Source organism: Lepidochelys kempii, chromosome 2 (assembly GCF_965140285.1).
Source record: "Lepidochelys kempii isolate rLepKem1 chromosome 2, rLepKem1.hap1, whole genome shotgun sequence".
NCBI lineage: Eukaryota > Metazoa > Chordata > Testudines > Cheloniidae > Lepidochelys > Lepidochelys kempii.
The window spans coordinates 114,175,586-114,287,922 of NC_136381.1; the positions used below are offsets into that span (position 1 = coordinate 114,175,586).

A 112,337-nucleotide genomic window follows, 5' to 3' on the forward strand; every position below is an offset into this window, starting at 1 on the left:
GCTCTGGTCCAGAAAAAAAGGTGTAGGCAGTGGTTCCTTATGAGGCCATGATGGTACTGCTAGTGAATGAATGTCTCTGACCTCTTGGTTTTTGACGATACTGGTAGTGCCCGATGCTTCATGTCCTAGTGTTCTAGAGGACACCACAGTAGATGTTGAAGTTGATGTGGAGGCTGGTACCAAAGCTGCCTTGCTCCTATGATTCTTTTGAATGTGTCTATGTAGCTTGGGCGTGAAGGCTCACCTGACTTGGAAGTAGGTCAGGACAGGACCTCTCCTTTTAAAGGGTCTAGGAGGGAATCTGCTTTTATGTTTGGAGTGTGTGTCCCTTATTCTCAAGAAGGGGCCTAGCCAAAGGGTCCTTTCCTCTGCCCTCAAGTTGGACATAGTACTAGGGGGCATGCTCCTTGTGGATTCTAGCCAATGTGCAGCAGGAGTCTCCCTGGTCTGGATCTGACTGGGACCTCATTGCACACTCCAAAAGGTGCTTCTGAAGTTGAAGTTCTTGCACCTGCCACATTCCACTGGAGCAACAGATACTTCACTTAGCAGAGATCTGAGCTTCAAGGAGGCAGGAAGAGGCAGTGCTGGTGGCTGTTGCTGACTGAAAATGAGCGGGGGCAGGAGTTTCAGTTTTTGAAGACCGGTGTGCTGGGCATAATCTAAGACCTGCACTGGGAGACAAGGTGCGTTCCCCAGCCAGGGGATTCTAACGCTTACTAGGGAACTATAAAACATGAACTGACAAATAACCTGAATATTTACAGAAGAGAAGGATCCGCTCTGGAGAACAGTGGAGAATTCTCTGGCAATGCAATGGGTAAGGAGAACCTGGAGAGGTGGTTGATCCACCCCACCCTTATATTCTGTGTGGAATGAAGAGAGTGGGGGTGCAGGTGTGGACCAATGGACATTACTTGGAAGAATTTGCTGGTCTCAGATAAAGGCATGTGTACCCACAGTGGAACACAAATAGGGACGAGCACTTGAAGAATAACCCAGCTTTCATATTGTGCAGTGATACTCAGGCTGCGGCTCATGAGCCACAAGTGGCTTTTTTAATTTATTTCCTTCAGCTCTTTGCAGCACATATTTAAACACTATGTGATTTAATTATTAAATAACCTAAATTAACAACCAGTCAGGATGCTTTTGCTATGTTATTAACCAAATTAAGTGATCAACTTGCACTATTAACTTATTTGCTGTGAGAATATTAGTTGTGTGTGTGTGTGTGTGTGTGTGTACACACAAAATATTTCTTGTCATACTGTTTATGTGCATGCAGCCATCTGTGGGTCCAGCTAGTCATTGGCAAACAATACACAATTATTTGTACTTGGATGTGCAAATTTGATCAGTATCATTAGAGTTTAGAAACTGACAATTCCATGTACAGAAAGCATGTTCATGAACATTTGATTAGAGAAGCTGAATCAGAACATAACTTGCACTCAGTCACAACAACATTTAAATGTAGTGATGACATAATTCATGCAGAGGTTACTGTGCAGCTACAGAGCAGAAATCAAATACATGAAGTAGCAGAACATCAAGCGTCTGGAAGAATACGCACCACAGATTGATATCAAATTTAAGTGATTATTTTGGCTTTGATCCCTTTATATTGTTGATTGTCAACCTTTGTACAGGCATGCTATTACACAAAGAAAATGGCAATACATACAGCTTTAAGATCAATTTATTTATAAGTGCATGAAACAGGTTACAGAACATTATTAAAATACTGGCTTGGGGATTTGTATTTTTTTTTAACCAATGTTTAATCAAATAAATCTGTACAATGAGTACTGTCTACATACTGGGTTAATTTGTAAGTTACTGTATATAGATCATTACCAAAGATTTCCTCCAGTATGTTACAAAGATGAAAACTGCATAAAGACCCCCTGAAATCTTATGACTAGACAGGGCAATGTCAATTGTGCATCACTGCTTTGTAGCTGAAGCAATGGAGTGGAAATATGTGCAGAAAAATTTGCTTTAATCTAAAGTAATATGCCAACTTTTATTGCTACCCTTTGAAGAAAATGAGAGGTGAATGTGCTGTGAGAAACAGAGAAAAAACATTTGTATGGCTATACTAAGATCATTACTGCAATTAAAATACAGAAGATTAACTGCAAAACTTTTATAGTCAAGAAATTATTGTAGGTTCATAGTAAGGTTTATACACAAATACGGAAATAAAAAAGTTGCTTTTATAAAAATTTTAAAAGTATACAATATTTACAGATTGTTAGGTATCATCCATGGAAGTATTTTAATCTTAAATTAGAGCTAAACTATTATATAACATGCAGTACATACAGATATAACTAACTTTAAACATACTGTTTCACACAACGTAATATGAATAATTTCTCAATTAAATTACCTCTCAACTCTCACTATTCTTGCTATCTTTAAGCTTTACAATAAACCTCAGGGCAAATTTTCAGCTAATGTAAGTTTGTGTCATCTGAGAATCTGGCCTTTATTTCTAAAAGAGGAACATACTATAGACTAGGAATCACATAACACTTTCTCCACCTCCATTTTTCTAATGCCTGGAGAAGCTGCATCTACTAGGTTTCCTATAATTGAACATTATTATTTAAATCATGGTTGACCAAAAGCCAAAATAAATTCAATCCAAATCGATCTTTATCAGCTTGCTACTGCAATGACTATTAAGACTAGATTTTTAATTTTATTAATCCTCTCAGAAATCCTATTCTTCTCCCTTTTATCTGATTACATAAGGGCCAAGTGATGTCTGATTTTTTTCAGCTGATTCAAGATGTTCACATATGGTGGGAACTAGCTTAGCCCTAATGGTTCTTTTGAAGAGTCTCTACTGGATTCTTAAATATTTTTTAAAAAAAAACTTAAAAGTTCCGGCCTTCATAGACTGTATTGTTGCAACTAAAACTCTAAGGCAGGGGTAGTCAATTATTTTTTGTCAAAAGTTCAAATTTCTTAGTCAAGGTCCACATTCCAGAGAAAATAAAAAAAACAACAATCATAGTAAGTAAATAAAAATATTTTGTGGTCCATTCAAAAGCACCTGGCATTCTGGATTTGGCCTATGGTCCGCCTTTTGACTATCCCTGCTCTGAGGATTACCAGAAATGTACACAATCAATGTACTTTCATAGGTCAAGAGAAATGTTAAGCATTTTTTAACTTGTAGTTTGATTTTTACTATATCAATATATACAACTTATATAGTTTACACAGTTTTTAAATGGGAAGAACAAACACCTGTCAACCTAACCATTCTTACCAACATTCCTCTGAAAACAGATGACATTATTTAAGACAATAACTAAATTACCAGTATCAAGCTAAGGGGCTAGCTTTCAGAGAAAAATGGCTTTATTTAGATCAGTCAATAATTACTTATTCAGTTAATCTTCAGCGTTTATTGAAAAAAATGTTAGTTATTTAGTTTGGCTTATAGATTAGTTTCCCCAGCTCATAATAGAAGCTGGAAGAGCAAATGCTGATTCATTTTGATTACTGATAAAGGGAATAGTTAACATTCATGCAGTTTTAGTGATTTAATCTCAAATATAAACAAATTTTCCTACTTCTGATAGATTTTTTTCAGTGTAATAGATCATGGAATTGAAAGATGAACATTTGAGGTGAAAAACTTCTTGTAAGAGGAATATTTCTGTAGATATCCTCACATACTTCTACTCTAAAATCAATTACTTTTAGCTCTGCTGTAGTTGGAAATTACTTTGAAGTAAAATAGCACTGCGGGGTCTGATGTTGCATCTCTTTTAATTACACTACATATTAAACTTTCATGTAAACTAAGCATAAGGATGGCTTTAACTGCTTCAACTTTTACAGTCTGGAATCAAGCCATGGTCTTTCTGGTTCACGAATCACCGTAAGTAGGTAGTAAGGATTCTGCAGGCCACGGTCTGCAGTTACAATGCACGGAACCAAATGGAATTTACTTTAAAAAATTTGTTGGCAGGCAAGATTGAATAGAAACTAGCTTGTTTTCACACAGCTGTGTTGGGTCTCTACCTCTGTCAAGAGTGAAAAGGTAACAAGAGCTTTGTCACTCGAGTAAACAAAACAGGGTAAAATACACCCATCCACAGAGGCTAGCGCAAGGCCTATGTACCACCGAAGGCCCACTTAAGCTGTACTTTGAGGGCATAAAGGGGGATTTCAGCAGTGCATTGACCTTGTGCTGGCCACTATATTAGAGTGAATTTTACTCAGGAGATCTGCTTGCTGTGGATGATGAGTTGATGCATTTTTTTAAATGATCACTTTTGGGATTTAAATTCACAATATTGTTTATTTTTGGAATGTCAGTGAAATATGTACAGTTCCATTTAACAGAATACTCAAGCAGCTCATGGACACTTGTCTTACCTTCTGTATTTATTTTAAACTAGAATCTACAAGTCCAAAATCAGAAGACTGGTCAAAGCTCCAACATATGATGGATCAGATGGTTTAGCTACAGATATTATTTTGGACTGTAATTACAACTATAACTTCAAGTTTCAAGTATACATACAACAAAACCAACTCCTACAGTAGAAAGAAATGGTTGTCAGATATGTGAAGAGGGGATTATAAAACTGATTCCTTTCAATTGCAATGCAGAATATTTCCTTAGCAAGTCATTATTTGAAATGCCCCTGCTAAACTAATGGAATGATGTGTTAAATTAGGCTATGTGAGGATATCCCAAAAGTTAATTTTAGGTGGTGAATTTGAAAGCTAGAAATAGACCTACTGTCCAAGAGCGTCAACAACTAATTTTTAGTTCCTTAAATGTAGTCCATAAAAAAGAGAAGAGACTACACAAAAAATGGTTAAGAGGCAAGGGGGTGCCCAGGAGAAATACTACCAATACATCAGCTACATGGAAGAATTGAGAGCAAGTCTTAATCTTATTGTGAGTATAAGGATCTAATATTTTTGTCTGCATGGAAACTTCCACCTTCACAAATGTATGTGGAAGGGAATAGGGTTTGTGTCAGTTTCTTTCAACTGCTGACACAATGGAGATTGTTAAGTATATCAGTAGTGAAAACAAATAATCCCAATTTTAAAATAAGGTAACTTGAAAACAAAGTTTGTCTGAAAATTCTGTGCCTGTTAGTTACATATAAGATTACTGTAATTCAAAGTTTGTGAAAAAATATTTTACTCAATGTCTATTTGACAGCACTGCATATAATCAGTTTCACCTTTAACATACCTTTATAAACAGGGGAGAAGAAAAATTCTTATAAAAGAAATTTTAAATAATCAGGACGCGTTATTTAAGTTGTTCTACAGAAACTGGAATTTAAAATATGAATCAATTTTTGAGACAATTCAAGTTAAGAGTCCCTTTAAACAGTTCAAAATTATTCCTCTTCCCTCCAATTTGAAATTTTCTGGGGTGCTCTCTCCTTCCCCTCTATTTTGCATCTGACAAGTTCCTGAAGACTTGAGTGTGGTGAAGTGAGGTTCCTGCTCATCAGGCATCTCCTCTCCAATACTCTGCAGTCAGAGATTGGGGAAGGGGATAGGTCTGAAACCTGCCCCAGAATTACAGGCTGAGCAGCTGCAGGACTGAGGCTTCTGCTCTGCATGTTGAGCCACTAGGGGTATGTCTACACAGCAACCTAAGGCCATGTAAGCAACGTAAGTCCCCCTGGCATCCACACCCCAATCACGTAGGGCTCAAACCTAGGGCTCCAGGACCCTGCAGGGCTGGAGGGTCCGAGCCCATATTAAGCTGCGACTGTGTGTCCAAATCCTATTGCTTTCCCATGTGTATGCGGCCCCTGACTTGACTCAGGTTCCAGAAGTCCTCCAGATGTATTCCAGAGTTCCTGGGAGCAACGTCCTTAGCCCTCTTGGTATCCGCTCTACTCTCTGGCCCCCTCTGGGCCTACATGTGCAAGGGCACCTGGGCAGCATGCGCACTGTCAGGGTGGCAAGTGGGAGCCAGCCCCAAAATTTCCCTGCAGCCTCCCCGAGTGGTGGCTCCAGCTTTTGCTCCTCCTCGCTGCTGTGCAGAGCTTGCCTGGAGCAGGGAGCAAAGCTGACAGGGATCCAGACTGCCAGGATCAGAAAGTTACTCACCTTGTGCAGGAATGTAGGTTCTTTGAGATGTGTCTCTCTATGGGTACTCCACTTTAGGTCTTTGGGTGCCCTTGCACTTGTAATCGGAGATTTGTGGTAGCAGTGCCCGGCTGGATCGCACATGCGCGGTCCCCGTCTCGTACCACCTCAGGCAGTTAACTGGCGCTGTGTGACCAACACCCCCTCAGTTCCTTTTCTACTGCAGAGATTAAGTGATAAACTCTGAAGCAGAGGTGAGGAGGGAGGGTAGTGGAGCACCTACAGGGACACACATCTCGAAGAACCTACAACAAGGTGAGTAACTTTCTCTTCTTCTTCAAGTGCTGTGCCTATGGGTGCTCTGCTTTAGGTGACTTTGGAGCAGTACCCTCTGGTGGAAGAAGGGGGCTTCGGAGTTGAAGTCATGACAGAAGACAGCACAGTGAGTCTGAAAGAGGCATCAGATGTTGCCTCTTGCTCTAATGAGTAATGCTGCGTAAAAGTATGGGCTGAAGCGCAGGTTACAGCCCTACAGATGCCCATGATAAATACGTTGTTAAGGAAAGCAAGAGGTCGATGTTTATGCTGTGTCTGTGTGGGACATAGTTTAAACGGAGCCACGCTTGCAGGCAACACGTGTAATCTTGTGCATCTGATGACGAAGGTCACGGCAACCATGTGGCCAAGAAGTTGCAGGCAAGTCCTGTCAGATACCCGTGGACTGTTTCATGTCGTGGATATGAGGTTGATTAGAGTGAGAAAACGTTGCCTTCGTAGAGAGGCTATGGCCTTGTGTTAGCCGACGGCCAAGGATGTTTGGTGAGGTGCCAGCTATGCCCGTTTATACCACCCGTGACTTTAACCGCTAGGACGCACTGTCCCTTCGCGGCAGGCAGCCCGGGCTAGGCTGACGGATGCCCCAAGGTCCTAACCACCCGTGACTTTAACTGCTAGAGCTCAGAGCTCCTTCGCAGCGGGCAGTCAATACTGACTGACAGGTGCCCCAATGGCAGCACTAAGAGCCTCTCCACACCCGTGACTTTAACTGCTAGAGCTCAGAGCTCCTTCGCAGCAGGCAGCCAGGATTGACTGACAGGTGCCCCAAGAGTTTGCCCCGTGGAGGCGGCACAACTCAACGCTAGGCTCTTAGTACTCTCACCTAATGGCCAGGCTTTAGAGCCAAAACGGCTGAGGTTCTTTAATTGTGTTGGCTGCTTTACAGTAAACCAGAGAAAACAAGTCAGGCTTATGCATAAATGGTTACCAAAAATTTATTAAGCTAGATTCTAATCATGTGGTTACAAAATTGCTAGTGCCTACTTATTTAAATGTAGAGATGTTACACACACAAACAAGTTACAAAACTGAAGCCACAATCCCAAAGAAAGAAAACAAAGTATAGAGCTCTATTTCAAAATATGTGTACACTAAAGATAGGAGATCAGGTGTGGGTGCTTCTTACCCTCCTTGCATCTCTCGATTCCAGCGGTGCCAAGCCAGGATCGGTCACTCAATTCCACGGAAAGACGAATAAGGGACAAGGCGTAGGGACCCTCTTAGCTGCAGAAGACTTGGGAGGCTGTCACTTATCTGACCAGCAGATAGATAGTGAAAGCACTCAAAAATCATGGTGCTGTAGGTCCCCTACTTATACCTCTGTACTCCTTTATTCTCTTTCTCCTTTCTTATGCCAAATTGAGGCTGGTCTGTCGGGGTGACGCCAGCTTTCACAAGAGTAGTTTACACTTGCAAAGGAGAGAAACAATAAGTTTCGACTACTGGACATTTCTTTTATCAGGGTAAATATTTTCCCAACTAGGATGTTGGTGTGTGTGGTGCATCACGCTATTTAGTAGGGGCTAACAGCCATGTCTGTCACAGGGCCTCTGCCTGCTGTGAGCTTAATCGTTGTATCTGTTCCCAGAGGCACATTGTAGCAGCACACCTGTGCTTTCACAGCTTCAAAGGCTGTGCTGGAATATATGTTAAGTGCCCTGTTCCTGCTTCCTCCTGTGTTTCCAGCAATGCTGGTCTGAGAGGGGGGGGGGCTGGCTGTCTGGCTACACCTTGGGAGAACTGAGATGGGCCCCAATGAACTCCAACTCTTGCACTAGTATTAGAGTGGACTTTTGTGCATTTATTTGGAGTCCTAATCTCGTGAAGAGGGTCACCATCTGTTTGGCGGCTTGTAACACTGCTTGCCGTGTTGGTGCTTTCAGCAGACAGTCGTCCAAGTTCGAGATTATCATGATTCCGTTTCTGCTGAGGTAGGCAGCAACCACTGCTAGTACATTTGAAAAAACTTGAGGGGCATTGGATAGGTCAAAAGGAAGAACCTTGTATTGGAAATGTTCCTGTCCAAAAGTAAATCAGAGAAACCTCCAAAGTGAGGGATGGATTGTTATATGAAAATACGCATCCTGGAGGTCGAGGGCCGAGAACCAATCCACTCTTTCTAGTGCTGGAATTATGGTGCCTAGGGTGACCATTTTGAAGTGCTGTGTCTTCACGAACTTGTTGAGTCACCGTAGATCAAGTATGGGTCTCCACCCACCCAACTTTTTCTTTATGAGAAAATAGTGGGAATAAAAATCCCCTCTCTCTGTGTCTTGTTGGAACAGGTTCTACTGCTCCTAGATTTATGAGATGGATTACCTCTTGACACAGTAGATGCTCATGAGAGGGGTCCCTGAACAGGGATGGGAGGGATGGTGAATAAGGGGTTTGAAAAGAAAGGGGCTGGAGTAACCAGTTGTATGATTTCTAGCACCCATCTGTCAGATGTGATCGTTTTCTAGATTGGATAAAATGGAACTAGGCGATCTCTGAAAGGTCAGGAGAGAGTAGACGTCTTCAGCACAGAAAGACATGGAGCTCTTGGGCCCTCAACAAAAGCTTCAAATTTGTTGCCTGGATGTCTATGGCTGCGACGCTGCTGCTGAAAAAATAGGCTGTCATCTTCTCAATGGCCTCTGACTCTCATATGCCGGTGTTGCTGTGAATACGGAGCATGGCTGTAACGCTGAGGGGCATAGTAACAATGCAGCTTGGAGGGCTGTTCCAGAGAAGAGTTGTCCCTGATAAAACTCCTGAAAATTGTTCTTATCTTTGGAAATAAAGTCAATAAATTCAGAAAACTGTGTAGTAGTAGTTGTAATCATATTTTGCCAGCAAGGTCTCATAATTGGCTATCCGGAGATGTAGTGTAGCCAAAGAGTAAACCCTGTGGCTGAAAAGGTCAAGCCTTTTCCAGTCCTTATCATAAGGTGTGTGCTTGGGCTGCTGTTGCCTGTCACATTCATGGAATGCGTCAACCACCAGTGATTTGAGTGCCATATGGGAGAAGAGGAAGTCTGTGCCTTTCACTGGCACATAATATTTTTTGTCAAGCCTTCTTGCAGGTTGGAGGAGCAGTTGCAGGGGTCTGACAAATGGTCTTGACAGGTTCCATTATTGCATTGTTCATAGGTAAAGCAATTTTGAAAGAAGAGGATGTATTCAAAATGTCCACTAGTTTGTGCTGTATCACCTGGACCTCTTCCAGAGAGATGTCCAGTGAACTTGCTACCCTTTTAAGTAGGTCCTGGAATTGTTTGAAATCATCCCCCATATTAGGAGGAAGAGGCATGACGGTGGAGGAGGCACAATTCTTACTGGTGGCTGCTCTCACTTTTCCTAAAATATTGAATTATCTTTAGGAAAACAAAATAAATATGCATATATACATGTCCAAATCATTGTAATTTATTTATTGCTAGCTAGTAAGTCTGTTGCTAAAAGTGATATTAACAAACATACAAATACCACTTTTCACAGCAGACTTACTCAGCCCTGGCAAGCCTGGGGACAAATTAAGCCCTGGATGGAGAGTTGGGGAGGGAGTGGGTGCCAGGCAAGATGGGGGTGGGTGGCTGGGGGAGGCAGTGGGGGGCTTGAGCCTGAACCAGAGCCAAAAGTCATGGGGCCCGGGGACAGAGCCTGAAACCGTGTGGCTGGAGCAGGCCTGTGACTGCGCAGCCAGAGCCCGGAGCTGGAGTCCAAAGCCCCATGGCCAGAGCCTGCTGCCCCACCACCACAGCACTGAAGCTCAAAGCCTGAGCCCTACCACCCCTGGGAAGGAAAAGAACTCACCATCTGCCTGCTCCTACAGCATTGTGCCTCAGCTGACTCCAGGTGGAGGCCCCAGCAACCAAACACCAAGGCAGTGCATCCAAGAGAAACAGTGAAAGGAAGGTGGAGGATGCGCTACTTCGCCCACCCATCTACAGCCCAGAAGGCTGTGGCCGCAAGAAAACCCACTAGTGGCTGTATTTGAGAAACATTGCCATAGGAGGCCAGGGGAAGAGAATATGAAAGTTGTCCCTGCCTAATCTGCCTTTGACCATCAAATAGCTAAAAAAATTAACAAAAAGTTGTCCTGCTCGGGGGGGGGGGGGGGGGGGGGAGAAAAAAAATCAGAGACGGGAGAATTGCAGGGGCCTTTTAAATGTTCCAAAAATCATTGCAACTCAGCAAATGAATTTAAGGTTCTTAAAATATAGGTCACGTGTTCCCTAGAAAAGAACTGATTGCCAAACACAGTAACATGTTTCATGGGTAACAGATACTATATGCAGAAACGGGGGGAGGGGGGGGAGACAAAAACAACTACTCTAAAGATGCAGCAGTTTAAACAAAATCTTTACATGTATTTAACAGCTACAATAAAGGCCGAAGAGATTAGCTGGGGTTTAATGGCTGGTTAGATCATTAATGCATAGAAAACACCCAGTGCCTCACAACTCTTACTAGTTATCTCACACACACACACACACACAATACCACTGTAGTTTGGATAAGCACACTGAGATTTCTCCTTACCTCAAGTACCTTGGTCTGAAAAATTCAGGCTGCAAGCCTCATAACAATTGTCTTCCTAATTTTGGCCATGACAAAAATACCATAACAGGTTCTCTTTATTTCCACTTCCAAAGTGAGCACAGCAATTGAACAAAACCTGATAGAGTGAGTGTATCATTTTCTGAGTTATGGTGCAATTTGGTCCATTTATTTTACCTAAAGCGAGATTCACCCATCCTTAATTACAACCCAGAATACTACCACATCTCAAGAGCAAAACTTCAAGTCTTTTTCCTGATCATCTTGCTATAGGGTGTGATTATAATGAACTACTTTGGATGACCATGTACAGCGCCATAAAGCTAATACATTAATGATGCAATATTACGTTTTAATGTATTAAAGGCATATTAAAATATGCTCAGTGAATGAAATGTCAAAACACACATGCAAGTGAAAAAGAAGTTTACAAACATAAGGACAGATTTTCTAAACAGTTATTATACAAAAAGCTATTTACTAGATGGTACTATGTACAACAAAAAAGACATGTAATTAAAATAAAAATCAACTGATCATACAAAAACAAAAAAACAGAACAAATGAATAGCAAAGTGCAAAACTAAAAGAATCATTATTTCCCTTAGATTAAAACAATCACAATTCAATGAACATTAGAAATATATTTATACTGCTATGTAACATTACAGATAAAGACAGAAGTATAAATCACTCTTTGGTCCCCGTGTTCGTACATTAAAACTGGTTTAACTACTGTCATTTGTTGCTGTAAACAACTGAGGAGTATGCCCAGAATTACATTGCTAACCATGGTACATAGAGATCAGTTCAATAAACATAAGAAGATTATCACCAAAAATTAAAAAGATCTGTAATATTTTCTTCATATAATACAGCTGTTCTAGCTATCTGAAAACAGAATTCTTCTTTTTTTATAGTGATGCATAGCTAATAATTAGAGTGAGCTGGTATTTAAATCTTGAAAAACCAAAAGAGCTTCTATCTTAAAGTTACAAGTGGTTGAAGTTTCTTCACATCAATTACCACACTGCCATTCTTCCAAAGACCAGAATTGTGTAGATATATTGCACTTCTACACTACTGTAGTGAATAATAACCATCAAGCGTATCCATTTAGGGCCATTCATATAAAAGATGCCTTGGTCTTGAAATACTGCACAGTACTATTACAATAAAAGAAATAACACTGTCCCAAGAAATTTACTCTGAGATGTTGTGTGAATTACTAGCATGCGCAAATTCTAAAATATATTTTTCACAAAATGGATTATAAAAAGACCATTCCCGGTTATTACGTGTATACATTTAGACTATTACCATTTTTTATAATAAGGGCCCAAGAGTGTAACAGCCATCTAACTCCCAAAAGCAGTCAATGGAATAAAACTTCAGGGCTGAAACTGATCTATTTCTTTCAAAGGCATAAGGCTACTGAAGATGTTTTCACCACTGGTAACTGCTTGTTCATTCAAATACTATATTTTAATGTGGAAAGGCAATAAGTTAATACTGTACTTTGTGACAAGCTAGTCATCCTCATATCTCCCCCATAAAGGAGAGCAGTTAAGAATTCTTCCTCAGAGTTGATAGTTTTGTCCTATTGACATTTGGTGAGCCACTTGGACATTGACTGCCTACTGTTGCTAAACATTAATACCATATAGTACACATAGACAACTAAGCAACTCAGACCATATTTTAGAGAGTGACAATTCTGTATGCAACGTATATATTTTTTAAACCTAATACATGCTTGAGCTAAAGATCATTCAACAGCTGGTCCTAATATTGCAGAGGTTTCCTCCTCTGAAAAATGCTGACCTATATCATAAGGTGGCACACATTAGCAAACACTTCACTGGCACCTCAATTGAGGTGAAAAGCACAGTTTACCATTCAATGAAATTTTAATTTTCATTCAAACTTCTGAACTTAGTAATGGTGTCTTTTGTAGTCATTGGCTTAATACGGTGAGACTGAAGAGTAATGGTGTCTTTTGTAGTCATTGGCTTAATACGGTGAGACTGAAGATGTTAAATTGTCATAAAACAACGTTATGAATAGAACAGCAAGTTAGTTAGATGTGCAAAAAAATCTGAAATCTAAGATGCAGCTTTCTAGTGAAAGTTAAGAAGTCTTGAAATTATTCAAGTTACCGAAGACTATGTTTTAGGAAAGGAATTTTTAGATCCAGACAAAACGTGGTTCCATAGTTTGTCACGTCATAAGAATTCATTACTCCTCCCAGTACTTCTGTTGATTAAACCATTGCATCAGATAACCAAATCTGTTAGTAAAAGCAACAAGAGAACAAGCAGTAAGAGGACAGTAAAATTATTTAAATTCCTTCCCCTAAAATCTCTCTCTCCAAGGCACATTAAATTAGAAAGAACATAACTTCAGTTATTTTATTTATACTAAGTTTTTTTTTTAAGTCAGTGAGTTGACTATCTGCAATCAATTATTTTTCATAAATTAAGTTATTGAGAAAAATTTAAATAATTATCTACAGATAGCAGCAGCCTACCAATTACGAATAATAACTGATAAACTAATGTTTATGGAGGAAAAATGGTAAAATCAGATTTTAATTTATTGTATTTTGAAGCAGTGAGCAAAGTGATTTTTAAGTAACCATTGTGACAGTGTCCTTTTGATAGTGCTGCAAATACTACTGTTTCAACAGGCCTGGAATAATCTTGGACATCATGACAGCAACACCTTTGGTGCATAAGCCCTCCCTCTCTATGCACACATTTATTCAACTGTTGTAAAGTACTCCACTGAAGCAGGATATGAATGATTCCCTCTTTCCTCACACAGACCTTCTTGCCCTTCTGAATTCTGCACTCCTGTAATATTTTAAAATTTCTATTCACTTTGAACCATTTTATATGTGCATTTTACATGCATATTACCACTGTTCCTTTTAAAGTAGAAAGAACACAAGTCTACTGAAAGCTAAATATCTGAAAACTCCACATAGGATAAAATGTGTTCAGAAATGAGGAAGTTCATGCATCGCACTATTGTTCCAGTTTTGATACTGATAGACCAGATCTTAACATTAAATTTACCATTTTTGTTCAGCAGAATACTGGAACAATCATGTACCAAACATAAAATATTTCTTAAAATCCCTTTCAATTTTTTCTTTGTTGTTTCTTTACTTGTTTTTTTAATTCTCTTTCAAAGCCTAGATCAGACCATGTTTTAAACATTAGATGTTTCAGAATTAAAGACTGGTTCTGGTTTTTAAATATCATTAAAAAGAAGATTTAATTGCAACAAGTAACTTCTCTGACATCACACTGGAAACAACTTCTTTCTTTGAAGATAAACACAAGTACCTTTTTCAGAAGGGTTAATGAATACCTACATTTCAAACAAAATTTATGAGTAAAGGAATAATTTAAATTTCATTTGTAAATATACATAATAGATTGTACTTAGTTTGCCCTACTCACAGTCTGCTTGATGATTTTTGGACTGATAAAATACCAAGTATGTAGAAATAAAACCATTAAAATCTCTTTTCTATAGGTGGTGAACCTCACAGAATTGCTTCACTAAAGTCCTCCTACATATAGTGCTAACCACATGAATTTTATGAACAGAGCTGCTGCAGTCCTATATCCCAGTAATACTCATGTACAGTTAAAAAAACAAGTAGTTACTTCATATGCTGAATGGGGTAACACTCAGCATTGAGTAGGATTGAGTTAAACAAATGCAAGTACCTTACTAGTTTACCTGAATTAATGTGGAATATATTCACAGCACTCCTCTATTACTACAATTTCAAATGTTCACACTATCAATAGTTAAAAAATTAAACTTCAAGTTTGGCACATGTACCTATTCTTCAGAAATGTCCCTGTATTTCAACACTGTTAAGAACAATGATCTCATCATCAAGTGTTAACCTGATTGGCAGCTCTTCAAGGTGCTTTATCTCACAACTTCACATACATTAATTGCACCTTTCCTGTGACTGAGGCACATAAGGTGCAGAGCAGTAGTAAAACAGTGTGGACACTAGAGGGCAGTCCTTTCCCACTTGACTGAACTTCTAGATTTGAAGTTCAGGTCCCATATTCTTCCTGTTGCACTAATCCATGTCCGCCAGCCACTGAAGCCACTTTCAGGAAACTTCTCTGCAGACAACAGGTTTCCTTATATCAACTGACTGTTTTCACAGAAGTCTCAAAGTGTAGCAAGAATCCTTGAAAATGAGATAATCAATGTCAGTACTGTCTGTCCAACTCCAAATACCAGTGCTTCCAAAGGAGCCATGTTCTTCCCTGCTACTCTGTAAATTCCAGCTACTGCTGCACCTAGAATCACAAGAAAAAACATGTGAAATTATTACACGAACAAAAGGTCAAAGCGGAGGCTTATGATGATTAATATCAGGTCTCAACATATTCTATTAGCAAACCTGTTATCAAACTATTACTGCAGAATTATTAACACCAATTTGCTTTACTTCTCTCACTGTCATGATAGGCATTAAGTATAGTTTCCCAGCTGAAGTGCAGTTTTTAAAAACCTAGGAAATTACACACATATATACAAATGTTCCTAACTTTCAAACAAATACTTATACATTTTATGTACTTATTTTTGTAATTTGTTAAGTTTTGCAGTTTCCTCAGACATTTTCACACTATTTATCTTTGTGTAAAGAAGCCTTGCAAAATTGCCAAGAAAATTTACCAACTGATACAGTCTACTTGTATCCCCTTATAACAATGCTTATAATGAAGAAAATAATAGTTTTATTCACTCCATCAAAAACATTTGAATTTTGCAAAGCTCAGATACAGTAAAATATTTATATCACCCAACAATGTTCTACATTTCAACTGGGTTCCCCTCCCCATAAACTATTTTTAGTGAGACTAAACTCAATTTCATCATAGCAAGTCAGTATCATTCTGACTTACCAGTGCTAAAATCTTTAAGAGTTGTATTAGAGGTAGATAAAAAAACATAATACTAGTAAATGTTGCAATATCACTCAGCAGAATATATGAAAAAGAATATCAATATAATGTTCTATATAATGTTTAACAGCGAGGAAATAATTTTTCTTGCACTTCTGCATGGGGGCTTTCATCAAAAGTCTGTATAGCACCAAGAGGCCAAGATAGGTTCTTGGTACACTAAAAAAATAGAATACCATACTGTAAATTAACCAGACTGCTACTAGCTTGCTAATATCACATGCAGTATGTGAGATTTCACAAATCAAGATCAAAGAATAAAATCATGCAGTCTTATTCACCAGTGATGTAATATGAGTAAAAGTGACATTATTAGCAGTGAACAACAGTTGGGAATAACATGCACTGCTATACCAGTGATGAAGCTATGAACCAGGAACATTAGGTTTTGCTGTATAACATTTAATCTTTGCCTTCCAAAATAGTGCTAGATGTTTCCGTTACAATGAAACTCAGTCCTGCTTAGTGTACCTTTGCAGTCTGTCAGTAGAAGAATATAAGAGCCTGCAACAGTTCTGTTAAGAGCAACTAATTTTTCTATTTGCTATCCCATGTGCTAGCATGATCTGGATCACAGTAATCCATTTTCAGTGCACCTTCTTTTTCATGCCTTCAGAAAACATATGGAGGGCAACACATCCTATTTCAGCATTAGAAGCAGTTTCTTAAAGGAATAAAAGGTTGGTGGAATGGTACACATTTAGTATGGAAAATGTACATGCCACTTTATTACAGTTCAGTACTTAAAGATCACAAGGAAAAGAAACAGCCTATTCAGGCTCCAGAAAGTAGGGAGAACATATGGACACTATTTGACATTAATGAAGACAGGTTTAGTTGAAACATGAAAAGAGCCCTTTGTAGGGTCAATGTATCATGGGATGGTGTGCCAAAGTAAACAGAAGCAAGGAATATTAACTTTAAGGAAAAACACTACTTTGAACTGATTTTCAGGCTCAACATGTCTAATTATGTATCTAATTTGGCACCTTCTAAAACCAGAAAATCTTGTTTTCATACCAACCATAGTGCATGCTGCTATTCCAAATCACAAAGTACTGTGTTCAAAACAATACACTCCATGTAGGTATTACTGGGGTTGGTTAGGTTAAAAGGGATTTTTTTTATTCTCAGAAAAACTATTCTGTGCTGCCATCTACAGTATCTCACCAGAAATACCACGCTTATATTATTTCAACCACCTGGGACAAACTCTTTCCTAAATGTTTCTTGCCTATTCACTGTCAAAATCAAACAGATTCTTTAGACAGAGCCCTTCTTCCTGCATTTGAGAGCATTTCTGTTGGTGAATGCACCCCAAACTGAAATCCAGCTGCTTGGTTTTAACAAACAGCATTCCTAAAAAATGGTCTCAAATTCTAGTGTCTTAATAGTTGGGACAGAGATTGAAGAGCTCTTGAAAGGCTTGCAATATTTAGATGAAAAAAAGTCATTGCTGTTAAAAGTCTCTCAAACTACCAAAGTTTGAGAGGTTAATCTATTCTTGTCAAATTCAAATTAGGGTGTGTCCAGCATTTGCATTTTATAAACAGAGGAAAATTGGAATGGAGCCAAAAAACACACTGGTTGAAGTCTGCCAACATAATAAACAGAAAAGTAAGCAGCAAATAAGTAGGGGAGCAAAGAGAGAAAACAACATCTGAGGAATATATGTATCAAAAATTCCTGCATCTAGAACATTGTGGCAAGAAGAAAAGAGATATGCATGACATTGTCCAATGTTGTTTAATCAATATCTTACAGCTTCTTGTCTACAAACATTAAATTCCATTAGACAACTTGCATGCTCTGTCAACATTTAGTTGTAGTGCAGTTAACAAATATTCCTTCTCCTGGCACAGAGATTCTGGACTTCCTGCCAATTAGTGGGACAGGATTTCCCATTTGTCAAATTACAATTTCTTTATTTAAATAAGCTATTCTGCATTTCCCAAAAACACAACAGAAGCAGGAGATGTGAAATGTAAAATGGAAACTCAAGTTGGTCTTGTCACGTGGAAATAATTACTTTAAATTTAACCTAGCTGAAGTACAATACTAAACAGGAAAAGGATGGAATACCTCAATTCACATCACAATTTGCAATGCAGTAAACTATTAAGAAGGGGAAAAAAATCATTTCATGGCCATAGCTGATCTTAACAAGTTTACTACAGCCTGCTGTGCAGGTTAAGCAGCAGTGTTCTCTGCCACTTGCCAAAACAGACAATACCTGCTAATAAAATTATTTTGCTCCTCTAGTATCTTGATTAGCAGCTAGTGATGCAGTGTTCTAAGCCAGCCCTTGGAAATGATGCACTGAAAGATTGAGGAGTACAGCACATTCAAAAAACATGGCAATGTGCATTATTTACACAAAAACAAATTTTGCCTACTTGTTATAAAGTTTTTCCACAAGACAGAACTCTCAGACAAACAACTGGGTTGCTCCTCCTTTTATGCATAAAGGAAGTGAATCCGTTCCAATAAAAAAAACATAATGTCTTTAAATTCCAACCCCAGTACCATATCTCTCCAGCTTCAACTATCGCAGTACATTAAAAAACACCTTATGTAAGTGTGACCCACAGTAAGAGCCATCTAGATCATTCTAAAAAAAAAAAAAAAAGGCAATTCTGGATTGGGAAGTAAACTGCAATGAAAATACCCTTTAAGGCACGGATACCTAAAGGCTTGGAATAATTATGGTAACTAGTAACTTCCTGAATGGGGTGGCAGATATCTATCAGGAATCACTGCCAGTGTATGGACAGAGTGTGTACAGTTTATGTGACTTTATTCTTTTGCTTTTACTGGACAGCAAAGTTAGAGGGTCATCCTGAAACACCCCATTCTTGCCTGAGACAGGGAGTATCCTGGGGAAAGAGAATGTTTTAAAAGTAGGGCTGTGAAACGATTAAAAAATTAATTGCTATTGATCACAATTTTAATCGCACTGTTCAACAACAGAATACCAATTTAAATTTCTTATAAATATTTTTGGATGTTTTTCTACGTTTTCAAATATATTGATTTCAATTACAATGCAGAGTACAAAGTGTAGAGTGCTCACTTTAATATTTTTATTACAACTATTTGCACCGTAAAAAAGATAAACAGATAGTGCAATCTAAGTGTCGAAACATGATGGAGCATGCAAATGTTTAGCATATCTGGCACATAAATTCCTTGCAATGCCAGCTTCAAAAGTGCCATGTGAATGTCTTTTATCACTTTCAGGTGACATGGTAAATAAGAAGTGGGCAGCATTATCTGCTGTAAGTGTAAACAAACTTTAGCGATTGGCTAAACAAGTAGGACTGGGTGGACTTGTAGGCTCTAAAGTTTTACATTGTTTTGTTTTTGAGTGCAGTTATGTAAAAAAAAAAATTCTACATTTGTAAATTGCACTTTCACGATAAAGAGTTTGCACTACAGTACTTGTATGAGGTGAACTGAAAAATACTATTTCTTTTGTTTATCTTTTTTCAGTGCAAATAGTTAAAATTAATACGAAGTGAGCACTGTACACTTGGTATTCTCTGTTGTAATTGAAACCAATATATTTGAAAATGTAGAAAAACATCCAAACCTATTTATGATAAATTTAAAGTGCTATTATTAACAGGGCAATTAAATCTGGATTAATTGCAATTAATTTTTTTAATTGAGTTAATTTGTTTTGAGTTAATCTCTTGAGTTAACTGCAGTTAATTGACAGCCCTATTTAAAAGGCTTGTACTTTTACAGTTGTTCTTGTGAAGTGCAGGAAATGGCCCACCTTGATTATCACAACAAAAGGTTCTCCCTTCCTTCCCCCCACTCTCCTGCTGGTAATAGCTCACCTCTCCTGATCACTCTTGTTACAGTCTGTATGGTAATACCCATTGTTTCATGTTCTCTGTGTATATAAAATCTCCCCACTATATTTTCCACTGTATGCATCCGATGAAGTGAGCTGTAGCTCACGAAAGCTTATGCTCAAATAAATTTGTTAGTCTCTAAGGTGCCACAAGTACTTTTTTTCTTTTTAAGAACAAAACTGTTGCTGAAGCTGTTACAGAGTACCAGGGAATGTGATAAAGCCAGAAACATACTCTTTTTCTCTCACCTGATTTCCTGACCAATCCTTGGAGGGAGTGGAATGGGACAAAAAGGAATAGGGATGACATTTTGCCTATAGCTGAAGTAGGGAGTCAATGGCCTAGGTTTTATGGTCCCTACACCTTAACAAGAACCTTTAGACTTCAGTTTATCCAGTTTGCAAAGAGATCTAGATCTAACTTAGCTCATCCCACTGATGGTACTAATGACTCCTTGGTTGAAATTACTCCTGTAGTCTACTGTGGTTCTGTTCAACCAATTCACTTTAGTGTGGGAAAATTCCGTACATGGGCATTGTTTTAATGAATGAAATACAAGTTTCTACCCCTTTGCTTTTTTGGGCTTTACTCCAACTCTTAGGCTTTGTCTGCATGATAAGTCATCCATATAACTAAATCAGTTTAGAAACAGATTTAGTCAAGTTGGTGCAACCTCCTTGTGTAGACTCTTATTTTGCTTAGAGAACCTTTTTGATTTAGCTTAAGTTGGTGAGTAATTGGCTTAAGCTAAATGAATAATGCAGTCAAAACAAAATAGGAGGTTCACTTAAAAGGGGTTGCTCCAATTTAACTAAATCATTTCTGAACTGCTTTAGTTATATCCATGCAATTCTCACATAGACAAAACAAGGCCTTAGTTCCTCATTTGGGTCCAAGGATTGAGCGATGAGTGAGTGGAGAGGTTTTTTCTTTTGAAGAGAGGATTTCCCACATTGTCAGAAAAGTGCCCGTCTGTCTAGTCTGCATCTGATTGCTCAGAGGTCTAACTCCTTCAGGACAATTGTTTCCTGTCAGAGCATAAGTTGGTTCAAAGCGGGGATCCAAGACATTGAGGTTATTGGTGGCCTAACCACCAGGTAGTAGGACAAGACCAGCAGAGTCACTGTGGCAAGCCAAATACAGAGGAAACCATTGTGAGACTAAGGTTTTGTCTACACTACACAGCTTTTAGCGACAAGACCGTGACGCTAAAAGTCTGTCAGTGTAAATGCTGTCTGTCAGCACTTTTGCCAACAAAATACTTCCACTCCCCATGAGTGGGGTTTGTGTTGTTTACACTACCACTTGCTGCCACAAAACTTGTGTCTTTCGCGGGGGAAAAGGGGGGCTTTTTAAGCACCTGTGAACAACAAAAGTTGTGTCATTCAAGTGGCAGCGTAGACAAAGTCTAAGAATACATGATTTCCTTCCAATAACTAGAAACACTTATCACAGAACCCCAGGAGACTGGAGAGCTGTTGCTTCCAGTCTCAGTAAAGAAGAATGGAATTACACCCTTTCCAGAACAGAGGTCTCCCCTCGTTTTGCAAATATGAGGACACAGAGATTTGAAGAGTCCTCTGCTCCTCTGACAGTTCTGTACTGCCTTTATCTTCACACAGGAGAAGGAGCAACCAAGTTGACATTCTCATAGGAAAAACTACATGATTAAGGTAACAAATTTGTACGAACAGTTATCAGAATAGCTAAGAAATAACGTTCTTTTAAAAATAAGATGTAAAACTATATGTAAAAACAAAATAGACTTACTGGTTATCATTGCTCCAGATACAGAACCCAGAAATCCAATGCTGACCACAATGACAGAGATTAGTCTCCCCTGCCTATGCCTCTGCAGCATCACAAACATTAACACTCCCACAGCACCATGGACAAAGAGAGAGGAGAAGAGAGCCCATAGGAAAACCCAGTACCACATCTCTGAAAAGAAAGCAGTCAAATAAAAGTTAATATTCTGATGTATTATAAAGCAAGCCGTTTAGAAATACTGTATTTTATAATGACAGGTTTCAGAGGAACAGCCGTGTTAGTCTGTATTCGCAAAAAGAAAAGGAGTACTTTTCTATGATCAAAACCTTGATCTATGCAGGAAATAGCCCGACTTGATTATGTAAAGAGTTGTCACTTTGGATGGGCTAGCACCAGCAGGAGAGTGAATTTGTGTGGGGGGGTGGAGGGTGAGAAAACCTGGATTTGTGCTGGAAATGGCCCACCTGTTGATCACTTTAGATAAGCTATTACCAGCAGGACAGTGGGGTGGGAGGAGGTATTGTTTCATGATTTCTGTGTGTATATAAAGTCTGCTGCAGTTTCCACGGTAAACATCTGATGAAGTGAGCTGTAGCTCACGAAAGCTCATGCTCAAATAAATTGGTTAGTCTCTAAGGTGCCACAAGTACTCCTTTTCTTTTTGTGTATTTTATAAGACAAACATTGATTTCCGTCTTCAGAAGAAATCAATCTGAAAATAGCGGTATGTGCTCAAGACACTGTACCTATTAGGCCAAACATCTTAAAGAAACACCCCCAAGTATATCCAAAAATTCCAAGTAAAATTTGGGTCCACCTTCATCAGAAGAGCACCTCTGAAGCAACGTGTTTCCCTCAAGTTGTTTCTAAAACCAAATTTCATTGTACTTTCACGCTAATATATAGTATCTACTGTAGAACTATTCAACTATCACATGCAAACAAGCTTATCAAAAATATTTAACAAGGAAGCTTAAAAAGATGCAAAGATTAGTGATTTAAATGGGGAAAATAAGATGAAGGCTAGCACCTTAGCTAATCAAAAACTTAAATGAAGAGTTCTGACGAACAAATTCACCCCAAAGGAGCGGAATTTTTACTACAGTAGAACCTTGGAACCTCAGGAATGGAGGTTGGCCCGAACTTTGAAATGTTCCATAGCTCTGAAGCAAAAGTTTACGGACTTCAGCCATATGGCGGGGGGTGAGGGGGTTTGGGTTGGCAGCTGCAAAGGGGGTGTGGCGTGTCAGGGCTCCGGGTGGCTGTGGCTTCTGCCCTGGGGGAGAAGCAGGGCTCAGCACTTTAGACCTGTGAGGGGTGCTGGGGCTCAGGGCTTCAGCCCCACAGCTCCATTCCCAGCTTCCGCCCCACGGGGGGTGCTGGGGCTCAGGGCTCCCAACGGTTCCGCTTCCGGCTTCAGCTGGGGAGAGGGGTGCCAAGGCTCAGGGCTTTAGCTACAGAGGTAGCGCTGGGACTGGAACTGGTGCTCCCCTCATAGCTAAATCCCTGAGCCGCAGCGCCCCCTGTGGGGTTGAAGCCCCAACACCCTTTGTGAAGCTGAAACTGGGATCGGAGCCCCGGTGCTCCCAAGAGAAAGAAGCCCCCCGCCCCAGCTGCAACTACAAACCCCGTGGCTGAAGCCCTGAGCCTGGGTGCTAACGCTCTGAGGCAGTATAGTATTTGCTTTTTTGTTTTAGTCTGTGCTGCTGCCTGATTGAGGACTTCTGGTTCCACAGGATGTCCGGTTGACCGGTAAGTCCATAACTCTGGTGTTCATATCTCTGAGGTTCTACTGTACCTAAGTCAAAAACCTAATGTTTATAAAGAGTCAAATTACAAATGGTTTTTATATTTCTAGTTGCTTATTTACAATTAGTCAACAATGTCAGTCTAGTAATTTCTACTATTTCTTCAAAATATGCCGACATTATATTGTCACAGCTGGGTAACCACTAAAACTGAAGTTCTTAATGGTGTAATACATGTGCTTGAATACAAACAGGTTCCCCCTTTTAAATGTCAGATAAATGTTACTACTACTTTGAAAGTAAAGGAGCAGTAAGGATCATTGAAGGTATATGGGAATGAGAGAACTACTAAGAAATCAGAAAGGCCACTTAAGAATGCTCCCATTCACTCCAGTGCTACGTGCCTCAAACCCACAAATCTCCTGACTCTTTATGGGTGCTTATCCATCCCTTATTTGCATGCCAAAATCTCTAGCTTTCCCCTCAACTTCTAAAATGTAGTTATACATTAAAAACAAACAGTGAAAAGTTAGGGGTAGCATAAAGTATTTTTAAGAGACTGTCAAAAGATTGCCAAAGAACTAGATAACACTTATTGTAGTGAAAAAAAACAAACCAAAAATCAATTAAAATTGAATTGATTGTACTAATCATGAAAACGAATTGTAGCATATTCCCTGTGTGTACTGTGACAAACCTCTGTCCTTGCCTCCCGTGGGTCCCACGTTTCCTGGCGGATTTCGCTAGCCTCAGAGGCTCACTGTGACCCTCCACGTAACCCTTCTCTCTCTAGAGACAAGGGTCACAGTCTATTGAGCCATTTTCATCATAAGCCAGCGAGGGAGGTGAAGAGAAGTTATCCGTCCTTGCACAGTCTCTGTTGTCTCCCAGTCTCAGTGATTAATCAGGGGGCAAAGGGCGTGGGGGGGAGCCCATGCCCACCCTCTACTCCGGGCTCCAGCCCAGGGACCCTAATAGTATCAGCTATGGTAGCTGACCTTTTAGAAACATGACATGTACAATTCCCTGGGCTACTTCCCCCACAGCAGCCCTCATTTCCTTAAGCTCCACTTCACCCTTACCCCCGGGCCTCCTTCCTTGTGCCTGATATGGTGTGTACTACTCAGTCTCTCCAACAGCGCAACTTCCTCCCACAGCTCCTGACATGCACACCTACCTGACTAACTGGGAGGCTTTTAACTAGTTTCAGACAGCCCCTGATTGACTTCAGGTGTCCCAATCAACCTAGCATTCTCCCTGCCTTCTGGAAAGTTCTTAATTGGCCCCAGGTGTCTTAATTGACCTGGAGCAGCTGCCACTTCACTTATCCTGGTACGAGGGATTTGTATAGCCTGGAGCTAATATATCTATCTCCCGCTACTTTTCTATAGCCATCTGACCTTGCCCCGTCACAGTACTTTATATTAATTTCAATAAAAGTCTCAAGTGAATGTTTAAAGTATAACACAGAACAGTACATATGGCAGGAATCAGGAAACCTTCCTACAAAGTATGGATCCAGTGTCCCATGAAGTACACAGGCCCTGCTTATGACCCACTGTAAAATGTGCTCTCTCTTTAACTGAATCCATTCAAGGTTGCCTTTTTAGAGCCTTTTCTACATTGTAAAATATACCCATTGCTGATGGTGCAACCAGCTGAACCAGTGCTGAACACAGTTTATCTGCAAGCATAGCCAAAAACATAAGTCTACAGCTCTGTTTCAGAAAATGATTAGTCAATCCCCATTTCTATGCATTAAAACTGCTGCTGCAGTCTTAGCCTGATATTACTACATTATTTTACAATCAGAAAGTTATTTTCACAGTTATAAGGGCTGCCAACTTTTCCTTTTTCCAATTCCATGGTCAAAGAACTACAAAAGAAACAGGATTGGATAGTGAGAGGATTTATAATTAAGAGCCTAAGCACTAGATGATCAAGAAACATTCCCAGAAGGTTTTTCTCTTGAATTTTCAGTATGAAGAGACAAGCTATTTGAATGGTATCCGCGCTGCAGTCTCAGCCAGGATTGTGTACCATCATGATAGTGTATTAATATAATACTGATATAAATGACCCCACAGAATAAGGTGCAAGAGTTGATAGCATCCACTGTTTTGGAAGAAGAAACTGTTCTGCTCTTGGTAAGTGTGCACCCCATGTGCTCAGGTTTGGATTCTTTTGGGTACCAGTGCCTGCTGAGTCTATACATGCACCCCATGTGTGTCCTCATATCTCCCACCCAAGAGCATAAAGATCCAGGCAATCCTAACTACCTCTCAGTTCCTTCGCCAATATAGAATCCAGGTGTTAAAAGACTCTGCAGTAGCAGGGAAGGAGAACTGGTCATAAAATATATATATCTGGACAACATCTCGAAGAACCACAGTTACCATAAGGCCTGAGCGTGGAGATGGTCCAGGTGAATTCCCCCATACTAGACTGGAAACGTCTGTCATCTGTGCGTTGGATGGCAATAGTGGAAATAAGGGTAAACCCTGCATACTTCTGGAGGATCTGTCCACCAATTTAAATATGATGGGATTTGGGGGTTAGTGGGATCTGCACTCTCATGTCTAGATGTCTGTTGAGTGGATATATAGACTTCAGCCACTCTTGCAAGCATTGAAGGTGAAGTCTGGCACGCAGAGTTATGAAAGTGTGAGAGGCCACATGCCCTAGGAGGCTGAGGCAAACTACTGATGTCTGAGGTTGGGCTTGTAACTGATTGACCAGACTTACTATGCAGTTGAATCTCAGATGAGGCAGATAAGCCTTTGCTGTGGTGGAGTCCAGTAATGCCTCTATAAACTCTATTGTTTGGGAAGGAAGTAAAACCAACTTTTCCTTGTTGACTGACTCGGAGGGAAGCAAAACACTGGAGTACCCGAAAAGGGCAAAAGTCACATGCTGAGTAAATCTCTCCCAAATGAGCCAGGCTGTCTAGGTAAGGAAAAACTTGGGTAACTTGTTTTCTGAGGTATGCTGCCACTACCACCAGGCATTTGATAAATGTCTTTGGGGCAAGACCTGAATACCAATTCTGCAGATGCACAGAGGGAATTATGGAGAACACAGTGATCATTCTTAAGATGAACCTGTGGATGAAGATGTTCAGCTGTTGCAAGTCTGTAACTGAATGTCAAACCCCTTTCTTCTTAAGTATTCAAAAGTAAGGGGAATAAAACCTGTTTCCCCTGTAATCTCGAGGGACTTCAACTGCTCCAAGACTTAGGGCAAGTCTATACTACAAAATTAAGTTGACTTAAGTTATGTGGATGTACACCCACCACAGTAGTTAAATTGGTTTGGCATGTCCACACCAGATCCTTCTGTCAGTGGTATGCGTCCTCACCAGGAGCGTTTGTTTGCACCGATTTACCTTGAAGTGTGGGGCACTGACAGCTGGAACAGTCAACGTAGTGTCTATGCTAACACAACGTAGTCAGGTCAACGCAGACCTAAGCACTACGTTGCTTGTGGAGGCAGAGTTAAGTTGGTGTAGTGGGTGATTTACAGCAGTGGGAGCAATATTGTAGTGCAGACACATACGTTGACCTAACCGTAGTGTAGACCAGCCTTAGAAATTATTCTACTTCTTGTTGTAGTGTGCTCTAGTTAGAAAGGTCTCTGAATATGGATGGGGAAGGGATAAGTGGGGTGTGAAGAGTCTGGAATTGAATGAATGGAGTACCCCACCTCTGCAATCTCCTGTACCCATCAGTCCATAGTTATGAGATGAAAAACTGTTCTCAAATTGAAGGAGGTGGGGGAAGGGAAGAGAGAATTCTTTAAGAAGTTATGTGGCTCCTAACTGAGGAGTCAAATCTGCTTTTTGAAAATGATGCTGCATAAGCAGCTGAAGAAGAAGAGACCGATGGCCTTCTCCTCTGCAATCTGACTCTTTTTGGACGCTTCAGACAGTCTGTGATGCAAGAAGCCTGGTTGTCTGATAGTGCTGAGGCCTAATCTGCCTTCGCCTGAGTGCTGATGTATACATTTACAAAGACCTCAATGTTGCCCTAGAATCTTTTAAGGAGCATAGGGCTTTTCCAGTCTTGGGACTAAACAATACAACATCGCTCAAATGGTAGGCCTTCAATTGCCACCTGGACTTCTTTAGGTATTCCAGAAGATTATAACAAAGATCTCCTTGTGGCTATCAAGACAGCTATGGACTTTGCTGCCGTGTCTTATCCAGTGCAGCTTGAAGAAGAGTATACCACCAGCATTCCTTCAGATGCAGGAGATTACAATTCTCCCTAACTCTCCAGAGGAAGTTTATGTAAAAATTTATCAGCACTATTCCAATTTAAGTAATTGTATTTTACTAATAAAACATGGTAATTAGCAATCATTTGTAAAATGGCTGATGAGCAGTTTTTTAGTCCCAACAAGTCCAGCTTTTTTGGTTCCTTGACATGGGTGTGGTCTTCGATGGTCACTGTTGTTTTGCCTTTTCATGAGCCATTACCAGGCACAGGTTGAGTGTAAAATTGTTCAAACCCTGCCGATAGGAACAGATGTTTCCTCTCTAGGCACTCAGGTGTAGGTGCCAGAGATGCTGTTGTCTGACATAGTAAGTTGGCTATTGTGATGCTACCAGGTCTAGTGCCAACTCTTGCCAAGGTTGCAGGCATTAGCTAAGATCTAACAAACTGATAGCTGGAGACCAGACCAGTTCACTTATGTGTTAGTATTGCTCAAAATAGGTATTAGTTTTATAACAATGTATACACTCTACAGAATGTTGGCAAGTTGCTGCATGTGTTAATCTTATTTATAATGTCTGTATTACATAAGAAAATATGGAAGTTTTACTTTGTAACTTTGAAAATGTTCACTCTAAACTTGTGAGCACAGATGGGAAGAGCGTTTCCCACCTCATGCATCCACAAGGGCAATCAAAATCAGATAGGCCATCAAGGAACATCGTAATATAAAGGATTGTGATATGGCCATATCACACCTTGGAAGTGCTACATGCAAGGAAGCTCATCTTATGGACTTGGAGGCTGAATGAAAGAAATAAAACAAAGACACAGGAACATTTTCCATCTCCTTGTTGTTTGAACTCTCACAGGGCCAAGACTAATTGAAGCTGGAGACCCCAAGGTGTTACTCCTGGGTCTGCCCTGAAAGACATTCTGAATTGACAGATCACCACAACTCTGTCATTCTTAGCATTGAGATTGCAACTTATTTGTGTGTATAAGTTTGCTTGCTTTAAGCTGTAAATAACATTCCTTTTCCTAGGCTACATCTACACTGCAGCCAGGCTCTAAGTTCTGAGATCAATCCATTGGTGATCGATTTAGTGGGTCTAGTGAAGACCCGGCAAATCGACAGCAGATAGCTCTCCAGTCGATCCCTGTACTCTACCTCTGACAAGAAGAATAAGGTAAGTCGTAGGGAGAGTTTCTCCCGTCGACACCCTGCGGTGCAGACCTCGTGGTAACTCAACCTAAGGTACGTCGACTACAGCTATGTTATTCACGTAGCTGGAGTTGCGTAGTGTAGGTCGACTTACCGCGGTAGAGTAGACATAGCCCTAGTTAATAAATCTTTAAGTTACTTTATTACAGGATTGGCTATAGGTGTTGTCTCTGGTGTAAGATCTAGGGTACCCACCGATCTGGGGCAAGTGATTGGTCTCTTGGGTCTTGAAGCAACCTGAATACTTCGTGATTTTTGGTGTAAGTGAACATTTACCACTAAGTCCAGCTTGCCTGAGTGGCAATATAGACTAGAGTGGCCCAGGGAATGGTCTATGACTCCATGGTGAGACTGTTACAACGATCCAGGAGTTCACATTTGTCATTGGCTTGGTGAACTCTAATTATAGAGCATACCACCAGTTTGGGGTGACTGCCCTCTTTTTGAGAGTCTGCCCTGAGGTAGGCACTTATGGTCATAAGCCACTCCAGACAGTGTGACAGCTGGCTCAAGCATGTTCTCATTTATTGGCATCACAAGATGTCCTCGCGGAGTAATATGCAATTTGTCAAGGAATTTATGAGATTTTCCCTAGAAAGCTTCCACTGGACTCTTGTGTCTGCCATGCAACAGAACAGCTCTTGAAAGGTCTGCATCAGGCTGCATGTTAGTGAAAGTGGGAACCAAAGTCTGATCATGTGACAAAAAAGAGATGGGAGCAAAAATGTTGTTCTCCTCAGCCTATGGATCCTCTTCTTCAGAGTCTTGCTCCTGTGACTATTCAGTTGGAAGGACTGCTGATTGGGCCACCTGCAATGCTCCCCATACTTTGACGGACAGAGGCACCTCATTCTGGCTGAAACTGTAGATGCTGACTTCCTGGCTGGCTGTAAGACCCATGGTACCCAGTAGGGCCAAGGGTGCTGATATAGGTATGCCCTAGGAGGCTAGGGGATAGGTACCATGGAGTCATGTCCCTTTTAAGCTTCTAGGCCTAAGGTATGTGCTCTAGTCTCCCTTTTCTGAAAGACAGCGATCAAAATGGCCTAGGACTTTGGGGAATATGTTGGTGACATCTCCCTGCTGCTATCTGAGCCAGAGGAAGAGAAAGAATACTCTCTTCTCTCTCTAAAGTTGAAGTAGTGTTAGCTGGAGTGCCAGGTGCTTACTCTGAACCCTAACGGATAGCACTGATGGACTGAGCATGGTTCTAGGATAGTGGTCGGTACCACAAGTGGAATTTTTACCACGACCTATGAATCCAAGACTCATTTGAACTGTCACCATAGGATTTGATCTTGGGTCACTTCTCAACCAGAGAGACAGGAACCTGTCCTCTGGGAGGCAGGCTGTTGATGATCAGCATATATATATATATTATATATATATATGCTGAGTGTCCTCAGATCTACAATAGGACAAAAAACCTCTCTTCTTGAGAATGAAGAAACACCTTGAGTAGAAGACTTTTCCCTTCAATTCTGGTGGAACTTCTATTACGACTTCTAGATGAAGTAACAAGGCTACTTCTGTATGTAACAAGCTCTTATGGGAAGGGTCCTTGAAAATGGTTGGAGAAAGAGGGTCGGTATAGGTAAAGAATGGAATGGGGGAGCCATGACAGTGATCTCCCGTCCGTACGTGAAATGTCATTGTAGATGACATGCAGTGGAATAAGGTGAGGAAACTTCCAAAGGTGATGCTCTCTAGACTGCATCCAAAGTGGCTCCCAATGGTACCATCAAATTGGCTGACATGTTGTGGGAGGGGTGTATTGCTGAGGAAGGCTGGCATCCTCTGCTGTATCTTCCTGGCATGGTCACGTCTCAGTATGTTATTTAGGTTGCGTAGGATGGTAAGATAGTGCCTATTGTCTTGAATAGGGCTGAAGGCAATATGACTTGCAGTATGGTGGTGGGGTGTAAATCCACAAAGAGCAAAGGTTGAACTGAGTCCTTGAATGAGCGGACAGGTAGAGCTCTAAACTCATTGAACAGGCCTAAGCCCTCAAAAGGCAAGTCCTCAATCGTGGCCTGTGCTTCTCTAAAGGGCCAAAAGAAATCTGATGAGGTTCAATAAGGATAAGTGCAGGGTCCTGCACTTAGGATGGAAGAACCCAATGCACAGCTACAGACTAGGGACCGAATGGCTAGGCAGCAGTTCTGCGGAAAAGGACCTAGGGGTGACAGTGGACGAGAAGCTGGATATGAGCCAGCAGTGTGCCCTTGTTGCCAAGAAGGCCAATGGCATTTTGGGATGTATAAGTAGGGGCATAGCGAGCAGATCGAGGGACGTGATCATCCCCCTCTATTTGACATTGGTGAGGCCTCATCTGGAGTACTGTGTCCAGTTTTGGGCCCCACACTACAAGAAGGATGTGGATAAATTAGAGAGAGTCCAGCAAAGGGCAACAAAAATGATTAGGGGTCTGGAACACATGACTTATGAGGAGAGGCTGAGGGAACTGGGATTGTTTAGTCTGCAGAAGAGAAGAATGAGGGGGGATTTGATAGCTGCTTTCAACTACCTGAGAGGTAGTTCCAGAAAGGATGGTTCTAGACTATTCTCAGTGGTGGAAGAGGACAGGACAAGGAGTAATGGTCTCAAGCTGCAGTGGGGGAGGTTTAGGTTGGATATTAGGAAAAACTTTTTCACTAGGAGGGTGGTGAAACACTGGAATAAGTTGCCTAGGGAGGTGGTGGAATCTCCTTCCTTAGAAGTTTTTAAGGTCAGGCTTGACAAAGCCCTGGCTGGGATGATTTAATTGGGTATGGATCCTGCTTTTGAGCAGGGGGTTGGACTAGATGACCTCCTGAGGTCCCCTCCAACCCTGATATTCTATGATTCTATGCCTGAAGCCAAGAGACTTGGTACATTGTCACCATAGTGGCCACAGACCAGGCTGCAGTGTCTGAGGCATCCATTGCTGCCTGTAGGGTTGTCTTGGCCACTAATTTGACTACCTTAACTAAGTCTTTAAAGTTTCCTCTCTGCTGTCATGCTGGAGCTTTGTGACAAAGGAAGTCACCCTGTCCCGTGTTAGAAAGTCATAACTGAGCAGTAAGGCTTTAACAGTTAGCCACACGCAACTATAAGAAAGCGGACTGTATGACTTTGTCCCCAAAAGATCAAAGCCTTTTGTGGTTCTTGTCCTTGGGGACACACTTACTCAATTTTGACTTTTCTTGTACTTCAGACACAATTAAGGAGCCCAGATTGGGGTGACCAAAGAAGTACTCAAATCCTGTGAGAGGTACCTGTTACCTCTCCTCAGTTTGTTTTGCAGCAGGCATTATGGCAGCTGGTATCTGCCACAGGGCCTTGGCCAGGTCAAGCAGTCCCTCACTAACAGGAAAGGCATCCTACTTGGACTCGAAATTAACAAGATTTAAAACAGCTTGAAGAATATGCTGTTTTGAAAGGCTTTGAAAACAGACTCCGGATAAAACTTTCAAACTTGAGCATCTAAAGTTACACATCTAAGTAACTGGTCTGATTTTCCACAGATGCTGAGTGCTCACAGCAAGTTCAGTATACAGTATCTCAGGGGGGTGGAAGATGTATTTAGCTGCCTATGTTTTAGGTATCCAAGTTCAAAAATTTTGATTTGGCTGGTTTGCCTGTAGTTGACTGGTTGGTCATATTCGTTCAAGATCAAATATAGTAATGGAAGTTTAGGAAAAAACACAAAGATACTGCCAATTGAAATCCAGTCAGGTTTTTGTTTGTTTAAAATAGACAGGCTGGGGGAAAGTGGGGGGGGGGGGGGGAGAACAAGGAAAGGTCTATAATCACTAGAAAGAACACTTCTCTCAGAGACGTAGAATTGAAACCAGGAGTCCCAAATCTCAGTATTCCTGTTGTCAGCAAATATTTGTGAAACCCACTGGCAAAATGTCTTTCATCCCTCTCTAGTGCCTGATCCACCTATTCAGCCTGCTACAGCTACCAGTTTGTTAGCTCAAGTGGTCTGTGCTTGGGATGAAAAGATCCAAACCGCACTGATGACTCAATTTGGGTTCAATATAGCTCCCTGTGATTAAAAAAAAAAAAACCAACCTCTTTAAAATTTAAACATTACATAAAAAAGAACTACATTGAAAAATGCAAAGGCTGCAAAATCCAACACCCAAAAGTTAGGAAATACCAGGAGGTTGCTAATGAAATCCCCTTGTTCTTATGAATTATGACAGTCTTATTATACAATCACATACATTTTTTTCCACAAGACCACTGCCTCATTCAGTGCACAGCATAGATGGGGCTCTGGAAATAGCTTAGGGTTGGGTAATGAATGAGGCTGTCATCTGTAGAATCCCTACCTCATTTGTTGCAGAAGTTAGATGGTATGGAATGAATAAAGCAGGGGTTGCAGGAAGAGGAAAGCAAAGTCTTATGCTTAAGGAAGCTGAAAGCCACCCTAGAGAATTAGATTCTATCCCTGCCACTGCCACAGAGATTCTATGTGATGTTAGTGAAGTCACTTAAACCAAAATGTTCTCAGTTGGCCTCTAGCTGTGTTTTTCTTTTTCTGGGTGCCCATGAGACACCTGGGACCAGATCTGCACAAGTGTGAGCACTCACAACTATAACTGAAGTCAACTGGAACTGTGCTTTGAACAAATAATATGTTATAAAAATGGCTATAAAATGCTAAGTTTTCTGGGGGAAACACAGGTCCTAGGTGTCTCAAACTGGGCACCCAAAATTAGTGGATACTCGACAATTTTGGCCTTCATCTTTCTATGCCCTTAGTAGAATTGATATACCACCGCCTAGTCACACAAGTGTGTTGTGCAGATAAATTCATTAATGTTTGTGAAGCACTCAGATACTACAACAGCTAATTAGAAAATACCCAGGATAAAATTCTTAATTTTGTATTCAGTCCAGGGTTTGAATAGGGTGCAGTAAATAAACCCAAGGCCATACACCAGATGAATATTAAAGACTACTCACTCGCTGAATGAGGCAAGGCTTCTGCAGGAAAACTAGTATTCAATCATAATGCATATGCTCAAGAGGGCCAAACTCTGGTTGCACAGGCAAACTGAAGCCTGGCATTTCGTAGAAGTGCTTCACTTTGCAATTTTAACATAGTGGCTTTTTTTCCTTTCTTTTTTATATAATTGTAGGATAAGTTATTGCCAGAAGAATAATACTGTTGCTCCACAATGTTGTATTAAGGCAGATAAAAATTCCTCAAAGACAATATAATGTCTAAAAAAAGAGGAGCCTGGAACATAAGCCATACTAGATTATTATTATTTTAAACAACTGACAGGGCAAAATTTTTGCTCAGTTAGCTGGGCTCTTCGAAGTGCCCAACAGGTTTTGAAGTGAAGGTGGTTTTCTATTTTCTGCACAAGGCTAATAAACTTTAGGCCTGATTTTCAGCGAAGCCAAGTAACACCAGCTCTCAAAAGTCAAGAATTCAAAGTGCTCAATGATTCTAAAAATCATGCATTTTTAAAAGGAAACAGAATGTCCATAGTAAACTGTGGAGACTAAAGTTGAGATTAACATAACATACTCCGACTTTAGAAGGTGTAATCACTCACTCTCCAGCAAGAATTTTTCAAATTCCCTCTCTAAGCAGGGATGTAGAGAAAGAGAATGAGGTATAGTGCAGGGATGGGGAAAACAAAACTAACGCAGGTGCATGAAGCTTAAATCCTTGGAATATGCAACAACAGGAAAACATGCAGAAAAGATATACAACAGTTACATGGGGTAGTGGAAATAAATGCTGCAGTTTCCTTGACTAAAGAGGTAATCTTTAAACATAATACATTTTAATGTAGCCTAAAAGTTCAGTCAAACTGTTCAGCAAACCTTCACTTTGTTTATATAAACTTTGCAGTCTTATATAAACATAACCATTACAAGGTCAATCTGTTCATCTAACTAAGATAGGCCTCTGAGGACAAAACCAGTTTGATTCCTGAAGTCAATACGTAAGGGTCTTCTTGAATGCATTCTTAGGGCGAGATTTCTTTGTAGATACCTTTAAAATGTCTTTCCTCACTCCATCCAAGAAGTCTCCTCTTACACACTGTACATGTCAAAGGTAGAATGAAATGCTTTACACTCAGTTGAGTTAAAAAATTCTCATAAATGCAGCAGGAGAACAAGTGAAGTAATGGTCAGCAAGCAAACCACTCATTCATGTATCCACCTTTCTCTCTGTATGGAGAGTCACTGTACCCAACTCTAAAGCAATTTATTCTACCTCTGTCAAATATTTTGAGGGAAGGTTTGTTTGATATATATATAATTTATTTATTTTACAATAAAATCACAGTTTATAGGTCTCACTAACATTAGCTGCTGAGTACGATTTAAAATAAAATAAAAACAACATTTAAGTCCCTAAATGCATATCCACGCAAGTCACAGTTTATATAAAGAGTGAAACACAAAATTCCTCAAAACTATTCAATATTATGCTACGAAAGTCACTCACTGTCAGCAATAGGTGTCAGCAACAGAGAAAGCAGAACATGTTTTAACTGCAATTGTAAATTAAGTACTAAGTGTATTCCACACACCTTTAGAAACTGCCAGATCCAATACTGACACCAATTGGTAGAATATACAGGTTTTAATTTTTTACTATTCATTAAAGTAAAAAGAGTGCCAGCTCTAAAAATAAATTACACAGCCTTTCACTAAATTCCATATAAGCATAAATGATGACCCTCATTACTTACTACTCAGCAATTAACTCAGATTCACAAAGACTAAGTGGATACAGTAAAACCGAACACAAACTTGGGGAAGACTATCAACTTGATCCTGCATCACTTACATTTGGTTATATACTCGGGGGGGTTTAGTATCTAGTCTTCAAAGTTAGAAACTATATGCTATGGTGGTGCTGTATAGCTATTTAGCTTTCTTCCAAATCCCCTCCAGACTTGATGCACACTGGGCATCAAGTGGACACTGGGCCCAACAGCAACAAACTGAGGGAAAGCATGGTTTCAAGGAGGACTGGAGGAAAAAAACCACATGATAAACAGCAACCCTTCTACAACCTTTGTATGCTGAATGATTAATACAGAAATCTACTTTGTCAGGTAAGAAAAACTCCCCTAGGACTAATGATGAAACTTTAAGAGGAAATATGCCACAGAAGCATCTATCACACTCTGGCATCCTTTTCCCTTAAAGGCGGCTTGGAATCCAGGATTTAAATTTTAATAAAACATAGTTAACTTTCCAATAGTTATGTTTGCATATATTCAGTGTATTTTTATTATTACTACTACTACATGTATTCAGGCTTCCAAGGCTTGAAAAGTTTACTTTATGTCCAGTACTCTAAGGAAAAAAACCTACTAGTCAAGTTGAAAATCCTGTTACCCTTCCCTCCAAAGTCATGCCCCCTATGATTTATAGAGAGAAGAGAAATATATTTTATACTTTGTTTTATTGTCAATGTTTCAATTTGCTGCATTGAAAAAATTTAAGTCTGTCTCTTGCTTCTATTATGACTTCTTTCTACTTCCTCACTTTATTCAACTTTCTTATTTTCCTACAATACATTATGGTGTATTGCCAAAAGCAAGTGGATTTTTCAAGCCTTGCATGCTTATTATGATAAAACCTCAACATTTAAAAGAAAAGCACATATCTAGCAACTCAAGCCACAACTACATCAATGGAAAAAACATGGTGACGGGGGAGAGGAGCAGACAACTTATTTCAAAACCAGATTACTAATATTAATCTCTCAATGCTACGTAGTATGTTGTACAGCAGAAATCCAGACCCCGTTTAGTTCAGCACTCCCTCCTAGTCCAATCATACTTACATAGGAAATACTTGCCCAATAAGAGCACCACCACTCCAAAACTTTTGCCTATCAACACAACCAACAATCAATTGATGTGCCCTACATCCCATGCAAACCAGGTGACACTGTGCTCTTCAGTGTCAAAGAAAAACTAGGTTTCATAGTAGCAGCTGTGTTAGTCTGTATCTGCAAAAAGAAAAGGAGTACTTGTGGCACCTTAGAGACTAAGATGCATCCGATGAAGTGAGCTGTAGCTCACGTAAGCTTATGCTCAAAAAAATGTGTTAGTCTCAAAGGTACCACAGGTACTCCTTTTTTAAAGAAAAACTAGTGGGCAGAGTGTAGTAGGATGCGAAAGTTCAGAGTTTATTGAGGCCATCCCTCCCCCGAGGTTCCTTGCAACAGTTTCATTAGCATAGATAGTACTGGGCTAAGGCAAAGAGAGTCCCCCAGATAAACCTCCACAGTACTGGACCAGGCTCACTTTCCTCCAGATGAGTCTGGCAGTCAGCAGTCTCTGCACAGGCCCTTTCCTTGGGGAGCAGAAATAGGAGATATTGGGCGGTCCTCTTTCCTTTTTAACTGCCCCTTCATCCCCTGACAGCAAGCCCAAGTGTAGCGTGGAGGGGCTTAATGGGCCCCCTCATCAACCTTTCCTGGCTCAGTGTGGGCTTGCCAGCCCTCATCATCACACCTGGCCCCTTCCCGTGACCAGCCCCCAGAGATGAAGGAAACCACTCACTGTCAGCCCTCGCTTACCACAAGTGGAGGCAAAAGCGAAGCCCCCCCCGCTACTGCTCTGCCAGTGATGTGGGACCCCACCGACGCTTACGGGGCCTCTGCCTTTAACAGGATCCCCGCGCTTATCCCATTTCGGAGTCCCGCCCTTTGCCCTGAGTCACCCCCGCCCCACGGGTCGGGTTCAGGCGAGAGCAGCGTGCACAGCCACCCTGCATGCCCCTCCCCGCCGCCGGGTCCCGGGGGGGCGGGGGCTGGGCCGGTTACCGGTGAGGCTCCGCAGCACGGTGCCGTGCGCCCACAGACTCAGCACTTGCTGCACCGACAGGTTGATCATGGAGTTGTCTCCCGCTTCCGCCTTCATCTTCCCCGGGGGGCTCCCCGCCTCCTCCGCTGCTCCTCAGCCGCCAGGGGCTGGCGGCGGCCGGGTCGCGGCGACAGCGGGGAGGCCGAGCTCCTTCCGCGCCCAGGCGGCTGCTGCAGGCCGACGGCGAGGGGGCTGCGGCGGCGGTGAGGGGGCCGGAGCGCTGGACTCCAAGGCGGCAGCAGCCTCCCCGCGGCGGGGGAGACATTGAGGACGGAGAGGGGTCGTGGAGGGGGCCGCTGGCTCGCCGCCTCCGGCTCGGCCCGGGGCCTCCTCAGGGGCAGGGGACGGGTCGGCGGGGCTCCGAGCCGGTGGGCGGGAGGCGGGGGTCGGCGGGGCGGGAGGCCCCCACCTCCCTCCTCAGCCTCTTCCTCATCATCGCCCCAGCCGCCAGCATCACCTGAGGCGGGGGTGGAGGCGCCCGCGAGGCAGACACGGAGCAACCGCCACCCCGGCTCTGAACCGCTTTGCGCGCGCCGGCCACCCTCGCGCCACCCCCTGCAGTGCACGAGCCGGCGTCAGCGAGGGACGCAACGGTAAGCGCGTGTGCGCTCGACGCTCGGAGGGAAACCTTCTGACTGCGCAGGCGCGAATCACTCCCTCTCCCCCGCTCTCTCTTGGGGGAGGCGAGAAGTGGCGGGCTGGTGCCTGCGTGCTGAGAGCGCAATTGGGTTTCATTGCAATGGGGGTGTGGCGTCTCCCTTTGCCCAGCCCTGGAGGCATCGCATCCGCGTACCCATCCTGTGCCCACCCACCCCATTTCTGCAGCCAGTAGGTCTTCCACCTGTTGCCACAAGCACATGCTGCTGCACCTGCAGGCTTGAGGTGGTTTCCATCATCTACAGGGTTTACAGTTTGGTTCAAAGGCTCTCAGCACCCTAACATTTTTTCCAGCACCCCTGCCACCACTCCTACACCTGGGGAGCTAGCCTTTTTAGTGCTGCCCCCAGGTGTTAGTGCCTGCACTTTTAGCTGCCAGAGTGGTGCCCACACACCTGTCCCATTACTGGGGTTCTGGTATGGTGGTACAAGCAGCCTGCTGCCCCTAGTGAATAGTGCCTGCATTAGGGCAACCAGAACCATCCTCACATCTGAGGCAGTAGCAAAACTCCCATTGACTTAAATAAGATCAAGTCCCTCATCTCCAGAGCTCAGATTTCCACAGCACTAAGCATTCCAGGAGGATAGTTAAAACTTCTATTTTAAAACAAATTAAATGTAATCTAATGCTGGTACAGGAGCTGCAACTTGGTCAGCAACAGAAGAGTCAAGGTGTACACACCCTCGTTTGTAAAAAGCATGACTATTAATGTAGCACAAGCTTTTGCTATTATTTAGTTTGATAGCTTTGAATCTGTCTTTATCTGATAGAGCATTTACCATCATTAAACTATGTAATACAAGAATAAAATTCACAAAAGAATGAGCTCTCCCTGCACTTGTCCACAGTAGTAACAATTAGTGCTCAAAATAGCACCATCTATGATGTCTCTGTGGCACTAACACTACCCACATTAATCCCACAGATAATTACCCTATAGTCTCAAACTACCCCTTCTGCCAGCTGCTTGCGGGGCGGAGTGGGGAAGAGTCTTTTTGACTCAGGCTTTAAGGCCAGAAGGGACCATCATGATCATCTACTCTGACCTTCTGCACATTGTAGGACACAGAACCTCACCCACTCACTCTTGTAATAGACCCTTAACCTCTGGCTGAGTTACTAAAGTCCTCAAATCATGATTTAAAGTCTTCAAGTTACAGAGAATCCACCATTTACAGTAGTTCAAACCTGCAAGTGACCCCTGCCCCATGCTGCAGAGGAAGGCAAAACAAAAAAAACCCACCAGGGTTTTTGCTGATCTGATCCTGGGGAACCAACCCCAAATATGGCAAACAAGTCCCAGCAACCAGACAAATGGGAAAGTATTCTTTGTAGTAACTTGGAGCCCTCCCCATCTAGTGTCCCATCAACAGCTGTTGGAGGTATTTGCTACTTGCAGTTGCAGATTGATTACATGCCATTGTAAGCAGTCCCATCATACCATTGCCTCCATAAACCTATCAATCTCGGTCTTGAAGCCAGTTAGATTTTTTGCCCTAGTATGCCACTTGGAAGGCTGTTCCAGAACTTCACTCCTCCGATGGTTAGAAACCTTTGTCTAATTTCAAGCCTAAACTTGTTGATGGCCAGTTTATATCCATTTGTTCTTCTATCAACATTGGCACTTACCAGGGAGGCGGAGGAGTTATTTAATTATTTATCCCTCTGATGTATTTATAGAGAGCAATCATATCTCCCCTCAGACTTCTTTTAGTTAGGCTAAACAAGCCAAGCTCTTTGAGTCTCCTCTTATAAGGTAGGTTTTCCATTCCTCTGATCATCCTAGCAGTCCTTCTCTGGACCTGTTCCAGTTTAAATTAATCAAACATGGGAGCATGGGCAGCCGGTGACTCGGCCGCCTGGGGAGGCTAACCCCCGGCCCCTCCCCTTGTGCCCAAGGCCTCGCCCCACCCCTTCTGCCCCACCTCCTTTTACCTCCCCCTTCCCCGCAGGAGCCCAAAGCACTCCCACAGCGGCCTCAGCCCCAGGGTAGCCCCCAGTCCTAGTGCTCAGGTGGCCAGCGCCGGGCAGGCAGCACGGCCCAGCACCAGCCGCCCTGGCGGCCGCCAATCACTGCAGGAGGCACCAAGTACACTGGCCTGGGCGCAGGGCCACAGTAGGCTATTTGGGGAGGCAAAGCCTCCCCTTGGCTATGATACCCGCTGCCCATGCATGGAAGACCAGGACTGCACATAATATTACAGAGGAGGTCTCACCAGTGCTGTGTATAATGGTACTAATATTTCCGTCTCTATGGAAATACCTCATCTGATGCATCCTAGGACTGCATTAGCCTTTTTCACTTTTGCATCACAGTAGCTGCTCATAGTCATCTTGTGATCAACCAATACATCCAAGTCTTTTGCCTCCTCTGTCGCTTCCGACTGATATGTCACCAATTTATAGCAAAAATCGTTCTTGTTAGCCCCTAAATGCATGACCTTGCACTTTGGACTATTAAGTTTCATCTCGTTTTTATTACTCTGGTTTTCAAGGTCCTCCAGATCTTCTTGTATGATATTCCAGTCCTCCTCCCTATTGGTAATACCTTCCAACTTTTGTCATCTGAAAATTTTATTAACACATTCCTACTTTTTGTGCCAAGGTCATTAATAAAAATGTTAAATGCAATAGGTCCCAAGACCGATCCCTGAGGAACTCCACTAGTAACCTCCCTCCAGCCTGACAGTTCACCTTTCACTAGGAAAGGTTATAGCACTCACCCAAGATGTAGGAGACCCAGTTTAAATCCTCCCATTGCCTGAGTTGGAGCAGGGATTTGAACGCACACTTCCAGAGAATGCCCTAACCATTGGGCTATGGAATATTCTGGGATGTCTCTCTCAATCTTTCCTGTTGAAGCTGTTCCACTTTGTATAAATAATTAAATTTTCATAGGGTCAGAAAGCATGTTAGAATGACTATATCCCAGTGGTTAGTGTACTTACCCGTGATGAAGGAAACCCAAATTCACATCCCTGTTCCAATAACTATAAACCTCTCCCCCCCGACCACCACCACCACCTTTTTGGGAAAAGGATTCGGTGTCTAACTCCATGAGAGGGTTCATGGCTGTGGATCCCAAGCAGAGATAGGTACCTCCTTCTGGCCCAGACTTAGGCCACACCTCTTTCCTTAGCATTTCCTATTGGCTAGTTTAGGTGAGAATGGGGATCCCCATTCTCAGGCATCTGATTCTCTCCATGCAGTCCACAGTCAGCCAGCATGCCTAACCTGGAGCTGTGGATTCCATTAGGCGGCAGCATGTCTAAAGTTAGGTGTTGCAACACTGAGCCCAAGTCCCTTTTATGGATCTATCACCTTGTGTCCAAGACTTGTGTAAAGACCCTTCATACCACTTATGTTCCAAAGTGGGGTTGTGGAGAAAAAGCAGCATAGAGACAAATCTGCATCCGTGTGCTATAGAAGGTAGCAGAGGACTTAGGCTCATTAGCTAGGGGATCTATAATTACGTGGCTCCAGTGGTCCTACGCCCCCTACTAGCCATGGGGATGCTATTCCAGCCCACAGGCTTCAGCAGTAGTTGCTAGATGCTGTGCTGCAGGTCCATAGCCTGCCTTTGGACTTGAGGGTGGATTTTGCTCTCCAGGCCCCATGCTCGTCACCTGCATAGAAGCCTCTGGCTTTGTGGGTGTGAAATAGAGCTGTGGAGGAACTGGAATTTCCATCCTGCAGAAAAATTTGCATTTAAAAAAATTCTGAATCAGAACAAAACAGAGTCAGAAATGTGAAGCTTTCTGTGGAATTGAAATCTTCAAAAATTCCATTTGAGACGAATCAAAATGGAATTTTTCAAAAAAGTCTGGGCCAACAAGCTGGTTCCCAAGCCACCTTGCTGGCTTGGGAGCAGGAAGCCTGGCAGCTGGGGAGCCCATAGGACTGCCAGGTGGGCACCCAAGGGAGCTGGCCACCCAGGAAGCTGGGGGGCCCACCAAGCAGCCAGCCTGTCTGGTTTCCATCTAAAGTTTAGACAGAATAGACATGTTCCTGCAAAAATTTTTAATTATGTTCAACTGGAATTTTTGCCATGGAAAAATTGTTTTCAGAAAATTTTCAACTAGCTTTAGTGTGTAATGAATGTCGCCTAATGAGAGCCAAATACATCAATGAGGCTGTCCAGGTCTTCAAGCTGTGATCCAGGGGAGAGTCTTCAGTGCTGTCTATTTCAGAAGTGAAACAGCAGAGACATCCAGTCACTGTGCCAAAGTAGCTCCCAAGGTTGAGGAACAACCCACAGAAGAAGGCCTTGAACACACCCACAGGATCTATATTAACTTTCCTCCTCCTCCTCCTCCTCCTCCCTGTGATGGCCATGTCCGGGAATTATCACAAGGCTCTGCCCTGTCCCAGCACCTGGCACTAGAGGGGTCAGGTTGCATTAGACATAAAAGGATGGAGAGTCATATGCCACCCGGTAGGGCTCATCTGTGCAGCCTTGCTTGTCAACACTGCTCATCTGTGCAGCCTTTTCTCTCCTCCACCTCATTGTTCCCCCTTCCTCATCACTTGACTATTATGGCATCTACCATGGTTTTCATCCTTCCTCTCATGAATCCTAGTGATGCCCATCTTGTTTTGCTGCAATGGGATCAAGCAGCTGAAGAAGAGACCTGTGTAGCTCGAAAGCATGTCTTTTTCACCAGCGGCATTTGGTCCAGTAAAAGGTATTGCCTCCCCAGCCTTGTTTTGGTGGTAATTAACTATAGCTGTTGGGAAAGTTCTAGGCTTCTTGGGTTGTGGTTTGAACAAGCAGAAGGTGTCAAAACTTAGCTTCAAAGATCCATGTGGAAAATAAACTCTCTGGTGGAAGGAATATAGAAAAAGAAAACACTTAAATCATCATGTAATTTGTAATTTAACAGACAGGGGACTTGCTTACTGTTTGAGTTTACAGTACTAGTAACAAGCTTTTTCCAAGAAATCAATACTAAAAATTACTGTAAAGTTATCAGTAGGAAAGGCGAACTTTCTCATCTATTTCAGAAACATAAGTCCACCTCTTACACATTGTCACTTAAACCAGCAGTACAAACTCAAAAGAAACATCTTCAGCTACATGGGGAGATGAGCAGAAGAATGTTTGTTCAGTGCCCTCTGGTGGCTGACGCTAGGAATTGTCCAGAGAACTTATTCTAGCAAAATGACAGGTTTCAGACTAGCAGCCGTGTTAGTTTGTATTCGCAAAAAGAAAAGGAGTACTTGTGGCACTTTAGAGACTAACCAATTTATTTGAGCATAAGCTTTCGTGAGCTACAGCTCACTTCATCAGATGCATTTAGTGGAAAATACAGTGAGGTGATTTATATACACACAGAACATGAAAAAATGGGTGTTTATCATGCACACACTGTAAGGAGAGTGATCACTTAAGATGAGCTATTACCAGCAGGAGAGTGGGGGAAGGGGGAAGAAAACCTTTTGTAGTGATAATCAAGGTGGGCCATTTCCAGCAGTTAACAAGAACATCTGAAAAAAGAAAAGGAGGACTTGTGGCACCTTAGAGACTAACCAATTTATTTGAGCATAAGCTTTCGTGAGCTACAGCTCACTTCATCGGATGCATACTGTGGAAAGTGGGATCTACCATGTCATCTACCATGGATCACTTTCCACAGTATGCATCCGAAAAGTGAGCTGTAGCTCACGAAAGCTTATGCTCAAATAAATTGGTTAGTCTCTAAGGTGCCACAAGTACTCCTTTTCTTTTTGCGAATACAGACTAACACGGCTGTTACTCTGAAAAAAGAACATCTGAGGAACAGTGGGGGGAGGGGGGAATAAACAAGGGGAAATAGTTTTACTTTGTGTAATGACTCAACCACTCCCAGTCTCTATTCAAGCCTAAATTAATTGTATCCAATTTGCAAATTAATTCCAATTCAGCAGTCTCTCGTTGGAGTCTGGTTTTGAAGTTTTTTTGTTGAAGAATAGCCCCTTTTAGGTCAGAAATCGAGTGACCAGAGAGATTGAAGTGTTCTCCAACTGGTTTATGAATGTTAAAATTGTTGACATCTGATTTGTGTCCATTTATTCTTTTATGTAGAGACTGTCCAGTTTGACCAATGTACATGGCAGAGGGGCATTGCTGGCACATGATGGCAAATATCACACTGGTAGATGTGCAGGTGAACAAGCCTCTGATAGTGTGGCTGATGTGATTAGGCCCTATGATGGTGTCCCCTGAATAGATATGTGGGCACAGTTGGCAACGGGTTTTGTTGCAAGGATAGGTTCCTGGGTTAGTGGTTCTGTTGTGTGGTGTGTGGTTGCTGGTGAGTATTTGCTTCAGGTTGGGGGGCTGTCTGTAGGCAAGGACTGGCCTGTCTCCCAAGATTTGTGAGAGCGATGGGTCATCCTTCAGGATAGGTTGTAGATTCTTGTTGATGCGTTGGAGAGGTTTTAGTTGGGGGCTGAAGGTGACGGCTAGTGGCGTTCTGTTATTTTCTTTGTTGGGCCTGTCCTGTAGTGGGTGACTTCTGGGTACTTTTCTGGCTCTGTCAATCTGTTTCTTCACTTCAGCAGGTAGGTATTGTAGTTGTAAGAATGCTTGATAGAGATCTTGTAGGCATTTGTCTCTGTCTGAGGAGTTGGAGCAAATGCGGTTGTATCCTAGAGCTTGGCTGTAGACACTGGATCGTGTGGTGTGGTCTGGGTGAAAGCTGGAGGCATGTAGGTAGGAATAGCGGTCAGTAGGTTTCCGGTATAGGGTGGTGTTTATGTTACCATCGCTTATTAGCACCGTAGTGTCCAGGAAGTGGATCTCTTGTGTGGACTGGTCCAGACTGAGGTTGATGGTGGGACGGAAATTGTTGAAATCATGGTGGAATTCCTCAAGGGCTTCTTTTTCAGATGATGAAGATGTCATCAATATAGCGCAAGTAGAGTAGGGGCATTACGGGACGAGAGCTGAGGAAGCGTTGTTCTAAGTCAGCCATAAAAATGTTGGCATACTGTGGGGCTATGCGGGTACCCATAGCAATGCTGCTGATTTGAAGGTATACATTGTCCCCAAATGTGAAATAGTTATGGGTGAGGACAAAGTCACAAAGTTCAGCCACCAGGTTTGCCGTGACATTATCGGGGATAGTGTTCCTGGTGGTTTGTAGTCCATCTTTGTGTGGAATGTTGGTGTAGAGGGCTTCTACATCCATAGTGGCCAGGATGGTGTTTCAGGAAGATGACCGATGGATTGTAGTTTCCTCAGGAAGTCACTGGTGTCTTGAAGATAGTTGGGAGTGCTGGTAGCGTAGGGCCTGAGGAAGGAGTCTACATAGCCAGACAATCCTGCTGTCAGGGTGCCAATGCCTGAGATGATGGGGCACCCAGGATTTCCATTTTTATGGATCTTGGGTAGCAGATAGAATACCCCAGGTCGCAGTTCCAGGGGTGTGTCTGTGCGGATTTGTTCTTGTGCTTTTTCAGGGAGTTTCTTGAGCAAAGGCTGTAGTTTCTTTTGGTAACCCTCAGTGGGATCAGAGGGTAATGGCTTGTAGAAAGTGGTGTTGGAGAGCTGCCGAGCAGCCTCTTGTTCATATTCCAACCTATTCATGATGACAACAGCACCTCCTTTGTCAGCCTTTCTGATTATGATGTCAGAGTTGTTTCTGAGGCTGTGGATGGCATTGTGTTCTGCACAGCTGAGGTTATGGAGCAAGTGATGCTGCTTTTCCACAATTTCAGCCCGTGCACGTCGGCAGAAGCACTCTATGTAGAAGTCCAGTCTGTTGTTTCGACCTTCAGGAGGAGTCCACCTAGAATCCTTCTTTTTGTAGCGTTGGTAGGAAGGTGTCTGTGGATTAGTATGTTGTTCAGAGGTGTGTTGGAAATATTCCTTGAGTCGGAGATGTCAAAAATAGGATTCTAGGTCACCACAGAACTGTATCATGTTCGTGGGGGTGGAGGGGCCAACAAAAAAATTACAGAACGCCACTAGCCGTCACCTTCAGCCCCCAACTAAAACCTCTCCAACGCATCATCAAGGATCTACAACCTATCCTGAAGGACGACCCATCGCTCTCACAAATCTTGGGAGACGGTCCAGTCCTTGCCTACAGACAGCCCCCCAACCTGAAGCAAATACTCACCAGCAACCACACATCACACAACGGAACCACTAACCCAGGAACCTATCCTTGCAACAAAGCCCATTGCCAACTGTGTCCACATATCTATTCAGGGGACACCATCATAGGGCCTAATCACATCAGCCACACTATATCAGAGGCTCATTCACCTGCACATCTACCAATGTGATATATGCCATCATGTGCCAGCAATGCCCCTCTGCCATGTACATTGGTCAAACTGGACAGTCTCTACATAAAAGAATAAATGGACACAAATCAGATGTCAACAATTTTAACATTCATAAACCAGTTGGAGAACACTTCAATCTCTCTGGTCACTCGATTTCTGACCTAAAAGGGGCTATTCTTCAACAAAAAAACTTCAAAACAGACTCCAACGAGAGACTGCTGAATTGGAATTAATTTGCAAATTGGATACAATTAATTTAGGCTTGAATAGAGACTGGGAGTGGTTGAGTCATTACACAAAGTAAAACTATTTCCCCTTGTTTATTCCCCCCCCCCCCGCCCCCGCACTGTTCCTCAGACATTCTTGTTAACTGCTAGAAATGGCCCACCTTGATTATCACTACAAAAGGTTTTCTTCTGCCCTCCCCCACTCTCCTGCTGGTAATAGCTCATCTTAAGTGATCACTCTCCTTACAGTGTGCATGATAAACACCCATTTTTTCATGTTCTGTGTGTATATAAATCTCCCCACTGTATTTTCCACTGAATGCATCCGATGAAGTGAGCTGTAGCTCACAAAAGCTCATGCTCAAATAAATTGGTTAGTCTCTAAGGTGCCACAGGTACTCCTTTTCTTTATTCTAGCAAAGCAAGGTTTCAGTTGAGACTGTGTTAAAAAGAAAAAGAACTGGACCCTAAGCAAAGACAGACACTTTGATCAGCTAATTGAGGCACATTAACAAACAAAGAACTACCAAACCAGAGTATTGAGATGAATTGTGCTCATTATTAGGATAGTGAAAATACTGCAAAATATTATTTACATTTTTGAAACAAATTCACTTTTACTGTGTTTTCCTCGCATTTATGTTCACGTTCCACAAATATTCTAGCAAACCACTTTACTGGACAGAGTATTTGCTTGAACAGCAAATGTTGCAGAATGTGCACTGAAAGCAACCTTTAGATTGGTAATTGCAAGTATTTGCACTGGGAACCTCATTCTAAGAGTTACACTCATCCAGCCAGGGAGCAGGAAAAAAAAAAAAATCTCTACCTTTGTGTCATCAGATTAACTCATACTTCAAATGCTCATTATCTGAAGGGTTATTCCGGCAGAATGGATCATGAGCAATCCATAGGCTGAAATATAAAACATTTATCAAATTTCAAATAACTAATGGGAGGGAATGATGATCTTTTGGAGACAGTTCAGGCATAGAAAAAACGGCTACATAAAATGACTAAATTTGTCACTTCAAATAATTCACTCAGTTTACTAATTATGCATTTATAACCCAGTTCTGTCATCATATGCACATGCATGTGGATGATGACTTCAAACAATTCCTGCACTGACAAGATGGCAGACTTTTACTCCAAGAGATCAGACTCCCCCTTTTATTGTATGTGCCTCAGTTCCCCTACTTGCAGATGGGATTAATGATAACCTTCTTAGAAGGGTGCAAGTCACTATAAAAGAGTTACATTGGTCCCAGACTATGAGAGAGATAAGATGGGTGAAATAATATATTTTATTGGACCAACTTCTGTTGTGGAAAGAAACAAGCTTTCAATCTGAAGACCTCTGAGTATCTCAAAAGCTTGTCTCTTTCACCAACAGGAGTTGGTCCAATAAAAGGTACCTTACCCATTTTGTCTCTATGAAAGAGCTAGTTATTATTATTATTTTATGTATAGAGTGAAATTCACCTTAAAATAAGATAAATGACTCAATCTGCTTTTTCTGTAACATTCTCAAAATATTAAAAATGACCTTCTGTACAATAAACAATTAGGAAATGTCAGGCTATGCTGTTTAGAGGCTCCATAATTTCTTCAATTTACAGTAAAAACTATTGAATAGACTTCATTGGAAAATCTTTAGTGGAATCACTTTCCATGGAAAAATATAATTCCATGGTAATCAAAATGCTTCTCAAAATTCTGCTGATTTTGGCAATTTTTTATTTTGGAGAAAAGCCCCCCAAAATTTCTGACAATGCTGAAACATTTAATTTTGACATTTATTGAACAAAACATTCTAATTTTTTGTTTTAAAACTACTTTTAGTTTTAAATTTTTAAAAAAATTGTATTATATACTATCATATAAAATACAAAAGTTGAAATCAAAACAAAATATTTTGATTTTGTCTAAACAAAATGTTTCAATTGATCCAAAGTGATCTTTCCCCCCAGAATTTTCCTTCACTGAGGATTTCAAAATGTTCAGGTTTCGTTTTGATTTGAAAAGAAGCCAGATTTCAAAATCTTGAAATCCTTCGCAAAACAGAGTTCTTATCCTCTCCAGCTCTACTAATGAGCTTTCCTACTACAGCCATGGTTACCAAGATTGAGGTTCAAAACAGATGAATGATCTTTTGGAGACAGTCTACCGCTTTATTTGAACTGAAGGGCTTTAGGGCAATCTGAGCATCTAGATAGAATTTGGTCATCCTCTGGCCTGATTTTCAACATGCTGACAAGTCAACCTAATGCAAATATAGTTAACAAGTGACTGTCCTATAAATGTCTGTAAGAAAATTGACTATCAGTAATAGATTTACATTCCTTTTGTGTGGCTGGCCCAGTGTAAGACTATCACTATATGTAATGTAGTAACCTTATGCACTCAAAGGATTTGTGGTTTCTGTCAGTTGTGATTTGAGATTCAGGTAATTTTAAGATATTTTCCCCTTTAATATCAGTTCTCCAAAAGCTGAAAAGGTGATTTCAGTCTCTCGGTCTCGATGATGGAGGAAGAGGTCTTGACAGTGATTCAGGAGAGGAAGAAAGTGAAGCAATATCATGAGCTATATAGGGGAATTTTTCCCAGCATGATGATAACCTCACAAGTTGCACCAAAACATCAAAAGAACACTCAGAAATGGCTGCTAAGCTTAGAGAACTGTGTTAGGAGGTGGAACATGGTGTATATTAGACTTAGAGGACTGTTTCTTACAAGCCAGTAGATGGCGCTCTGTTAATCATCTCCATACACACGTGCACAGATACTGCTTTTAAATAGGGCCCCTGTAACTATAGACAATAGCCTCCTGGAATTCATTATTTAAGTGGGAAAAGGGTTCTCTTATTTTTAATGTCATTCTTTCATCTTTATAGAGGGTGAAATATTTCTAATATTTGTGAATATGTGCTTCCCTTCCAATTTTAAGGCTTTTAATACATTTTTTTAAAAAAATCTATGTTACAGTGTCAAAGTATCCATCTATAAGGCCCATTGACTTCAGCAGAAGGGTTGAGTGCATAAAAGAATGAAGGTTCAGGCCCTGTGCATGCAGCAAACTACCTACAGCATTCTGATCTGCTTGAATGTGTGAGGAGTCATTTGGAACCTTATTCAGGAAAACACAAGCACATGCTTAACTTTTTCAGCATGTGCTTAAGTCCATTTGACTTCAGCAGGATTTAAGCATGTGCTTCAGTGCTGTCCTAAATGGAAATGGTTTCCTGAATTGGGGACTAAAGCTGTAAATTTTAGTGTGGATATCTGTGCCATGCAAAAAGGTCAAATCAAAAATATGATTTCAAACCCACACCACCACTCAGGAGAGCACCAGAGATGCTCATTTTGATCAGTTATTGCATGGTGCATAAATGAGAGAAGGTGCCTTGTACCATCCTCACCTGTTGTGTGCTCAGATCCTAATATAGCCCTTGTGTTGTTATTATCTGTGCTACTTTAATTGTATTTATTTGATCCTTATTGATACCACTGAGCAGTCTTTTTTCCATCTGTTCTATAATATTTCTATTCGTATTTTTATGGTAACTAATTTTATCTGCACTAATCCCTAGTTTATTCTAACTGGATACAAAAGTTCACCTAAATATTTCCCATAACATATATAATTGAGGGACAACTATAAATTTATTTACAGTTTCCTGATCCATAATCTGCTGAATTATGGATGATCCATCATCCTTTGTTCCCCCAGCATCTGTACATTGTGTATTAACTGGGGACAGACCCCTGTACCTTTGGTCTTCCATTCAGTACACCCACAGCTGGACATTGTTCCACCATTTTTAATACTTAAAAGGTACCAGACTGATTTTCTTACAATACATCTCTGTTGACACAATGATAGCCAAGTGGGATTTCTCATATGTTTAGCACATTAGCTAACAAGGTCACTGTCAACCTATTGTTCAATTTCTCAATGTCCTTTTTAAAAAATCCATGCCTGTAAATAACCCTTGGAAGTTTAGAAGTGAAATCTGTTCCTTCCATTCAATATTTTCCCTTTATCTTTCACATACACATTCTGGTATAAAGTATATATAAAGTTCTTTTTGCATCATAAGGACGAGACAATGGAACATTTGTTTTGTAAATATATATTACAACAACAACTAGGGCTGCCGTTCAGGAAAGCACTCCTGTTCAGGAAAACAATTCAGTATGTGCTTAACTTTAAGGACATATTGAAGTCCAACTGAAGTCAATAGAATTTAAGCATGTACTTAAAGTTAAGCGCATGCTTACATGCTTTCTAGAACACGGATGTTTAAGTGCTTTCTTGAATAGAGGCCTTAGTTATTGATTCCCTTTATTATCCCTAGTTCCATTCCCTTTGGCTCTCTCACAAACACCTTGTGCTAGCTTGACTGTCATTGAAGCTCAATGACTGCTGCTCTTGAGCTTACAGCAAATGACACTTGAACATCACGAAGTTGATAAGTTGAGCACGTAGCCTCTGCAATGCTTCTACCACAGCGTGCTTGAGAATTGACCACACGCCACAGATTGCTGTAGTTCTGACACTCTTGATTTTACTCTGCTCTTTCTCCAGCTTGTTCTGTTTCTGCTTCATTTCTTGACCTTTTTACCCCCATGCTGCTGCCAGCTTACTACAGCCTAAGAGCTTAATCCAAAGCACTCTGAAGTCAGTAGAAGACCTAAGAGATTTCAATGGGCTTTGCATCCAACCCTAAATGGCAGAACAGTACATTTGCAATCTGATTTCATCATAGTTTTCTTTTATTTGATATGTAACTGTGTTAAGTTTATGGATCTAAAATTTATTTTGCAGGACATCTCTTTTTGACAGTTCAAGCTTTAATATTCAGATTGTCTTCCACAGACTCGCTTGTACTAACAAGCTCTTTGTAACAGACTAGTAACTTGGAGAAGATTTTTTCCCTCTGGGTCACAGTCTGATTTCATCTATTCTTGGGCAGATGCTTTTAATTTCCCAAATATGTTTGCAATGCTGATATAAATAACCTGTAGTCATCCAGCTTAACTACAGTCAGTTTCAGATGAATTGCTTTTACATTGTTTACTCCACCAGATTTAGACTTATACTTCGTCTAATTGTGTTGTCATCTTCTCTTCATCTTTCTTGATTTCATTTTTCCCCCCTAAATCCCATGATATTCTAAAATCTCTAAGACTCATGTCTTGATTTTAATTTACTGATAGAGCTAAAACCTTTTGGCACCATATTTCACATATTTTACTGAGCTCAGTGGTAAGTTTCCATTTGAATTCCCGACATTTTTAAAAATCTGTTTTAACATGCATCTGAATTCCTGCCATTCCTTATTTCCTTTCTTCCTGCAGGTATGATCTAATCTTTTCTTTTTTGTCCCTCTTAATTGATTTAGGTAGACATTGTGGAGGTAGATACTTCTGGAAGGCCTGGTTACCCAGCATGTTTACTTACTGATTTGAACTATAGATTAAATGGGACCTACTTTTGACTGTAGATAGTGATGTGAGAGTGATGGTGGAGAATGTACTGATTCTCATAAGTACTGTAATCTGATAGGCTAATTACCTTTAATGAAAGGGAATCCAAAAATTTTATCAGGCTCTTTCGACTGACTAATGTGACAAGGAATGGGGTTTTCAAGAGCACTGGTGTGACGTAGGAGCATAGTCACTTAAGGGCTTGTCAACACAGTGTTTGTTCTGCTTTGCTATGGGCTTGTCTATATCAGCAAGTTGCAGCAGTTTAATTTAAATCCATCTCTAAATCAATATAGTTAAATCTGTGCAAAAGGACGTGCAAATAGTCTTATTTCAGTATAAAAAAAAAAGACTTATTTTGCTTTAGCTAAAACTGTTCCAAATCAACTTTGAATAAACCAAGAGAATCCATTCTTGCATCAAGACACTCTTTCTCACCATTTTTACGATATCAGTTTAAAGTCACATCTTTATTTACACCAGTGCAACTTTCTTGCGTAGACAAGACCTAAATTAGGGCACATCTACACTGGCAAAGTTACAGCACCGGCAGTTCCTGCACCACTCAGAGAGCACTGAGGGGAAACTGCTGTTGTGTGTTCACACTGACAGCTGCCTGTGCAATAGCGTGTTCACACTTGCGGCACTTGCAGCAGCATTTGGAGTGGTGCACTCGGGGCAGCTATCCCACAGGGCATCTCTTTCTCTTTTGCCTCTAAAACTTGTGGGAAGGTGGAGGGGGTCATGGGGCATCCTGGGTCCTGTCCCAATGCCCCGTGATGCATTGCTTCGCATCTCAGCAATCCCTGTGCTTCCATCCACATTTGGTGCCATCTTCCAACGGTTTGTGTACTGCACGCCCTGTCTCTTCGGGCTACAGGAACGGATCCCGCACTGCTGACCAGTCTGCTGCTCGCTCTGAGTGGCAGTAGAGTTATTCCTTAAACTGCAAAGGCAAGAGGAGTGCGACATTGATCTCGCCATGCGAAGTAGCTACAACACGAGATTGCTTGTGGCATTCACGGAGGTGCTGACCACAGTGGAACGCCACTTTTGGGCTTGGGAAACAAGCACTGAGTGGTGGGATCACATCATGATACACGTCTGGGATGACGAGCAGTGGCTGCAGAACTTTCACATGAGGAAAGCCACATTCATGGGACTGTGTGATGAGCTCGCCCCAGCCCTGCAGCGCAAGGACATGAGGATGAGAGCTGCCCTGTTGCTGGTGAAGCGCGTGGCGATTGCACTGTGGAAGCTGGCTACTCCAGACTGCTACCGATCAGTCACTAACCAGTTCAGAGTGGGAAAGTCGACCGTTGGAGTCATGTTGATGGAAGTGTGCAGGGCCATTAATCGCATCCTGCTGCGAAAGACCGTGACACTGGGCAACGTGCATGACATTGCGGATGGCTTTGCACAGATGGGCTTCCCTAACTGTGGAGGGGCGATAGATGGCACGCACATTCCAATTCTGGCACCAGACCATCTAGCCACAGAGTACATTAATCGCCAGGGGTATTTCTCAATGGCTTTCCAGGTGCTTGTGGATCACCATGGGCGTTTCACAGACATTGATGCAGGCTGGTCCGGAAATGTGCATGACACATGCATCTTTCAGAACACCAGCCTGTTCAAGAAGCTGCAAGAGCAGGGACTTTCTTCCCAGACCAGAAGATCACTATAGGGGAAGTTGAAATGCCCATTGTGATCCTGGGAAACCCTGCCTACCCCTTAATGCCGTGGCTTATGAAGCCATACACGGGGCAACTTGACAGCAGCAAGGAACGTTTTAACAAGAGGCTGAGCAAGTGCAGAATGACTGTTGCGTATGCATTCGGCTGTTTAAAAGCCCGCTGGCGATGCCTGTATGGGAAGCTGGACAAGGCCGATGACAATATTCCTATGCTTATAGCCGCATTCTGTATGCTCCATATTTATGAAGGGAAGGGTGAAAGCTTCACTCAGGGCTGGACCTCAGAGGCTCAGCGACTGGAGGCTGAGTTTGAACAGCCAGAGACCAGGGCTATTAGAGGGGCACAGCATGGGCCATAAGGATCAGGGATGCCTTGAGGCAGCAATGTGAAGCTGAAAGCCACTAATATTTGTTGCTATACCTGGGACTGCAGTGCTTGTGATGCTAGGAGGTGAATGGTGCACATGATGCAAGAAGGGGCCTTAATAGAATAAAGATTGCTTTCAAACAAACACAATCCTTTTATTAAAAGACAACAATCGGAGGAGAGAGTCAAATGAAAAAATGCATCAGCAAGGAGGGGGAGGGGGATGGGGGAAGAGAAGGTCTCCAGAGGAGGAGGGGTCCCGGGACAGCTACAGCTTTGTGTATGTCCAGGGATCATACCCAACCTTCTCCTTTGGAGTATAGTGCAGAGGGTGCTATACTTCAGCAGGGCCAAATTGCAGAGGGATGGGTGTTAAGTGCAGTCGGTAGTGGGAGTCCACAGTGCTGGACTGTGAAGACGGAGGACTGGAATGTTGTGGGTAGAGACTGGAGCCAGGAGGTTGATAACATTGTGTTGGGGGTGGGGGAGGGGGCGCATGGGAAAGTGTTTTGTGACAGTGGCTGCAGGGGAGGGTGGGCTTGGAGCTGCTCGGTATGAAGAGCTAGTATCACCTGGACCGTGTTCACTTGGTGCTCCATAATGTTTAAAAGCTGCTCCGGGGCTTCTTTCTGGTGTGCCGCATTCTCCTTTCAGTCCCTCTTCTTGCTGTCCTGCCACTCCTTCAATTCCTGTTTCTCGGTGGCGGAGTGCATCATAACCTCACGGAGAAAGTCCTCCTTAGTTCTTCTTGGCCGCTTTCTAATTCTGCGCAGCCATTCTGCCACCGATAACAAAGAGGGAGGCTGGGCTCCCATGGTCATCTCTGTGAAGTTTAAATGCAACATTTTACAGAAGCAGTATTGTTTACAACACTGATTCAGAGCTTTAAAACACAGCCAGTACTCGCACACCTGTCACTAACTGGCTGACCCCAGGCTAGCACACATGAGCCACAAGACCCCCAAAATGGTGAGTAGCCACAGGGGCAGGGTAAATCACTCTTCCTGGACCCTGCTGTACACTGGACACATGGATCTTGGGGAGAGCCAGCACTGTAGGGGGTACCTGATAATCATTCCTGTCCCCACATTTTCCACAGGCAGTGTTCACTATGGAAGATATCTCGCTGCTGAGGGAGAACAGGGAATCAAGGGAGGGTCTTCTCCAAGCCTGCAGCTTCCACCCTGGCCCCTATGTGGCTCACTTGTGTGCAGTAATGGTCCCCCCACATACACACTCCGTGACAGCACAGTGGCGTGGGAAAGTTACCATTAATATGGCAAGAAACAAAGCAGCTCTGCTGAAGAACCTGCAGAAGTGGATTGCCCAGTATCTCCACAAGAGTTGCCTGGAGATCTCTGAGGGAGATTCCCATGAACTGAGGGAGTCTATCAACAGCCTGTTCTGCCGCTCAGACTAGGCATACAGTGGGAGACAAGCCTGCTTTCTGCAATCCTCCTGGCCCCAACAACTCGCTTCAGCAATTCCCAAAATCAGATCCACTTACCAGGGGTCTCCTCTCCTGTTTGTGTTTCGCCAAGATCTGACTGCTGTGACTGGCTAGGCTCCTCTGGGGTAGAAAAGAGCTTCTGGCTGCATGCATCTCTGACCTCCAAGTCATCCTCTACCTCTGGGTCCCCCTCCAGATCCTCGTCCAAGATTTCCTCCTCCTGGCTCAGTCCACTCTCGACTGGCATGCAAGCCAACGAAGTATCCACAGTGGAGGTGGGGTCGCCACCAAGTATCTCATCCAGCTCTTTGTAGAGCCGGCAGCTCGTGGACGCAGCACTGGAGTGGCAGTTTGCCTCCTGCACCTTGTGGTAGGCATTCTGCAGCTCCTTCACTTTTATCCTACACTGCAGTGTGTCCCAGTCATTGCCTTCTTCTATCATGCATTATGAAATCTGTCCGTAGGTATCATAATTCCTATGGCTAGAGCAGAACTGGGACTGGACAGCCTCCTCACCCCAAATGCTGATGTCCAGCAGCTTGGAATTGCTCCAAGTGGGGGATCGCCTGGTGCATGGAGCAGGCATGGCCATCTGGAAAGATGTGCTGAGACCACTGCATGCATCACTGAGCAAACAGGAAGGGGACTTTCAAATTTGCAAAGGAATGTATGGGGTGGTAGCAAGAGCTAGCACTGGTAACTTGATAACTGCAAAGTGACATTACCTGCCTTGTCCCTGGATGAATATTTCCATTTCCCTGGACTGTACTGAGCTTTTGTAAACAATTGTCTGTGACAGCTTCAGTGAATCTGGGCCTAGATCTTCAGGAACAAAAGTTTTCCCAAAAACACATTGTGAGTATTTCAAGAGATATATTTTAAAAAAAGAAAGTTTAATGAAATGTGAATATTCTTATGTGATAGTTACAACAAAAGTTAATGGCTACATTATGCTGTTCCTATAGATTTCTAATGACACTTCTGATCTGACTATATGTTTATCCATACTTTTCAGTTCTGTTCACTCTTACGCGAGTATGGTTTTCACATTAATATGCCTGCACTGATTCTGCAGTTTGAATGTATTCATACTGCGTGAAATTCACCCTTGAGCATAGTGCTAGCATAAGATCCATGCACCACTTAATTCCCATTTAGTCCTTGATTTGAGGGCTGAATAGGGATTTTAGGGGTGTATGGTGTAGGCTTGTGCCAGCACTGTGAAGAGGCATGAATTTCACCAACTGGAGGAGTGGGGGCCAATCCCAGTGTATCGATAATAAGAAAAGAGATAATTTTCTAAGAGGGAACAATTTCTTGATAAACATGGAGATATAGTTTATATTCTTTTCCTTTTTAATAAATACTAAAAAAAAAAAAGTGTAAGCCTTAGGTCTACGAGCAAAAGCGTTCATGACTACCTTTGCAAGTGCAACTTCCCTTCTGTATCCAAAGGAGATGATAATTTGTGCAAATGGAAATTTAGGCACCTATCCATTTGTAAGTGCAGTTACCTGATTTGCTTGTGCAATTGCTTGATTTGCATGTGCAATCATGGTAATATCCTGTAACAGGGTGCACTCACCTCTTGTGAGGGCCCCCTTGGCCGAATGTGCGCCTGCACACACTATCTCTCTCTGATTGTCTCCAGAGGAGGGACAATGTCTTCACTCTCTTGGGGCTTCCTGGCTACAGCTCTCCAGTTGGGCCACTGTAGTTCAGTTCTCCACCCGGGGGGGGGGGGGGGGGCGGCTCTCTGTCCAGGCCACTTCCCCTGGTGGCTAGTGGATAAGGTACTTGTGTCACGTTAGAGACTAACAAAGAGCTGGATGCGATACTTGGTGGTATCTCTTCTGCTGTAATTCCCTGGACCACTTCCCCATGGCCCTGTGCTATCTTCACCCTTACATCAGGGCCTTGCCCTGATGGAGTCCCTGTAACCAGCTCCAGCTCAGGGCTCCTTCTTGCTCTCCCTAGCTTCTGGAAACACTACCTCATCAGCCAGCCACACTCCTTCAGCTCTAGCAAGGAACTGACCTCCTTATGGCCCTACAGCTTTTCTTATACTAGGCTACTTGGCCCTGATTGGCTGTGTCCCACACAGTCAATCTAGGCAGCTTGGAGGACCCTCTCCACTGTCCTTTTTTGGGGCAGGGTGTGGCAGAGCCACGAGGCCTCCAGCAGGGTGCCTCAGAGGGTCTGGTATATCCCGTCACATTCCTCCTCCATGTGGAAATTTGTGAGGGTGTGGTTTGAGTTTTTTTTTATAATCTAAAAGTGTGAAGGCAACACACTGACAGTTGAGGAGTGGGGTTTAGGTATCTGTTCATCAGCACAGATACCGTACCATAAGCAAGCTTCCCCACGCTGCCTTCTGATGAATCTCAACCCTATTCTGAAAGGACCATTCTTAGGGCACATAGTTGTATGATTTCACAGGTAACAAAATAATTGCAAATGCACTCTGTTTAGCACCTATCTTTTCAGTTTAAGAAACGTTTGTACTTTTATTTTATTTCTAACAAAGTTTGCACAACCAAAATCACCACAGAGCTGTGAACTTCACCTCTGTGTGTCCTTTCCACAGCTGTACACCAAAAAAGACAGTTGGTTGTAAATTGCTTTAATTCATGCTAGCTCTGTTGAATCTGTTAAAGCTCAGACAAACATGATGTCAGCTGCAGAACCCAGCAGGGCACCTTCAGGAGATTAGATTTCGTAAAATTACAAAAACACTCTCTTTACAGGAAGCAGCAGACCTTTAAAGTCAATGTTTTATAATACAGGTCAAGCTTAATTTTTTCACCCTTCACTTAGAATAACAGCATGAGCTTGGTTGACCTAACACTGCTGTACAGATGTCCGGTGTAGCAAACACCGTGTGAACATTAAGTAGCATTTAATGAAAGAATCTCCTGACTTCTGGATCTAGGCCAGTCTTACAAGTTACGAGGCTTTTCAATTTTCATATGCAGTATTTTATGAGGATTATTATAATGCTGAATTGGAATTTCATTTAGAAATGTTTTAACTCTGACCTCTTCATTCTTCTTTTTAATATACAGCCCTGACTATTACTGTCCCAGACATTAGTGCATGACTTGAGAAAGTATTGTTAACCATCCCCAAACCTGGTAAGAACAAACTATTAGGTAGATCTTAAAAGCGATATAGGGACAGATCCTCAGCTGGTGTAAATGGGTAGAGTGGAGCTTCATGTGGTGTGAGGATAATGTACACCAGCTGAGGATCTCTCTCCATGATTAGGAACTCTACGCTCTTCTTAGTCAAGCAGTAAATTACTTCAACGCTTGATTTAATGGAGTTTACCAGGATGTCACCCTAAGCTTTGTTCAGTGTGAGCATCAAGTTTGTTATAGGTATCAGCATCTCGGTATGTTTTTAGTTTGATCTCTGGTGAGTAGCAGCTTAAATGCCCTGTGTGGCAAAATGAAACATGAGATATTGTTTAAGATATAGGGCCAGATTTTGCCACCTTTTATACCTCACTTTGTAAAAAGTCCCATTAGTTTCAGTGACACAGCTTGTGAAGTAAAGAACTGCTCAATGTGAATAAGTGTGTCAGAATCTGGCCATTAATCTGCAAGTGTCTATTTTTATTTCTACATCAGTTTTTCCTAGGGCAGCAGATGGGTGCAGGCAACAAAAGAGAACACAGGCACACGGAGATTCTGTCTGAACATCAGGCAGAGAGGTTTTAGTGATCCCATTTTCTTTCTACAGAATGCTCGCAAGTGGCAATGATCTGGCTACTTTGGGCACCTTTTTTAAATAGATGGAAGAAAGTATTTTAAATAGAGTTGGTTGCTTTGAACGTAGCCAGACAAAAAATACAAAACTGACCCCACTGATGTTTGTCTGGTCATGTTCAAAGTCAGTTTATCACCTTGTTTGTATTTCTAAATAAAATACTGAATATAAACCCGAAGAGTGAAATTCACCTGATGCAGAGAGCCCACCTCAGGGTTCTGCATCACCTAAGTCCTAGGTAAGCTTCAGGATAGGGCTGAAATGGCACATAAATGGTACATAGGCTTCAGGTGGATTCTCTGTGTGGGGTGAAAACTGCTTGAAGAAAAATGAAAACGCTCCATTTATCACACAAGTATAGCTACTCTTGGAGCCTACCTTACATCCAGGTGGTATATTTGCATTAGTTTCACTATAGCAAATTTAGGAACATATAAAAAAGATGATTGGCACGCTTCACAATAACCTCACATAAACGTACTCTGCCGGGGTGGGGGGAGGTGTCAAAACCATAGCAAGATTGGGTAAACAGTTCTATGACAGAATTGAGCTGTAGCTCATGAAAGCTTATGCTCAAATAAATTTGTTAGTCTCTAAGGTGCCACAAGTCCTCCTTTTCTTTTTGAGAATTAACATTGAAATTGTTGACAACACAGTATCTGTACTCTACATTTTAGCTGTTATCTGATTATCAACAGGACAAAAATATATTGGCCTAACAGCAACCCATTCTCCACTTGTCCCCTGCAAAGCTATATAGTGACCTGATGGCATCTTCAACTTGCACTCCCAATTTGCCCCATGATGTCCATTTCTCAGACGGTGCCACAGAGTGCAGCGGTTTGTCTGTTCCAACCCATTTTTCATCTGACTGACTCCTTGTGGCTCCTCTCCTGACCCATACACATACAACCAATACATTGGGAAATCTCCATTTTGAAGGCACACCAGCATACGTTTTGGTGCACCCACTTACACCAGCTTGGAGTTTGGCTAAGGAACCATTTTATTTTGCATTTTAATTTAGTGACTGAAGATATCAAGGGACCTTTTACAGGAACCTCTGTGAATAAAGAAAAGGAGGACTTGTGGCACCTTAGAGACCAACAAATTTATTTGAGCATAAGCTTTCGTGAGCTAGTAACAGCCCATGGATATAAATATATTTGAGCAACTTTCTCTCCACACATTTATAGAAGAGCAATCAGCAGAAAATGCTGTTGAAGAAACAGTGCCTTTAAAATGATTAGCAATGTACTGATGCGGACGTAATTACAATGTGCTTGCTGGGAGAGTGGTGGGCTTTTTTCATGGGATAGTGCCAGCAATCTCGCTGGGTGGGTCCAGTTGACTTCACAGACCAGTAACATCTGATCCCCTGGATATTTCAGGCATTGCTGACTGCTGCTTTCTAAGAACACCAATTTCTGGCATGTAAATTCATTAGAGGTCAGATTGCTTTCTGTCCTGCACTGTGCCTCACAGAGCCCAAATGGAGGGTGTTACTCTAATTAAAATAAATAATACTATTACTACTAATTCATTTATACAGTGCCTACATTTATACTACCTCCACTTATACAGTGCCTTTCATCACAAACGCTATAAAACACTTTATACATTTATCTAATCGATAAACAAAACTACCGATGGGGATGATTTTATTCCAGAGATTTATACTTTAGAGCAGTTGGAAAGTTGACATGTTCTGAGGCAACCATTTAACCAGTACAGTCATTATGAATCCTAGAATCATAGAAATGTAGGACTGGAAGAGACCTCCATAGGTTATCTAGTCCAATCCCTGCACTGAGGCTGGACTAAGTATTTTCTAGGTCACCCCTGACAACAGGTTTGTCGAACCTGTTCTTAAAAACCTCCAGTGGTGGAGATTCCACAACTTCCATAGGTAATTTATTCCAGTAGCTAACTGCCCTTACAGTAGGCAATTTTTCCTAAGGTCTAATCTAAATCTCCTTTGCTGCAGTTTAAACCCATTACTTCTTGTCCTGTCCTTAGTAGAGAAGGAGAACAATTTATCACCCTCCTCTTTATAACAACCTTTTACATATTTTAAAACTACTTTCATGTGTCTCCCCCCCCCCCCAAATTGTTTCTCCTCCAGGCTAAACAAACCTAATTTTTTGTTTTTAATCTTTCCTTGTGGATCTTGTTTTCTAGACCTTTAATAACTTTTGTTGCTCTCCTTTGGACTTCCTCCAATTTGTTCACATCTTTCTTGAAGTGTGGTGCCCAGACTTGGGCACAATACTCTAGTTCAGGCCAGTGCTGAGTAGCATGGAAAAATTACTTCTTGTGTCTTGTTTACAATACTCCTGCTAATACATCCCAGAATTATGTTTGCTTTTTTTTGCAACAGCATTACATTGTTGACTTGTATTTAGTTTGTAGGCAGTCATTTCCTATTTTGTATTCATGCAAATGATTATTCCTTCCTAAGTGGTACTTTGCACTTGTCCTTATTGAATTTCATTTTCTTCATTTCAGACCATTTCTCCAGTTTGTCAAGATCATTTTGAACAGTAATCCTGTCCTCCATAGCTCTTGCATCCTCTCCAGCTTGGTATCATCCGCAAACTTTACAAGTATCCTCTCTGTCCCATTATCCAAGTCATTTATGAAGATATTGAATAGAACTGGATCCAGGACAGATCCCTGCAAGACCACACTTGATATGCCCTTCCAGCTTGACTGAACCATTGATAACTATTAAATATGGCTTTCATACGAGTTGTGCAGCCACCCACCCCTTATAGCAGGTTTATCTAGGCTATACTTCCCTACTATGCTTATGAGAAGGTCATGTGAGACAGTACCAAAAGCCTTACTAAAGTTGAGATATATCACATCTATGTTTCCTCCTATCCATAAGGCTTGTTATCCTGTCAAAGAAGGATATTAGGTTGGTTTGAAATGATTTGTTCTTTACAAATCCATGTTGACTGTTATTTTCCACCTTATTTTCTTCTAGGTGCTTACATATTGATTATTTGCTCCATTATTTGCTTGGTGTGGGTACTGAGGTTAAGCTGATTGGTCTATAATTCCCAGGGTTGTCGATCATCATCATCATCATGTTCCCATTATGCCTCTGGCATTTAGGGCAATGACGAAACTTCTCCACTCCTGTCTGTTTCTGGCAAGTCTTTCAATGGTTCCCCAGCTGTGCCCCAGGTTTTTCAGCTCCACTTCCACAGCTCTTCACTGCGTCGTTTTTGGGTGGCCTCATTTTTGCTTGCCTTCAGGTGTCCATCTTAGTGATACCCTGGTGATGGAATCAGTTTTCATCTGAAGCACATGGCCAGTCCATCTCCAGCGCATCCTGGTAATGACGGTGCTCATATTTTCTTGGCTGTCCTCTGTCAGTAGATCTTGGTTTGAGATTGTCCTGGGCCAAAAGATACGGAGGATTTTTCTGAGGCAGGTTGTATGGAATGAAGACAGTTTGGACATGTCATACTTTCTCCAGCATTCTGCACTGTAAAGTAGTGTTGAAAGGATGCAGCTCTGATAAATCTTGAGTTTGGTTTTGGTGTTGTATTTTGATGATTTCCAGACTGCATTTACGCTCCTGAAGGTGTTCCTGGCTTCACTGATTCTCTTCTAGATGTCCTGGCTTGTTCCACCGTCCTGGCTGATGGTGCTGCCCAAGCATGTGAATATTTCTACATTGGTGAGAACATGATCTTCTATTCGTACAGGTGATGGTGAGGCAATATTAAAGGTCTTACTGCGGTTGATTTTCAGTCCAATTTGCTGGGTGAATGTGTTGAGTCGAGTTGTTTTTTCTTATATATGGTGTTGGGTATGTGATAGGAGAGTGAGATCATCTGTGAAGTCCAGGTCTTCAAGGGGTGAGAAAGGTGTTCATTTAATGCCTCTCGGCATGTCTTCTGTTGTACGCTGCATTACACAGTCAGTGGCAATGTTGAAGAGGATTGCAGACGTGACACACCCCGATGTACTCTTGTTCCAACTTCAAAACTGAGCTCACTGTGATCAACACTGCATGTAAAGTTGGAATAGAAGCTTTTGATGATGTTGATTATACAGAGGGGGATTCCATATGCCTGCAGAATGTGCCATAGACTGGTCCTGTGAATGCTATCAAAAGCCTTCTCAAAGTCTATGAAGTTTATGTAGAGTTGCTATTGTCATTCTAAACATTGTTCTATTATGTTTCGTAGAGTGAAGAACTGATCTATGTATCCGCACCCTTTCCGAAAACCAGCTTGCTCTTTCTGAGAATGCTAACTGCCTCTTGATATATGCTGGACTATGATCTTACACAATACTTTGTTTGAGACAGATAAAAGTGTGATACCACACCAGTTATTACAATTACTTTTTATAGCTAGGTGCTATATTTGCCCTTTTCCAGTCCTCTGGGACCTCTCTCATCCTCCATAAGTTCTCAAAGATAATGGCTAATGGCTCAGAGATCTCTTCAGCCAGTTTCTTAAGTATTCTAGGATGTATTTGACGAAATCTACCTTGTTAATGTAACTCTTTACTTGTTCTTTCCCTATTTTAGCCTTGGATCGATTCAGCCATCATTTACACTGATGTTCACTATGATAGTTGTCTGATCGTTGCTTACCTTTTTGATGAAAACTGAAACAAAAAGGGCATTTAATACTTCAGCCATTGATGTGTTTTCTGTGGTCACTTTCACCCAAGCTGCCTTCCACCTTCAAATTTGCAATGAGTTCCTCCCTGTTTGTCTGAATCAAATCTAAAACAGACTCTCCCCTAGTTGCTTTCTCCACCTTCTATAATAAAAAGTTGTCTTCAATGCATTCCAAGAACTTGTTGAATAATCTGTGCTCTGCTGTATTATTTTCCCAACAGATGTGTGGGTAGTTGAAGTCCCCCATCACCACCAAATCCTGTGCTTTAGATGATTTTGTTAATTGTTTTTAAAAAAGCCTCATCCACCTCTTTTGCCTGGTGAAATCATCTATAATAAACACCTACCATGACATCACTCTTCTTTTTACCCCTTTTCTCCTTACCCAAAGACTTTCAACAGGTCTGCCTCCCACTTCTATCTCGACTTCAGTGCACGTGTATATATCATTGATCTACAAGGCAACACCACCCTCCTTTTTTCCCTGCCAGTCCTTCTGAACAAGCTGAACCAATATTCCAGTCATGTGACTTATCCCTCCAAGTCTCTGTGATGCCAATCGTTTTGTAATTGTGATTATTCATTAGTGTTTCTCGTTCTTCCGCTTATTCCCCATACATCTTGAAATAGTATACAGACATCTGCGATGTTCATTATATTTCCCTTCTGTATGCCCTCATCTCTCCTTTGTCTCTGCTATGATTGCTCATGTTCCCCCCAGATTCTGACCCTTCACCCAGGTCTCCATATTCTGGACTTACCTGTGGCTTTTGTCTCTTGCCCCCATCAGACCTAGTTTAAAGCTCTGCTCATGAAGAGCCCACTGACGTTACTCCAACATCCAAACTCCCACTATTTATCTGAATGGCTGTCTGGTGAACTGGTCCTAGAGATGTTCAAATATAACACCCACTTTCCAGCCCATGTGATGAGGCTGGGAGTGGTGATAATAGTGTAGGTCTTTTTTGGGGGGAGTGGGGGCCCGATGTTGAAAGTTGCTATGCACCTCCTATACAGTGCTGAGTGCTCTCAATTCCCATGGAAGTTGAGGGCACTCAGCACCTCACAGAACTGGACCCTTCAGAAAAATGAAGAGAGAAGGGGGAAGAGTGGTAGGGGCCTCTTTGGAAGGGGAGGAAATGAAGAAATTGGATCTCTCAAGGTGATCTTGACTCTCGGGCCTCAATATTAAAAAGCATGGTATATGAGGCCAGAACTGTCATCTGGAATGCATTTTGGGAAGCAAACAACATAATGCCTCTGAGATTCACAATCCAATAATACCCAGAAATCAGGATTTGAAACCATCTTAAGGACTTCCATATTCCAAGCTCTAGGTGTGTTGCTAAGAGATGCTATAACCCGCTGGTAATGGTGAAGGCCTGCCTATCACACTACCGGCTGTCAGTGTACTGGGTTTACAGTACAAGTGGAGTCTGTCAAATTCTTGTAGCCATGGAGCTGATGTGCAGTAACACAGCAGCTGCTGATGTGTGGGGACAGGGATTGTTAGCGGGAGAAACTGCAACAAAGAGGTTGGATGAGAACTGGTTGTGACCTCTCAGAATGAGGCAATACTCAGCACATAGACCGAGTATTCAAGTTTTTGTCTCAGGAGATGAAAATCTTTGGTTGGGGTCAGAGGAGTCCATGCTCAAATATCCAAACTCGCTTCTGGACCCGGCCCTCCCTCCAGCCCCCTATAGAACTCCTGTCCCCTGTTTAAAAACTTTGTCTAAGCTGCACAACTGGAGCAGGCTGTGATAGTGGCCCCTTGGCCCTGAGTAAATTCTCTTGTGATTGAGTCTTTGATCTTAAGAAAGTGTCAGTTCTTTGCTCTGTCAGCAGCCAATCACTATGATGTACTGCAGCTGCTGCTGCACTTTCTACTCTAACCATAGAGTGCTGCTTACACCTCCCCCTTCCCCAACCATCTTCCTCCCCTGTTTTTGTTCTGTTCAGAAAGCAGCTGAAGGGCCTGATTCTACTCTCATCATTATCTGCTTTGATACAAGGGTAACTCTATTGATTTCAATGTGTAAGGGAGGATAGGATCAGGCCAAAAAAGCTGGGCCCAGTTCACCACTCACATCAGTTTGACACCAGTGTAACTCCTTTGAAGTCCCCTCCGTTTACATGGGTGCAAGTGGAGAATGAGGCCCATTGACTAACTTTTGTGAGCCACTCAAGTTAAATGTACACAATGCGAGCAAGTCTCCTCACATAAAGTAAACCAGGAACAACTCCACTGAAGTCAATGGAATTATACTTGCATAACTATAGGGCAAATGAGAGGCAAATCAGTCCCAGTATTTGAACTAGGCGTGATCAATTTTTCTGCTGGTGTCAAAGGGTGCAAATCCACTGACTTCAGTGACGTATTGCCTACTTCTACCAGCAAAAAAGTTGGACAAATAAATTTTAGATATATACTTAATTTAACTCATTAATCAGTATTTTAGATCTGAACTGCTCAATGAGAGTCTTATTTTTGGATAGGTCTGATGGTACTAGGCATTTGAGCATGAGCTTCTCCTTGACCCTAAAGGCCATACCCTACAGGCCCCGATGCAAGTGATTACACAATGTTTACTTACTGGTTTAGTCCCAGTGAAGTCAAAGAGAATTTGAACTGGCATTAGTGGGACTACTCATGTGAATAAGAACTACTCACACGAGTTGAGCCCTGTAACACTCCTTGCTCATATTATTTCCCCCCTAATTTTGACTGACAGATCACTATTGTTTGTTAAACATTAGCAATATGCTTGGCCTTGTTCCACACATGAAGGGCTTGATTCTGCGATCCTTGTTCACATGGAGTAATGCCTTACTCTGCAGGGAGTCCTGTTGATGTCTATTATTTCATTGACTCCAATGGGGCTGCTCTCAGAGCCAGGCTTTGCTCAGTGTGAGTAAAAACCCAGTCCAAAGGAAGACCCACTGCTGAGGAATCTAATCTAAGTACATAGTAAAAGATCAGATAGAAAAATATACCTGGAGACTCAGAAGCAGGTGGGAAATTAAGAGTGTCAACTTTTTGGTTTTGAGTCTCCCCTCAGGTTTCAATTAAATTATGGTTGATTCAGGAGGGAATATATCTGTCTAATCTTTTGATAAATAAAAGCTAGTAAATTAAATCATGTTTAAAGTCAACATTACATTTTTAAATCAGGGTTATTGGCACTTGCCACCTGTTACATTAAAGTGGCTAAACAACTTCCTAACTGAAGTAACCATATACCTGGGGCTGTTAAACCAACCTGCATCTGTGATTTCCATCATGGGTTGCATCATTCAACACTTCAAGGGAAGAAAACCAGGGAAGTATCCTCTGTAAGAGGCTAATGAGATAAAAGAACCTCAAAATCAAGTGGACTGGTTCAGTGAATGCTTCTCCTCAAAGACAACTCTTGAATATTGTTCTTACTTCTATGTGTGTGGGGGGCGGGGAAATCACACAATGCTGTGCAAGCCAGCTTAACTATCTGAGGAGTTTATTGTAAAAGCTTGGGATGGTAAGAAAGGGAAGAGGAAGTGCAAACATAAAATCTATTTGATGGCTTCCACATGTCACATGCTCATCTGTGGAGAAAAAGTAAGAGCCCTGTATCTCTAATTTTTATACAGCTCATAATCAGACACTGTCTTCCTAATTCTCCTTTCCAGAGAATCATGGTGCTGCAATTCCTGTTCATGTGAACTTCATGGATAATCCTACCATGGGAGATTTTAACCTATAGAACACCCCTCTGTTCCCAGACTGCCAGTATAAAGATTGTGAAGGAAGACAATTATGAAGCACTCCAGTCACCAAAGGGTGAGCTAGTCGACCCTCAGGCCTTGATATTAAAAGGCATACCAAACAGAAAGAATTATTTTTAAGGTGACAAATCACTGATTGCTCATTGTAGATACGAGCTAGACCAGACTGGCACTGGGATCAAGGAACTCGTGGATTCAGTTCCTGGCTTGACACTGACTCACTGTGTGGCCTCGGCCAAATCACTTATACTCTCTGGTTCCCCATCCGTAGCATACCTAAGGCCCAAGAATGCTATCAGGATTAGTTAGTTTGAGCTGCCGGTCATCTCTACCATGGTTGGCGCTTCCCACAGCGACCGGTCTCCCAGGATATATGGGTACATTGACTGTGGCTCTGGTGGTCGTGTGGAAAGCACTGAGCTCCCACAGACCCAGGTTCAAGTCCCATGAATCTTCACACTATCCTTAAGAACCAGATGGGGTGGGGGGAAGAAGGGGAAGCAGCTCACAGCTGAAGGATCCTTTCCCCCCTTACCTCTACCACAAAGAGCAATGCAGCAAATGCAGTCCCTGCACTCTCCTGAGTGTGGTGACTGCTCTCCACTAGCATCCCTGTCACAAGTCATCCCAAAGGGAGCAGGGAGGGCTTAGAAAGAGGCAGGGCTATAGCTCCATCACTTTCATTGGCCAGAGGAGCTGGGTGGATGTAGAGGAGACCCCAAGCTGCAACCTTTAAGGCACTCAGACTAGGTGCCTCAGTCAGGCATTGTACCTTAAGGAGGCACAGTGACTTCTGGCACTCCCTAGACATGTGGTAGCTCCATAAGCCTCCAAATGGAGCTGTGCATCATAGTCACCATCTGACCATAGTTGTTTGTACAGCACCAGGGAACAATGTGCTCCCATTCCTGAGCAGGGCTTTTGGCTGCTATCCTAATTGAAATAGTCACCATTATTACTACTAATTGCTTTTGACACAGCATAATCTGATATGAAGTTTCCCAACCAAGCCTCAAAACACCTCTAAAATTGTTACAGAAAGATGATAGCTTCTCCATAGTTAAGATTGCAACTAGCTTCCATTATAAACCTTGTTTTTGTCTTCCTATTGCTTTGGCGTGAAAAATTGGTTTGGCCTGACTGTTGCCATATTTAGCCAAAGGGTGAACATTGCTGCCAAGTTTGAAGAAAGTATATTGTACAGGTTTCAATTTACAAGCTATTTTGAATTGCCCCAATTTGAAATGTACTTTTGCTTGTTTTGTTTTTTGGTCTTCCTCTACCTCCAATATGGCTTGTTACCCTCCTTTCAAACTTCCTACAGAGTGCCGGGCTTAGAGGTTTTCAATGTTTAGCAGAATGGTTTTGTTGTGGTAGAGTACATGAATATCAGCCTTGAATGTGGGTAGTTTTAGGCTGGGAAGCGTAAAACCAGCCTACTTTTACCTTTTGCACTCACACCTGCTTCATATAATTCACATTATGTTCCTAAAAAGAGGGATTAGGAAAGCCCTTTGATACAGGTTCATCAAGATCTTACTCCACCAGAGATATACATTTCCTTTACACACAATGAAACTTCCAAGGGGCCAACCTAAATAACACAATAGGCTGCTGCTTTATACCTGTGCATTTTAGAAGAGAATCAAAAGGCGTAACGAATCAGGCATAATGTACCCACCACATCAAACAAAGAAACCTTACAGTATAACAACAGGTCATGGGAACTCTCATGAAGCCCTATATTTTCATCTTACTGAAAGGAATAGATACATGTACACACTGAGTTGTTGCATTTCAACCAAGAAAGAAAAGAAGAAAAGCTACGGGCTCGGTCCTGGCCCCACTAAAGTCAATAGGAGCTTTGTCATTGACTTCAAAAGGAGAAGATTGGGCCTAATAATGCAGAGAGATTGTTTTCCCCCTATCTAATAAATGATAACCTTTCATTGGCTCCTCAAAAGCACAATAAAACTTCATGCAGGTGAATGGGAGAGAAAGAAAAGAAACAATACTCTAAGGTATAGGTATTAAATTAATTCACATCAACCTCACTGTCAGGTTACAACAATAACCCTGACACAGCATGCTGGAGATAATACTGCACATGTTCACTGAATGTAAAATAATCCAAAGATACACACATTTGAGGATTCTTGATGTGACAAGCTAAAATTTATGCCAGTAATAATGTAGAACAAGACTCAAATTCAGCCCTGATTTACACCTGGAATAATGCCATTGATTTTCAGTATGGTTTTCTGGGGTGTAATTCAGTGCAGAATGTCACTAAATGCCCAATGCACACACAGCTATGCATTTAGGGAAAAGTTTTCTTCTCAAATCCTCATTGCAAATACACTCTGGATTGAAAATCTTTTAACAAATGCATAAAGTCAGATTGGATTTGAATGGTTCTATGTAAATTGGAAGGAAATAATTTCTAATCTAATAAATTCTAATTTCTAATCTAATAATAAATCTAATCTAATTTCTATATGGGTTTATAGATATATATCACAGCTAAAAGCCATGTGAAAAACATTATTTAGGTTGCAAAATTTAGCCATCAAAAGTTAGGAAATGCCAGAATTAAGGTTGCTTGTGTTATCTTAATTCAGCCCCCTTTGGACAGATGCATGATGGTACAGTCTTTGATTATATGATCAAATGCTATTTTTCCCCCATAGGACCCCTGCCTCATACTGAACACAGAAGGGATGGTGCTCACATAAAGAGCTAGTATGTGATTATGTAAATGGCGACTGTGTCATAATGCTTATGCACAATGGGGCTAAAATAAGGTTGCACAGACAACCTTAATTCTAACATTTTCTAACTTGTGAGCACTAACTTTCAACCTTAATAATGTTCTTTTAGTGTGTGTGTGAGCATGTGCATCTACATGTGTGTGTATCATTTCCTAGGTTTTTAAAAATGCAAACTAAACTCCCTCATCCCCCTGTCAAGGTTCCTCCCCCACTCTGAACTCTAGGGTACAGATATGGGGACCTGCATGAAAAACCTCCTAAGCTTATCTTTACCAGCTTAGGTCAAAACTTCCCCAAGGTACAAAATATTCCACCCGTCGTCCTTGGATTGGCCGCTACCACCACCAAACTAATACTGGTTACTGGGGAAGAGCTGTTTGGACGCGTCCTTCCCCCCAAAATACTTCCCAAAACCTTGCACCCCACTTCCTGGACAAGGTTTGGTAAAAAGCCTCACCAATTTGCCTAGGTGACTACAGACCCAGACCCTTGGATCTTAAGAACAATGAACAATCCTCCCAACACTTGCACCTCCCCTTTCCTGGGAAATGTTGGATAAAAAGCCTCACCAATTTGCAGAGGTGACCACAGACCCAAACCCTGGGATCTGAGAACAATGAAAAAGCGTTCAGTTTCTTACAAGAAGACTTTTAATAAAAATAGAAGTAAATAGAAATAAAGAAATCCCCCCTGTAAAATCAGGATGGTAGATATCTTACAGGGTAATTAGATTCAAAAACATAGAGAACCCCTCTAGGCAAAACCTTAAGTTACAAAAAAGATACACAGACAGAAATAGTTATTCTATTCAGCACAATTCTTTTCTCAGCCATTTAAAGAAATCATAATCTAACACATACCTAGCTAGATTACTTACTAAAAGTTCTAAGACTCCATTCCTGGTCTATCCCCGACAAAGACCAGCATATAGACAGACACACAGACCCTTTGTTTCTCTCCCTCCTCCCAGCTTTTGAAAGTATCTTGTCTCCTCATTGGTCATTTTGGTCAGGTGCCAGCGAGGTTACCTTTAGCTTCTTAACCCTTTACAGGTGAGAGGAGCTTTCCCCTGGCCAGGAGGGATTTCAAAGGGGTTTACCCTTCCCTTTATATTTATGACACCCCCAAACTACAGCATGTGGCATCATATTGACATCCACATGGCTTATCAGTAGAGTTAAAGCAGGGGTGGGCAAATGTTTTGGCCTGAGGGCCACATCAGGGAATAGAAATTGTGTGGCGGGCCATGAATGCTCACAAAATTGGGGTTGGGGTATGGGAGAGGGTGCCGGCTCTAGAGGGGATGCAGGCTCTGGGGATGAGGAGTTTGGGGTGTAGGAAGGTGCTCTGGGCTGGAATCAAGGGGTTTGGAGGGCGGGAGGGGGATCAGGGCTGGGGCAGGGGGTTGGGGCATGGGGAGAGGCTCAGGGGATGCAGGCTCTGAGTGGCGCTTATCTCAAGAGGCTCTCAGAAGCAGTGGCATGTCCCTTCTCCAGCTCCTATGCGGAGCCGTGGCCAGGCGACTCTGCATGCTGCCCCATCTGCAGACACTGCCCTTGAAGCTGCCATTGGAGTACATAGGAGCCAGAGCAGGACCACACCATGGCTTCCAGGAGCCATGTGGTGCAGCCCCCCCAACTCTGCGCCCCGGCCACAGAAGGGCTGAGTCGTGTGGTGCAGCCCCAGCCCAACGCCCCGCCCCAAGTGCCAGAGCGGGGCCGAGCAATGTGGTGCAGCCCCAACCCAGCACCCCAGCCAGAGCGCAGCCAAGCCGCATGGTGAGGCTCGCGGGCCAGCTTAAAACGTCTTGCGGGCCAGATCCGGCCCACGGGCCACAGTTTGTCCACCCCTGGGTTAAACCCTTTAGATTCCCCACACAGACCTCTTCCTCTTGAGTAACCGATAGCCATAGAAGGTAACAATCTACTATGTGGATCAGTGCTTAAGGGGGAGATGAGCTGCATACTTTACTAATGGGTTTCACATATATTTGCTGATAGCAGAGACCCAGGAGTCTTAAGTTCCATTCCAGACTCTGGAGGGGAGCATTATCTAATGGGCACAGACTCTTCTACCTCTCCTCCCTAACTTCATCCCTTCTGCCCCATCCCCACCAACCTGTCCATGGTCCTAGTCCGGTCTCTTCCCCACACCAGTCTCCTTATTCCAGTTCTATACTCCTTACCTAGTCAGTCTCATGTCTACACTACCGACATGTCTACCAGGCATGTCTACGGTACCGGCCGGATTGACGGGCAGCAATCGATCCAGCGGGGGACGATTTATCGTGTCTAGTATAGACGTGATAAATTGACCGCCGATTGCTCTAGCGTGGACTCCGGTACTCCAGCTCAATGAGAAGTGCAAGGGGAATTGACAGGAGAGCGTCTCCCATCGGCACACCGCAGTGAAGACACCACGGTAAGTAGATCTAAGTACGTCAACTTCAGCTCCGTTATTCATGTAGTTGAAGTTGCGTAACTTAGATTGATCGCACACCATAGTGTAGACCAACCCTCAGTCTGCACTTCTTAAGCTTCTCAATCCAGTCCCTGTCTCCTTGCCCATCTTGTCCTACTCTCCCCCTCTAGACTCCCATTCCCTATCTCATTTTCCACATCCAGCAATTCCCTCCTACCAGCTCCTTATCCAATCTGTCTCTCTGCCACCTCCACTGTCCTCCATTTGCACCTGTCCCTGCCCCCAATCCCCACTGCCTCCTAGTCCCAGTCTTCCTGCCTGTGCTCCTCTACTAATATAAGGATTTGTCTACAGTAATGTGCATCACGGGGGTGTAAAGAGCAGAGTGCTTTAAAGTGTTGCATTCTAACTGCCCCCATGTAGACCCTGCTGATGTGGTCTGAAAGGTTCCAAGTGAGCATGAATATAGTACTGTTCCAAACAGGGCTACATCAAGGTATATTAACTATCTTTTCGAGTATGTCAGCAGGCGCTATGTGGGGCAGCTAGAGTGCAACACTTTAGAGTGCTCTACAATTTACACCCCATTGGTTCATATTGCTGCACTGTGGGGTAGACAAGCCCTCAATCTCCCCAGTGTTTCTTGTCCCAAACCACTCCCCCGACTTTCCCCACTCCTGGTCAAGTTCTTGTCCCCTCTGTATGCTAATCAAGCAGTTTCTTCCTCCATATTGTCTGGACCCAGCAGGGGGCATTAAGATCATCGGAGAGACAGATTTCCTGCTTTCAGTTCTGTTGCCTGGACCCAGCCCCAACTAGCAGCCCAGATTTGCAAGTGCAAGGAAAATCCTGGAGCATGCCCTGTGTGGATGAATCTTCTGAGATTTTAGCCACAAAGCTCTTGCAACTCCCACCTGAGCATGTGCAAATTGATTTTCATAAGGCTTATAGCAATGGACAAATCTGAGTGGCTTTTCACGGGTTACAACAAAAGGAATATCTGTGACACAAAGCCTACGCCCCTGTCAAATGTCAAGTCCCTGCTCCAAAGCATGGGGCACTAGAGCTTGTCAAAGGAAAGGTTGTAGGAATTCTTTAACATAGGAAAAAAGCATATTTTCCCCTAGTCTTATTCTCAGAAACATCTGAACTGTTTTGACTGGTATTTTCCAAAAACATTAAGGCTGAGGCAGACACCTGGCATGGAAAATTTCAGCCCAAACAGTTTCAATGTGGCAAAGTTATTGGCAACTGTGCTAGGGTCTTATAATGGGAAGTGTCAGGCAACCTTAATATTAGGTGGTGCTACCAGTCCCACTGATAAACAAACAAACAAACAAGCTATTTAGGCCCAGTCCTGGAAGTCCTCCCTGCTTAGCTTGAATGGGAGTGTCACACACAGAGGGCTTGTAGAACTGAAGCCTTTCTGTTTAACTTGCATTCAGTAATGGTCTTGTTGAACCTCAATGAAATCTTTATCTGCAAATCAGCAATACACCCTCAGTGAATCTGTATAATTAGATTCATGATACAATACTGCAGTATTTACTGAAACGTGACAGATGGTTATTATTTTTAGAAAGAAGGCGCATATGACTTAGGATACACCTGTTGAAAATGCCACTCCTTCAGTGTGATAAAGGATAGTAAAAGTGTGTTCAGGGGCAAAACAGAACAAAAACAAACCTCCCTCTCCAAAACTCAAAAATAAGAGCAGCAACCCACGTTCTGTTTCACACGTACCACAATTACAGCTCTATCCAATCAGTGACAACTGCGTGAAAATAATTCTGACTGTTGTGTGACCTGGCAAAAATGTCATTTTCATATATAAAAATATGACAAAATGGTTTGAATTTGCCTCAAACTCTTAGGTATTTACCTTGAAAATGATAGTTTTAAAGGGGGGAAATAATCTGATTTTCAGGCAACCCCCATTCCCCCCAAACATTAGTGCTTATTTTTAAAAGTGTGAACATTTGTCCTTGAACAAATGAGGAGGAAGTGTGGAGAGGGGGCCACTTCAAGGGGGAGGGTCATGTTCCAAAGGAAACTGGGTAACTCAGTGGGAAAGGACAAAGCAGTACTGAGGAGGATGGTACAGTTCTGTGGTAAAGGCATGGCTCCAAGGCTTGGCTTCAACAAGGGAGACGTTAGTGAGTAAACAGAGGCTGAGAGCAGATGGGGAAGAGAAATGGTGGCAAGCTCATTGCTAGACTTTATTTGCCATGAAGAATGGCTGGAAATAGCTGATGGAGAGGAAGATGGCCGCAGCTGCATTTGGGATATGAAAAAGGAGGTATCATAAGGGTCATAGGCTGGGAACTGCAATGGTCAGAAAGCTCTGAGGGAAAAGTCCCATCTCAGTGCCTCTGTCACAGTTCAGGGCTAACTGTATCTTTGGCCCCTTTCTCAGTCTCTTCAAGGGCACCCCTTCTAGGACCATGCCAACCACTTGCACTTCTCTCAGGGTGCAATCCTGTGACTTACCTTGCTCTTAGACTGGGTCTCCAGGCTACAGCACCCCTATTTACTAAGGTTGTTTTCTTACCAGCTCCAACAACTGGGTTTGGCACTTGCCAGCGACTCTGCTCAGTGATCAGTATGAAAATGCAGTGACTCCAGACAGCTTCTTCAAAACAAAATTAAATTTATTCATAAGATTATGAGAGGGAACAGGTTAAAACAAAAGGGCCTATATACATATTACCTCATCTAATGCCACATCTAACTTACTTCACACACACACACCCCATCCCCCACTGCTGCGTTCTGTCTCCGTCTCTCTCTCTCTGTTTCAGAGCTGAGATTTTTAACTACTCCCCAACTTTTCATCTCATTTTCCTCCACTTGGATGACTCCTTTTCCTACGTCAGTGGCCAGGGCTGGGCCCCTAGCATGGTCTGAAGTAGATTTCCAGAGGTTTGAAACCTGTATTGTTCCGTTACGTACTAGTGATTGAGGTGTAACTAAAGCCATTCCTGCAGATGTGGAAATCTATAAAGGACTGAGTTATCCTTCTGCACCAATGGAGCAGAGAGCTGAATGGTGAACAAACGGACAGAGATACACATCCTTTTCAGAAAAAATAATGCACGTATCTCCCACATGGTCTTCACAGCCTCTCTTCTGAAAGTGCCATGGACCTGAGCCTGTGATTAACTGAGCACCCTTAAAGTCAACTGGTGCTGAGGGCATCCAGCCTGTGATTAACTGAGCACCCTTAAATTCAACTGGTGCTGAGGGCATCCAGCACCAGGCAGGGTTGGGACTTTTATAAACTACTTATGGGAATCATTTCACTCACCCTGAAATGCAGGCATCTCTCATGTGAAACATATCAACTGTGCTCCAGAAAACATCCAAAAAAAGATGTTGAAGAATAGCTCAACTGAAATTAATCAGAATGCTTTGGGTGGTAAAAAATGCAAGGAAAGTGTTTGTTACCTCAGTTAACTAACTGCAAATGACAGCTCTATTCTGGGCTACATACTGCAGTATAGCATCAACATTGCACTGTTGCCATAAAATGGAAGAGACAAATGCAGAGAAATCAGAAGTAGAGAAGAGCACGTTGAGAAGATTATCTTTCCATTTTTTTTCTTAACTGACCCATATGGGCAGGAGGAAGAAGATACTTTTATATATGAAAACAAGCCAACCAGGTGCCACATCAGCCCTGGATGGGCTGCAGTGTATTTCCTTTCAAATGTGCAGACTGCTGTTCGTTGATGGAACATGCTTTCGAGTGAGATAAGGCCAAGAGAGGAAATGCCTATTATCTGAAAATCAGTGGGACATTGCGATCAGTTAAACACCTCAGAATATGACCTTTAGCACATACAGTATGTGCAATATGATTGAGTTATACTTTATATGTTGTGATGGGGAGCTAGCCTCTCCTCATCCTCTGATGCCCCTGAAACTGCTCAGAGCCACTTTTATTTAGTGTTCAGTCTGTACTTTAGTCTAAACCCTTCCACCAACACAAGTACAGTGTAACATGACTTTTAAATCCCTACATCTTTCAGTCCTTCTTTACTAGGGCCCTAGGAGGAGAGGTACCATTTTCTACAGAACATCTTCATTCTGGCCTTAATTAGGTCCCCCCCACCCCCTTTCCCTCCTGGGTTTTATCTGGTTAGTCAGCTGAGGGCTAATGAGTTCCTTATCTCCCCTGCCTCTCCTTCTGATTAACTAATTGTTCAATCAGCCTACACTGGGTGAACTAATTGAGGTTACAGTGATTAGAGAGCTAGCCCACCTGTCCAGTCTCATCACTTTGTCACATGTGGCAGCCAGAACTATGTTGTTTCTTGATTTTTATATGCATTAAAATTTTCTATGAAACAAGTTAGAGAGATGGACCAGAACCAAGACAGTGGATCTAAACTAATGCAAAATTTAGGGAAGATTCAAACTTTGTGTCTTAGATCTGGTTTTAAAGTAGTCCAATCTGGATGACCATACCCAAACAATTCTGAAATCTGAGGACATTTAGATTCTGGGCTGGTTCTAGATAGCAACATGTTGACTTGGGCCTCAGCTTTAGTAATGGCGAATTAATGTCAGGCTAAATTTTGAGGTCCTGACTCAGTGTATATTCAGTTTTTACTTAGTCCTTTTCCTTATACATGCACATTCCCATTGGCTTAAGTGGAAGTTTGTTTCAGTAAAGACTGAGTAAAAACCTAAGGATTTGAATCATCATTGTTAACGTCCTTGTGTTGATTTTAAAAGAGGAGGGTAAGGGGAGGGGAGAGGGCGAAGATGTGGTACCATTTTATCGAAATGTACTATTTATTTTTTGTTTCAGTATCTGAACTAGCATCACACTCAGAAGTTTTCTGTGCTCCATTTTCCTTCCATGTACATCTCCAATATTTAGGTGCACTGCATGTATGATCAAAAGCTTCATTTTGATGGAGGAAATAATGAAGGGCTCACTCCATCTACCTGGAGTACTGGTAAGTAGCAATAGTCTGCCTGATGCCTCACTGAAAAGGCTTCTTGCCAGTGGAGATTTAAATCCAGGCAGATGAGCTTCTGCATGCTGAGCTATTTTCCAGGACTACAGTGAGATGCTAGCACTTTAATTATTTGTAAAAAAAAGAAGTGACAGCAAGCACTCACTGGGAGTGAGCAGACTGGCAACCAAAACATGTAAATAGCACAGAGGGAAATGAAAAATAGAAACAGGAAAAACAGCACCGTGTCAGACATGGCTAATGATGACTATCTTAGCACATTTATAGTTAGACATATGGCTTTTCTGTCTCTGTCAATAACAGAGTGATCAGATTGCTGCCACACAGCTGTGAAACTTCTGTAGCTTATCACAGTTGCTATGACACCATTAGAGGCCTGGTACTGTAAAGGGGATACAGGAAGATAAAACTGTTGAGACTGGTAGCTACTGGTATTAAAGAATTACATACTAAATGTATCATGGCTGTGCTAAATTAACCATCATTCAGAGACATTGGGTGTAAACTTCCGGTGTAAGGTGGGTTTGTTAACTTTTCCATCGCTTAATGCCTGATGCCCATGTTTCAAGAACTCAGTCTCAACTATGGAAGTTTTTCCCATGGAACTTGCTATTATAGTAGGGGGCTGAGGGAAAATGTATTAATCAAATGCTTTATTCAAAGAACTTCAGATAAGTTGGCAAATAAATTATTCAATGAATAAGTTAGATATAAAATTAGAAAATAATGAAAAATCAAATAATTTACTTAAAAATAAACGAATACACTGGAGAAATTTAGAATGGGTTGGTAGATAATTCAGGAAGAAAGGAGAGAGAGGGAATATTTATCTGATGAGTAATTCATTATGAATTATTTGCCCAGCTCCAGGGTCAAGATCTGCATTTTAAGAAAAAATTAAGTTTTCACTTTAAAGGTACCAACGTTAAAGCTGTTAATAAGTAGGAAACCATGGCTGTAGATCTAAACCTGGGGAGAACTGTAGTCAGAAATGGGGTGGCCAAAGACAGCAGGTTTGAGAACCTCATACTGAAAAGGGCTTGCTTGACATGGCTTTAAGCAAGCTAGTGTCCCATTCCCCCTTTCTTGTCACCTGTTTTCTGCACCTATATTCCCCCTCTATGGTCCAGCAAGGGCACCCACTCTTAGGCTTCCCCAGCCACCACCTCACTTGGGTGGAGACATGCATCTCTCTGTCCTAACGGGTGTATTTCCAGGTGGTGCAGCTCCCTGCCTACACTATGAACTCCCCAACAACGTCAGACTGCCTAAGGAGACCTGCTTTGCCTTTCTCTACAGCAGGGGTTGGCAACCTTCAGCACACAGCCCATCAGGGTAATCCACTGGTGGGCCACGAGACATTTTGTTTACATTGACCAACCACAGGCATGGCCTCCTTCAGTTCACAGTGGCCGCGGTTCGCCAATGGGAGCTGCAGAAAGTGGCTGCTGCTTCCTGCAGCTCCCATTGGCCAGGAACGGCGAACCACGGCTACTGGGAGCTGTGCAGGGACCTTGCCTGTGGACAGTCAACATAAACAAAATGTCTCACGGTCCGCCAGCGGATTACCCAGACGGGCTGTGTGCTAAAGGTTGCCAACCCCTGCTCTACAAAGATAGTAAACAGTGTAACTGCCACAGTTAAGTTACCACACAGCTCTTTTCAGCAAGCACATTTATTCTTAAGGTAAAAACATTACAGAAAAAACACGTAGAAAACAATAACAGAATCTACACGCATGCTAATAAGCTTACCAGAGATAACCCCTGACTGCGACAAGGGCTCTGGTCAGGTAACAGTCCTTCAATCCCCATCAAGGGGTGTTTCCTCTGGTTACAACTTCATAACTGCTTTGGCTCAGAACAAGAACCACCCCCAGCCCATGAATCTGTGAGTCATGCTTTCATGCCATTTGGACCTTTCGATCATGTAAATAGGACTTGTGTAGACAAAGGTCTCCTCCCAAGGGTGAAGCTTCAAAAGTTCAGGTCCAGAGCAGTGTTCCCTCTAATTTTTTACATCCATGTGTGGAATGAATTTTGTTATGTGCACCAATATGGAGGTGATGTGTGACATATCACCTTCATATTGGTGCACATAACAAAATTCATGGGGTGGGGCTGAGAGGTTCGGAGTGTGGGAGGGGGCTCGGGGCTGGGGCAGAGGGTTGGTGTGTCGGGGGATGAGGGCTCTGGCTGGGGTGGGCTCTAGGATGGTGCTGAGGATGAGGGGTTTTGGGTGCAGGCTGCCCTGGGACTGTGATGGGGAGAGAAGACTCTCCCCAGCCCTCTCTCACTGCAGCAGGTTGGGGCCTGGGAAGAGGTGCCTCTCCCTGGCCATGGCAGCTCCAGTGGGGCGGGGCTGGGCTGGGCCAAGGGAGGGGCTCCTCTCCCCTGCAGCTCTGGTGGGCCTGGGCTGGGCCGGGCCAAGGGAGGGGCTCCTCTCCGCCAGCTGAAGCAAGTCCGGGACAGGTCTATGCTACGGCCGGTGGGGAGGGGTGCCTCTCCCCACCGCAGCAGATCTGAGCTGGAGCCAGCAGGGAGGGGTGCCTCTCCCTATCTCAGCCCTGAGCCCCTGTATGGGGCTTAATACACAGCTGCGTGGCTGCGCAGCTTAGAGGGAACTTAGGTCCAGAGCTGAGCATTCGCATTCCTCTCCTCCCAAGAATTTCTTAGGAAACCTACTCAACTTACAGTTCAGTCTTGTCTTAGTCCATTGTTTAAAAGAGTCCTTTAAAGTTCAAAACAGTTCCTAAGATTTACATTAGTCATGTCTCCTGGACAAGTTATACAGAATTCCACAATTACACAAACTTTTGCATTTTTAACGTAATGAGGTCCTAAAATACTTAAACTTAAATCAATAAGGTTTATCCAGGATAGTGTAGCAAATTGTCATACCTGTCACAAACACATGGATCACTTCACATACTACTGAACCGCAACCACCTCAGGGGTGAAACACAGCAGCCATTTGGCACCAGCAACAATATACAGTGTTTCTAAAGAGAAAGTAAAGAACAAGTCTTCCAACTGAAATTTCAGGGCAAAATATAATTGCTATTATTAATAATCTTTTTCATTCATGTTGCTTAAATTGCTAATTTATGAGGCATAGAGCACAAAGACTTCTGTTGGGGTAGGACTCCAATGTGTAAGGTACTGTACACACACAAGGCAAAACCTTCCTTACCCCAAACGACCTGCAGTCTAAACAGAGTGGAAGAAAACAAAATAAAAATTCAGGCTTAGTGGGCCGAACAGCTCTATTCTTTAAAGACCACATGGGACAGGACCTCAGCTTTATGTCCCATCTTAAAGGCTGCACTTCCAGTAGCCGGGTGCCCCACTATCATACTATGATAGTATCATACCATACTATGCTTGGGGCATTGTCAGTACAGCCAATGCAAGCATTCAAAAATCAGCCCTCCCCGCAACTCATGAGATTGGCTTTAAAGTCATGAACATTTTTAAAAATAATACACTTGCAGTTATTTTATTTGAGCCTTTAGCGTTCACATTTTTGATTTTTTCTTTGCAGCCACAAGGACTAGAAGAAACTTTCTTTAAAGAAATCATTAAAAGCTGAGAGTCAGCTGAAAACCCATTATTCCAGGTGGTGGGACTTTAAGAAAAGAGCATCAAATATTGCAAAGTTTGTGATAAAATCATGAAAGTTGGCAACATTGCAGTGGTCCAGTAAAGAAAAGATGTAGGCAACAGATGAGTGTTTACTTGGAGGGCTTCAATTCAAGGCTTGGAAGGCAAGTACCAAATGAGCCCAATGCGTCTTAGCTCTGAGATCACACTGTGTTCATGCAGCTATGTTTGCTCTTTAATGATTTAATTCAAAGAAGCAGGATGTGGTGTTTTGTTTATTCTGTGCAGTGGATTGCACAATAACATGGTGCAATTTTTTGGACATATAAATGTTTACACTCAATTTACTAGAATAGCAACCAGAAAAAAGAAAAGCGGGGGAGAAAGAAGTTAAAGGGTAGAAAAACTGTGTACAAGTTCCAAATTACTTTATCAAAAGTAGTAACCATAAGCAAACATAATAACCCTGAAGATATAAACATATCACTGTATTACCTCTGTGTATGTAACTTCTTAATTGGACATGTCACATAATGAATCCTCTTAGGGTATGTGTACACTGCAAAGAAAAGCCTGTGGCTGGCCTGTGCCAGCTGACTCTGGCTTGTGGGACTTGGGCTGTGGGGCTGTTTCATTGATGTGTAGACTTCCAGGTTTGGGCTGCAGCCTGAGCTCTGGGACGCTCCCATCTCTCAGGGTCCTCAAGCCCAGGCTCTAGCCCGAGCCCAGAAGTATACACAGCAATAAAAAAGCCCCGCAGACCAAGCCCCCCCACACCAGAGTCAGCTGGCACAGGCCAGCCACTAGCTTTTCTTTGCTGTGTACACATACCCTTAGTCTTGTTTTCTATCTTTGAAATGCTAATATTCCTACAACTGCCATGTAACAGCGTGGTGTGCCCCTTTAAGGGCTAGGAGGCTGGGGCCAGCCAGCTCTGTTTAACAATCAGACTGAGGTGATGAACGCTATAAAGGGCTGAGAGAGCTTAGCTGAAGAGAGACTGGCCCTGTGACTAGCTCTGGAGCAGAGAGGTGCACAGAGTGAAAGGCCTGTGGGTTCCTGCAGCCAGTGTTGATCAGAGCACTAGCTCTCTTTTGTGTTCCTTTGAGCAGGTTTTTGTTTGAATTAATAAACCATGCCCTGAGGGGAAGGCATGAAACAGACTTGGTCCTGGTGTTAGTCCTTTCTGGGCGGGGGCAAAACAGATCAGCACACCCACCAACCCACAGGTATCAAGCAATAGAAAATTTTACCTTAATTAGAGAGAATTCGCAGACCTCCCTACCCAATGCCCTGAAGAACAAAGAAATCTGAGCAGCTGTTAACTTTCAAGTGAAAGCAGAGCAAAAAAAGGAAATTTGTATTCAGTGCTGGATTGTTTTAAGTTGTTCAGAAACTTGAAAATGTAGATTTACCATGACACTGAACACATCACTGTGAAAACTGGTGCAGTAATATGGAGTAGCACATAACACCACAAATCAACGGTGGATATTTGAATAGTCGGAGCACAACCCATAGGCTGAAAATTGTTCATTGATCAAATACTTACAAATAAGGAAGAAATTTGTAGCAATCAGGAACAGTTTGTGAATGATATAAACATTTAAAGGGATCAAAGTAAGTCAGGCAACTTATTTACAATGCATACAGAATTGGCAACCCTAAAAAATCAAAAATTGAGGCAGGCCCCCCCAAAATCATGAGATTTGTCTCAAAAATTACTATTTTTGTGTGCTTTTCATGTCACATTTTTCTCCACAACCAAAAACTTACATTTAAAAAGAAAAGAAAAGAAAAGAAAAGAAAGCTGAGATTCTCCCATAAACACATGAGTCCAGGAACTGCAGCTTTAAGAAAAACACCCCCTATCACAAGACTCATAATGAAATTGTGAGAGTTAGCCAGATGGAATGGTGGTGATGATTAAATGTACAGTGTCTTGTTTCTTATACCAGGATGGAACCGTTCTATGAAGCAGAGAGCTGCAGAGGAAAGAGGTCAAACTAAGTCTCCATTTGGTGACCCTCTCCTGCCTCTGAATGGCTCACAGGACATGGGATGGAGCAGATGCAAAAGTGTGTGAAGGACAGACACATGGAAGAGAGAATGGGGGCAGGTCAAACTGCTCTATCCTAGGCTGCTCCCTGTGTTATGTGGTAACCAGCTGGTGATTCCTTCAAACCAAGCAACTGACCCACCTGCTTTTCTGTCTGTTGACACCAGCCCTCTTCCTCTGAGACAGTCATCTCTGGGGTCAGCATGCATGGGGGAAGTGAGTAAATTGGGTAAGAAGGAGCCTTTCAGGAAAAGAGATGAAGAAGGGTTGCGGACTGAGTTGGTAGGGGAGACTTAAGCGCTACACTTTTCCTTCTACCTAGATATTTAGAACAGTAATATAAAGTAATTGTGGTAACTCTGTGATATCTGTGAGAAAATACTGACTTTTAATGAAAAAAGAAAAGAAGGGCTTGTGGCACCTTAGAGACTAACACATTTATTTGAGCATAAGCTTTCGTGAGCTACAGCTCACTTCAAAATTTGTTAGTCTCTAAGGTGCCACAAGTCCTCCTTTTCTTTTTGCAGATACAGATTAACACGGCTGCTACTCTGAAACCCGATTTTTAATGGTTACTACTGTATATGTGAGTTTGTGTGTATGTACACATACAATATTGTATTACATAATTACATTCATCAGTGCTCCCTTCAAACAAGTCTTTGACATTACCTCAAAGTAGCACCTCTTGCAGTACTGACTTGATGATATATTGTTATTACATCCTCCCCAAAGTCACTTACTTGTGTACTATTTCTATCTCCGATAGATTGTTACCACATTAAACAAATTTGCCTGTCAAACACCAATTAGATAAATGAATTAAACGTTCACTATCCTGCCTTTAATATGACTTCTGCCTTTGCTGTCAGCTTTATAAATGATCGTACTTTGATCTTTCCAAGAACTGCTATCTGACTGTACAGCATCTAATCCAGTATCAATTACTCCATGCTGGGCCTTCTATTAAGAACAGTAATACAACCAATTTTTCTTGAAATCCTGCTTTATGTGGCAAACTGAAATCTCTTAACATGGCTCATGTAAAGGTTACACACACACACAGAAAAAAAGCAAGTGAAAACTGCTTTCTGACATGTATTCCTAAACTCTGCACTCAGGCTTGTGTGGAGTGTGAAAAATAGGGCCACCTGTAGCTTTATCAGCATTAAATCCATCTTTCTTAGAAATGAGAGCAAAGCTAAAAGGTCTCTGGTAGACTGCTTGGATGCATCCGGTCTCTTGATTTCACTTTTATTTCATGTCTATCAAAAGCATGTGGCACAATGAATAATCTAGAAGAAAAAGAGCAGCACCTGTGTGCTTGCATCATTCAATCCATTCTCAAGTCTAACAAACTTGCCTCGGAAGTTTCCCTTTGGTGTGTCATAAAGCTCCTGCGTCCAGAATGATTCATAGGTTCAATGAAAAAGAATGAGACAAATTCTCCTTTCAGTTACACTGGTCTAACTCCATTTATATCAACACATTTGCCTGGTGTAACTGATGGCATCTGGCCCACTGCCTGCAATGTACACAATAAGGTGATCCACAGGTTTGATATAGTGTTCTCTCGAGTCCCTTCCTTTCATGCAGACAGGCTGATTGATAAGCCAAGAGCTTATCTGGACGTTGTCTGGATGCCTCTATATCATCAAGAAGAGAATCCCCCCTTAAAGGGACAAAAGTACTGTTTCAACAATAGCGACCTCTAGGACCAATCCTACACAGTGTTGAGAGCCCTCACCTCCCTATGGCATGTATCATGATACAGCAGTCTCTCTGGTTTTTAGTATAACCCAGATACCTTAGTCTAGAGGGTGTATTACAGTGCATCAATAGAATTTCAATGTCAGACATGGCTGTTAGCCAAGTAAAGTTCAGGGATTCAACTCCCACCCTGCATCTTTATTTGTGCTTATTATAGGCCACACCCATCAGAAGCAAAGGCTTTGGCCACCTGCTAGAGCACCAGAACCAATAGTTTGGAAAGCTTTATGCCAGGGTTACAAAGCCTGTGGGGCTGAGCGTGTGAGGGGAATGTGAGATCTCTCCAGCAGAAGCCAACCTTCCGGTAGCATGCGCTTGTTGTTTCCACCATGCAGCTTGCAGCATGAGAGGGGAAAAAAACAAAAATGAAGGGAAACTCTAAGCTTTGAAGGCTGTGTCTCTCTTTGATTAGCTCCTATCAGGCTGGGACAGAAGGGTGAGGGTAGCAGTTGGAGAGGCCAGCTGCGGGTGCAGAAGAGAAGTAGTGTGGGTGGGGAAACTCTCAGACTCCTGCCTCTAGCTCAGAAACACTCCTTAGCTGGGGTGCTGAAGCCAGGGAGCAGCAGAGAGGGCCCAGCAGCTGCTTTTAGCCTGCCTGCTGGCTTCTTTTACACAGCTGCCCACCCAGTGTGCCTATTTTTGGCTACTGCTGGAGCACACAGGTAGCATAAAGACATCAGGGGATACTTTTTCCTCTCCTCTGGTCTGGATCCCTCTGTGGTGGAGAAAGGAAGCTATCAGTTACTTTCCAATAGTCCTGTTTTGGACAGAACCATCTGACTTTGAACCCATCTCAATAAATATCTGTCCCAGCCCCATCACAGCACACAGCTTCCAGCTGTCTCCTCCTCTCTGCTCCCTGCCAGGTGCTTCTCTTAGCTGCAGGCACACACCTGGCTCCACGATCTAAACCCCTGCAGCTGCAACAGGAGATGCTGGGTTCTCAGGGCTTTTCAAGAGTCTAGCTTTAGTCTGTTATTTTCTAAAATATTGGCCATCATTATGTTCTGTTTTAGACATGATGTGATAACTTTTTTTGCAAAAAACGGAAGGCTCTTTCGATACAGTTTCTGTGACACTCAGACCCCTGGACAAAGCGTCCCCAGTTCTTTGCCAGTAACTTGCACCCCAGACTTGACAAACGCACTATACCAAATACATCTTACAGGATATATATCTATAAAGAGTAACATATAAGGTATCTACAGACATCTTATAATTGTTCAAGATTCATAATCATTATGAGATGTATGTATGGGTAATATTTAAGGAATAATGAATTTATACTGAAAGTATGCTTAATGGACTTAAAATAAAATTTAGTCATCGGGGATAATATATCTCAGTGATGTCTATTCAGACAGGAGGGAGTTGTCACCCCATCCTGTTTAGCCAGTGAAGCAATGAAAAGCTCAATTGTTTAGCCTTCTCAATCCCAAGACTTACAATGGAAAACCATGAGAGGCAACTGCAAACAACTGAAACCACCTGAAGGTAAGAAAGGAACAGTACAACAAGACAAGACATTCATTGCCCTCTCAATGAAAAGAAACAAAAGACTTTCAGTGGAACACAGAGAAGGGAGAGGTCCTCTGGATCCTTTCACTGAGGAAACAACTTGAGGATTGAGGTGTTCTCATGATAAATTGGATCCTGGTACTTGTGAAGCCAGCCAGCTCTGCAACAGACTGAACTTTGGAGGTGGGTTGAGCCTAGTTTATTAGATAGGAAAGGTAACCATTAAAAAATGTAGACTCAGGTTCACATTTTATTGTTTTGCATTGTATTGTAACTATGTTTCTACCATTCTTTTTTCTAGTTAAATAGTTATTCTTTCTTTAATAAACCTACTTTTGTTTTATTATAAGTGTTCACATGTGCTGTGTGATTTACAAGAGTGGTGGTTTAAGGTAAAATTAGTAAACTAGGGCACACTGTTCCTTTTGGGACAGAAGATCTGAGATTTCTGTGAGTAGCCAGTGTTCAGGGCTGCGTATCATAGGGGAACAATTCAAAGGGACTCCGAGACTTATGTACCTATTGTTAAACCGCAAGGCAAAATCAGAACTGGCCTAGTCTAGAGGAGAGTGTTTGAATGGCTGAAAGGCTGGTGGTTTTAGGGAGCCAACACCCATCCAGGCACTGGCAAGACTCCCTCATGCTTGGGAACAAAGTGACTCACACTTCTAGGTACCCCAAGAACCAACGCAGTCTCCAATAAGCAACTACATCTGTTACAATCAATAATTGATTTATATCGCTCCATTCATGTACATTGCACTGTGTAACAACCCATGGCAAGCAAGTAACAGATCCCTGCCCCAAAGAACTTAGAGGTACAGCTAGGTACAGTACAATACAGTAGAAAACTTTTTCCTCACGCAGCTTCTCCAGCCTACCCATAAGCTAGAAATTACTCTGAGTTGCAAGCAAGATGAATTCATTTGAGACGCAGTTCTATCCCAGTCCTAGGCTTGCCCCTAACACTAAGGTCCACATTGGTTTCAATGTAGGCAACACTTTAAAATTGAAGAATGCAAATATGTTATTATTCAAATAGTTACTGTACAGGGTAATTATGCAACAGTTACAGATTCTGAGGTCCTTAGCTATTCAAAGTAGTAGGTGCAAGAGTAGTAATTACATGGTAACTAATATGCAAAAAGAAAAGGAGTACTGTGGCACTTTAGAGACTAACCAATTTATTCTCTAAGGTGCCACAAGTACTCCTTTTCCTTTTGCGAATACAGACTAACACGGCTGTTACTCTGAAACATGGTAACTAAATATGTATTTCAGTGATCAACAGCCACCATTCATAGTTGTAAGAAAAGGACACAACTCATGAAATATTTTTTTTAAAGTTGTGACCCATAATTTAAAATGTTAGTGAACGTGTGCTGTGTTTTGAGAGATGTAATATGAAATTGCTTACCTCATCTCTAAATTCTTCTCAGCGAAGTACTTCAAGTACGGTTTAAGGAACGTAGGTACACACCCACAATCCTGCAACTGACTGGATGAGAATGCAGGACTGCATGGAGCTTCATTGAAGGGGAGCACCCCCAACCAGACCATTGGTGGGTCAGAGCGTAGGGCATCTTCCATTCAACCACTCAATTGATCCTGATTTATATTTTTGTCCTCTCTTTTTAAGATTACACCTCCTATAACCCAACATTCTTCATTGTTTCCATTCACTAACTATAAAACCAAAATAGGACAAAATTTAAAAAACCTGGTTTTGAGGATACAGGAAAATGTAGGTCATTATTTTTTTTTAAACTATATAAAATTCAAGTGATAACAATTTACTACATTCCAGTGTTTGGCTGACTGTATCAACTTTTGTCCCTTGTGACTGAAATGAAAAGTGCTGAGCAATGACTTATAATGTCACAAAGCAAAGCAGTTTGCATTCATGATTAATCACAGAGTTCTATCTATAGGCTTAGAAGAACTGTTTTGGTTTCCTGTGGCAACTTCAAGTTCACAAGCTCCTAAAAACATATCACAAATGACTGCTAAATGTAGTCTATATTCTCTTCACCTTATGATGCAACAATGAAAGAGCTGATAAATATTTTATATGAAACCAGATATTGGTGATATTGCACAAGTGATTCATTGAGTATAGCGATAGCATGAGAAATCAAAGTCCATTTGCTTTACTTAGACCTGAGCAAATAATTCTTACAGAATAGTGCAACATAGTCAACAAATTTAGATTCTTGTTCAGTTTGCAAATCGTAAACAAGCAACTGACTCTATATTCTGATCAAAGGTATTCTTTATTCAAAATTATTTGCTGAATAATTTCAGTCAATAATTCTTGGGCTGAAGATTATGAGAAATTTTTTGTGGATTTTTAATATTTGAAGTTCAAGCCAAGTCAGTTAGCTTTGATTATACTGCTGAATGGATGAGTATTTCTTTTAGAATCAGGTTTCTGGCATGAAAGCTCACATTTAGAAGTTTAAAATTTACTATCTGTAAATATTCTTTAATGCTTCTGTGAACATTTCTGACATTGAACTTATTGACGAGAATAATCAGAGGAAGCAAAAAACAAACAAACACAAAAATACAACACCCAACTCAGTTTTATGTTTGACAGAACATTCAATAGTTCTGGTTTTATTATATAAAGGTCCAAGTTTCCAAAGTGGCCCTTAATTTTAGACAAGTATGGTTGGAGTTTTAGAGGTAATGAGCACTTGCAGTTTCCCTTGATTTTGACTGGGGTTGTAGACACTCATTGTCTCTGAAAAATCAGACCCGAATTGTCTAGTTAGGCACCCCAAAATGGAGACACCCAAAAGTTAAGGTAACTTTGAAAATCAGGTCCCAAGACTTGTGTATCTTTCATTCATAGAGAGTTTCAATTACAAATTTCAAAAAGTAGTTACACTCTGTGAAAAACAGAAAATCCTAATAGCTATACAAAGTACAATACAAAAAAAAAAACCAACAAAGAAAAACTAAAAATGTCATGCGATTTTTCCATTAAGAAAGTAATCTGCAGTGGACTGGAAATAAAAGGTCAAATTCACCCCTGCTATAGCTCCATTGATTTGACATCTATGACATTACACCATGGATGAATTTTAGTCAAACAATGTGTGTGTAATTAAGTTCACTGACTGAGTCCATAGTCTGCATGTCATAGAACAGCTGTGTTCAGATAGGTCTTAATAGTAGTTGCTATACACACACACGTATGCACGTGCCTCAGTGGTGCAAAGCTCCATGCTCAGCTGCTTGCCTGCTGCAGTGGGCAGGGCCCGTAGTGACTAAGAGATGCACTGTGTACAACTCACCCACCTCCGGCTGCACTACGTACACTTGTAGCTGACCAGAAGAAAGAGACAAGCTGACAGTCACACGCTGTATGAGGTGCCAATAGGGCTGTCACACGAACTAGCTCCTCTCTATCCTTGACAAGACAAAGTAGCTTTAAAATAAAATATTTTTTTTAAAAGGCTGAAAGCCAGGAATTTCAAAAATACAAGTTACACTGGGACATCCTGCAGGGGCGACCATGGTTCTGACCCCATCTTTCCCTCTGCCTGATGTAGCTAACTAGCTCATAAATGTGTATCAAGCCTGGTGTACACTACAAAGGTTTTGTACTTGTTTTGACTCATCTCCTGTAGGCACGCCACTACAGTGACACAATAATACCACTTCCGCAAAATGATGTAGGACCAAAGTCAATCTACATCTGTCGATGCCTATGTTGGTGAGCACACCTACTGGCCCACCTTTGTGAGCATCCAACCACGCCAGCTCAGTGCAAGCAAAGAGCTCCACCTAGACCTTGTGCTCCTGCTTGGAGCAGGGCAGGAGCCCAGGATCTCCTGGGCATGTGGGGAGAAATGGCTGTGCAAGCCCAGTTAAGGAATATAGATATCTATGGGGAAATTGCACAGGGGACACTAATCCCAGAGCATGAGCAGCAATGCTGGGTGAAAGACAAGGAACTTCAGCAAGCATTTCAGAAGCGGAGGGAGGGCAAAAACACATCTGGGTCCACCCTGCAGACCTGCCACTTCTAGAAAGAACTGTGTCTTATTTGGCATGGACCCCCACTAGCACCCCAAATGTGAGTATGGGCACTTTGTGAAAGCCAGGCAAGGAAACCCCTGCAGTGCACAATGAGGAGGACGGGGATACTAACCATGCGGTGACCCCCAGCTCTTCGAAACTCCTCCAGTGTCAAGCCAGTTCCACCATGTGAGCACAGATGATCCTGATGATGAAGGGTAAGGGAACTCAGGTAGGTATATTGGTACGTTATTCATTATAAGCATGTTTGCTTCCATTTTGGTGCCCTAAACCTCCTCTTCCCCCTCCATTCTCCCCTATTTAAAAATGAGATACATCCATGTGATTGGAGTACAAGGGAATTGACTTGATTCTTCACTTTACTTGTAACAACAGCACTAGAAATACACTTAATGCTTTGGAATGCATATACTGTTGCCACTTCAGTTAGCTATATGTAAGGAAATGAACTCAAACAGGTTGGTATAAGAGTCTGAATTACACAGTTCACAACAGACCATGGTCCTGTGCACTAACAGAGGTAGAGGTGGCATTTGCTTTTCCTTTCTTTGCCTTATTGGTCTAGGAAAGTCCCTTTTATCATTTTGAACAACCACAGAGATGCTCTGTAATCTTCTCCCAAATGTTTCTAGGGACAGCAGCCTTGTTTCTTCTCCCACAGTAGGAGATGTTCCCCCAACACTCTGCGATGAGTTCGGCTGGCACCACTGCACAGGCCAGCAGTCAGGGCAGCTTTCAGGGGTGATTAGCAGCTACATTTTCTGGGCCTTTGTCACCTTCAAGAGCGAGTTATCAGCCAAGATCACCACTGCCTGTGAAAATACTGGCAATATTCACCACATGTTCCCTATATTCATACCCAGCCACAAAGTCTTCCATGCAACAAAACACACCCCTGTCCTAGGCCCTACTCTCTGTGACACAGACACACGCAGGCAGGCATGTGTCTGACAATCTTTTCACTATTTCCCTGAAGGGAGTAGAGTGTGGTTCCTTCTCAAAGCTAAGAACTATCAGTTTGTTGTATGTGGAGCTCCGTGGCTGCCCCCTCCTCCCCTCGCCTAGGAGCTGGACCTGCTGGCCGCTTCCAGGGCTCAGTGCGGTGCCAGCCAGGATAGGTAGGGACTAGCCTGCCTTAGCGCCCCAGCACTGCCGACTGGACTTTTAACGGCCGAGTCGGCGGTGCTGATTGGAGCCACCAGGGTCCCTTTTTGACAGGGTGTTTCAGTTGAAAACTGACACCTGGTCATCCTAGTTCTGGTGTCCCTGTGCTGGAGGCCTGGTGTGAGCCCCATACAGATCCAGGAATGTGGCCTTTCACAGCCAAAAGTTCTGCAGCTACTGCTTTTCATCCCAAATCTGCATAACAAGGTGATCCCACCAATCAGTGCTCATTTCTTTGGCCCAGAACTGCCTATCCCCTATGTGGAGTTGCTTTGTGAAAGCCAGCAATAACATGATATTTCTATTTCTCATCCTCAGGTATCCTTTCTCCATCACCACACCACTGGCTGTAGTAGTAGTCGAAGTTCTGCAGATCCAGCAGAATTGTACATCCTGTATTAGCAATGGACATAAAAATTGCTCTGAGCTTTGCAGGGTCCATGCTTCTGCCAAAGAGATGGTGGAGGCCAAAAAGAGGCACATGTAAGTGTAGAAATTTTAAAAGCGGCATGAAAATTTTGAGATGGAATAAATATTAAGGGATAGAGAAAGTGGCATTTTGAGAACTTAACGCCTAAGTTCCCAGAAATCTCTGGGCAAATTACTGGTAGTCTGCAAAGCACTGCACCAGATGGTGGTGCAGAGCACTCCAGGATACCTACCTAAGGTGCAACAGTGTCTTCTGTTGATGCAGCCACTTGTGGTGAGGATGTGCGTCATGAGGTGCACCATTCACCACTAGTCTGGCACCTCTGCGGATTAACCCCACCTTCCATAGTCTGCATGCTGTCACACCATCTCTGCAGCTCCTCTCCCATCCCAAGAACTGCAGTGTCCTCTTCATGACTCAGGCCTCTGGCTAGATCACTCAGCTTTCCTCCTTCCAGGGTACAATCCTTCACATCTCCCTCCCACAGTGATTCAGGCAGTCTTCCCATTCACTGCCCAGCAGTGCCACTTCCCCACTGCCCTCTTCTCTGAGTTCCAGTCCAGGGATCCTCAATCCAGCAGATCTGGGCTTTGCTCTCCCAGTCCTCACTGCTCCTTCCCTGGATTGCTTCCTACATCTCCTGGTTCCCCTCCTTGCCCTGGGTGTACCAGCTCCAAACCCTCCTCCCTCTTCCCAGGGAGTGACTACCCTTTCCCAGCAGTCCTTGTCTGTTGCTAGCTTCCTGGCTTTATAGACCCCCAGCTGAACCTGCTTGCAATCAATTCCCTGCTCCAGGGCTCGACCTCCAGGTGCAGCTTGTGGAGTTAATAAACCTGCCTGACCACCTTAACCCTTTCCAGTCCTGTATGGGATAGACACCCCATCACAACATGCCCAAGCAATATGCAAGAGGCAGCAGCTGTAAACCCACAAAACTTCAACCAAATGCTGTAACGTAGAATGCTAAGGCAGTGTTTGACACCTGGTCTATGTGTCTGTTTTGATGCGAATTATCTTTCTCACATGCCTCCACATAACAAACCAATGCTTGTACACTGACAGCATTGCATTAAGCACAAGAGCTATTGGGTGGGTCAGTAAGAGTACTTACAGGGGGACAAGTTAGGTAAATCAAGCTAGGAGGTGGGTAAGTAAATACCATTGTCGACATTTACAGCTGGAAGAACTGCTTCAGAGAGGGTCAGATTCTGATCTCTGTGGAATTCCAATAGATTTACTTCCATACATTTGAAGGCAGAATGTGGCCCTCTTAACTTTCAAAATTTATTTTTTTAAAGCTGCAATGTCCCATCAATGTTCCTTCTTTGAAGTTGTTACACACAACAATTTCCCCATTTCCTGGGAATAGGTCTGTTTGGATACCACTAGATGAACAAATTCAGTGTATCCAGATTTTGGCTTTTGCAATGTTGTCTGAATGCTGAAAATCATTAGAATTCCATGTGTTCCTCCATGTGATTCTCATGGTATGATTTTGTGGTGACCTGACGTCATACTCAACCACAGAAACCCATGATCTAATATGCCATAATTGTTTAAAAATATAATGTCAGCCACACTGGTTTCCTATTCTCACAGGAAAAATATTCACCTTATAGAAATCTTTTTCCTTTTAAATATGGGCTCTGAACGATGGCATTTAAAATACCAAGTGAACCACAAGGATTAAAATTATTAAACTGGTGTGGACTGGATGCTTTCTTCACCCCCACCTCCCATTGAGAAAAATGAAACATTTAGTACATCTTTAAACTATTGTAGACCGTGCACTGCAGATTGTGGGCCTAGGTTTTATTTACCCTACAGATGTTTTTTTACCACTCTGGTAGTCCACCACCTTTGCACTGCCAGAGTGATGTAAATGAGAATTAGACCCTGTGAGTGTGATTTTTTTAAAATCATTTAGAACTTTGAATTATAAAAAAGTTCTGGTAAGAGATGGATAAAATGTAATTGAGCTAGTACAAAATGTTTTTCTGGAGAATTATGTGTGAGGCCATACTGCAGCAACATTTCTAATCAGCACTTTTTTTCCATATACTGGAGTTCTATACTTTTTTATTTAAACTACAGACATGCCATTTGTGTTTGGAGAAAAATGAATTTATCTCGAAGTCCAGCCCTTTTCCTAAGGGCTTTTGGCCTGTAGAGCTTTCCGGCCTTTTTGCTTTGCCTCACAACGGATGCATTCCCATATATAAATAATAGTGGGACCCAGCAGCACTCCAGAGGCAGAGTAAAGATTGGAATTTCCCAGGTCATGCTCTGGAATCCAGCTGTCTGCAAGACATGTGGTAATCGCTCTAACTAGAAAATATGTTTACAGCTGTTTTTTGTTTTCTGACACATGTTTAATGTCACTGTCTAAACTAATCCATTCTTGACAGACCAAGAAGAGCAGTCAAGATTACTATGGAGGATTTTTAAGGCACATGTTTCCATTTTTTCCCCCACTGGGTCCCATTAATTTCTTTCCCCATTATCTAGTTTAGAAAAAGTATCACCATTAGAAGAGGCATTACAGATTCACGTTCAGACTAGATTCAGAAGGGGACAATGCACCCCGAGATCAGTATTTCATCTTACTCAAGACATAGAAGACACACTTGAATCAGGAAAGAAAGTTGTTGCAAAGTCCTTATCGAGCGGACAGCAGCCTACAGCACTGTGTGGCACCTCAGGCTGACTGCAAAGGTGCTGCAAGTTATTCCTAGTAAGTTTTGTAGGTGGTGCATTCATCCAAGAAATGAGCAGCAATCAAAGCGTCATCCTGGAAGTCAAGGAGAAAAATCGGTTGCCTTAAACGTTGCCCCATTTGCCTTCCACAAAGGTCAGTTTTGGCTCCCCTAATGTTTCATATATACACACATGAACTTCCTCAAATTCAGGCCAAGAAGTAGGAGTATGCTGATGACATCTGTTGTGCTGACACTGGAAACTACTTCCACCGGATTAAAGAGAATCTCAGCCGAGACATGGATACTTTGAGGACTTGCTTCTGGGAATGGAGAGTAATTCTTAGTAAAACCAAGACAGTGGAAACTCCTTCACATCTAAGCAACCATTTTGCCAATATCACCTCATCCCAATCTGTGGCCAAGCATGGCCGCTGCCATTCCATCCAGGGAATGAAACCTGATTGTAGTCTGACAAAGAATCAAGAAATGTAGGGGTGGAAGGGACCTTGAGAGGCCATCTAGCCCAGCCCCCTGCAGTGAAGCAGGGCCAAGTTTGCTTAGACTGTCCCTGATAGGGGTTTGTCCAAACTGTTCTTAAAAACCTCCAGTGACAAGGATTCCACAACCTCCCTTGGAAGACTATTCCAGAGTTTAACTACCCTTATAGGTAGAATGTTTTTCCGAATATCTAGCTTAAATCTTCCTGGCTACAGATTAAGCCCATTACATCTTGTCCTACCTGCAGTGGATATGGACAATAATTTATCACAGTTCTCTTCATAACCGCCCTTAACATATTTGAAGGTGGTTATCGGGTCCTCCCTCAGTCTTCTTTTCCTCAAGAACTAACATGCCCAGATTTTTTAACTTTACTCAGAGGCCAGGTTTTCTGATGATTTATCAGAAAACATAATTTTAACATAAACTTATTTTATGTTATTTTATCTTATTTTATAACATAAACATAATAACATAAACATCATTTATCATTTTTGTTGCTCTCCTCTGGACTGCCTCCGATTTGTCCACATCTTTCCTAAAGTGTGGTGCCCAGAACTGGACCCAGTACTCCAGTTGAGGCCTCACCAGTGTTGAGAACAGGACAATTACCTCCTGTGTCTGACATACGGTACTCTTGTTAATACACCCTGTTTGGAGTGGCTCATGTCCAAGTGTGACAACCTCAGGGAAGACTGTCAAAAGCAGGGCAGACAAACAAAACTTGTGGTATATTCTATAATTAGATTTCACCAATTTAGCAACAAATGTGAACTCTAGATCACTGTAACAGTCTTACTATGGAGTCACAGACAGTCCCCTCAGGCTCTTCAGTCTATCTTGACACCCAGATAAGCTGGATGTGGTGATCAATGGTCACTAACACCAAGAAACACAAAATATTCAGATTGCTTCCAGTTTCCAGAGCCCAGGTACCTTAGCTTTCAGACTAGAGACAACACCTGTAACCAATCTTGTAATAGACTAAAGGTATATTAATTAGGAAAAAATAAATAAGAATTATTTACAGGTTAAAGCAAACAAGTATATATATCTAAAGAAGTTTCAGTCTGTGATTCAAAAGGTGACTAAGATGTAGTAATCTGTCAACACTAAATGTCTTTTTAGGGCTTAACCTAGCTCAACCCTGGGGATATCTGCCCAGGGGCTCTGAAACAATTTATATAGTGGGGGTGCTGAGAGTCATTGAACCAAACTGTAAACCCTGTATGTAATGGAAACCACTCCAAGCCAGGGCATGTGGCAGTACCCTCAGCACCCCTAGTTCTAGCACGTATGTCTCTTTTTGTTTCTTAGCTCTAGCCCTTGCGAGAGTCCAGACAGCAAAAAGATGAAAAATTTTCATGTCCGCTATCTTCATTTCCCTCTTCCAGCATTCAAACTGATGAGACGAGGCCTTCTGCACATACTTCTCCATGGGCGGATGGAGCAAATAAAAAAACTGCCAGAAATAGAGGGGAATGGACAAGAGTGACAGATGAGGCTGAGACAGAGAACTGCAGGCAGCAGATGCAGTCAGAGGAAGGCACTTCTCCCAGAGTTTCTTCTGCCACTTCTACAGAAGTGGCAACTGTGCCCATTGCTTACAACTCCCTTCCTGTTGGTTGTGATCAGTGAAGAGACATCACAAACCTCAAATCTGACCCTTTGAATTTCCTGGGGGCTTTGCATTTGAATCCCTAGCTCCACTCCAGTGGTGGCTTCTGCTCTGATCCAAAACCTAAATGGGATATTTTCCTGTTCCAGTTAAGATGCAGCCAAAATCTTATATAAACAGTCATTTTTACAAGATCTCTGCCCAAGATGGCAGAACCCTTGCTCTGATTCAGCCTCAAGCTCAAAGCCTAGATTAAACCTACTGCAGACTCACATCTGAGCACCTCCTCCTTGGTCCATCTCTAGTTACAATGTCTTTGGAGGAACATCAGCAGGCCTGGTATCAAATCCGGAAGTAGAGTCTGAGGCTACAAAACTGGGAATTCAATTTCAAAATAAGTGTTAAAAGTAAATGTTTTGTTTTTGACTCCATTTGTCAGTTTACAGTACATCATGCTAAAATGTGAGCAAGTGGTTTTGGTGTTGAGAACAGCCCTTTAATTGTAAAAGAATGTCCCCACCAACCTCTTCCCCATATAAGGAAAAAGGGCCAATCACTGGCAATAAATTGGTATGGGGGAGGGCAGAATCTCACTCGTTTATGACATTTTCCTGTCAGTAAACTGGCTACTACAATGCAGTCAGCAGTTCCCTACGTGTTGTGATGTTCACTTTGAGCCATGCAAGTACAGTACATTACGACCTACTATGAAATGTTTGGATTGCTGAGAAACAGAAGCATTCAGAGGCTGCCAAGCAGATACTTGCTATTCCCTTGAGCATTCTGGTTGTGTAGATGTACATGCATCTAATCATAGTAGGCATGTGACTATATTAGTCTTAATGAAAAGATGATATGCTGCAGCTGGAATCTTACTTGTAATTTATTTTACGGTCTGGCGTAGCAGATTATTTGCATTTTTTCTGATTGAGGATGAAATATCTTTCTTACAAACTCAGATCAGTGGTAAGCATTGGAGAAAAGGGTAAATATAAATGATCCACTTTCCTTACATGGAAAATGTACCATATTAGCCAACTGCATGCTAGCCTGATATATAGATTGGGGGGGTGGGGGTGGGCGGGGGAGAGAAAGTGTTTTTCCTTTTTCTTGAAAGGCAAAGGTTTGACTCAGCAACATAGGGAAATCATTTCCAGAAATCTTGAGGTACAAGAGGTGATTATAATATTATCCCCTTGAGTACTGGAAGGAGAAGAGCATTTGAGTCCAAATCCTATCTTTATAATGGGACAATCCAACACTCCAGATATTTAAACATAAACCCTCATAGTGGGAGAATCACAGTCTGGATCCATAGCTGAATTTTGAAGCTTAGACCAACCAAACCCACATTCTGAACTTTTTAATGTTTACCCAATGCTAGTATCATGTTGACTCCAGATGTCCTAGTTTCAAAGATCGCGGACTCCACTATGATAGGAAATGAGAGTGCTAATAAATGGATACCAGGACACTTTTAGAATAAGCTAGTTTATGTCTCTAAGAGCTAGAAATCATTAAGTATTCTTGTCACGGGTCAAAGTCATAAGGTTAAATTCCTGTATTGCCAAACAAGTCCTAGCAATTATTTTGCAATGTAACCATTTTGGGGCACTTGACAGCCAAAAGGCAGTTCTGAACAGAAAGCTCTGCTCCTAAGTTGTTTAGCTTTTTTATTTCCAAATCGGAAATCTTGATTCTTCTCATGCATTCTTATGCCAGAAAACATATTTGAGGAAAACAGAATTCTGTGGACCTACTGCTGCTTTACACTAGAGTGCAGTCAGAATTGGTCTCACAATTAATACAATTGCATTATCTTTGCCATTATGAAGTTATTGTACTATGCTGCCTAGAGATGGATCAGAATGTTGCAGCTCAGACTATGGCTGAAGTTCTGTGTGTTTCAGAGTGAGGAGAATCTAGGCTGGGGATTTTGGATCAGGCGTATGGCTATAACATATTAGCACTCAAGAACACTAACAGGTAGAAGGTGGGGATAACCTGTACAGCATTTTAATTACAGTTGGCGTCAAAAAGAGGATAGGTGTTAGAAATGTGGTTATCCTTTCCAGTGTACTCAGAGGAGGGCTCCCCAGCCAACACCTTTAGCCACATTGTTTGAATATTAACCTGATCCTGAGTAAGTAACGGACTATGTAGCAGGTTAACATTTTATTTTAACTTTTCCTTAATAAACGTTGGTTTGCTTTTTTTTTAAAAAAGGTGGTACTTTTCAGTCAGATATATGAAATGTAAACCCTCTCCCCACAGTAATACAAGCGGGGGTGGGAGGGAGGGGAATGTTAACATATACTGGGTGTATTCTCATCTTGATGTATGTGGAGTTTACACATTGCATGCTGAGATGAGGTGAGGCATGCACTTGTATATACTACTATGAGATTCAAGTTGCCCATTTCCTATTGTTTCTTTGCTGGGGCCCTTTCTACTCAGCAGAAGCTGCTGAGTTCAACAGTTGTTCAGCTTGCTTGTGGCTGAACGGGATTATAAAACTGTGTGACTGGCCTACATGGACAGAGGATGGATAGGGGAGGGAAGTTCCAGACTAGGTCCTGTGGAAGACGGGATCCTTCACACTAAGCTTATGGTTGTCCCCTTTCCCCTGACAGCCTGGGTCCTGCAGCAACAACACTGGCATTAGCCACCCACCTCACAACTGCAAAAATCTGTTCTTCAGGCACTGAAAGGGAGAAGTCTAAGTGAACGCTGTTGGGCAGACAGCCTCTTCAATATCCACTCCCTGGAGGGAAGCCTGCCATGAAGAATGGCTGGCCCTTCACTCCATCTCTCCCCACTCCCTCAATAGCCACAGAAATCCCTGGAAGCCCCTACTGGAGGTTGAAATGCCATGGAGATGGCACTCTGCCTGTTTTTATGTTCCCCAGTCTGGAGCTACCCCCTCTTGCTTTTCTCTACTTTGGAAAGTAGGGAGAGTGGTGGAGTGGGATGGGAACTACACACGCAAGCGAATGAATACATATTTCATACTCAGCTAAATATCCATTCCCCTTCCCAACCCCTTCTTTTGGAAGTGAGCATTTTTGCTACTCACATTTTGTTAAATAGCAGCTGCCAGGACAGTATTGCTCAGTTCTAATTTTTGCTAGGATGAGCTTGTCCTGAACAATTGCTCGAGTTCACTAGGCCCAAGCAAACACCAGGAATTCAGGCCTTCTTGTGTCACCCATTAATTTTAACTGCAAATGTGTATTATGGCACATGGAAAGAACAAAGGAAATGCTCAGCTTTCTTATGTCCAGTAGTTGCATCTGAACCAAAGCTGTGGAACCAAAAACACCTTAAAAACAAAACAAAACAAAACACACACACACACACACTTTAGGAAAGTCTCAGTTTAGGTTTGGATCCAAGCTTTGCAACTGTTCTCTCTATATATTGAGATGAGCCAGAATCAAAAGGTCCAAACACCTATGTAACATTAGGATAATTCAGAGCCAAGGTCTGTAGCTTGGCACAGACTATCCATGCCCCTTTTGGCTGCAAGCGATCCCGTTCCATCAGTTCATCCTTGTATGGATCTTCATTCAAGCTTCCAAATCCAAAGAGCAACTGGCACTGTTTAGTGACCTTCTGCACTGGTAGTTCTGTCTTTTGTGTCTTTAAATTGATTTTCCTTGCATAGGAAGATCTGGGATTTACCCTTTGACCTAGAGCCTGAGGTTATGTATTGGCACCAGTAATGGAGAATGTGAAAGCAGCATTTGGCTGGCAGCATGATCAGGTAATATAAGCCACCCTTCTATTAGGAAACAATCTGTTTGTCCTGTGCATAAGAACATAGGAATTGTAAGACTGGATCAGACCTGAGATCCATCTAGCCCAGTATCCTGTCTCTGATAGCAGTCAGTGCTTCAGAGGAAGATGTAAGAACTCCGCAGTAGGCAGATATGGAATAATAGATTCCCCCAGAGTAGACCTCATCCTGATCTTCCTGCTATAGAGGATAGTAACACACACACACACACACACACACTTGTTAAGCACCAACTGCACACTCAAGAACGGCCCCTGCCCCAAGGAGTCCACAATGTTAAAGACAGATATGAACAAAACAAGTCACTGTGGGAGATCCACAGGATGTTTTAGTGAAGATTCTGTATTTGGAATTCAGTGAGTGATACTACTGATAACAAGTGAGCCAAAGAAGAATTCAGATTACCCATTCAGAGCTGTGTTGGCTCTGCAGTCCCAACAGGACTAGTAAAAACTTAATTTTGGACAAAACTAGTTAGATATGTCTGGATACACAGGAGGAAGAGATCAGTGGAGTAAGCTACTCCCCTTTCAACACAGCCTCTTTTCCGATTGTAGCTATACTTTAACCCAGGCATGTTCTTGATTATTATTTACTGCCTAGGATCTCAGAAGATTGCTTGGACATTCTTTTTCTTCTGCACCCTTCCAAGTTCCCTGAAGTCGTCTCCTATCCATGAGTTATCCCATGACCCAGTGTCATTAATTAGATATGGACCATCACCAATTGATCCTTGACCATTGACATCAAAAGCCTATCCAATCTTTAGAGTGACATATTAGGTCTTGGTTCTAGTAAGGTAGCACACTTCCTGTTGTTCACCTTACAGAATGTTCTCTCTGTTTTTCTGAGCATGGAATCTCCAACAAGAATGGTTTGTCTTTCTTGGATAGCTGGAGAACTCTTTAAGGGCAAGCTTGATTTTCTCACTATTATTAAGTAAGTTTGGTTTCATCAAAGCCTAGAAGGGGGTAATAGCATCAAGGAAACAGTTACTACATTGTAACTGTCTCCTTAAATGACAGAGGTAGCCCACGCAACTTTAAACTTTATGTGACCAATTGAATATGTCTGTGTCAACTTAAGACTTCCATTTTTGTTCGGTGAACACCATGTTAATATTTCAACCTGCATTTTGAACTTTAGTGTACCTTTGAGCATTTGTTTTATGAGAGGAAATGGATACCTAGTGGAAAGAATAAGTCTTGGAAGCTGTGACAGCGCAATCAGAGGCCATCAACATTGAATGGATCTATCTCAGGAGAACCATCAGTTTGCTACCTGCAGGGCCATTAATTTTGTAAGACACTCTGCTCAGAAGCTGTCCAGGAGATAGATGGCGTCAGAGCCTGGGAATTCCCCAGCTGAAGTGCAGAAACAGAATAGGTATCTAAGCAATGGGGGGGCATTTCACCATCAAAAGCAAAGCAGGCAGACCTGCACACGACTTACTGTTGAAAGGACTTGGACCAAACCGGGGACTCTCAGGAATGGGGAGATCAGACCAGAGGGGCTGTGTTCAGGAGTTTGTGTTCCATAGATCGGTAAGTCTCTTGTTCCTTTCAACGGTAAGTTGTGTGCATATTAAGCTTAGCAAAGGAATTTCTGTCTCCTTGCTTTTACTGCCTTGTTTTTCCTGAAGAGTGTAACTAGGAAACCAGAACTCCCACCCCAGGGACCATGGCTGTGGAATATGTCTGAGCAATGGGGGCTTGGGACAGTTTCCAGGGTCTAGGCGGCTGGACTGTAAGATTCCACTGTCCAAGGAGAGTGTCAGACATAAGGACTGTACCTGGGAAAGCAGCCTCAAGACCCAGAAAGCTAGGAAGTGACCAGTCACTACTCAGCCCCAGGGGGATTCGAAGCATGTGGGACTCAGCAGTAGGATCCCATCACAACAGCCGTGGGTCTAGCCAGAGAGCAGGACTGGGTCAGGTTATGACACTTTCTACCATTGTTTAGCAAGTCACCTCCACAGGCTACCACTCTCGTCCTTATCTACCCATTTTCCAGATTAGTATTTAGCCACACAGCAAAGCACATCATTCCTGTACAACTGAAGCTGAGAATTGGAACAGGAAAGTGTCTGGAAATTCTAAAAAACAGTGACTAGAAATGGCAGTGTGGGTTTCCAGGATGAGATTCCTCCTATCCTATGATTTACTGTGTTCTTATGTAAGTCAAAGACTTATGAAAGGGGGCCCCACACTATATTCTGTTCTGATAAGAAGGGAGGAGGGAAGCTAGTGATGGTCCATTATATAGTTTTCAGCTCTGTATGGTTCAAGGAATTAGAGATCTCAATATGCTTTTCTTGTTTAGCTCTTGTCTATTTCTGGAAGAGTGGGGATCAAACGTACCATAGGACTCCGTCCCTACCTGTAGTTACAATTTATAGCAATTTTATGCATTATTATATTATAATCCTCATATTGCCCTGTTTGATCGCTTTTCAAACAAAAGTACAAAGAAACCTGATCTTACTAATTCCCTTCAGTTAGTACAAAGGGACTGGTAAGCCTGCTTTCTAAAAATCACTGGGCATGAAAAATAGGATTGCAGTTTTTTGGCAAAAGATTTTCCTCAGCATCGATGGGCTAAACTATTTTTAGATTGCTCTGAAGTATGTGTTAGGGCCTCTATAAATTAGTTCAAAGAACACATTTCTCTGTCCTAATCTGGAGAAAAATCTCACTCTTTTCTCACTGCATTGCACAACCTTGAGCTGAACAGTCTCACAGGGCAGCTTTCTTGGAAACTTTCCTCAAATAATAGTTCTATTTTAATCCCCTCCTTCCCCCATGCCCTCTTCCATCCAAGCCTATTATCCTTTCCCCTCCAGTGAGCTAGTCATGTGGTCATGGCACAGAGCTAGGAGCCAGGAGATCTGGGTTCTATTAACTCTATCATAGGCTGCTTATGTGCCAGTCACTTCAGAGCAGATTGTTTCTAGCTCCTAAATGGGAATGCAAGGAAGGAAGAAGCCCTATGCAGACTCTTTTTGTTAAGTCCTGTCAGTCCTCTGTGCAGGAATCGGTCACACACAAATAGTGCAAGGACTCAGCACGGGTAGCATTACTGTTCACAGTAGCTGACACAAGGGAGCTAGATCATGGCACCTCCACACCAGTCTGTACATCTAATGATCCAAAGGGGCAGCACATACCGCACATTTTTTAAGACAGGTGCAGTTGGCTGCCCAACCCCAGAAAACCACCCCAAGGTGACGCTACAGCTTAATGCTACAATTGCACCCTAACCCCTCAGTTTCCTCACCTGAAAACATAATACTTACCTCCCACAATGTTTAATAGAGAGGCCTAATTCATTAGTGCCTACAAGTCACAATGAGAGCCTGAGGTGTAAATTATTACACATCAGACAGCTGGCAGACCATTAATCCAGGAAGCCACTGCTCTTTACATTTCAATTGCTGTTGCATTCTGTTGAGTGTGCAAGACCACATTAGACTCACTTGCCCTTCCTCTGGCGGAGGACCTGAGGATCAAGACCAACATGGTATTTTCTGAACAGTACAACTAAGCTGCTTCATAGGATCAGATGCTTGCACTGAAACTGATCTCTCAGCAGTGTGAAAAGGCAGATTTGGTCTTTAAAAGAGAATGATTTCAGGATGTAACAGGAGAAATTATGGGCCACAGAGATTTAGAGTGATGACTCAGAGGATGCTGTTGCATGTGGTTAATCTCTGTGGCAGCTATTAAAGGATGAAATGATCATTTTAAGCCATGACACTGGCAGAAGGTGGTCAAGCTTCAAGCACATGATGGTTACTAGAAAGCTGTTTGACTTCAGAGGGCTGCTTAGTTGCCTATAGAAACATATAGTGGATTATAAAGGATTACTAGAGCAAGATGTACGCCCGATGGAGAGTTTAAAGACCAAAGCTCCTGGGGATTTGTACTCACATAGTTCTCATTGCTGGGACTGATTCTGCGAAAGGCACGTAGATTTCCTATTGCTCTGTCCATCATCTGCTATTTGAAGTAAAGCAAAGCTCAGGAAGACTGACTTCATTTTTGCGGTGTCTACACAACCACTCACACACTAGGTCCAGTTCAGGGTTTGTTCAAATATGCTAGTCAAAGTACTGCCTGCATGGGTGCCCTATAAAAGCTCTAGAACTGTAGCACTTGAAATGTGTCTTACTTGATTATCTCCGTTTCGGGCTGCATTAAATGATGGTGCAAGCCGTTGGCCTGTCAGTATAAAATACGACTTATAAGTTACAGCGCTTCACATCTTGCAAGCACTCAAGACACTAGCTAACTAATCCTCCAAATACCCTGGAGGTAGATATAGTCACTGGGGCTGGTTGAAAATTTTCCATTGAAACTGTTTGACAGAAGATTGGGCCTTGTGATTACATGACGTTTGCTGCGAAGAGGGTCTACTTTCCACATACAATTTCAATAGACATTCAAAAATCAACAAATGCCAAAATATTTCAGTTTGATATGTGGCTTAAAAAAACAAATCCCAAAACCCACCCAACATTTTCTGTGGAAAGTTGACAAAATAAATAGTTTTTGTTAAAGTTTTCTGTGAAAAGAGCCCCCTCCTTTCCCTCTCCCCCATTTTCCAAACAGCTCTACTAGTCAGTTTTATTATCCCTATTGTACTACTGGAGAAAGTGAGACATGTCCCCTGTTTAGAATTTGCACCAACAGGGGACATGTCACACTTTCCCCAGTAGTACAACAGGGGTAATAAAACTAGGGAGAATAACACCACTTCTAAACAACACCCATTTCCCTGCACTTGTCTGCAGGCATTTTGATAACCAATCAGCAATTGGGAGAAATAGGAAGATAAATGTTAGAGGAAACTTTTCTTCACTTGAAAGCAGATGGGTAATTGCCTCCATCTACTCTTAAATCAAGTTCTCCTTTCCCATTAGATGAGCTGTGCTCCTTCCTTAGCAGTGCACCTCTCCTCTGGTGCACTCTAAACACATTTCCACAGGGCAACATTCACCTCTGTGTAGAAAGCCTGCCCTGCAGTCAGGATCCTTTACTGAGCAGTGTAATTTCAAGAGGTAGTGGGCTGTGGCGAACTAAGCCCTAGCGAATGGTGATACAAATTTCTAAGTAAAACCTTACTTGGTTCAAGGAAGGACTTCCTTGATGAGGAAACAAAGCTTTTCAAGGTATTTTTGTTTGAAACCAAACGAACATCAGTACAAGCCTGGGTTATTCTTTTTGCATTTTGTAAAATTTTAGGGCCAAATTTTTTCTTCAGTTACAGCCATGTGACCTCCTTGATATTATGAGGTCAAAGGGATTGCACTGGTATAACTGAGAGAAGACTGACCCCTAATTTTATGAGGTTTCCTTCAGGCAAGATGAAACTATTTAGTGCAGAAGTGGGAAAACTATGGCCCGTGGGCCACATCCAGCCTGCAGGACCGTCCTGCTCTGCCCTTGAGCTCCAGGCCGGGGAGGCTAGCCCCCGGTCCCTCCCCTGCAGCCTCAGCTCGTTATGCCGCCAGCGCTCTGGGCGGCGTGGCTGTGAGCTCCTGCTGGGCAGCGCAGCGGCGTGGTTGGCTCCGGCTGGGCAGCGCAGCTGCCAGTCCTGGTGCTCTGTGCAGCATGGTAAGGGGGTGGGGAGCGGGGGGGTTGGATAAGGGACAGGGAGTCCCGGGGGGCAGTCATGGGACAGGGGGCGGTTGGATGGGGTGGAGGTTCTGGGGGGAGGGGAGAAAGTCAGGGGATGGGAAACAGGGGGGGTTGGATAGGCGTGGGGGCAGTCAGGGGACAGTGAGCGAGGTGGTTGGATAAGGGCAGGGGGTCCCGGGAGGGGGTGGTCAGGGGACAAGGAGCAGCAGGGGTTGGATGGGTGGGAGGTTCTGAGGGGGGCAGTCAGGGGGCGGGAAGTGATTGATAGGGGGTGTGGGCCAGGCTGTTTGAGGAGGCACAGCCTTCCCTACCCGGCTCTCCATATGGTTTTGGAACCACGCTCTGGCCCTCAGGCCAAAAAGTTTGCCTGCCCCTGATTTAATGCTTACTATTTTATGTAAAATAATTCTTTTAAACTCAGGTTGTTTACTCCTCTCCGTTTGAATCATGACCAGATGTGTTCAGGATAGCAATGGCATGAGTTTGATTAAATGAATGACCTTTTCTCCTCTTTCCTGAAACTTTCAGGGTCTTATGTTTTTCACTCTTTATTTTACCAGGGTAGTCTTTAAATTACTGAAGATAAAACCATAACTGAAAACTGAACTGCATGATTCTAAAAGAAACCAGATACATGATTCTAAGAGAAAAGTAATCTAATTTATCTCCAAATAAGGCCCCACATCCATAAAGTTAAAGTTACTATAGCTTTATAATACAGGATTATTTTTATTAGCAAAACTCTAATGTTTCTCTTAGTTGTAGAAAACATGGATGTGCAGTATACAAAACAGGAATTTAAATAATAAAGATAGGAGATGCATCAAAAGAAAAGCATGTAGCCAAATTAATTGCTTATAACTTTTTAGTTTCAAATGTTATTAGATACAGATGATGGGAGAGTTGGGCTATACAATATCAGTTATATAGAACCTATATATTATTTTGCTAGTAACTTAAGTTAGGAAAGCAATTAATAGAATGTAAGCTTGTGAAATGTAACTATTCCAGGAAGATGTAACATATTACCTCAGCTTCTGAGCACACACGCATACACACACAAAAAAGGACTCCAAGACTGGGGTCTTTCTAGAACCCAGTTAATTAACAATAATTTGTCCAAAAAATGACAATATTTGCCACTTGCCACAATGGTTTGACCCAGTCTAAGAAGGAAATAATGAGAAGTAAGTGAACCCAGAATCAGGATATTCTTTCTTACTCTGTATTTACTTACATGTGGCTCCTTGAATAGGAATTGATATTAACAGTAAAAGCAGCAACAAAGCTTACAGCACATATACCTTCTGAAAGCACACGTTCGCATACCTTCAGCCAATCAGCAATTGCTTCCGAGTTTGTTTTCCACTGCTCCCTGGCTGACACCTAGGTGACTTACGGGACCGGATATTCGGTACTTTGTGCACTCATTTAGCTCGGTTCAAAGTCTGTACAAAATGGGTGTAAGATACTACAAAAATCAATGGCAGCATTTTACATTTGCTTTACACAGATATACATAACTACATTATGTACAAAGCACTGGGGAATTGGGCACATAGGCTTAAACGTCTTCCATTATTGGCCCATCAAGATTAAACGCATTTGTGGCCTTCAAATAGTGCAACTCAATATTATACCTTCACTGGCTGCTAACCTCTCTGCAAATTCCCTTAGCTCCTCTCGAATATAGGCTAAAGCAAAAAGTGTGTTTCACAGCTTTATTAGATTTCATAGGTTCAAAACCTGCTTTAAGCTTTTGTACAAATCCCCCTGATGTGTCCTCTGTCCTGCTCCCTTAAGTTGCCATATCATCACCGCAAAATAGAGTGCATTCCAAGTTGTTGCTTTCCCACAAGGAAAAGTGTGCCCAATGGCACTGTGCAATATGGGCAAGGCAAAACCCCACACCCATTAAAACTCACCCATTCTGAAAAAAGAATGCAGACCAGGCTTATTGAAAAGGCTTCCTCTTATCCATTAATCTTCAAGCAAGCCTGCACATAGTTATAACTGAATCTGAGCCCAATTTTGAGCAGATCTGTACTGGTTTACAGCTTTGTATTGAAACCATGACAAATCTGCAAGTTTCACATATTTTGACATAAACCTTAGTGGGTGTTTTGCTCTTTGAGATTTGGGAATAGTTCAAAATGGAAGCCCTTAGTGGAGAAGTGCTGTGCGAAAAGAATACATGGATTGATGTTAGAGATGGACCTAAGCTACACAGTTCAGATCTGGGTCTTGATCACCCAGTGTTTTGGTCCAGAACATTTTGAAAAGAAGGGCCTTTTGCAAAATTTGGATCCAGATGTGGGTTCAGACCTCAAACACACCCAAAGTCCAGGTCAATCTGAAGCCAAGGTTTTGGTTGAGACTTCTTTCTTTTTCTTTTCTTTTTAAAGAATTGTTCCTACAAACCTCTGCAATGCACAATAATGCAAGTTCCAGTTTGTGCTGTTCCCTGCTCTTCAGGGTGTTGATACATCACATTTACTAGGATTAGATACTGGTAGTATTTCTCTCCTACTGCTCTTTTTAACTGATGGACCATCTGGGTAGCCTGATAGGCACCAACTGAGCTAGGTGCCCTATTTTATGGTACTGTACAATCATAGTAAGAGAATCCTACCCTGAACAGTTTACAATCTAATAGACAATGCAGACAAACAACGGGAGAAAGACAAACTTTACAGATGGGGAACTGAAGCACAGATAGACATGACTTGCCAAAAGTCACACAACTAGTCTGTGGCAAAACCAGGAAATGAAGCTCAGTCTCCTGGATGCCAGTCCAGTGCATTATTAGCTACATTAGCCTTCCTCCTGCAATCTCCAGTTGACTTTGCAGTTCAGCCCTTTCCTGTGTATTCAGTCCTCCTCAATTTTTGTATAATTTGCAAACTTGATTACAGTTGGATTTATGTCAAAGAAACAGCCAGAATAAAAGACATTAAGCAGCCATAGAGGGTGCACAGAAAGGCTCATTGTGTTAAGCTTAACTAGCCAAATAAGCCACATGTAGGAGGAAGCATCATTTCCTGAAAATGGACATGCTTCACCATTGTGACGAAGACAGCTCTGCATACCACCTGGAAGTGGTCCAGGAACAACCCATAGTCTGTTGACAACACTTTGAAACGCAATACAACTAAATAACTTTGTCTGTCATGATGGCCTCATACTGGAGACAAGAACAATGGAAAAATAAAATTATTCAGATACACAGAATTGTTTTATGCAACATTTGTTTCATGCAATGATTATTTTATGTATAAATGTTTTATGTAACATGGTCACAGAAGAATCAGGGAGTGACTGATTAGGTAACTTAGTTGTTTTGATTCTCAGAGTTGCACAGCAGAAAGGACTCGATGGTTCTTAATATTATGAAGGGCTAATTACACCAGTGAGAATTGTAAAACAGATTCCTGAGGCTGTCGGAAGAGGATTTGGGGAGAAAAATATCTGAGAAAAAAAAACAAAGAAAATAGTTACAGAAGATTATACCCATGGTATATCTTACTACAGTCTGACTGAAAGAAATAAGAGGATTACTTGGATCAGATTTGGATGAGAAAAGGGGATCTTTAAAAAAAAAAAAAGACTGGTGGAATATCTGAGGAGAATGTTGTTTGGCAAATTGTATTGTTGGGTAAAAGAAATGACACTAAGTTGTTAATAAGCCTTCTATTTGTATTGGGGCTGTCTGTGGGAGGACTGGGCCACACGAATCCAAATTTAATGGATTATTTAATATCTGTAACATGACCAAATCCTGAAATGAACTGAAGCCAGATGAAAAGAGTAGTTTATCTTCTTTCAGTATTTGAACAGCTCTTTGTAATTTTCACTGCAACACTGACTTTTTTAAAGGGCCACTACCTTTAGGTACATCTACACTACCCGCCGGATTGGCGGGTAGTGATCGATCTATTGGGGATCGATTTATTGTGTCTAGTGTAGACGTGATGAATTGATCCCCGATCACTCTGTCGTCGACTCCTGTACTCCACCGTGGTGAGAGGCAGAAGCGGAGTCAATGGGGGAGGGGCGGCAGTCGACCCCACGCCATGAGGACGCAAGGTAAGTCGACTTAAGATACATCGACTTCAGCTACGCTATTCTCGTAGCTGAAGTTGCGTATCTTAGGTTGATCTCCCCCCCACCAGTGTAGACCAAGCCTTTGTTTTTTAAATGGCCCCAAACCATTGAAATTGTAGTTAAACCTGAACTCTGAAGTTCCTAATACAGAAGGTTCAGTCAGTGGCTGGTGTGCCCTCTGATGGCTGGGCATGGCACAGCAGCCCCTTCTATGTCACTCTCAGGCAGCTGCCACCCAGGCCTGTTTTGTCTTGTGACTCAGCCCCCGGTCAGGAAGCTTACACCCTTACCCCTTCTGAAGTAACAAAAATCCTAAATGAAAACCTGAAGTCTTTGGGTGGGATTCACAAAGAGACTTGAGCATTGCAATGCTGAGTGTCACAGTGCCTTACTTTTAGGTGTCTAGGGAAAAAAAGACACCACAGGAACACCACTGGGATCCACAAAGCCAAGTTAGGCACCCAGGTTCCCAATACAATGAATGGGGAAAAGAGGTGCCTTACAATGTGATCCACAAAGCCGGTATGCTAGGCGGGGAGCTGTCTAAGCTAGCCACTGGGAGATGCCAATGACAGAGGTGGGTACTAAGCCCCATCCTTCACTCAGAGACAGGTACCTAAGTTCAGGTTACAGGGAAGGACCTGTCTCTGCTTAGCAGTCCACAAATGGAAACCTGGATTCAGGAAGTTTCGGCCCATAAGATGTTTCTTGTAGCAGTGAGCTAGGTGCTCTGTCTCACGCCACACAAAACAGCCAGAGGAGGAGAAGGAGGTTACTCTTGGGGGAATTCTGCGCTACTGCGCTCATGCATAGTTAACGAGCCACACATTTTTTATTTCTTGCGCAGAAAAAAGCTTCTGCCGAAATGTTGCTGCAGTTACATCTTTTTCCCCACCAGAGGGCACTGTGGTGCAAGAACAGCAGCAGCTCCCGGCCAGCTAGGGAAGAGAAAGAGCCTGGCTTCTTCGCAATGTCTGTCAGGCCAGGTCAGGAGACAGGGCTATGGGTAGACAGACAGTGTGGGATGCTGAGGGGGGGCAGTCAGACAGAGGCTCATAAGTGCTACTGGGGGAGGACAGATAGGGGCATGGGCTATATGGGAGTGGACGCACAGGGGGGAGGGAGGTGCACGGCCACATGGTGATGGGGGAGGGGGTGCAGAGCTACATAGGGACAGACAGTGGCTGAATGGGGGCA

General features: G+C 42.5%; 1 protein-coding gene and 1 non-coding gene across 2 annotated transcripts; one reads left to right on the top strand and one right to left on the bottom strand.

Annotated features, from left to right (window-relative positions):
- Positions 1 to 1,686: 1,686 nt before the first annotated feature.
- Positions 1,687 to 38,278, bottom strand: TMEM170B (transmembrane protein 170B). The gene is made up of 3 exons (XM_073332056.2): positions 37,616 to 38,278; positions 21,623 to 21,793; positions 1,687 to 15,317 (listed from the first exon to the last, which is right to left on the bottom strand). Exons 1-3 carry the CDS (start codon positions 37,710 to 37,712, stop codon positions 15,187 to 15,189), a joined length of 399 nt encoding a protein of 132 aa, XP_073188157.1. The 5' UTR covers positions 37,713 to 38,278; the 3' UTR covers positions 1,687 to 15,186.
- Positions 37,485 to 87,353, top strand: LOC140906997 (uncharacterized). Its single transcript, XR_013635348.1, has 5 exons — positions 37,485 to 38,248; positions 67,915 to 68,065; positions 78,019 to 78,169; positions 81,734 to 81,956; positions 83,751 to 87,353. It is a non-coding gene; the product is annotated as an uncharacterized LOC140906997 (transcript).
- The last annotated feature ends 24,984 nt before the right edge of the window (positions 87,354 to 112,337 follow it).

Coding starts and splice junctions, on each gene's coding strand:
- TMEM170B (XM_073332056.2), bottom strand. CDS start 37,712: ATGAAGGCGGAAGCGGGAGACAACTCCATGATCAACCTGTCGGTGCAG. Junction 21,794..37,615: donor CGTGCTGCGGAGCCTCACCG/GTAACCGGCCCA, acceptor CTTTCTTTTCAG/AGATGTGGTACTGGGTTTTC. Junction 15,318..21,622: donor ATCTGGAGCAATGATAACCA/GTAAGTCTATTT, acceptor TTGTGATTCTAG/GTGCAGCAGTAGCTGGAATT.